Source organism: Oncorhynchus kisutch, linkage group LG19 (assembly GCF_002021735.2).
Source record: "Oncorhynchus kisutch isolate 150728-3 linkage group LG19, Okis_V2, whole genome shotgun sequence".
Taxonomy (NCBI): domain Eukaryota; kingdom Metazoa; phylum Chordata; class Actinopteri; order Salmoniformes; family Salmonidae; genus Oncorhynchus; species Oncorhynchus kisutch.
In genome coordinates this window covers 24,070,011-24,214,189 of record NC_034192.2, presented here as the reverse complement: position 1 = coordinate 24,214,189, position 144,179 = coordinate 24,070,011, and the positions used below count along the sequence as shown (strand labels likewise).

Sequence of the window (144,179 nt, the reverse complement as noted above, 5' to 3'; positions counted from 1 at the left end):
CGACAGTACCCAGTCCAGAGCTTCCGGCGACAGTTCACAGACCGGAACTTCCAACGACGGGCCACAGTCCGGAAACCTCAAACGACGGGCCACAGTCCGGAACCTCAAACAACGGGCCACAGTCCGGAATCTCCAGCGACGGTCCCCAGCCCGGGGTCTCCAGCGACGGTCCCCAGCCCGATACCACCAGTTCCTGTGCACCTCCAGGGTCCAGTACTCCCTGTTCCTGCTCCTCACACTCGCCCTGAGGTGCGTGTACCCAGCCCGGTACCACCAGTGCCGGCACCACGCACCAGGCCTACAGTGCACCTCGCCAGTCCAGAGCGTCCGGCAAACAGGACCCAGTCCAGAGCTTCCGTCGACAGGCCACAGTCCGGAACCTCAAATGATGGGCCACAGTCCGGAATCTCCAGCGACAGTCCCCAGCCCGGGGTCTCCAGCGATGATCCGCAGTAATGAGCCTCCAGCGAAGATCCACAGGTCAGTGCTACAAGGGCGGAGGGTTCAATGTAAAGAAGGGGGGCGGCGTCCGGAGCCAGCCCGCCACCAAAGTTAGATGCCCACCCAGACCCTCCCATATATGTTTAGGTTTGCGACCGGGAGTCAGCACCTTTGGGGGGGGGGGGGGGGTACTGTCACACCCTGATCTTAGTTATCTTTGTTTTCTTTATTATTTTGCTTAGGTCAAGGTGTGACGAGGGTGATATATGTGTTTTTAACCTGTCTAGGGTTTTTGTACGTTTATGGGATATTCCAGTCTAGGTGTTTTTATGTCTATGGTTGCCTAGATTGGTTCTCAATCAGAGGCAGCTGTTTATCGTTGTCTCTGATTGGGGACCATATTTAGGTAGCCATATTCCTTGGGTATTTCGTTGGTTATTGTCTATGTGTAGTTGCCTGTGACAGCATTCGGTTTATATAGCGTCACGTTCGTTTTGTTATTTTGTATGTTTGTTTAGTGTTTCTTCGTTTATTAAAGAGTATGTATCCGTATCACGCTGCGCCTTGGTCTCCTCCTTACGACGAATGTGACAACGATTCAGTGTTGGTTCATAACATTCATAACATATTACATACATACCATAGAATGATAAATCATGCAATTGTTATTCTCAAGCTAACCAAAAGCATTCAGCTACGAACGCCCGTTCTCGCTATTTTAAGTTGAATTAATCTAACTTTCTTTCATGGCAACTCATAAGCAGACCATGTCATATTTGTTTCATAGTCGATATATTATCATATTTCATGACAGTGTGATGGTTAGCTTTTTTTTACAGAAGGATGAAAGAACACAATATGTGTACCCACTGATATTGCCAAATTGTTAGGGAGTCTTTGCAGTGTGTAAATGGTGCAGGTAACGTTATCATTGCATATTTCCCATCACCTAATGAACAACCACAATACCAGTCTGGTGTTAAGCTTTCTGTGCTGTATTGACGCATCCTGAAAATGACATCTGCTGCTTCAGACTGAAAAGTCATATCTCAGTTATTGTTTCAATATCTAGAAAAAATAAGCTATTTGCTTTTTCTGTCAGAGAGCGAGCTGATCAAGGGGTCAAAATGTTTAGATTTACACCAGTTAAACACAGCCATTTTTACTGGACTATCTGTTGTTGCCAAGTCATGATATCACTGGGGCTCAGCCTTGCAATAACCAAGTGGTGAGACACATAGCCCTCTAAATGCTTTAGCTAGCTAGATTCTTTACATCCATTGTTTCACAAGATGACAGCCTGGTTTGCTGGTTTTCTCAGGAGTCCCTAAAACATAAATAGCGATTTTCGTAAATGAACTTTATGACAAAAAAATATGCACAAACGTTTGTCTCTACATTAACTAACATATTCATCTCAATTGTATATTTGTTGCTTGACTTGTTATGATGTTATAACTACTTACATTTGGTTCCACCGTAATGTTTTGTCAGCCATCTTCAGCCAGGGATGGGTGACTCGCGTCAAATTCGTTGGTCATATAAAAACCTTGGGACCCAAATGCATAATGAGGGCTCTAACTCCCCTTGTGGTGGTCTGGAGCAATGAAGCCATGACGCTGGGTACCTCTAAGTAACGCGGTGGAAGTACAACCATCACTTAGTGCCACAACGCTGCTCATTTGGGAAGAAATTGAATTATGTATTATGTGAGTGTGTGTTGTTGTTAACACCTGCCTAAGTTACTACCTAGGTCCACCAGCCTGGACGACCAGACGACGTGTCCGTAACAACGATCCCAATCCGGACATCCGCTGCCCATCCTGGTGGTGGACTGCTCCATTGGCAGAAGGCCTACCAGGGTAAACCACCAGAGGGGGACCGCAACGGCGATCACCAACCAGGACATCCCCTGGCCATTCTTGTGATGGTTTGCAGCTGTAAGAAAGCCTTCCAGGGTAAACCGCCAGGTTTACTTTGATCCACAAATCAGGACGGACATCCAAGGTTCATTCTTATGGTGGGTTGCAACTTGCAGGATCCTTCCAAGTTAAATCCACCAGAGTGGGACTGTCATGACTCCTGTGAAGATCTGAGGAATCAGGCTACAGTGGGTCTGCTCTACAGCGCCCTCTCTCTCCCGCAGAAGAGGAGAGGGGTAAAGTTGGCCATTTTATGATCGTCATAAATACCTGTAGAAACTCTCTTTCTCCCACTCTGTAGAAATGGAAGTTAAAAATCCCATTTGTTATAACAGAGAGAGAATTTGTAGTGCTGTGACATCCAATATTGGATAATGAAACAATGAAACAACAGTTGGAATGGTCCATGGGTACTTAAAGAACAATTATGTCAGATCAGTTGTTGTTTTGGGATCTCATTAAGGATGGAATAACAACGTTATTTTATTGACTGAATGTTTATGAATCAATTTAACAATTAGGATTTGTTATCTGTAATGGTTATGATAAATTAGTCATTGTTGCTCACTGTTGGCATAAAGATAAATGTGCACATGTTTTTTTCCACTTTCAGCCACCCTTGTTCTAATCATGTGTGTACAGTCAAAAAAGGTAAAATACACATCCCTATCCATGACAGATTTCTCTATACATTAATAGTTTGAGGCAGATCTTCCCCCCATTAAATGCAATGTATTAACTCATCTATTGTGAATACATTTGAGTAAAAACCGTAGCAGATTGACTCCTACCTGCTGATACAAGGCTGAAACCGCAACTAAAATTGAGAAATACCCATAGACTGCAGTCACTGCTCAATACACGAAAAAACGCCTATATTGGAGATTTCGCAACTTGGGTTTTCCGTGGAGGGAGGAGTTGAACTTTACGGTACAAGATTCACTTCCTTCTTCATGGCAATAAGCAGAGCACTAAGAAAAATCTAAAATTCTTGAATTATGTATTTCCTTAAATGTAAATATGTTGTCGTAGCACTTAGCCTGTAACTATAAACCAATAACGCAGTTTATGTTGAAATCTATAAGAAAGAATGGTGTCTGAGTTATCCAATAGCTTATTGAAATATTAACTTTGTTTGAGCCTTTATCTATTCCTAAATCCAGCAACAAAAATGCGAGGAGTGTCATTTAAAGTAAATTACAAGTGGCACCTGGGACATCGAACGGGGGCTCACTGAGATTTGCATATCACAGAACCTCTAAGTAGTTTACGACGGCTGGCAGTCATTCGTCATAGGGACAGGTAGGCTACGTTTTATGTGTACTATACTCTAGCCTACTACTGAGCCGCATCTCGAGGGTGCTCGACTGTGTCGCTTTGATTGGAAGGATTCCCAAGACCGTGTGGTTGTCGTTTGTCATATGATTTATGGTCCAGTGGTGAATGGTACTGTAAAACAAACCCGGTACTGGCACGGCCGCCGTGTTCCTCTCTGATCGTAAGTTATCCGGCTGCAGCTGAGTCAGACAGTCTCCTCACCCTGCGACAGCCACTCTGCCCGGCCCGGGGTGTCAGCGTTCCCGCTGCCGTCTTCAGCGCTACAGAGTGAACCGGTGGACTTGTGGAGATGTAAGTATCACCTCAACCTATTCATTCGTTTATTACGCATTGTGCACTGTTGCAGTACTAGTTGCATGCAGCCTATAGCTTGCTTTTTATCCACATTTAGCCTATAATCCAAACAATTCAAGCAATACTGATTTTCCCATACACTGCAAGCAGAGAAATCTCTGTACATCTATTGTAATCATTTTCATTTAAGCATTTTCATACAGTTTGTCAGTTTTGACAGAAAGACCGTCCTCTTCTCCATCAGATTCCGATCGGACCTGCTTAAACATTGGCGCATGTCTCGTTGTTTTCCGAGTTTGCCAGAGGACTCAGGAAGAGCGTGATATCGATCATAGCGGATAATGAGATTTTCTTTCAAACACATAATGAGTGCTCTTTTGTGGAAGCAGAATCAATTAATGTATGCAAACTGAATTAGCCTAGAATGCCCCCTTTTAAGTAATTTCGTGACTCATTAGAAAACTTCTCCCTTTCGATCTCATGGTTGAATGATTATGATAAATTCTAGGCCAATTCAGGCAGCATTGGCAATGTTTCCAGAAAATTGGATACTAAAGCAGTCATTTGTGACACTCAGATAAGCAGAAGAGAGTGGTTTTGAGTTAAATTAGCCTAAGTAGCCTAGCCTAAAATTAAAATGCTGTTGTGTCCAAAATTGTATTGTACATCAAATGAAGTAACCTAACATTATTTTACACAAGTCAGCATATGTTGCTTTTGAGAATTAACTGAAGTGAGTATAAAGGGATAGTTGAAAGTGATGGTTCACCCAAATTTCACAATTAGGCCTATATATTGGTTTCCTTACCTTGTCCATAGTCTGCTTACATGGGTAAGAAAACCAATATGTAATCTAGTAATACGATTAACATCTGTTTTCAGATTACACGTCTGTGTGAGTTTAATGTTCTTTAAAAAATAATAATAAGGTTACATTCAGTGTATCTGTGTTTATATTTGACCATGTTTTGTGCCATGGTCACAGAGACCTCTCATCTTTATCTGTGTTTCTAAAATTCCTCTTCCACGTGCCACTGTGTCTGTCTGGAATTCAATCAAATCCACCTCCACAGTTTCTTTAACTACAAACTAATGCTCATGCATGCACACGTTTTCTTCTGACAACTGTATCTATACAGTGTGTGGGTGGTCTACCTGGTTGTTGTTGTACAATTTACTGTACTCTTTTAGAAAAAAAAGGTTGCAAAAGGGTACTTCGGCTGTCCCCAGAGGAGAACCCTTTTTGGTTCCTGGTAGAATCCTTTTGGGTTTCAGGTAGAACCCTCTATGGAAAGAGTTGAACATGGAACCCAAAGGGGTTCTTCCTGGAACCAAAAAGGTTTTTCCTATGGGAACAGTCAACGAACACTTTTAGGTTCTAGATAGGACTTTGTTTTTTAAGAGTATAGAAAAATCTGTGATTTTATGTCACCATGGGAATCAAGAGCTATGCTCTAAATACTGCAAAGTGGGTTTGATTGAATTACGCCCTAAGTGTCTCAATGTGTATTTAATTCAGCATCTGTTCAGTGCCAATGTATCTGGATAGGCAGACCAAGCCAAGGCCATGGCAATTTCTCTTTAGTGATTCACTGCCTCGGTCCGTGATAGTGTGGCACAGAGACTTTGGGCAGAAGGCAGCCTCTTGTTCATCTCCCTCTGTGCTGTTGCAGTAAAAAGCGGTGATCAATGTGGAGGTGGAGGCACCCATATGTGCTTCCAGGGAGCCACCACATGTCATTACCTACCTCAGTCCTTTCATGCGTGGCAGATCACCATAATTTGATATCCCTCTTCTCTCCTTTGCGCCTCTTCTCTCTTTACTCTCTTTCCCTCCACTTATTTCTTCCTTTCTCTCTCACAATCCTGATCTAGTCCCCTTCCCTGCATCTCTGTGTCTCTTTCTGTCTCCTTCCATGTCTCTCTCTCTCTTTCCCGTCAACTCCTCTCTCTCTCCCTCGTCTGCCTTTACTATGACCCTGTCCCATCATTTTGTCTCTTTCCCTCAACCCCCTCCAAAGTTTGACAGAACTGACTGAGTGCAAAATCAATATTTGTATAATTAATAGCTGAGTTATTGTAGAGATCGAGGCAGACATATGGTATTGATTTCCCTCACCCTCCCCAGGGCTCTCTTCATCACAGCTCTCCTATCTATCTCAGTTGCCATGGTGGGAGTAGGTGGGACTACTGCAGCCACCACTCCATCCAGTGTCCACTCAGGTGAGTGATAGTTCCGACAAGGTTTTGATTGGTCAGTATTATGCTACACTCCGAATATGAACCCTAGTACCCTCCGTAGGCAATTCATGTAGATGATAAAATATTGGATATGAATATATGAATAGCTCCACTTTGCTAAATGGAGTTCACACCATATTTATTACACCTATCCAGTCCTTCCCAAACTATCCCACAATTATGTGTGTAGGGGGTAGAGTCCTGCACAGGTCAGTTTTTTGGAGCCGCACCCACCTCATGCCGGCCACATCAGTTTGGAACCCCACCCATCAGGGCAGATTGTTCTCCGCAACAGGACCCACTCGCATAGGATTGTTTTCGAGAGCCGGTCCTTTACCTGCCATATGACATCATTTTAATTAATTGTATTTGTGACTTCACAGTAGTAGGCTTTATTATAATGAATACTATTAGGCTATTATTACTATTCCCCTTCCCTGCATGAATTAATGTCTATTCAACATTTGGATAAATGGAAACCATGCCATGAATTAAGAACTATATATTTTTATTTTCACAATGTGATGCGCCACTCAAATCACAAAAATTGCCTTTTTACCAAGTACAATTCTGAGTGTGCAAATGATTCTGATTTTAATTAGCCTTCTTACCTAATGAAAGCCTATAGCCAACCTAACAAAACAATATCTTTACATTCAATATGGTTTAGATAATAAAATAGTTTAGGCCTAATTACAACTTAAACAAACTATTCCCAGAATCAAATATAGGCTGCAAAAATAAGCTACATTTATTTTGTAGGCTACTCAAATTACTACCCGCACCGGTTTACACTTAGTATGGCCTGCATATGCCTGAATTAATGTAATAATTAACTGAATTATGGAAAACAAATAGGCCTATCTGCTTGCACTTTGTGTAGGCTGTGTATCCATCTTCCTCTTTGTTGACCTTCCAAACTGGGGATTTCAACCTGTTTCCCTTATCATAATATCCTTTTCTTTTTATTTATCCGGTTTTCTACGATAGCCATTTTCGTGTGAGCTAGAAACATTCTGACTGCCTTCTTACAGGTAGTAGCCCAGGTTCTAATCATGACGGCCATCTCTCTTCAGTAACTTGCGTATTACTGTAACCCAACAAGATATGCTCACGTTACCCATTTGTTACCCAAATGTTGCCATTTTCTGCTCGTTGTCCACAAAGCCTGACCCCTCCTTCTTTGAGTGGACCAACTTGCCATTCACCTCCACCTCAAACCACCCAGAGGTTGAAGGTGTGCTTTCACACAAATGTTTTGCATGTTTATCCATGTAATGTTTCAGAACAAGTTATCCTGATTATTGATGCTTTGATTCTTTTGCCAAACTATACAAACTCAAATACTCACCTTCTGAAGGCTCCATATTTGTGGGAAAGAATACAATTACACAAATCAGAGTACTTATTAAACATCATATCCAATGGTTCTTTGTGGTTCTTATCATACAAAATACTCCAGGAAAAGTGAACTTGGCAACGTGTCAGACTCACGGATTGAAATAAGCCTATAGTTTATGTGTGTGGCTATGCAAAATCACTTGATGTTTTTGGAACTGGTGAATCTAACACGCCAATGTAAACTCAGATTCTTTTGCTATAAATATGAACTTTATCAAACAAAACATGCATGTATTGTGTAACATGAAGTCCTATGAGTGTCATCTGATGAAGATAATTCAAGGTTGGTGATTAACTTTCTTTATTTCTGGTTTTTCTAAATGCTATATTTTGCTGGAAAATGGCGGTGTTTATTGTGGTTTGGTGGAGACCTAACATAATCGTTTGTAGTGCTTTCACTGAAAATCCTATTTGAAATCGGACACTTTGGTGGGATTAACAATGAAAATAAATTTAAAATGATATAAGACACATGTATGTTTTAGGAATTGTAATTATGAGATTTCTGTGGTTTGAATTTTGGCGCCCTCTATTTTCACTGGTAGTTGTCATATCGATCCCGGTATCGGGATTGCAGCCATAACAGGTTAAATGGCATTTTTTTGCGGAAAACAAATCTAACTCATTCATTGAATCAGATGGCTCATTTATCACAAAACCCACTGATATTGCCAACTACTTTAACTTTTCAAGGGCAGGCGGAACCCCTCGACAACCTTCCCCTGAAAAGGCAGCGTGCGAAATTCAAAAATATTTTTTGGAAATATGTAACTTTCACACATTAACAAGTCCATTACATCAAATCAAAGATAAACATATTTTTTATATACCCATCGTGCCCGATTTAAAAATGCTATACAGCTAAAGCACAGCATATGATTATGTTAGGTCAGAGTCAAGTCACAAAAACACACACAGCCATTTTCCTGCCAAAGATAGGAGTCACAAAAAGCAGAAATATAGATAAAATGAATCACTAACGTTTGATGCGCTTCATCAGATGACACTCATAGGACATCATGTTACACAATACATGTATGTTTTCATTGATAATGTGCATATTTATATCCAAAAATCTCAGTTTACATTGGCGCGTTACGTGCAGTAATGTTTTGATTCCAAAACATCCGGTGATTTTGCAGAAATACTCATAATAAACATTGATAAAAGATAGACTTATCCTCTATTCAACCGCTGTGTCAGATTTTTTTTTAAATTTACGGAAAAACAATAATCTGGGAATGGTGCTCAGAACCCAAAACAGCCAGAGGAATATCCGCCATTTTGGCATCAACAGAAGCTAGAAAAAACACTATAAATATTCACTTACCTTTGATCTTCATCAGAAGGCACTCCCAGGAATCCCAGTTTGACAATAAATGACAGATTTGTTCCATAAACTTCCGTAAAGCCCATCATTTAGCCACTTGTTGTTAGCGTGTTCAGCCCAGTAGGGTAGGTAGTGGTTAGAGCGTTGGACTAGTAACCAAAAGGTTGCAAGTTCGAATCCCTGAGCTGACAAGGTACAAATCTGTCGTTCTGCCCCTGAACAGGCAGTTATCCCACTGTTCCTAGGCCGTCATTGAAAATAAGAATTTTTCTTAACTGACTTGCCTTGTAAAATAAAGGTAAAATAAAAAATAAAAAAAAGTCTTCATGAGGCGCAAACACTTCCGCCAGACAAAAATTCAAAGTTCCATTACAGTCCGTAGAAACAAGTCAAATGATGTATGCAATCAATCTTTAGGATGTTTTTAACATAAATCATCAACAAGGTTCCAACCGGAGAATTTCATTGTCTGAAGAAAAGCATTGGAACGAGAGCAAACTCTGTCGGGAGTGCGCTTCATGAGACCGAGGCTCTCTGCCAGACCACTCACTCAGAGCTATTATGAGCCCCTCATTTATAGTAGAATCCTCAAACCAGTTTCAAAAGACAGTGACATCTAGTGGAAGCCCTAGGAAGTGCATCCTCATTCATATCTCACTAGGATTTCAATAGGCACTGTTTTGAAAATCGATTTCTCACTTCCTGTTTGGAATCTTTCTCAGTTTTTGCCTGCAATATGAGTTATGTTATACTCACAGACATCATTCAAACAGTTTTAGAAACTTCAGTGTTTTCTATCCAATACGATATATAATAATATGCATATATTAGCATCTGGGACAGGGTAGGAGGCAGTTCAGTCTGGGCGCACTATTTATCCAAAAGTGAAAATGCTGCCCCCTATCCCAAAAAGGTGAATTGCTGAATTCGTATTGATTTGTCCGTGCCATTTGACTTTGCACACAAGGTCAGAACAGCATATTGACTGCATGACAACTCATGTATGAAGAACTTTATGTAGATTCAACTTTTTTTCTTGGAAAATTCCAGAAACTGATGTCATGGCTTTAGAAGAATCTGATAGGCTAATTCACATAATTTGAGTCAATTGGAGGTGTACCTGTGGATATATTTCAAAACCTACCTTCAAACTCAGTGCCTCTTTCCTTGACATCATGGGAAAATAAAAAGAAATCAGCCAAGACCCTCAGCAAAAAAATTGTAGATCTCCACAAGTCTGGTTCATCTGTACAAACAATAGTACGCAAGTATAAACACCATGTGACCACGCAGCCTTCATAGCCCTCAGGAAGGAGGTACAAAAGTATCTATATCCACAGTAAAACGAGTCCTATACTGACATAATCTGAAAGGCCGCACAGCAAGGAAGAAGCCACTGCTCCAAAACCGCCATATAAAAGCCAGTCTACGGTTTGCATCTGCACATGGGGACAAAGATTGTGCTTTTTGGAGAAATGTCCTCTGGTCTGATGAAACAAAAATAGAACTGTTTGGCCGTAATGACCATCGTTATGTTTGGTGGAAAAAGGGGGAGGCTTGCAAGCCAAAGAAAACCATCCCAACCGTGAAGCATGGGGGTGACAGCATCATGTTGTGGGGGTGCTTTGCTGCAGGAGGGACTGGAGCACTTCACAAAATAGATGGCATCATGAGGGAGGACAACTATGTGGATATATTGAAGCAACATCTCAAGACATCATTCAGGAAGTTAAAGCTTGGTCGCAAATGGGGCTTCCAAATCGACATTGACCCCAAGCATACTTCCAAAGTTGTGGCAAAATGGCTTAAGGACAAGAAAGTCAAGGCATTAGAGTGGCCATCACAAAGCCCTGACCTCAATCCTATAAAACATTTGTGGGCAGAACTGAAAAAGTGTGTGCGAGCAAGGAGGCCTACAAACCAGACTCAGTTACACCATCTCTGTCAGGAGAATGGGCCAAAATTCATCCAACTTATAGGGAAGCTTGTGGAAGGCTACCTGAAACAGTTGACCCAAGTTAAACAATTTAAAGGCAATGCTATCAAATACTAATTGACTGTATGTAAACTTCTGACCCAATGGGAATGTGATGAAAGAAATTAAAGCTGAATGAAATCATTCTCTCTACTATTATTCTGACATTTCACATTCTTAAAATAAAGTGGTGATCCTAACTGATCTAAAACAGGGAATTTGTCTTGGATTAAATGTCAGGAATTGTGAAAAACTGAGTTTAATGTATTTGGCTAAGGTGTATGTAAACTTCCGACTTCAACTGTTTATAGACCTTTTCTCGCATCTCTGGTAGATAATGTTTTTTTTGAGGCCTTGCTCACAATTCATTCTGTGACAGCACAATGATCAAACGATATACTGTATGTGAGGTTCTTGATCATATCTTTGATCATGACACTGGTGAGGAGGAGAGAGTCCTTGTTACACTTCGACACAAAGTAGTCTGTGACAAATAGTACAATATGTTTCATCTGAGTATTTGTTATAGTCAAAATTGTCCATACATTATGCTTTTTTTAAACTCAAAAACAAGTTGTATGAGCTCAGGTCAATGAGGCCTACAGGCCATAAATAGCAAATAGAAGTTAAAAACTTGTAATGTTCACACGAAATTAAGTTGATAAAAAGATCTAATACAACATTAGGTGATAGTATATGTATTATTATGGGTTTATAATAAGCTATAATGGGGAGGTCATTTTGGACTGGGAACACAGAATGAATTAACATGAGATGGACACAAAAGAAGGGTCAATTACTTTTTCATTGGCAAAATTAACAAACTTAGGGATGACATGCCAGCAACAAATGCTGACACTACACATCCAAGTGTATCTGACAAAATTATGAAAGACGAGAATTGTACTTTTTAATTCCGCAATGTCAGTGTGGAAGGGTTGAAAAAATGACTGTTGTCTATCAACAATGACAAGCCACCAGGGTCTGACAATTTGGATGGAAAATTATGAGGACAATAGCGGATTAAATTGCTACTCCTATTTGCCATATCTTCAATTTAAGCCTACTAGAAAGTGTGCGTGCTTCCGCCACCCAAGAATAGTAAAGCCCCGCTTACTGGCTCAAATAGCCAACCATTCAGCCTGTTACCAACCCTTAGTAAACTTCTGGAAAAAATTGTGTTTGACAAGATACAATGCTATTTCACAACACTTTCAGCATGCAGATAGGGAAGGACACTCAACAAGCATGGCACTTACACAAATGACTGATGATTGGCTGAGAGAAATTGATGACAAAATTATTATAGGGGCTGTCTTGTTAGACTTCAGTGCAGCTTTTGACATTATCGATCATAGTCTGCTGATGGGAAAACATATGTGTTATGGCTTTACACCCCCTGCTATAATGTGGATAAAGAGTTACTTGTCTAACAGAACGAACACAGAGGGTGTTCTTTAATGGAAGCCTCTCAAACATAATCCAGGTAGAAGCAGGAATTCTCCAGGGTAGCTGTTTAGGCCCCTTGCTTTTAATTTTTGTTTTACTAACGACGGCGTTGAGCAAGGCCTGTGTGTCTATGTATGCGGATGATTCAACACTATACATGTCAGCTACTACATCAATGGAAATGACTGCAAAACGTTTGTTTCAGAATGGGTAGCAAGGAATAAATTAGTCCTAAATATTTGCGAAACTCAAATACAATATTTGGGACAAATCATTCACTAAACCCTAAACCTGAACTACATCTCGTAAAGAATAATGTGGAAATTGAGCAAGTTGAGATGACTAAACTGCTTTGGGTAACCGTGGATTGTAAACTGATACAACAATAGCTAGGATGGGGAGAAGTCTATCCATAATAAAGTGCTGCTCTGCCTTCTTAACCTCTAGCGACGAGCAATCCCGTATCCGGGAGCGTAATCATAGCCTCAAGCTCATTACCATAACGCAACGTTTCCTATTCATGAAAATCTCAAATGAAATGAAATAAATATATTCAAACACAAGCTTAGCCTTTTGTTAACAACACTGTCATCTCAGATTTTCAAAATATGCTTTTCAACCAAAGCTACACAAGCATTTGTGTAAGAGTATTGATAGCCTAGCATAGCATTAAGCCTAGCATTCAGCAGGCAACATTTTCACAAAAACAAGAAAAGCATTCAAATAAAATCATTTACCTTTGAAGATCTTTGGATGTTTTCAATGACGAGACTCTTAGTTAGATAGCAAATGTTCATTTTTTCCCAAAATATTATTTGTGTAGACGAAATAGCTCCGTTTTGTTCATCACGTTTGACTAAGAAAAAGACCGGAAAATGCAGTCACTTACAACGCCAAACTTTTTTTCCAAATTAGCTCCATAATATTGACAGAAACATGGCAAACGTTGTTTAGAATCAATCCTCAAGGTGGTTTTCACATATCTATTCGATAATCTATCAGTGGTGGCAGTTGGCTTCTCATCAGAAGCAAACTGAAAAATACTGCAGCTGGAGATTACGCAATAATTGCGACGGAGGACACCAAGCGACCACCTGGTAGATGTAGTCTCTTATGGTCAATCTTCCAATGATATGCCTACAAATACGTCACAATGCTGTCGACACCTTGGGGAAGCGACAGAAAGCCTAAGCTCATTCGTGGCCCATTCACAGCCATACAAGGAGTCATTGGCATGAGGCGGTTTTAAAAAATGAGGCACTTCCTGATTGGATTTTTATCTGGGTTTTTTCTGTAACATCAGTTCTGTGGCACTCACAGACAATATCTTTGCAGTTTTGGAAACGTCAGAGTGTTTTCTTTCCAAAGCTGTCAATTATATGCATAGTCGAGCATCTTTTCGTGACAAAATATCTTGTTTAAAACGGGAACGTTTTTCATCCCAAAATTAAAATAGCGCCCCCTATATCCAAGAAGTTAACAACACTATCAACAAGACAGGTCCTACAGGCCCTGGTTTTGTCGCAACTGGACTACTGTTCAGTCGTGTGGTCAGGTGCCAAAAGTGGGACTTGGGAAAATTGCAGTTGGCTGGCCCTTAAAAGTACACAGAGAGCTAACATTAATGACATGCATGTCAATCTCTCATGGCTCAAAGTGTAAGAGAGATTGACTTCCTCATTACTTGTTTTTGTTAGAGGTGTTGACAAGATGTAGGTACCGAGCTGTCTGTTTAAAATACTAGCACCCAGCTCGGACACCCATGCACCCCACAAGACATGCCATCAGAGGTCTCTTCACAGTCCCCACGTCCAGAATATGCAATGGGAGGCGCACAGTACTACATAGAGCCATGTCTACGTGGAACTCTATTTCACATCAGGTAATTGAGCTATGGAAGATCCCGTTCCAAAAAGAATAGCAAATGATAATGGAATAATTATGATCAAATTAAAGTAAAGACAGAAGGATGTTTGGACACTGACTGACAGAACATTTAAATATTACTCCAAGAACTTCCTTCCACCAAAGAGTACACAAGCAGTAAAATGTAGTAAAAAAAACTGATAAAAATACACCTTATGGAACAGCGGGGACTGTGAAGCAGCACAAACATAGCCACAGACACACGCATACACACACACGATAACACACGCACTATACACTCACGTACATAAGAATTTTGTACTGTAGATATGTGGTGGAGTAGGGGCCTGAGGGCACATCTGTGAATGTATTGTAATGTTTTTAAAATGCTATAAACTGCCTTAATTTTGCTGGACCCCAGGAAGAGTAGCTGCTGCCTTGGAACAAATACAAATACAGCTGTAATCGCTTCCAAAGGTTATTCTAACATGTATTAACTCAGGGGGTTTTATTTATTTTTTGAATATTTCTTCCACTTTTGACATTACAAAGTGTTTTGTGTAGATCGCTGACCAAAAAAATTACAATTACAGCAGTTTTAATCCCACTTTGTAAGGCAACAAAATGTGGAAAAAGTCAAGGGGTGTGAATACTTTCTGAAGGCACTGTATGTGAATTGTGAATAATGTAAAAGCATGACGTCAAAAGCCTCACGAGCAGACCATTATTTTAGAATTTTTTTATGGATAGGCTCCTTGGCTAATTGATACATAGGATGAGAAATACACCCGACAGACACATTGCTGTTCAAAACAAATCAAAATTTATTTGTCACTTGCGCCGAATACAACAGGTGTAGTTAAACCTTACAGTTAAATGCTTTATTTCAGGCTCTAACCAATAGTGCAAAAAAGGTATTAGGTGAACAATAGGTAGGTAAGGAAATAAAACAACAGTAAAAAGACGGGCTATATACAGTAGCGAGGCTACATACAGACACCAGTTAGTCAGGCTGATTGAGGTAGCATGTACATGTAGATATGGTTAAAGTGACTATGCATATATGATGAACAGAGAGGAGGAGTTGGTGGGTGGGACACAATGCAGATAGCCCGGGTAGCCATTTGATTACCTGTTCAGGAGTCTTATGACTTGGGGGTAAAACTGTTGAGAAGCCTTTTTGTCCTAGACTTGGCACTCTAGTACCGCTTGCCATGTGGTAGTAGAGAGAAAAGTCTATGACTGGGGTGGCTGGGGTCTTTAACAATTTTTAGGACCTTTCTCTGACACCGCCTGGTGTCAGTGATGTACTGGGCTGTACGCACTACCTTCTGCAGTGCCTTGTGGTCAGAGGCCGAGTAATTGCAGTTCCAGGCAGTGATGCTCTCGATGTTGCAGCTGTAGAACCTTTTGAGGATCTCAGGACCCATGCCAAATCTTTTTAGTTTCTTGAGGGGGAATAGGCTTTGTCGTGCCCTCTTCACGACTGTCTTGGTGTGTTTGGACCATTCTAGTTTGTTATTGATGCGGACACCAAGGAACTTGAAGCTCTCAACCTGCTTCACTACAGCCTCGTCGATGAGAATGGGGGCGTGCTCGGTCCTCCTTTTCCTGTAGTCCACAATCATCTCCTTTAGTCTTGGTTGAAACAGCTTTTGTTATAGTAGGCCTAGGTTTAGTGTGAGGGTAGCCTACTGAGGGATTATTTTTTAATCACATGAAACTGAAAACAAGCAACTTCAATGTTTCTAAATAGGGCATAAGCTCATCTCTCGTTTCATGATGGGCATATGGACATATAGCCTATATGAGGGTTTTTATGCTCATCCAAAATAACAACAGGAGCTGGCTAAAATAATGTACAGATAAAAAGGGATTTTTGCTGATCCCAAACATTTATATTTTAATCTTGACTACTTGGTGAATGTCTTGGGCAGGATAAACAAAACAGCCTTTATTTAAAGGAGGGGCGGCTATGTTTGTTTTTTAATCAAATTAAACTAAATGGGGAAAAAACATTTGTTTTCTATGTTTCTAAATATGAGGTTTAGGGGCACAAAAAGCACATCTCTCTTGTTCCATGCACAGGGATACTGGTCCAGATCCATGTTGACTCCATGTGCCAAGTTTGCTGGATGTTCTTTGGTAGGTGGACCATTCTTGATACACACGGGAAACTGTTGAGTGTGAAAAACCCAGCAGCATTGCAGTTCTTGACACACTCAAACCAGTGCCATACCCCGTTCAAAGGCACTTCAATATTTTGTCTTGTCCATTCACCCTCTGAATAGCACACATGCACAGTCCATGTCTCAATTGTCTCAAGGCTTTAAAATCCTCCCCTTCATTTACACAGTGGATTTAACAAGTGACATCAATAAGAACATTGCTTTCACCTGGAATCACCTGGTCAGGCTATGTCATGGAAATAGCAGGTGTTCCTAATGTTTTGTACACTCTGTGTATATTATTTTGTCATTTAAGATGAAACATTTGAATGAAGTATAGGATTTTTATAATAAGTATTTTACATTTATCAGCCTTACAATATTCAATGCTCCTGATTTCATTGGGGGCGGGAATAGAGAATCAAGACAACAAACGTTGCCGCTGTCAAGTTTTTTTAGTGGTATGTATGGGATACACATGGTATACACTACTGGTCAAAAGTTTTAGAACACCTACTCATTCAAAGTTTTTCTTAATTTTTTGACAATTTTCTACATTGTGGAATAATAGTGAAGACATCAAAACTACGAAATATCACATATGGAATCATGTATTAACCAAAAAAGGGTTTAACAAATCAAAATATATTTTATATTTGAGATTCTTCAAATAGCCACTCTTTGCCTTGATGACAGCTTGTCACAACATTGGCTGAAATGCATTAAGAAGGAAAGAAATTCCACAAATTAACGTTTGTTAATTTACCTGTTAATTTACCTGTTAATTTAAATGCATTCCAGGTGACTACCTCATGAAGTTGGTGGAGATAATGACAAGAGTGTTTAAAGCTGTCATCAATGTAAAGTGTAAAATATAAAATATATTTAGATTTGTTTAACACTTTTTTGTTTACTACATGACTCCATATGTGTTATTTCATAGTTTTGATGTCTTCACTACTATTCTACATGGTAGAAAATAGTAACAAAAAATAAACACCCTTGAATGAGTAGGTGTTTTAAAACTTTTGACCTGTATTGTACAACGTCCAATGAAATGCTAACTTGCAGGTTCCTTCTCGACAATGCAACAACAACAAGAAAGAATAAAAGATTAGAATACGAACATAAAGTAAATGGCTCAGCAGAATAGTATAATACAGGAAGGCACAATTGATGTAGTCCAATATTTACACGTGTTTTGGGGAAGGGGGGATTCGTAGGCAAGAGTTTAAATTGTGCAGTATTTAGCAATAACAGCAAGAGTCTGGTAGCAGCAATTGTGATATGTTTCTAGCACGAATGTATATGTATGTGTTTGGGGGTGTGTGGATGTGTGTATGTCTGTATGGGTGTGTAGGGCTGTGGCAGTCATGAGATTTTGTCAGCCGGTGATTGTCAAGCAAATAACTGCCGGTCTCACGGTAATTGACCGTTAATTAACATAAACATGTTTCGCCTCTCTTGGCTTCCACAAGCCAATGATGCAGACCTTTGGATATCTACATTTTAAAAAGTCTAATACATCAATTTAATATGGCCTACACCATCACACTAAATCCATTATTTACTTTAGACGGGTCTAAAAAAAACATGATATGAAGAAAATGTAGTCTATTTCAGAATAATAGAATAGCATACTCTGAGTTGTCCTTATGTTAGGCCCTGATATGGCTGTGCGCTAAACTAGTTAATTTAGCAGACAAGATTTGCTTAGAATTCCATGACATTATTTGTATTATTTCACAGTTTGAAGAATACAATTGATCATAGCTTAATAAAATAGAAAGGATATTTTCTCCAAACGATTTCAAAGGAAATGCGCACATGCTGCTATTCCGTGTTAAGCGTTTAACAAAGAAACTGGTCCTCCTATATGCTTAATTTATAGTTATTTATTAAATTTCAGTTGTGAAACAAACGTTGAGCTATTTATTTGATTTTTAACACATTCTAAGGCTGAGTGATGGACTCTAATGATGATTTTTTAAAGTCCCAAGCTGCACACACTTCATCAGTCTCTCATTCCCAATTTGACAAGCACTTGATAATATTCTCACCAGGCCTCGAATTTCCCAGCGGAGTCCCCCTTGTGTGGCCATAATGCTCCCTTTAAAAAATCCATCCATTTTGCGGCCAAAGTGGCCGTTGTGCCCTTGGGCTGAATATAATAATTATAATTCCCTTCTTCCAGCTGCTGTGCTCTAAAGCACCTCTCACTCACATGGCTCTCTAAGATGTAGCCAATGCCCTTAGCATTTCAGCTAAGAAATAGGCTACAAGTGAATGAAGACAGACACATCAGGGAAGCAACTTTGTGCGTCCCTCTTAACAAATTCCGAGGTGCATATTGAAGATGTTAGAACTGTCCACATATAGCCTACTTTTCCTCAGCCAACAAGATGACTAGGCCTAACGAACAGCAAAAGCACTAGCCTATGTCTATCTAAACTCAGCAAAAAACATCCTCTCACTGTCAACTGCATTTATTTTCAGCAAACTTAACATGTGTAAATATTTGTATGAACATAACAAGATTCAACAACTGGGACATAAACTGAACAAGTTCCACAGTCATGTGACTAACAGAAATGTAATAATGTGTCCCTGAACAAAGGGGGGGGTCAAAATCAAAAGTAACAGTCAGTATCTGGTGTGGCCACCAGCTGCATTAAGTACTGCAGTGCATCTCCACCTCATGGACTGCACCAGATTTGCCATTTCTTGCTGTGAGATGTTACCCCAGTTCCACCAAGGCACCTGCAAGTTCCCAGACATTTCTGGGGGGAATGGCCCTAGCCCTCCCCCTCCGATTCAACAGGTCCCAGACGTTCTCAATGGGATTGAGATCCGGGCGCTTCACTGGCAATGGCAAAACATTGAAAAACATGTTCTGTTTTGCAGAAAATCACGCACAGAACGATCAGTATGGCTGGTGGCATTGTCATACTGGAGGGTCATGTTAGGTTGGGCCTGCAGGAAGAGTAGCAGATGAGGGAGGAGGATGTCTTACCTGTAACGCACAGCGTTGATATTGCCTGCAATGACAACAAGCTCAGTTCGATGATGCTGTGACACACCGCCCCAGACCATGACGGACCCTCCACCTCCAAGTCGATCCCACTCCAGAGTACAGGCCTCGGTGTAACGCTCATTCCTTCGACGATAAGCGCGAATCCGACCATCACACCTGGTAAGACAAAACCGCGACTCGTCAGTGAAGAGCACTTTTTGCCAGTCCTGTCTGGTCCAGCAATGGTGCGACGTAGGCAACGTTTTTGCCGGTGATGTCTGGTGAGGACCTACGTTACAACAGGCCTACAAGCCCCAAGTCCAGCCTCTCAGCCTATTGAGGACAGTCTGAGCACTGATGGAGCGATTGTGCATTCCTGGTGTAACTCGGGAAATTGTTGTTGCCATCCTGTACCTGTCCCGCAGGTGTGATGTTCGGATGTACTGATCCTGTGCAGGTGTTGTTACATGTGGTCTGCCACTGCGAGGGCGATCAGCTGTCCGTCCTGTCTCCTTGTAGCGCTGTCTTAGGCGTCTCATCGTGTGAACATTGCAATTTATTTCCCTGGCCACATCTGCAGTCCTCATGCCTCCTTGTAGCATGCCTAAGACATTTTCACACAGATGAGCAGGGACCCTGGGCATCTTTCTTTTTCAGAGTCAGTAGAAAGGCCTCTTTAGTGTCCTAAGTTTTCATAACTGTGACCTTAATTGCCTACCATCTGTAAACTGTTAGTGTCTTAATGACCGTTGCACAGATGCATGTTCATTAATTGTTTATGGTTCATTGAACAAGCATGGGCAACATTGTTTAAACCCTTTACAATGAAGATCTGTGATGAAGATCTTCTACGAATGATCTTTGAAAGACAGGGTCCTGAAAAAGGGCCGTTTCATTTTTTGCTGAGTTGACTATCCCCCATAGTACAAAAGTTGACCTATGCTACTGGTCCAAAATGCAATCAATTAGCGGGAAAACACTGTTCTCGAAAGTGAAGACAAATGCGATTATGCATGTAATGCTTTATTAAAAATCTGCATTTTTATGGTGAAAATGATCTTCCCCAATTGTGAAACTCACGTGCAGCCTATGTATGCCTGTTAGGCTCTACACCAGTTATAAAGCGGATTAATGTGCTTAGATTTCAGGAATTATTTGGTCACTTTAGTTGTGATACAACCCGTATCAAAACATATGGGCTAGGCTACATGAGGTGTGCGACTATGATTTGAAAAAGTCACACAAAAAACTCTTGCGCTGTTCCTTGCCTTACTGCACAAGCTGGGCATTATTCACGAGGGATAAAACATAATCCACAAGTGATAAATAATATTGTCACCCATCAGACTATTGTTAATTTAATATTGTCTTTACATTTACTAAATAATATATGTGTGAAATTTGTTTTGATTTAGAATGGACCATTATCATGCACCTGTCTTGGAACAGGGGCATGGGAAAAAACATGTAGTCTATGCACTTAAATAGCAAATGGAGGACGCTTTTCCCGTGGTTCATTTTCATGCCAGCCAGGTAGGCTATACTCCTGTTGTAAAGCGAAGCAATGTGCTTAATATTATGAGAATTGATAAGTAGTAAGTCTAGCCTATAGAAAGCTGATGGGATCCTCCTCTTTCTAATAGAATCCATAAAATCTCTGTTTTCTCGCACAATTGCATAGACAATATAGAAATGTTGCGCAACATGAGCTCATGGGCTCTCATGAAGCGTTTGATTAGATTTTCGATCACATTTCCATTGCTCAGAGTGATTAGAGGGACAATAGAGTGCTGAGTACCAGGCAGTTTGGTAGACAACTAATAACCATCAGCAACATCAGAGCTTGGAGCAGCCTAATTACCATGACTAAACGGTCACACGGAATTTGACTACCATCATGACTCGTGACCGCCGGTGTGACATTAATACGGTCACCATAAGTGTCACAGTCACCATACGGTCACCATAGGTGTGCGTGTGTTAAGGTGCGGATTAAAGGGAAGCACACCCGCAAGCTGCCCTGTGACACCAGCCTACCAGATGAGCTAAATAACTTCTATGTTCGCTTCGAAGGCAAGCAACACTGAAGCATGCATGACAGCATCAGTTGTTCTGGACGACTGTGTGATAACGCTCTCCATAGCTGATGTGAGTAAGACCTTTAAACAGGTCAACATTCACAATGCCGCAGGGCCTGACAGTTACCAGGACTTGTACTCCAAGCATGCTCTGACCAACTGGCAAGTGTCTTCACTGACATTTTCAACCTGTCCCTGTGCCCAAGAACACTAAGGTAACCAGCCTAAATATCTACCGACCCGTAGCACTCCTGTAGCCATGAAGTGCTTTGAAAGGCTGGTCATGGCTCACATCAACACCATTTTCCCAGAAACCCTAGACCCACTCAAATTTGCATACCGCCCCAACAGATCCACAGATGATGCAATCTCTATTGCAGTCCACACTGCCCTTTCCCACCTGGACAAAGGGAACACCTATGTGAGAATGCTGGACAGAGCAATTCCTTTACCGGGCCGTGATCTGACTGGTCAGGACGCTCTTGATGGTGCAGCAGTAGTTTTTGGAGAGGACCTGCGGTGGCGTTCTGAATTTCTTCAGCAGCCTTAGGATGTAGAGATGTGTGCCCTCTTGACAAGAGTGGTGTTGTTGGTCCATGATAAGTCCTCGGTGATGTGGACGCCAAGGAACATAAAACTGCTGACTCTCTACTGCAGTCCATTTGATGTGGATCCTCCTCTATTAACAATACTGGCTTAAGGGAGAGGTTGTTGTCCTGGCACCACAATGCCAGTTCACTTACCTCCTCTCTACAATGCCAGTTCACTTATCTCCTGTCTATAGGCTGCCTCGTCGTTGTTGGTTATCAGGCCTACAACCCTGGTGTCGTCAGCAAACTTGATGATGGAGTTTGTGTCGTGCAAAGATACACAGTTGTGGGTGAACAGGAAGTATAGCAGAGGGCTGATTACACAACCTTGGGGGACCTCTGTGTTAAGTGTCAGTGTGGAGGAGGTGTTGCCAATCCTCACAGCCTGTGGTCTGCCCTTCATGATGTCAAGGATCCAGTTGCAGAGGGTGTGGTCCAGACCCAGGGCTCTGAGCTTGGTGTCAAACTTGGAGGAATTACACAATAGTGTTGAATGCTAAACTGTAGTCAATGAAGAGCATTCTCACATAGATGTTCCTCTTGTCCAGATGTGTTACAGCCGTGTGAATATGAATATGTGTGAATATGAATATGAAAATGGCATCTTCCATGGATCTGTTGGAGCATCTGATATCAACGTAATATCAGCTAAATCACTGGTTTATTCTTGTGGGACAAGCTTATTTTAGCTCGCTGGTGCATGTCTTCTCCCGTTAGTATTGTTTAAGAAGGTGCTTATAGACCTCTGCAAACGGAAACTTGCAGGTGTTTTTTTAATAGTCAGATTAATACTCTGTGTGAATCTGACAGGGGAATTACCGTCAAACTGTCGTGCAGCCCAGCATAGCCCCCCTACCTCCACCCCTTTACAGAAACATATGATGAGGACTACAGTAGTACGGGCCCCCCAATATCAGCAGAGTGCCCCACATCTCACTCCTTCTCCCTATTCTACTTCTCCAAGCCCAATGTTCCTAAATACAACATGTGAAGTGGGGTACAATGTAAGAGAGAGAGAGAGAGGTGTGGTTTTGTCTGTCTAGAGTAATCCCTCTATCCCTCTCAGTGATCCAGTGCCATGACTGGGGCGAGTCAGACGATGGAGCTGTGAGGGTGATGGAGGGGGAGGCATGCTGGCTTCTCTGCCCTCTCTTCTCCCACCCCACTGTCTACAACTATAGCTCGGCCCAGGCAGCAGGCCTCAACCTGGTGTGGTACCACGTGGCTGCAGGTCAGGACCTGGAACAACCCATCGACTTCCACCACCCCGACCAGAGGCTCAGCAAGGAGAGGGAGAGGCTGTGGCTGCAGCCCACCACCACGCAGGACGCAGGCCAGTACATCTGCATGCTGAGGTAGGATGGAGACTGGGTTCGGTAGTGCCAAGAAAACCTGTCTATGAGCAGATGTTTGTATAAAAAATGTGTCATTCTTTTCATCTTTTGAACCCATCATCATTATCTGCCAGACGGTCAGAAAGTGCGTCATATCCTGAGCCAAAACCTCCTGACCTACAGTATCTTTTTTGTTTGTTTTAAATGACAAAGTCACAGTTTGTCTGATTTAACATTGTGTGTGTGTGTGTGCTTTCCCCTCTCAGAAACAGGACATCGTGTGCCAAGATTGCCATGCGTCTGGAGGTGTTGCCAAGTGGACAGGACCCCAACTGTGAGGTGAAGGCTGCTGTACCTCCCACCCCAGTCATCGCGCCCATACAAGATGGCAGGACCCTAACCTGCCCTGACCTGGAGCACATCAAGCTGCCTAACACTAGCCACTCTGTCACCTGGTACCATGTAAGGTGACCCTCGGTCTGTCTGTGTACAATTAATTTAATTTACCATATGGGAGAATGGCTAGTACTGTTACTTGGATGCTGTACATAATATAAATAGCAGCTAAGAAAGTGTATTACTTGATACAATTTAAAAAAATAGATTCCTTATTAAAAAGCAGTGTGATCATCAGTATACCCCAGGGGTCAAAACATTGTTGTCAGATTGTATACTAGGTTGTAAACATGTTTTTGGTTATAATTTGGGCCTGGCACCACAATTACATCTACCTATCAGTTTTGAGAGTTGTTAGTGTTTTGGTCTATTAATATTAGTATTTTCAAGAAGTTTAAATAAAAGTCTCAATCTTGATGAAAATGTATATATTTTTAGGTTTAGCAAACAGCAAACAACATTTCAAAGCTCACTATTTTGAATTACACATAATTTAAAAGCCAATTTCATAGAGAATGTAACAAACTAGACTATATGTAGTAGCTTCCTTTGAAGTGATGTTTGTGTCTAAGTAGGTGTTTGCTGTTTGGCAGTCTAAATTGTGGGATATGCAAATATGCACATATTTGTATTTATTATGGATCCCCATTACCTGCTGCCAAGGCAGCAGCTACTCTTCCTGGGGTCCAGCAAAATTAAGGCAGTTATACAATTTTAAAAACATTACAATACACCAGAAAATCAGCACTGTAACAGATTTCTGTATTTTTCTTTCTACAGTAAATCATACAGTAATGTGCTGCTATATCAGTATCCTCACAGCCTATGTTACTGTAGACCTCAAGGCATTCTGGTCTAGCAAATTACTGCATTTGTTAGCTGTAAAATGAACAACAAATATTCAGCTAAGATACCGAATAGTACATTTACAGTAAGTTCCTTTATTTTCAAAATTGAAGCACATATGCCATTTCAAGACTGATTTATAAAGTTTAACTGGTTTCATCACTGATTACAAAATTTGTGGACTCTCCATTGTTTTGGCCACAGTTTTTTGTTAAGATTTAGAACCTTTTAAGGTAAAACCTTTGAATTTGCTGAACATATCTTATGTTTTGGCCATCACAGTTGTATTAAATCCGTCTAGAATGCGGTTTCAACCAATCATCATCCAGGATTAGACCCACACGTTGTATAAACAATTGCATTGTCTTTGTTTTATGTTGATAGTCAATTTGTACCCAGTGTAGAAACACACGACAGAATGTTCTGTAGAGTAATCAACTATAGAAAAGTTGACAATAAAATTACTGTAAAAGTGGAAGACAACACGTTACAATACGACAGGATGCCAGTCTATCGCAGGGACTTACTCCCAACCCATCTCCTTAATGCTGAGTGCCAAGCAGGGCGGAAACTCTAACCACAAGGGCAAGGTGTTGGTCTCACAAATATAACCTCTAACAAAGCATGGCAGGACATACACTAGATGCCCAAAAGGTCAATGGACCTCTTTGGTTCCTCTCTTCTACTAAAGATTATCTACTACAGTGGAGGCGGCTGAGGGGAGGACGGCTCATAATAATGGCCAGAACAGAGCACATGGAATGGCACAAACATATGGAAACCATGTGTTTGATACCATTTCACTAATTCCACTCTAGCCACTACCACGAGCCTGTCATCCCCAATTAAGGTGACACCAACCTCCTGTGATCTACTGTGCTCTACCCCCCCCCCCCCCTCCTGTGTTGCCCTTGAGCAGGGGTGCAATGCGTTCGGGAACTTCAACATCGATCGTGTGCTCAAAGGAGACAAGCTGGTCATCCATGTAATGTTGGAGCACTACCAAGGACTGTACCACTGTGTGGTCACTTATGAGACCAAAGGAAGAGCCATCAAATTCACCAGAGTGGTCAATGTAACCGCAGTGTGTAAGGCCTGTTTCACAACTATCTGAAAGTTTTGTAACTATGAACGTTGCACTGTACATCCTTTTGTTAATGTTTGAGACCATGAAAGCAATTCAGTGATATGTTTTTGAATATTTCCTATAGTTAAGGTTTTATGGATAAATATCTGATATTGCAATATGATAATGTCAAACTTTCAATAAGCATAATTTCTGCTTTGTGTTTCTCTCAGCTTCCAGTGGTTTACCCAAACAGCCAAATATACTCAACCCTGCCAAGGAGCAATTCTATCCTGTCAAACAAGGTAGGTAGAGATAGACTATGAGATACATCAGCATATCAATATATTGATCAAGATATACACAGTGTACAAAACATTAGGAATACTGCTCTTTCCATGACATAGACTGAGCAGGTGAATTCAGGTGAAGGCTATGATCCCTTATTGATGTCACTTCAATCAGTCTAGATGAAGGGGAGGAGACAGGTTAAAGAAAGATGTTTAATCATTGAGACAAGTGGATTGTGTGTGTGTGCCATTCAGAGGGTGAATGAGCAAGACAAAAGATTTAAGTGCCTTTGAACGTGTTATGGTACTAGGTGCCAGGCGCACCGGTTTGTGTCAAGAACTACAATACTGCTGCGTTTTTCACTCTCAACAGTTTCCCGTGTGTATCAATAATGGTCCAACACCCAAAGGACATCCAGCCAACTTGACACAGGAAGAGATAAAAGGAGAATTGACAGCAGTACAATGACAAAGCATGTGTGATAGAAATGGTGTACAAGCTAATGATGTGGAAATACTGAAAAGCATATATAAATATATATATATATATAAAAACTATTGGTTTAAGCAGACCAGTTAGCAACATGCCAATTAGGCATATATATATATATATATATATATATACAGTTGAAGTCAGAAGTTTACATACACCGAGGTTGGTGTCATTAAAACTCATTTTTCAACCACTCCACAAATATCTTGTTAAACTATAGTTTTGACAAGTCGGTTAGGACACAAGTAATTTTTCCAACAATTGTTGACAGATAATTTCACTTCTAATTCACTGTATCACAATTCCAGTGGGTCAGAAGTTTACATTCATTTAGTTGACTGTGCTTTTAAACAGCTTGGAAAATTCCAGAAAATTATGTCATGGCTTTAGACGCTTCTGACATAATTTGAGTCAATTGGAGGTGTACATGTGGATGTATTTCAAGGCCTACCTTCAAACTCAGTGCCTCTTTGCTTGACATCATGAGAAAATCTAAATAAATCAGCCAAGACCTCTGAAAAAAAATCGTAGACCTCCACAAGTCTGTTTCATCCTTGGAAGCAATTTCCAAACACCTGAAGGTACCACGTTCATCTGTACAAACAATAGTACGCAATTATAAACACCATGAGACCACGCAGCCATCATACCACTCAGGAAGGAGAGATGAACTTACTTTGGTGCGAAAAGTGCAAATCAATCCCAGAACAACAGCAAAGGACCTTGTGAAGATGCTGGAGGACACAGGTGCAAAAGTATCTATATCCACAGTAAAATTAGTCCTATATCGACATAACCTGAAAGGCCGCTCAGAAAGGAAGAAGCCACTGCTCCAAAACCGCCATATAAAAGCCAGACTACGGTTTGCAACTGCACATGGGGACAAAGATCATACTTTTTGGAGAAATGTCCTCTGGTCTGATGAAACAAAAATAGAACTGTTTGGCAATAATGACCATCGTTATGTATGGAGGATAAAGGGGGATGCTTGCAAGCTGAAGAACACCATCCCAACCATGAAGCACAGGGGTGGCAGCATCATGTTGTGGGGCTGCTTTGCTGCAGGAGGGACTGGTGCACTTCACAAAATAGAGAAGGAAAATTCTGTGGATATATTGAAGCAACATCTCAAGACATCAGTCAGGAAGTTAAAGCTTGGTCGCAAATGGGTCTTCCAAATGGACAATGACCCCAAGCATACTTCCAAATTTGTGGCAAAATGGTTTAAGGACAAGAAAGTCAAGGTATTGGAGTGGCCATCACAAAGCCCTGACCTCAATCCTATAGAAAATGTGTGGGCAGAACTGAAAAAGCGGGTGTGAGCAAGGAGGCCTACACACCTGACTCAATTACACCAGCTCTGTCAGGAGGAATGGGCCAAACATCACCTAACTTATTGTGGGAAGCTTATAGAAGGCTACCTGAAACGTTTGACCCAAGTTAAACCAGTTAAATACCAAATACTAATTAAGTGTTGTTAAGGGAATTGTGTATGTAAACTTCTAACCCACTGGGAATGTGATGAAAGAAAGAAATGCTGAAATAATTCATTCTCTCTACTATTATTCTGACATTTCACATTCTTAAAATAAAGTGGTGACCTAAAACAGGGAATTTTTACTAGGATTAAATGTCAGAAATTGTGAAAAACTGAGTTTAAATGTATTTGGCTAAGGTGTATGTAAACTTCTGACTTCAACCTTATATATATACAGTGGGGCAAAAAAGTATTTAGTCAGCCAACAATTGTGCAAGTTCTCCCACTTAAAAAGACGAGAGAGGCCTGTAATTTTCATCATAGATACACTTCAACTATGACAGACATAATGAGAAAAAAAATCCTGAATATCACATTGTAGGATTTTTTATAAATGTATTAGCAAATTATGGTGGAAAATAAGTATTTGGTCACCTACAAACAAGCAAGATTTCTGGCTCTCACAGACTTGTAACCTCTTCTTTAAGAGGCTCCTCTGTCCTTCACTCGTTACCTGTAATGGCACCTGTTTGAACTTGTTATCAGTATAAAAGACACCTGTCCATAACCTAAACAGTCACACTCCAAACTCCACTATGGCAAAGACCAAAGAGCTGTTAAAGGACACTAGAAAAAAATGTAGACTTGCACCAGGCTGGGAAGACTGAATCTGCAATAGGTAAGCAGCTTGGTTTGAAGAAATCAACTGTGGGAGCAATTATTAGGAAATGGAAGACATACAAGACCACTGATAATGTCCCTCGATCTGGGGCTCCACGCAAGATCTCACCCCGTGGGGTCAAAATGATCACAAGAACGGTGAGCAAAAATCCCAGAACCACACGGGGGGACCTAGTGAATGACCTGCAGAGAGCTGGGACCAAAGTAACAAAGCCTACCATCAGTAACACACTATGCCGCCAGGGACTCAAATCCTGCAGTGCCAGACGTGTCCCCCTGTTTAAGCCAGTACATGTCCAGGCCTGTCTGAAGTTTGCTAGATAGCATGTGGATGATCCAGAAGAAGATTGGGAGAATGTCATATGGTCAGATGAAACCAAAATATAACTTTTTGGTAAAAACTCAACTCGTTGTGTTTGGAGGACAAAGAATGCTGAGTTGCATCCAAAGAACACCATACCTACTGTGAAGCATGGAGGTGGAAACATCATGCTTTGGGGCTGTTTTTCTGCAAAGGGACCAGGACGACTGATCCATGTAAAGGAAAGAATGAATGGGGCCATGTATTGTGAGATTTTGAGTGAAAACCTCCTTCCATCAGCTAGGGCATTGAAGATGAAACGTGGCTTGGTCTTTCAGCATAACATGCAGGGCTCTGGCAGTGCTCCTCCTGCTCCTCCTAGCACAAAGGCGGAGGTAGCGGTCCTGCTGCTGGGTTGTTGCCCTCCTACGGCCTCCTCCACGTCTCCTGATGTACTGGCCTGTCTCCTGGTAGCGCATCCATGCTCTGGACACTACGCTGACAGACACAGCAAACCGTCTTGCCACAGCTCGCATTGATGTGCCATCTTGGATGAGCTGCACTACCTGAGCCACTTGTGTGGGTTGTAGACTCCGTCTCATGCTACCACTAGAGTGAAAGCACCGCCAGCATTCAAAAGTGACCAAAACATCAGCCAGGAAGCATAGGAACTGAGAAGTGGTCTGTGGTCACCACCTGCAGAACCACTCCTTTATTGGGGGTGTCTTGCAAATTGCCTATAATTTCCACCCGTTGTCTATTCCATTTGCACAACAGCATGTGAAATTTATTGTCAATCAGTGTTGCTTCCTAAGTGGACAGTTTGATTTCACAGAAGTGTGATTGACTTGGAGTTACATTGTGTTGTTAAAGTGTTCCCTTTATTTTTTTGAGCAGTGTATATATACACATTTACAAATGTGCTTTTCTTTCAAAAACAAGGACATTTCTAAGTGACTCCAAACTTTTGAACGGTAGCGTGCGTGTGCGTGTGTGCGGGTGCGTGTGTGTGTGTGTACGTACATATATACACACACACACACACACACACGACAGACTGACCAGGTGAATCCAGGTGACAGCTATCAGTGTAGTGTTCAATCAGTGTAGATGGGGAGGAGACAGGTAAAATAAAGATATTTAAGCCTTGAAACAATTGGATTGTGTATGTGTGCCATTCAGATGGTAAATGGGCAAGACAAAAGGTTTAAGTCCCTTTGAACGGGGTAAGGTGCCAGGTGCACAGGGTTGCGTCAAAAATTGTAATGCTGTGCAGTTTATCACGCTCAACAGTCCACCCTCCAAAGGACATCCAGCCCACTTGACACAACTGTAGGAAGCATTGGAGTCAACATGGGCCAGCATCCCTGTGGAACACTTTCAACACCTTGTAGAGTCAATGCCCTGACAAATTTGGGCTGTTCTGAGGGCAAAAGGGGGTTCTTCTCAATATTAGGAAGGTGTTCCTAATGATTTGTACACTCAGTGCATATTACGATAAATCAAGTTAAACTTATTCAACTCAGATTCAACCCTTTCCCCATAACAAGTCATACAATTCAGTTGAAGATCAGACCATCACTTCCCACTTTTCGCTGTTGTGATCATCGAATTAGAATTAATACTAAGCATATGGTTGTGACAGAGTTTTCTCAATATATAGAAAAAATAATCATACTCAACATTGACACATTGAATCATCAACATCAGAGTTTTGGCTATTCCTTTTTAATTTTATTCAAATGTTTAATGTGACAACGTTGTAGTCATGGCTGTAGCTGTGATATTGTTCCCATGGTAATGCAGCAGTATTGATAGCCTTGGGGACTGTTGCAGGGTCAGAGGTGAATCTCACATTGAGGCCTTTCCATCTCCAACATTTTAATAACTGACTTGAGATCAGTTTTAGAACTTAGTGATTACTGTAACTAAGTTTTATAAACTTATCTTATGTGTTGGCTGTCACTAATTTGAAAGTTGAGATGGGCAATGATTATCGAGTGCGTTTGGGGAGATGCATATGTGATAACAGAAAGCCGGATACTTTGATTTGTTTTCTAACAGCAAGGCTCGACTTAACAACTCAACATGCAATGTAAACGTTTGACAAAATATTACACTGCATTGTGTGAAAATTGTCAGATGTGAGGAAAGAATATCTGTATTTCAAATGTTAGAATAATATCACCACATAGAATACAGTACATTTCCAACCTATTGACCAATTGTAGGTGCATGGTATTGTGATTTCTGGGCCTCATTTAACATATTTCCCAGTGTGTTTTGTTGTAGGTTATATTTGTTGCACCAGTTAGTGTAGAGTGTTGTACCAGTTTAGCTGTTTTTTGGTGTGCCAATAATAATATTTCCCATCACAGGGTGCAGACCAAAGTGACAGTTCCACATTCATTTGATTCCTGGCAATCGGGTACAATCAATATCATTTCACAGAATGTTACTTGCATTTTTTTGTGAGTTGATGAGATTGGGTGATATTGTCATGGTGACACAGTAGCACAGTAGATATTGTTCCCATGGTAATGCAGCAGTATTGATCGCCGTGGTGACTGTTGCAGGGTCAGAGGTGAATCTCACATGCAGGGTGTCATTGCCCTACCTGGAAGGACCCAGGGAGACCTGGTGGACCATCGATGGGAAGACTGTAGATCAGCTAGCTGATCCCCGCATCTCATTCACTTCTAGGTAAGTCTCATCCTCTTTCTGTCTTTTCTTGTCTCTTCTGTTACTTTATCTTCTCATCTCTATTCTTCTCTATTCTTTTATACTGTTATTGTTGGTTTCTATCCTCTCCTCTCATTCTTCTGTTACGTCTGTCCAATTTTTTCCTTCCCTTCATCTCCTCTCTCCTCCCCACATCTCTCTATCCTACAGGGTGGTGTTGGATTATTTTGGGGACTGGACAGTTGAGAATGTGCTCCGCATCCAGGACTTCAGCTCAGAGGACCTGACCAGAGAATACAACTGCTCCGGACGCAACGGCCAAGATGTAGCCACCCGCAGGGCAGTGCTAGAAGAGGAGGGTGAGGAATGATTTAAAACACGACAGGGCATAACATGACACAATAGGACATTTGTTGATAATTTGTGTGGAAATGTGCTGAATATTGCATTAGTCACTATGGAAAAGTGGTGTGTAGCTAGTGCTCTGTGGTTGATCTTGTGGACTGTTGTGTGATCTGTGAGGACATTTTCTGTTAAACCTTACTAATGCTTTTGTACTAAAATATACGTCTTTAAGCCTAGGCATTGGGCTTGAGTTAGTTTCTTTAACAAACTCATATAGATAGAAAAGTGTGTGTGCGCGCCTTAACCTCTCTGGGATATGTGGGCAGCGTCCCTGGCCCAAAAAAACAGGGAAAATGCAGAGCGCCAAATTCAAAAAAATTACTATAAAAATCAAACTTTCATTAAATCACACATGCAAAATAGCAAAATAAAGCTACACTTGTTGTGAATCCAGCCAACATGTCAGATTTCAAAAAGGCTTTTCGGCAAAAGCAAACTATGCTATTATCTGAGGATAGCACCTCCGTAAACAAAGAGAGAGAAGCATATTTCAACCCTGCAGGCGCGACACAAAACGCAGAAATAAAAATATAATTAATGCCTTACCTTTGACGAGCTTCTTTTGTTGGCACTCCAATATGTCCCATAAACATCACAAATGGTCCTTTTGTTCGATTAATTCCGTCGATATATATCCAAAATGTCCATTTATTTGGCACGTTTGATCCAGAAAAACACCGGTTCCAACTTGCGCAACGTGACTACAAAATATCTCAAAAGTTACCTGTAAACTTTGCCAAAACATTTCAAACTACTTTTGTAATACAACTTTAGGTATTTTTTAACAGAAATAATCGCTAAAATTGAAGACGTGATGATCTGTGTTCAATACAGGAGGAAAACAAACTGTAGCTAGCTTTCTGGTCACGCGCCTCTATCTAACAGTACACTTCAAGTTACCCTCGTTCAATATGGCCGTACTTCTTCATTACACAAAGGAAAAAATCTCAACCAATTTCTAAAGACTGGTGACATCCAGGAAGCAGTAGGAACTGCAAGAAGGTCCCTTAGAAATCTGGATTCCCAATGATTCGGAATGGTTTGTCCTCTGGGTTTTGCCTGCTAAATAAGTTGTGTTATACTCACAGACATGATTCAAACAGTGTTAGAAACTTCAGAGTGTTTTCTATCCAAATCTAATAATAATATGCATATCTTATCTTCTGGGGATGAGTAGCAGGCAGTTGACATTTGGCATGCATTTCATCTGGACCTGAATATACTGCCCCCTGTCACCAAGAAGTTAATAGAGGCCTGTTCTAACTGTTCTGTGTGTGTAGAATGACCCCATGATGTCTGGGCACTCAGCCAAGAAACTGTTACCTCTTAAGTTAACTGGAGACTGAGTAAAGGTTATATCCTGCACAGCAATGATAAAGCTATTGTTCTGTTTGGAGCCTGTTTCTGGGCGAAAGTTTCAGGTTTTGTGTGTGTGTGACCAGTACGACCATACATCATCTGGGCCGATAGTCAAAGGCACTTGCTTGCCCAACTTGGGGGAACCTTTGAGCGGTTGTTAGAGGAATTATGTATGGAGTGACTTCCTGTCATTCTGGCCCCTATTGTTCTCACTCAGTTGCGACAGACTGAGGCAAACTTTTCACCCAGTTGTCTCCCCTCACACTTGCATGGGGTAGTTTGACTATATAAATGCTCCTGTACTTTTTGTACAGGGGGCTCTCACTCCATTTCACCTGCATGGGTGGTGTGACCAGCCTCCTTATTATAATACGTTTTTAATAAAAGTAATACGTTGATTGATTATTGGCTTTGCCTCTCCTCATTATTTGAATTTCCACCACCGACCATTTCCATGATAGAATAAATAAATACAATTATCTCTGCAGAGGGTAAGTAGCAGAGGTTTGGACTGTTTAGTGTACATTCTTTAAAAAAACGATATTCTTATTATTTCGATTTTTTTTTTAACAAGTTTGCCATTTTATTCTGTTTTAACGCTTTTACATTTGATACATTCTCTTTGTTTCCTTTATTAGTATTATTTTTCTACCATTGTTTTATATCTTGCTTATCTTGTTTTATTTTTACATGCTACATTCTTTAGTGTACGACTATGTTTTATTATTTCAAGCAATAACTTGTGAAGCACATTGGGTGTAATGACTCCTGTGAAAGGTGCTTAACCCCCTAGCACCGGTGCATCAATCTAAGTTACATAATTAAAAAAATCCCATTAAAATCCGTCAGTTTAAGCTACAGATATCTGAAGTTGGTAGTCGGCACCATCTATTTTCCAACTTCTGTTTAGTAGCGTCCGAACCATTTGGGCTACAAATGAATGGGACTGCACTGTGGAAAGCTGAGATTGTGTCATGGGACTCGTCTGTGTAACGGATTTCCTCCTCTTCGTCTGAGGAGGAGTAAGGATCGGACCAAAACGAAGCGTGGTAAGTGTCCATATAGATTTATTCAAAAACACAACTGAACACTGGAACAAAATAATAAACGTGAAATATACAAAACCGAAACAGTACGGTGTCGCCTAAACACTCACACGGAAACAAACACCCACAAACCAAAAGTGAAACCCAGGCTACCTAACTATGATTCTCAATCAGGGACAACAATTGACAGCTGCCTCTGATTGAGAACCATACTAGGTCGAACTCAAAACCCAACATAGAAAAACAAACAGACTGCCCACCCCAACTCATGCCCTGACCAACTAAAACAAAGACAAAAACAAAGGAACTAAGGTCAGAACGTGACAGTCTGAAGGTAACTAGTACCTGTAATATGGAATTATGAAGGTAGTTTTGTGTAGATTTAAACATTAATTATTATTTTTTTAAACAAGCTAAATAATCCATAGTATGACCATCTTAAAACAATTCCATATGTCAGCATAGCACCCCCCCCTTTCCCCCAACCTCTTAGGCTCTAAAGAATTAACAAACAAAGTACAGTATATTATCATTATCAATAGTATTTCCAGTGAGTGTAGGTCACACCAATTCTGTAGGCTAGAAGAGTTGGCTATATCACACAGGCCTTTCCTATTTTATTATTTTTTGGGGGGGATAAGCAGGCGTAACAGTGAGGGAGAGCAGGATGAGACATACAGGTAGGAGGGTTTGAATTTGATTTAAGGCTACCACAGACTGAGGGCAACATTTTCGTAGTGCAAAATAATTGTGCAAAGTGCTAAAATTACAATAAACCTCATTGTAATCAGTGTGATTACATTTTTAACTTTTTCTTCAACAATGTGCTTTATAAAGAGGAAACTATAGATGTATTGCTCAGTTTACAAAATTCGTGTTAAATCATACTGCGACTTTGGCCTCAATGGGAATCACCTGCCTAAGTATACAGTAAGTTAAATAAAACATTTGGTTTATGCTATTTTTTGCACTTTGCACAATTCTTTTGCACTGTGAAAATGTCGCCTTGAATAGTGATAAAGTATATGCTGCATGTGATGGTGTTACCAACTAGGCCAGCCCGAGGCACCCAATTCTCTAATTTAATTTTCAGTATACCTGCCATCCGTGGAGCTGGGCTGTGGCCTGGGTGTGACTCTGTTCTTGATGCTGGTGCTGTTCGTGGTCTACCACATCTTCTGGCTGGAGCTGCTGCTGCTCTATCGCTCCTGGTTTGGAACCGATGAACGCTGTACAGGTGGGACAACAACTGTACAGACAGACCTTGCTAAGAATAACCAACTAGGGCCATTCATTTTTCCTGACCACTTGACCTGGCCAAGAAAGTGTAGCTCCAACATATTAAACCTGACCTGGAAAAACTAATGTGGTAAGGAGACTCCTGACCCTAATAATGACATCCCTGAAATACATTTTTTCCTTCTTACTGGGTTTCTGCTTCCTCCATCATTCAGACGACAAGGAGTATGACATCTACATCTCGTACGCGAGGAATAGCGAGGAGGAGCAATTTGTCCTCTTGACACTCCGCAGGGTCCTGGAGAATGAGCTGGGCTATACCGTCTGCATCTTCGACAGGGACAGCCTTCCTGGAGGGAGTGAGTATGGTCTAGCTTAGACAGAATAGTATGGTCTATCTTCAGGCCCTGATATCAGTATGGAACAGTCCAACAGCGGGATGAGGAGTGTATGAGAGAAAGGGGAACAGTGTGTAAGAATGAACCAGTGGGTAGAAATGTGTAGGAATTGTGAGGGAGATGATTACAGACCGGAGAGTTTCCTGACCACAACCTGACCAGGAAAAACTCTCTAAAAGCCTACAACCAGGGCCTGGTATTTTCCCTGGTCATGTCACATGGTCAGCAAACCTCCCCTGGCCCTAACAATGACACATGCTATTACCATTAGAGGATTCAGAGGATTGGCCTGAATGAAGGCGCTGTGCTGAATCACTGATCTACAAATAATCTTGCATCCCAAATGACTCCTCATTATGTGATCAAGATTAGTGAATCTGCATAGAGCCTTGCTCAGTCTGACCCCTCGGAAGCGCTGTGTTACTGAGTGAGAATGGTGTGATCCCCTTCCCAGCCATCACTGACGAGACGCTGACCTTTGTGGGCCGCAGTCGCCGCGTCCTGGTGGTGCTCAGCCCAGGATACGGCCTCCAGGGGACCCAGGCCCTACTGGAGCTCAAAGCAGGGCTAGACAGCATGGCGTGGGGTGGACATCTGCGGGTCATTCTGGTCCAGTATAAGCCATTGAGGCGGGGCGGCTGGGTGCGCGAGCTGAGGCGAGCGAGAGTAGCCCTGGCGTTGGTCCGATGGCAAGGGGACAAATCCAGCGATCTGTCCTCTACGTTCTGGAAGCGACTCCGAGTGGAGCTACCTGTCAGAAGGATTAAAGACTAGCTACAGAGCCAAGATAGTAACGCTATACCACTGCAGAATATAGCTATAGACACACAGCGAGCATAATAACATTGTGGAGATGCAACTCGCACTTAGAATACAGAATGACATAGCATATATGTGACATACGCACACACGCCCACACACATACATACACACACACCATTATTACACTGTCATTTTGTTTCCTTTTTGTGAGTGAGAAACCATTCATCAATTTGTTTTGCATTTTGTTAAATGCTTATTTGAAAGAGTCTCACGTTGTCTCATTTTGTATACTTTCATATTATGTAAATGTTTGTTATCCGAATAAATGCATTTTTTTCATATCTCAATATCCATTTCATCCATGTAATTTAATTTCATCACATTTTCATTGTTTGTCATATTATGCATTATCTTTCACATGACTGTGTGTTTGGAGTTGCTGGTTGAAATATAATTCTGGAAGGTGATATCTGATAGCTATGAGTATGTGAATTTGTAATTGTTTTTGATAATGGAAAATATACAGGCTGAAATTCAGTCGAACATGCCATAGCAATGTTTAATTTGTGTCTTTAATCAGTGTGCACAGTTTTGAGGGGAGTCCACTTGTTAGTGATTAGTAAGTTTTCACACTACATTCCTTTAAAGTACATCAAAACTATTCTGTAATTTTATTTGACCGTTGGAAAAAATCTAGCTTTGCAAAATATCAAATCAAATTTTATTAGTCACATGCGCCGAACACAACTGGTGTAGACCTTACAGTGGAAATGCTTACTTACAAGCCCCTATGCAGTTTAAAAAATAAGAATAAGAATAAGAAATAAAAGTAACAAGTAGTTAAAGAGCAGCAGTAAAATAATAATAGTGAGACTATATACAGTGGGTACCGGTACAGAGTCAATGTGCAGGGGCACCAGTTAGTTGAGGTAATTGAGGTAATAAGTATATGTAGGTAGAGTTATTAAAGTGACTATGCATAGAAAATAACAGAGAGTAGCAGTGGTGTAAAAGGAGGGGGGGGCAATGCAAATAGTCTGGGTAGCCATTTGATTAGATGTTCAGGAGTCTTATTGCTTGGGGGTAGAAGATGTTAGAATCCTCTTGGACCTAGACTTGCCGTGCGGTAGCCGAGACAACGATCTATGACAAGGGTGGCTGGAGTCTGACAATTTTTAGGGCCTTCCTCTGAAACTGCCTGGTATAGAGGTCATGGATGGCAGGAAGTGATGTACTGGGCTGTACGCACTATCCTCTGTAGTGCCTTGCAGTTGGAGGCCGAGCAGTTGCCATACTAGGCAGTGATGCAACCAGTCAGGATGCTCTCGATGGTGCAGCTGTAGAACCTTTTGAGGATCTGAGGACCCATGCCAAATCTTTTCCATCTCCTGAGGGGGAATAGGTTTTGTCACGCCCTCTTCACGACTGTCTTGGTGTGCTTGGACCATGTCAGTTTGTTGGTGATGTGGACACCAAGGAACTTGAAGCTCTGAACCTACTCCACTACAGCCCTGTTGCTGAGAATTGGGGGGTGTTCGGTCCTCCTTTTCCTGTAGTCTACAATCATCTCCTTTGTCTTGATCACGTTGAGGGAGAGGTTGTTGTCCTGGCACCACACGGCCAGGTCTCTGACCTCCTCCCTACAGGCTGTCTCGTCGTTGTCGGTGATCAGGCCTACCACTGTTGTGTCATCGCAAAACTTTTATTCTTTCTCATTTACAACTGCGAACTGGCCAAGATAAAGCAAAACAGTGTGTCACAAACAACAACAGCAGGGAGTTACACATGAAGTAAACAAACAACAAACGCAGTAAATACAATTGAAAAAGTCTATATACAGTGTGTGCAAATGAGGTAGGATAAGGGAGGTAAGGCAATAAATAGGCCATAGTGGCGAAATAATTACAGTATAGCAATTAAACACTGGAGTGATAGATGTGTAGAAGATGAGTGTGCAAGTAGAGATACTGGGGTGCAAAGGAGCAAAATAAATGACAGTATGGTGATGAGGTAGTTGGATGGGCTATTTACAGATGAGCTATGTACAGGTGCAGTGATCTGTGAGCTGCTCTGACAGCTGGTGCTTAAAGCTAGCGAGGGAGATATGAGTCTCCAGCTTCAGTGATTTTTGCAGTTTGTTCCAGTCATTGGCAGCAGAGAACTGGAAGGAAAGACGGCCAAAGGAGGAATTGGCTTTGGGGGTGACCAGTGAAATATACCTGCTGGAGCACGTGCTACGGGTGGGTGCTGCTATGGTGACCAGTGAGCTGAGAAAAGGCGGGGCTTTAGCTAGCAAAGACTTATAGGTGACCTGGAGCCAGTGGGTTTGGCGACGAATATGAAGCAAGGGCCAGCCAACGAGAGTGTACAGGTCGCAGTGGTGGGTAGTATATGGGGCTTAGTTGACAAAACGGATGACACTGTGATAGACTGCATCCAATTTGCTGAGTAGATTGTTGGAGGCTATTTTGTAAATGACCTCGCCGAAGTCAAGGATCGGTAGGTTAGTCAGTTTTACGAGGGTATGTTTGGCAGCATGAGTGAAGGATGCCTTGTTGCGAAATAAGAAGCCAAATCTAGATTTGATTTTGGATTGGAGATTCTTAATGTGAGCCTGGAAGGAGAGTTTACAGTCTAACCAGACACCTAGGTATTTGTAGTTCACATATTCTAAGTCAGAACCGTCCAGAGTAGTGATGCTGGACGGGCGGGCAGGTGTGGGTATCGATCAGTTGAAGAGCATGCATTTAGTTTTACTTATATTTGAGAGCAGTTGGAGGCCACGGAAGGAGAGTTGTATGGCATTGAAGCCCATCTAGAGGTTAGTTAACACAGTGTCCAAAGAAGGGCCAGAAGTATACAGAATGGTGTCATCTGCATAGAGGTGGATCAAAGAATCACCAGCAGCAAGAACGACAACATTGATGTATACAGAGAAAAGAGTCGGCCCGAGGATTGAACCTTGTGGTACCCCCATAGAGACTGCCAGAGGTCCGGACAACAGGCTCTCTGATTTGACACACTGAACTCTGTTTGAGAAGTAGTTGTTGAACCAGGCGAGGCAGTCATTAGAGAAACCAAGGCTGTTGAGTCTGCCGATAAGAATGTGGTGATTGACAGACTCTGCTGCACAGTAATATCTCTTATCGATGGTGGTTATGATATCGTTTAGGATCTTGAGCGTGGCTGAGGTGCACCCATGACCAACTCGGAAACCAGATTGCATTGCGGAGAAGGTTTGATGGTATTCGAAATGATTGGCGATCTGTTTGTAAACTTGACTTTCGAAGTCCTTAGAAAGGCAGGGTAGGATAGAAATAGGTCTGTAGCAGTTTGGGTCTAGAGCGTCTCCCCCTTTGAAGTGGGGGATGATCGCGGCAGCTTTCCAGTCTTTGGGGATCTCAGACGACACGAAAAGGAGGTTGAACAGGCTAGTAATAGGAGTTGCAACAAGGGGGATAATTTTAGACACAGAGGGTTCAGATTGTCTAGCCCGGCTGATTTGTAGGGGACCAGATTTTGCAGCTCTTTCAGATCATCAACTATCTGGATTTGGGTGAAGGAGAAATGGGGGAGGCTAGGCAAGTTGCTGTGGGGGGCGTAAGGCTGTTGACCGGGGTAGAGGTAGTCAGGTGGAAAGCATGGCCAGCTGTAGGACAATGCTTATTGAAATTCTCAACTATGACGGATTTATCGGTGGTGACAGTGTTTCCTAGCCTCAGTGCAGTGGGCAGCTGAGAGAAGGTGCTCTTATTCTCCATGGACTTGGTCTTTACAGTGTCCCAGAACTTTGTTTGTGCTACAGGATGCAAATTTCTGTGTGAAAAACCTAGCTTTTGTATTTCTAACTGCCTGTGTATATTGGTTCCTAACTTCCCTGAAAAGGTGCATATCGCGGAGGCTATATGCAGTACGCCACAGGATGTTTTTGTGCTGGTCAAGGGCAGTCAGATCTGGAGTGATCCAAGAGCCCTGGTCTGTATCTGTTCCTGGTTCAACATTTTTTGAATGGGGCATGCTTATTTAAGATGGTGAGGAAAGCACTTTTAAAGAATAACCAGACATCCTCTACTGACAGAATGAGGTCATTACCCTTCCAGGATACCCGGGCCAGGTCGATTAGAAAGGCCTGCTGGCTGAAGTGTTTTAGGGAGCGTTTTACAGTGATGAGGGGTGGTCGTTTGACCGCAGACCCATTACGGACGCAGGCAATGAGGCAGAGATCGCTGAGATCCTGGTTGAAGACAGTAGAGGTGTATTTGGAGTGCAGGTTGATTAGGATGATATCTATGAGGGTGCCCGTGTTTACGGATTTGGGGTTGTACCCTGATAAATTCATTGATAATTTGTGTGAGATTGAGTGCATCAAGTTTAGATTGTAGGATGGCCGATTTGTTAAGCATGTCCCAGTTTTGGTCACCTAGCAGCATGAGCTCTGAAGATAGATGGGGGTCAATCAATTCACGTATGGTGTCCAGGGCACAGCTGGGGGCAGAAGGTGGTCTATAGCAAGCGGCAACGTTGAGAGACTTGTTTCTGGAAAGGGGAATTTTTAATAGTAGAAGCTCAAATAGTTTGGGCACAGACCTGGATAGTAAGACAGAACACTGCAGGCTGTCTCTGCAGTAGATTGCAACTCCACCACCTTTGGCAGTTCTATCTTGTCGGACAATGTTATAGTTAGGAATGGAAATTTCAGGGTTTTTGTTGGTCTTCCTAAGCCAGGATTCAGACACGGCTAGGACATCCGGGTTGGCAGAGTGTGCTAAGGCAGTGAATAAAACAAACATAGGGAGGAGGCTTCTAATGTTAACATGCATGAAAGGCTTTTACGGTTACAGAAGTCAACAAATGAGAGAGCCTGGGGAATGGGAGTGGAGCTAGGCACTGCAGGGCCTGGATTAACCTCTACATCACCAGAGGAACAGAGGAGGAGTAGGATAAGGGTACGGCTAAAGGCTATAATAACTGAAAGGAGCAGGTTTCTGGGCACAATCAAATAGATTCAAGGCATAATGTAGTTAAGAATAGATTCAAGGCATAAGGAGTAGTTAAGTTCATCTGGTTGGCTCATGTCCCTGGGCAGCTCTCAACTGTGCTTCCCTTTGTAGTCTAATGATTTGCAAGCCCTGCCACATCCGACGAGCGTCAGAGACGGTGTAATATGATTCTATCTTAGTCCTGTATTGACACTTTGCCTGTTTGATGGTTCGTCAGAGGGCATAATGGGATTTCTTATAAGCTTCCGGGTTATAGAGTCCCTCTCCTTGAAAGCGGCAGCTCTAGCCTTTAGCTCAGTGGGGATGTTGCCTGTAATCCATGGCTTTTGGTTGGGGTATGTACGTATGGTCACTGTGGGGACGACGTCATCGATGCATTTATTGATGAAGCCTGATGTGACGTGGTGTACACCTCAATGCCATAGGAAGAATCCCGGAACATATTACAGTCTGTGATAGCAAAACAGCTTTTGCAAAACAGAATTTGTGCCTGTAGGGGTGCTCTTCAGCCAAAATGTATCCCCTAAATAGACAGAAATAGTAGCAATGGGGAGGAGAGGAGGAGAGGCAGGAGCCTAGTAGCAGTGGGGAGGAGAGGCAGGAGCCTACCACTACCTCTTCTCCCCGCAAAATCATATACAGTGGGGAGAGTATTTGATACACTACCAATTTTGCAGGTTTTCCTACTTACAAAGCATGTAGAGGTCTGTCATTTTTATCATAGGTACACTTCAACTGTGAGAGACGGAATCTAAAACAAAAATTGTATGATTTTTAAGTAATTCATTTGCATTTTATTGCATGATATAAGTATTTGATACATCAGAAAAGCAGAACTTAATATTTGGTACAGAAACCTTTGTTTGCAATTACAGAGATCATACGTTTCCTGTAGTTCTTGACCAGGTTTGCACACACTGCAGCAGGGATTTTGGCCCACTCCTCCATACAGACCTTCTCCAGATCCTTCAGGTTTCGGGGCTGTCACTGGGCAATACGGACTTTCAGCTCCCTCCCTGGGTTCAGGTCTGGAGACTGGCTAGGCCACTCCAGGACCTTGAGATGCTTCTTACGGAGCCACTCCTTAGTTACCCTGGCTGTGTGTTTCGGGTCGTTGTCATGCTGGAAGACCCAGCCACGACCCATCTTCAATGCTCTTACTGAGGGAAGGAAGTTGTTGGCCAAGATCTCGCGAGACATGGCCCCAACCATCCTCCCCTCAATACAGTGCAGATATCCTGTCCCCTTTGCAGAAAAGCATCCCCAAAGAATGATGTTTCCACCTCCATGCTTCACAGTTGGGATGGTGGTGTTCTTGGGGTTGTACTCATCCTTCTTCTTCCTCCAAACACAGCGAGTGGAGTTTAGACCAAAAAGCTCTATTTTTGTCTCATCAGACCACATGACCTTCTTCCATTTCTCCTCTGGATCATCCAGATGGTCATTGGCAAACTTCAGATGGGCCTGGACATGCGCTGGCTTAAGCAGGGGGACCTTGCGTGCGCTGCAGGATTTTAATCCATGACGGCGTAGTGTGTTACTAATGGTTTTCTTTGAGACTGTGGTCCCAGCTCTCTTCAGGTCATTGATCAGATTCTGCCGTGTAGTTCTGGGCGGATCCCTCACCTTCCTCATGATCATTGATGCCCCACAAGGTGAGTTCTTGCATGGAGCCCCAAACCGAGGGTGATTGACCGTCATCTTGAACTTCTTCCATTTTCTAATAATTGCGCCAACAGTTGTTGCCTTCTCACCAAGCTGCTTGCCTATTGTCCTGTAGCCCATCCCAGCCTTGTGCAGGTCTACAATTTTATCCCTGATGTCCTTACACGGCTCTCTGTTCTTGGCCATTGAGGAGAGGTTGGAGTCTGTTTGATTGAGTGTGTGGACAGGTGTCTTTTATACAGGTAACGAGTTCAAACAGGTGCAGTTAATACAGGCAATGAGTGAAGAACAGGAGGGCTTCTTAAAGAAAAGCTAACAGGTCTGTGAGAGACGGAATTCTTACTGGTTGGTAGGTGATCAAATACTTATGTCATGCAATAAAATTCAAATTAATTACTTAAAAATCATACAATGTGATTTTCTGGATTTTTGTTTTAGATTCCGTCTCTCACAGTTGAAGTGTACCTATGACAAAAATGTACAGACCTCTACATGCTTTGTAAGTAGGAAAACCTGCAAAATCGGCAGTGTATCAAATACTTGTTCTCCCCACTGTATGTTTGTTTCCCTAAAATTAAGTATTTGTGTGATTTAATGAGATAAGACATGTTTACATTTGCGTATTCAATCCAACATTTGATGTAAACAGTCAGCAACTAAACGCACATAGTGTATCTTTAAATACTTCAATGCGTTTTTATTGAATGTTGCCCATAGTGTCATTGTGCCATCCTGGTAGGTTCCTAAGGTGAGTCTCTCTCCCCTAGATATGTCGGAGGCTGTCCTCAGGTGTATGCGGTCAAGCCGCCGGCTCCTGGTGGTCCTGAGCCCCACCTACCTGACAGAGAAGAGTTACAGCCTGCTGGAGTGTCGCATGGGCCTCTACATCCAGCTCACCTGCCATGCCCACATAATCACCGTCCTTTACAGCCCCCTCCCGAGACTACTGGCCTCTTGCACTGAGGCCAAGCAGCTACGCCGCAGTACTGCCACCATCACCTGGAGGGGACGCCAGTCGGAGTCGTCCACCTCTCGCTTCTGGAAGCGCCTGCGCCTGGCCCTGCCTGTGAGACCGCTGGCCCTGGGGAGGAGGCTCATCGATAGCACCTCGTCCCACTCTGACCTGGCCACTTCTTTGGGCCATCAGTGCCAGCCGCAGGATGCCGCCGAGCCACAGAGACAGAGGGATGGCAAGAGTGCTGCAGGCAACGGTGTCAGAGGCAGGGGGCGCAAGTGGAGGATACAGAGGATACAGGAGGCGCGCAGCAGGGAGATGCCGAATGCGGGCCATGGTAAGAACTGTGGAGTGTGTGTGAGAGAGCCCCACGGCGTCTTGGGTAGGGCGGCTGTGAAGACCCAGCATACACATCAACCCACAGCAAACAGTATCAGACCTGAAACCCAACCAATACTTCATCCAAGCAGCACAGAGACCCAAGCGGGACTTGACCCTAAGAGTACTGAAACTCCAGCAGAACAACCACATCCTTTGCCTAGCCAACCACTGTGCGTGCGACCTACAGTAGATAACAATAAAAGCAGCAATATCAGGCATGGCTGTGCACTGTAGAACACTGTCTGAAGACAGGGGCAACTGCAATAAACTTGGCTTACAAATTGCGAAATGCTAAGGACATATCGGATTAGAATAGCAGAGGAGACAACTTTGTTTCTTAAGTGGAGAAATGTGGAAAGTACATTTTATGGGTATGTAATATAAAACTCCAGTGTTTGTGATTGATTGTCTGTTCTGTATCTCATTTGGTTCTTCACTGACCTATTGAAGACGTCACCCGTTCACCATTCACTGGCCTGGGTTGGTTTGTCGACCCATCTGTTTATCTGTGTGTGACTTTGTTGGGGGAAGGGGGTGGGTGATTAGCAACCAGTCAGACAGGCTTCTGGGACAATGAGGACCATAAAAGATTGGAGATTGTTGGAACTGACTGATAGATACTAACTACCTGTCCAAGCAAACTGCACTGTGCTGAGTGTTTCTGGATTATCATAATATACTCTATCTAGTGTCCATTTTCCTTCTTTGGTGGTCCTTTGAGCCCATGACAAATGGTACTCTAATTTGGTTCAGAAATCCATCCAACTTTATCAATGCAAGTTTTTTAAGACTGTGTTCTGATGTGCCACACAACAATTTCCCGTCTCAGTGAATATGCAATTCATTAAAACTCGCTAGAATTATTTCTACAGGAAATATAACCTTGTCGCAATGTTATTACAGTGTATTTCCTTATGACATTAATGTGTTGTATTGAATGAGGGTTCTAATATCAAAAGCTGTACCCTTTTTCCATATGGATCACAGATTGAGGCAAGTTCAATGACGACATACTGTACAGCACATTCATAATGCTGAAGTGCAGAAAAAGAGTAGAAAAAGGGAGGGAGAGAGAATATCGTGCTGTTTTCTCAATGGCTGCTTTCAGTCAAGGTGCTAATTTCCTTCCATTGAGGCAAATTACACACACATTGAAGGGAATCGTTTAAGCTTGCACCTGAATAGTGCAGGAGACAGTACCTCTTAAGCTACTACACATATTATTTCAACAGGTCTCGTTGAGAAAAATATTCATTTTTTAAGTTACCTGGAAATTGATTTGATCAACCTTAGATCCAATTAGAGCATGAGCAAGGCAGACATTTACATAATCACTGCTCAGATTGAGTGGGAGTAAATTGGTTTAGAAGTATACAGTCCTGGCCAAAAGTTTTGAGAATGACACAAATATACATTTTCACAGTCTGCTGCCTCAGTTTGTATGATGGCAATTTGCATATACTCCAGAATGTTATGAAGAGTGATCAGATGAATTGCAATTAATTGCAAAGTCCCTCTTTGCCATGCAAATGAACTGAATCCCCCCAAAACATTTCCCCTGCATTTCAGCCCTGCCACAAAAAGGACCAGCTGAAATCATGTCAGTGATTCTCTCGTTAACACAGGTGTGAGTGTTGGTGATGACAAGGCTGGAGATCACTCTGTCATGCTGTTTGAGTTTGAATAACAGACTGGAAGCTTCAAAAGGAGGGTGTTGCTTGGAATCATTGTTATTCTCCTGTCAACTATGGTTACCTGCAAGGAAACAGCATTGCTTTGCACACAAAGGGCTTCACAGGCAAGGATATTGCTGCCAGTAAGATTGCACCTAAATCAACCATTTATCGGATCATCAAAAACTTCAAGGAGAGCGGTTCAATTGTTGTGAAGAAGGCTTTGTGTGGCCAAGAAAGTCCAGCATGCGCCAGGACAGTCTCCTAAAGGAGATTCAGTTGCGGGATCGGGGCACCACCAGTACAGAGCATGCTCAGGAATGGCAGCAGGCAGGTGTGAGTGCATCTGCACGCACAGTGAGGCAAAGACTTTTGGAGGATGACCTGGTGTCAAGAAGGGCAGCAAAAAAGCCACTTCTCTCCAGGAAAAACATCAAGGACAGACTGATATTCTGCAAAAGGTACAGGGATTTGAACTGCTCATCATTTTCTCTGATTAATTCCCTTTCCGATTGTTTGGGGCATCCGGAAAAAAGCTTGTCCGGAGAAGACAAGGTGAGCTCTACCAGTCCTGTGTCATGCCAACAGTAAAGCATCCTGAGACTATTCATGTGTGGGGTTGCTTCTCAGCCAAGGGAGTGGGCTCACTCACAATTTTGCCTAAGAACACAGCCATGAATAAAGAATGGTACCAACACATCCTCCGAGAGCAACTTCTCCTAACCATCCAGGAACAGTTTGGTGACGAACAATGCCTTTTCCAGCATGATGGAGCACCTTGCCATAAGGCAAAAGTGATAACTAAGTGGCTCGGGGAACAAACATTTATATTTTGGGTCAATGGCCAGGAAACCTCCCAGACCTTAATCCCATTGAGAACTTGTGGTCAATCCTCAAGAGGCAGGTGGAAAAAAAAATAAAAAATCTGACATACTCCAAGCATTGATTATGCAAGAATGGGCTGCCATCAGTGGCCCAGAAGTTAATTGACAGCATGCCAGGGCGGATTGCAGAGGTCTTGAAAAAGAAGGGTCAACACTGCAAATATTGAGTCTTTGCATCAACTTCATGTAATTGTCAATAAAATCCTTAGACACTTATGAAATTGTCACGTTCTGACCTTTATTTCCTTTGTTTTGTATTTATTTAGTATGGTCAGGGCGTGAGTTGGGTGGGCAGTCTATGTTTGTTTTTCTATGATTTGGGTATTTCTATGTTTCGGCCTAGTATGGTTCTCAATCAGAGGCAGGTGTCATTAGTTGTCTCTGATTGAGAATCATACTTAGGTAGCCTGGGTGTCACTGTGTGTTTGTGGGTGATTGTTCCTGTCTCTGTGTTTTGCACCAGATAGGACTGTTTAGGTTTTCACACGTTTCTTGTTTTTGTAATCAGTTGTTCATGTGTACGTTTACGTATTAAAAGAACCATGGACACTTACCACGCCGCATATTGGTCCTCTGATCCTTTTCGCCTCTCCTCTTCGGAAGAAGAGGAGGAAATCCTTGACAGAAATGCTTGTAATTATACTTCATTATTCCATAGTAACATCTGACAAAAATATCTAAAGACACTGACGCAGCAAACCTTGTGGAAATTAATATTTGTGTCATTCTCAAAACTTTTGGCCATGACTGTACATTAACACAAACAAATCACTGAGCAAAGATGGCGCAGGAGAAGAAGGCTCACGTTTTACGTGTCCCTAACCAATTGTGTTTTTTTTTCTTTGTGTTGTTTGTAACTTATTTTTTTACTTATTTTGTACATAATTTTGCTGCTACCCTCACTTATGACCGAAAAGAACTTCTGGACATCAGAACTGTGATTACTCACCACAAACTGGCAGAGTCCTTTTTTCCCTTTAAGGAGTCCGACGAACCCGACGTCAATGACATACTGCTTTCCCGGAGACAGGCTCATTTGCGTGAAGAAAAGGCAGAGAAAAAGCATCCGGAAGGCGGGCTGCATTCTTAGAATTCATAGGCAATCGAATAAACCCCCACCCAAATTAAAGCTACACTTGTTGTGAATCCAGCCAACATGTCAGATTTCAAAAAGGCTTTTCGGCGAAAGCAAACTATGCTATTATCTTAGGATAGCACCTCCGTAAACAAAGAGAGAAAGCATATTTCAACCCTGCAGGCGCGATACAAAATGCAGAAATAAAAATATAATTCATGCCTTATCTTTGATGAGCTTCTTTTGTTGGCACTCCAATATGTCCCATAAACATCACAAATGGTCCTTTTGTTAATTCGGTCAATATATATCTAAAATGTCAATTTATTTGGCGCGTTTGATCCAGAAAAACATAGGTTCCAACATGCGCAACGTGACTACAAAATATCTCAAAAGTTACCTGCAATCTTTGCCAAAACATTTCAAACTACTAAATCCCGCTATGCCCTCTGATGAATCATCAAACAGGCAAAGTGTCAATACAGGACAATGACCGAATCGTATTACACTGGCTCTGACACTCGTCTGCAGGCTAAAGTTAAATCTAGACTTGGTTTCCTCTATCGTAATTGCTCCTCTTTCTCCCCAGCTGCCAAACTAACCCTGATTCAGATGACCATCCTACCCATGCTAGATTACGGAGACATAATTCATAGATCGGCAGGTAAGGGTGCTCTCGAGCGGCTAGATGTTCTTTACCATTTGGCCATCAGATTTGCCACCAATGCTCTTTATAGGACACATCACTGCACTCTATACTCCTCTGTAAACGGGTCATCTCTGTGTACCTGTCGCAAGGCCCACTGGTTGATGCTTATTTATAAAACCATTTTAGGCCTCACTCTCCCCTATCTGAGAAATCTACTGCAGCCCTCATCCTCCACATAAAACACCCATTCTGCCAGTCACATTCTGTTAAAGGCTCCCAAAGTACACACATCCCTGGGTCGCTCCTCTTTTCAGTTCGCTGCAGCTAGCGACTGGAATGAGCTGCAAAAAACACTCAAACTGGACAGTTTTATCTCAATCTCTTCATTCAAAGACTCAATCATGGACACTCTTACTGACCATTGTGGCTGATTTGTGTGATGTGTTGTTGTCTCTACCTTCTTGCCCTTTGTGCTGTTGTCTGTGCCCAATAATGTTTGTACCATGTTTTGTGCTGCTACCATGTTGTGTTGTCATGTGTTGCTGCTTGTTATGTTGTCTTATGTCTCTCTTTATGCAGAGTTGTCTCGCTTGTTGTGATGTGTGTTTTGTCCTATATTTATATTTTATTTATTTTTATTTTTTAATCCCAAACCCCCGTCCCTGCAGGAGGCCTTTTGGCTTTTGGTAGGCCGTCATTGTAAATAAGAATTTATTCTTAACTGACTTGCCTGATTAAATAAATAAATAGAAAACTTTACAAAATTCAGACTGCAATGGTTTTATTGAATTTTTCTTTATGCATGAATACAATTGTCACTGTTCGTTGTTGGCATGTCCTGCCTAAGTTTGCCCAGTTTGCCAAGGAAGTATTCAGTAAAATAATTGGCAAAATCAAATGGTTTTGTGATGAATAAGCCATAAGATTCGATGAAAGACAGAGTTGAATTTGTCTTTCTGCCCATAATTTAATTTAAAGTGCTCAAGTTGTTCTTCCATAATTGTTTAAATCATCGTTCTTGGCTTAATAATACAGTTTCTTCTTCTTTTTGTTGAGTTATTCACATAATTTCTCAATTTGCAGTAAGTAAGCCAGTCAGATGTGCAGCCAGACTTATTAGCCACTCATTTTGCCCCAAATTCAATCATACAATTTTTCAGTTTCTTAACTGGTGCATGTTTATTAATAATTGGACAAAGCAATTTCATAAATTAATCAAGTGCAGTGTTTGGATGCTCCTCATTAATCGCACCAGATCAACAAATATTTTGAACATCATCCACATAAGAGTCACAGCATTATTTTAGGCCCAGCTGTTGGAACTTTTGCTTTCCTGGATATAGCCACTATATTGTGATTACTGCATCCAATGGGTGCAGTAATCTACAGTATTAGTAAAAATGGGATCGATACATGTTGATGATCTTGTTCCTGTAGTGTTTAGAAACACCCTGGTAGGTTGATTAATAACCTGAGCCAGATTACAGGCACTGGTTACAGTAAGAAGCTTCCTCTTGAGCGGACAGCTTGATGAAAACCAGTCAATATTCGGGTACCCAAGAAAGTAGACCTCTCTGTTTCCATCACATATACCATCAAGCATTTCACACATATTATTTAGATACTGACTGTTAGCACTTGGTGGCCTATAGCGACACACCCAAAGAAAAGGCTTTAGATGTGCCAAGTGAACCTGCAACCACAACACTTTAATAACACTTGACATAAGATCTTCTCTAAGCATTACAGGGATATGGCTCTGAATATATGCAGCAACACATCCCCCATAAGCATTTCTGTCACTTCTATAGATGTTATATCCTTGTATTGCTACTGCTGTATCATCAAATTAATTATCTAAGTGAGTGTCAGAAATGGCTAATATATGAATGCTATCTGATGTTAGCAAGTTATTGATTTCATGAACCTTATTTCTGAGGTTAGATACATTCATATGGGCCAGTGGTCTTTTGAGATTTGATCTTGATTCTTATATTTCCTTTTGGTGGACGTTTCTGTGATATACAGTTGAAGTCGGAAGTTGACATACACCTTAGCCAACTACATTTAAACTCCGTTTTTTCACAAGTCCTGACATTTAATTCAAGTAAAAATTCCCTGTCTTAGGTCAGGTAGGATCACCACTTTATTTTAAGAATGTGAAATGTCAGAATAATAGTAGAATGATTTCTTTCAGTTCTTATTTCTTTCATCACATTCCCAGTGGGTCAGAAGTTCACATACACTCAATTAGTATTTGGTAGTATTGCCTTTAATTTTTTTTACTTGGGTCAAACATTTCAGGTAGCCTTCCACAAAAAGTTTGTGGGCAAAACTGAAAAAGCGTGTGCGAGCAAGAATGCCTACAAACCTGACTCAGTTACACCAGCTCTGTCAGGAGGAATGGGCCACAATTCACCCAACTTATTGTGGGAAGCAATGAGGTCAGGGCTTTGTGATGGCCACTCCAATACCTTGACTTTGTTGTCCTTAAGCCATTTTGACATAACTTTGGAAGTATTCTTGGGGTCATTGTCCATTTGGAAGACACATTTGCGACCAAGCTTTAACTTCCTGACTGATGTTTTGAGTGTTGCTTCAATATATCCACATCATTTTTCTGCCTCATGATGCCATCTATTTTGTGAAGTGCACCAGTCCCTCCTGCAGCAAAGCACCCCCACAACATGATGTTGCCACCCCCCGTGCTTCACGGTTGGGATGGTGTTCTTCGGCTTGCAAAGACTCCCCCTTTTTCCTCCAAATATAACGATGGTCATTACGGCCAAACAGTTCTATTTATGTTTCATCAGACCAGAGGACATTTTTCCAAATAGTACGATCTCTGTCCCAATGTGCAGTTGCAATCTGTAGCATGGCTTTTTTTATGGCAGTTTTGGAGCAGTGGCTTCTTCCTTGCTGAGCGGCTTTTCAGGTTATGTTGATATAGGACTCGTTTTACTGTTCCAATTGACTCTGATTATGTCAATTAGCCTATTAGAAGCTTCTAAAAGGCACAGTCCACTTAGTGTACCTGTGACGCACTGGAATTGTGATACAGTGATTTATAAGTAAAATAATCTGTCTGTTAACAGTTGTTGGAAAAATGACTTGTGTCATGCACAAAATAAATGTCCTAACCGACTTGCCAAAACAATGTTTTTTTAACAAGAAATTTGTGGAGTGGTTGAAAAACGAGTTTTAATGACTGCAACCTGTGTATGTAAAACTTCTGACATCAACTGTATTCACTGAGTATACCAAACATTAGGAACACCTAGGGCTGTTGGGGTGACCTTATTACCGCCACACCGGCAGTCACGAGTCATGAAGGTGGTCAAATTCCATGTGACCGTTTAGTCATGGAAATTAGGGCAAAAAGATTTTTGGGCAAAAATTAAAACTCAGCTCCATCATTCATCACAAAACCATATCATATTGCCAACTACTTTAATGATTTTTTCATTGGCAAGACATGTCAGCAACAAATGCAGACACTGCACATCCTAGAATAACTGACCAAATTATGAAACACAAGCATTGTAATTTTGAAATCCGTAGTGTGTATGGAAGAGGTGAACATTTTTGTTGTTGTCTATAAACAATGACAAGCCACCGGGGTCTGACAACCCAAATTACTGAGGATAATAGCGGGCGATATTGCCACTCCTATTTGCAATATGTTCAATCTAAGCCTACTAGAAAGTGTGTGCCTTCAGTCCTGGAGGCAAGAAAAAGTAATTCCGCTAACACAAAATATTGCACAGTACTACATAGAGCTATGGCTACATGGAACTCTATTCCACATCAGGTTACTAATGCAAGCAGTAAAATCAGATTTAAAAACCAGATCAAAATACACCTTATGGAACAGCGGGGACTGTGAAGAGACACACACACAGGCACAGAAACACATACACATGATAAGACACACACTCTACACATACGCACACATGGATTTTGCATTATGGATATGTGATAGTAGAGAAGTGGCCTGAGGGAACACACTTAATGTGTTGTGAAAAGTGTGATGAAATGTTACATAATATCTTAAATTGTATATATCTGCCTTAATGTTGCTGGACCCCAGAAAGAGTCACAGCACATTAAGTGTGTTCCCTCAGGCCACTTATCTACTATCACATATCTATAATGCAAAATCCATGTGTACGTGTGTGTAGAGTGCATGTCTTATAATGCATATGTGTTTCTGTGACCGTGTGTGTCTATTCACAGTCCCCGCTGTTAAGGGTGTCCTTAATAAATACAAATGCAAACAGCCGACCAATCAGCTTGTTACCAACCCTTAGTAAACTTTTGGAAATAATGGTGTTTGACCAGATACAATGTTATTTTACAGTAAACAAATTAACAACAGACTTTCAGCATGCTTATAGGGAAGGACATAAAACAAGCACAGCACTTACACAAAGAACTGATGATTGGCGGAGAGACATTGATGATAAAAAGATTGTGCTGCACTAAGCGGCAGGGTAGCCTAGTGGTTAGAGCGTTGGACTAGTAACCGGAAGGTTGTAAGGTCAAACCCCCAAACAGTTGTTACATTGAAAGTCTAGGCGGTCCACTCTGTCCCGGAATAAACCAAAATAAACACAGCTGCTGCAGCATTGAAAACGTTCAATAGCGACCTCCATTTAAGCCTGCCAGCCATCTAGGCTAGCTAGGCTTCCTTGTCTCTCTCCTTCCATAGAATTCTGAACTAAGTGAATAAAAAGAGCTCACACAAATTGTAAAACCCGAAAAGTAGAAATATGTGTCCTCCTTTAAATCCTCTCACAGCGGTGAGCACGAAAGCAGTCTTTGCACATCCTGTTTGTAGCAGCGTTGGCTAACATTGGTAACTATAAAATGCAGTTCCAGCCAGGTCAGGTTGCAGGGGAAAAAGCAGCATGGAATACAGACACAATTAGCGTGGGACACTGCCGCGGTCCCAACCACATGGGCTAATTGCTTCCCTGCTGGCTTGATACTGATAGCTACCAGCTAGGTACGGCAAAATACTTCAGAGGTTTTGGTCTGGTAGGATCCCAGGACAGATAGTAGCGGTCACAACAACTGAGGCTAATCGCATTGCGGGATCCAAAATCCAAACTTTGCAAGGAAACACTGTCACAACTAAATAGTTTATTTTGTTTCTTTTTGTTGTCACTGTATTAGACTAAGCATAGGTGATGAGATGTTGAAATGTTGAAGTTAAAACTGTTTTGCTACTTGCGGTAAATCTCCTTGGTTCTAAATCAATAGTTGTTTATTAGTCCAAAAATGTCAGAAAGATTACAATGCTTGACCATGCTGTAGGTTATGTACTGTAACTGTTTGTTACATGCAACATGTTTTGTGGACTTCACTGGACAGATGTTACTCTCCAGTTTTGTAATGAAACAAATGTGTGGTTTAATTTATTCTGCCACTTTGTCTTGTTATTGTCTCGGCCTTAGGTCTACATATCGTGGTGTCAAGGCATATAAACGAACAGGTTATAGAGCAAACAATGCAACTATCACAACACATAGGTTATAATATGGCTTTTCTTTCTGAATTGGCTTCCCCGGTGTTTTACCCACTCACCGCTACTGCCTGTGAGGTTGTATTTCTCTCAACTTGCAGCAGCATCTCCACTTGTTGATTTATTTCTAATTGTGCTTGAGGTACGTCCTGTGGCAATGTAGACACTCAGGCTCCTCAATTCCCTTTGAGCATTTGCAATGTGGTCAATCACGGATGTTTTCAGTCATTCCAAAATTCCTGTATTTGGCTGTCCATTTCCCCGTTGTTACGACATTCGTCGACGTTGCTGCTTCAATCTGCTCCAGTCGCTGCAAAACGTTGCATTTTCTATCATGACTCCTCTTTGAAATTAATCTCAGTCAGTTATTGCTGAATGCAGTAATCCAATATTGCCCGTGTCATACGAGATTGAAATAGAAACCAATTCACCAGAGCTAACATACAAAGTTAAAAACTGCTTTAATAAAAAAAATGTAGGCATGAAAGGTCAAACTCTACACAATTATCAAAAATTAAATATCATCATCATAAATATCATCATAAATATCATCTCTCCCCTGCATGAAGTTAACACACGCAATACACCCTCTAGACTTAAACTGATCATATATGATCATTCAGAATGATTCACACTATAACAGATCCTCAGTCTATGAACTCTATGAGTTTGGAGAGGCACTTCTCACTATCTTACCTGTTGGTTTGTGTTCTCTCTTACTTTGTTCTTGCCAACTTTCCTCGGTGAGGTGCGTAATGATGGTGATGCTGCACAGTACTTTTTCTCTCACTCACACACTGCTTGTAACAACCGAGAGTGAGAATGAAGCAGTCAGTGGAGGTAGTGACTCACATTCCAGCAGCAGAGACCTTTTCAAAACAAAAGTTCCTCAATGAGTCTGAGGACTCGTTTAAAAAAAAGGTATAGTGAAATAAAAATAAAAATATTATTATTGTGGCAGGGGGGAGGGTATTTTACCTGCTTCTAACATTGGGGGGCTCCCGGCTCCTACGTCCATGCACACACACACACACACACACACACACACACACACACACACACACACACACACACACACACACACACACACACACACACACACACACACACACACACACACACACACACACACACACACACACACACACACACACTGGACACAAAAGCTAGCTCGCTGTTGCTAAATAATTTGTCCTGGGATATACAGTTCATCTCTAAGAGCGTGCATCTTTTCCTTTAAGGCTCTGATATTGGCAGTCTCTGTGTCAAGTGAGATTTTTCCTGACTGGAGAATCACATTCCTGTCCTCAATGCTTTGCAGTACCTGCAATTATGGCAACTGGCATGTAATTCAACACAATGCTGCTCACCTCCTTCTTCAGTTGGGAGTAGGGCTGGTTCAGGGGCACGAGGATGGGGAGACAGGGCTGCTGAGCCTGAAGCTGCGACTGTTAGGCCTGGCACCAGGCAGGGGCAGGGACAACTGATTTAGTATGAAAAGCTTGCTAAAAGTTTGCCTGCATTGATTAAATGTCGGCTAAAAGAGGAGCGAAATGTAAACACTCAGAATATTCTGTGAAGATATTCAGTAACTAATGCCTATTCCACTATGGACTAAGCTAACAGGTTAATTTCCACCACTCACGGACTACACCCACCTTCCTTTGTGAAAAATTGTGTGACATACTGTCGCCCTTTCTTTTCTCTTTCCTGTCTTTCTTTTCTTTCTTTTCATTTTTGGAAGCAATACAGAGGCTCACTAGATTTGAACTTTTGGCCAAAAACACGAAAATAAAAATAAACGTTAGTTTTATTAGTACATTGTGAATTAAATATTATATTAATGATTATAGGTTAATCATTGAATATTTAAAAAAATGTACCTAATGTTCTAATAATATTTTAGGGCCCCTGTCAGTCACAGGAAAACTAATAGTTTCTAGTAATCTCTCCTCCATCAGTAGCAGTTCTTCTTCTGTGGACTTTATATCTCAACCAACTTTAAGGTGTATTACTAACACCAACTAGACTGGAGTGTGGACCTTTCAAGTTTCCATTAAGGTTGTACTAATGGTTATTGATGAAAATGTGTAAGACGTAGATGCTTGTCAATGAAAATCTGTGTTTAGTACCCCCAAAGCTCTGTCCCAAGTCAGTCAGCTGGCGTCACGAGCATGGTCGCGAAGCTAACGCTAGCTAGCTAACGTTACCACAGCCAGAGATATTAGCAAAAAATGGCTAGATACAGTGCCTTGCGAAAGTATTCGGCCCCCTTGAACTTTGCGACCTTTTGCCACATTTCAGGCTTGAAACATAAAGATATAAAAGTGTATTTTTTTGTGAAGAATCAACAACAAGTGGGACACAATCATGAAGTGGAACGACATTTATTGGATATTTCTAACTTTTTTAACAAATCAAAAACTGAAAAATTGGGCGTGCAAAATTATTCAGCCCCTTTACTTTCAGTGCAGCAAACTCTCTCCAGAAGTTCAGTGAGGATCTCTGAATGATCCAATGTTGACCTAAATGACTAATGATGATAAATACAATCCACCTGTGTGTAATCAAGTCTCCGTATAAATGCACCTGCACTGTGATAGTCTCAGAGGTCCGTTAAAAGCGCAGAGAGCATCATGAAGAACAAGCAACACACCAGGCAGGTCCGAGATACTGCTGTGAAGAAGTTTAAAGCCATATTTGGATACAAAAAGATTTCCCAAGCTTTAAACATCCCAAGGAGCACTGTGCAAGCGATAATATTGAAATGGAAGGAGTATCAGACCACTGCAAATCTACCAAGACCTGGCCGTCCCTCTAAACTTTCAGCTCATACAAGGAGAAGACTGATCAGAAATGCAGCCAAGAGGCCCATGATCACTCTGGATGAACTGCAGAGATCTACAGCTGAGGTGGGAGACTCTGTCCATAGGACAACAATCAGTTGTATATTGCACAAATCTGGCCTTTATGGAAGAGTGGCAAGAAGAAAGCCATTTCTTAAAGATATCCATAAAAAGTGTCGTTTAAAGTTTGCCACAAGCCACCTGGGAGACACACCAAACATGTGGAAGAAGGTGCTCTGGTCAGATGAAACCAAAATGGAACTTTTTGGCAACAATGCAAAACGTTATGTTTGGCGTAAAAGCAACACAGCTCATCACCCTGAACACACCATCCCCACTGTCAAACATGGTGGTGGCAGCATCATGGTTTGGGCCTGCTTTTCTTCAGCAGGGACAGGGAAGATGGTTAAAATTGATGGGAAGATGGATGGAGCCAAATACAGGACCATTCTGGAAGAAAACCTGATGGAGTCTGCAAAAGATCTGAGACTGGGACGGAGATTTGTCTTCCAACAAGACAATGATCCAAAACATAAAGCAAAATCTACAATGGAATGGTTAAAAAATAAACATATCCAGGTGTTAGAATGGCCAAGTCAAAGTCCAGACCTGAATCCAATCGAGAATCTGTGGAAAGAACTGAAAACTGCTGTTCACAAATGCTCTCCATCCAACCTCACTGAGCTCGTGCTGTTTTGCAAGGAGGAATGGGAAAAATGTTCAGTCTCTCGATGTGCAAAACTGATAGAGACATACCCCAAGCGACTTACAGCTGTAATCGCAGCAAAAGGTGGCGCTACAAAGTATTAACTTAAGGGAGCTGAATAATTTTGCACGCCCAATTTTTCAGTTTTTGATTTGTTAAAAAAGTTTGAAATATCCAATAAATGTCGTTCCACTTCATGATTGTGTCCCACTTGTCTGTTGATTCTTCACAAAAAAATACAGTTTTATATCTTTATGTTTGAAGCCTGAAATGTGGCAAAAGGTCGCAAAGTTCAAGGGGGCCGAATACTTTCGCAAGGCACATGTTCAAGCTAACATTAGCTAGCTACTTAATTATGCTAGTACAACCTATTTAACCTGAATGACCATCAAATTAATAATTCATAACATTTGTTACTTACAATTCTCATGGTTTTTAGTCAGCCAAAACACCCTTAGTCTGTCAAAATAACGTTAGCCGTTCTCCACTCGTCAGCCATTCAGTCGCAATCTAACTAGAATACTATTCTGGCGGACTTCACGCGCTGGTGGCGGGAGAATTAACCCACTAGCTGGGTTAAATGTCCATAGCCCAACCTTAATAACCTAGCACCAACAACCCAACCTTGCTGTATTTATAGAAAACAACCCAACTATTGACTCATTGCCTGCAACCCAGCATTTGGGTCATCCAAACAACCCAGCATGTTCTATAGTGTAACTTACATCTCACAGCCATGCATGCAAGAAGCCATGACCTGTCTTGTGCACACTCATTTCTCCATCCTCAGTTTGATTGAAGACCTCAAATCTGTATTTTTGCCTTGAAACTGATTGCTTCTAGAAAGAGAGAAGGAACAACAAATCAAATCAAATTTGATTGGTCACGTACACATGGCTAGCAGATGTTATTGTGAGCATAGCGAAATGCTGGGGTTCAAGATCGGATAATGCAGCAATATCTTACTGAGGTCCTTTGTTACTTGTGTCCCCGCTCTCCGCTATAGTCCCAGCAAGATGTGCTTCTTTCTACAGCTTAGTCAGCTGAGGGACAGCAGTTGACTAGCCCATTCACTGATCCAGGAGACTGTGGCTGGCTGTTACATCCTGTGGTCATGCATTTGTGTAAAGGGAAGGGACAAAGTGTGTCCGAGTCCACGTCCACCCCATTCTCACACTTAGGGCTTCCCTCCCTAAGTGTGAGAATGGGCTTCCCGGAATCACCTCTTCACTGTTGACGTTGAGATTGGTGTTTTGCGGATACTATTTAATGAAGCTGCCAGTTGAGGACTTGCGAGGAGTCTGTTTCTCAAACTAGACATTCTAATGTACTTGTCCTCTTGCTCAGTTGTGCACCGGGGCCTCCCACTCCTCTTTCTATTCTGGTTAGGGCCAGTTTGTGCTGTTTGGGGAAGGGAGTAGTACACCGCGTTGTATGAGATCTTCACTGGAATCTTCACTTTCTTGCCAATTTCTCACATGGAATAGCCTTAATTTCTCAGAACAAGAATATACTGACGATTTTCGGAAGAAAGGTCTTTGTTTCTGGCCATTTTGAGCCTGTAATCGAACCCACAAATGCTGATGCTCCAGATACTCAACTAGTCTTAAGAAGGCCAGTTTTATCGCTTCTTTAATCGCACAACAGTTTCCAGCTGTGCTAACATAATTGCAAAAGGGTTTTCTAATGATCAATTAGCCTTTTAAAATTATAAACTTGGATTAGCTAACACAATGTGCCATTGGAACACAGGAGTGATGGTTGCTGATAATGGGACTCTGTACGCCTATGTAGATATTCCATAAAAAATCAGCTGTGTCCAGCTACAATAGTCATTTACAACATTAACCATGTCTACACTGTATTTTTGATCAATTTGATGTTATTTTACTGGACAATAAAATGTGTTTTTCTTTCAAAAACAAGGACATTTCTAAGTGACCCCAAACGTTTGAACGGTAGTGTAAAATATAATTTATAAGTCCAAAAATTAATGTAGCAACTACAGATTGCCCCATGAAGTCTATCAAAAGTGTGCAAGTTTGAGTCCATTAGGCCTATAGGCTGGGATCTGCACTATGCAGCTGTTGCAAGAGCGCATTCTTTTTACACTGGCTGTCCACTGGTTTCAAAAACAATTATTGATAGGAAGCTTACACTTCTTGGATTCAACCATTATTGGGTTCAAATACACATTTAGATTTGTGAACAGCCATCCACAAGAACCACAATCTGTAAGGCGCAAATTTCTAAATGAAAGAGCAGAAGTGTGATTCACATCAATGCGCTATGTAGATATCAGTGATATCCGTATCGCCATAGACTACCCCACTGCTGCCGTCCCCTCCGCTCTGAAATCGGAGTAGATGGCCAGACTGAATTTACGAATGTAACCAAAATGGTTACTTGCATAGTGGAGTCTTTTGTTAACACATGTAGCTAGCTAGCTATACGGATATATACGGATAAACAATTAACCATAATCCCAGTTACTACCCTGCATGAATCTGCAGGTATTTAACCAACCAGGTTCAATGTTAGCTAGCTAACATTAAGCTATAACTAGCAAAGCAAATGGCTCTGAGATACGAATAATAAAGTCATACACGTAACGTTAGCTAGCCAGCAAGCTAACGTTAGGTAGCTATCAGTACACTAACTTGAAATAACCTTTTTCTGTCAAAATTAGAAACATGTAATATCTGAAAATGTAGCTAGCTAGACTAGATGCCATTGTTGCCCTTAGTTAGAAGATGTTATCCGGAGACAGGTGTTTTCTCCATCTCCTTAGACATCATACTCGAATTCAATTGATTTCAAAACTCGGTCCTCCAGAAAGTGGAGAGCAACATCTATGCAGTTTTATTACCCAATCAAAAAATTAAAGCTGCAGGATTACCTAGACATTCTGACCAGCTCAAATAGACAGAAGCATGACATATGGCAGACAAATCCAAACTCATCTCTCAGCCAATCATGGCTAGCGGGAAGGTTGCTGACTTTTTCTGAGGCTAAACTAACTAGGCTTACCTCTTAAGGATCATACCCTTTTTTTTTCAATTTTCACCTAAAATGACATACCCAAATCTAACTACCTGTAGCTCAGGACCTGAAGCAAGGATATGCATATTCTTGGTACCATTTGAAAGGAAACACTTTGAAGTGTGTGGAAATGTGAAATAAATGTAGGGGAATATAACACATTAGATCTGGCAAAAGATAATACAAAGAAAAAACATACATTTAAAAACAAAATGTTCCATCATCTTGGAAATGCAAGAGAAAGGCCATTATATGACTTAGGAGTCTAGGCACAATTTAGATTTTGGCCACTAGATGGCAGCAGTATATGTGCAAAGGTTTAGACTGATCCAATGAACCATTGGAACCATTACTGTTCAAAATGTTGTATCAAGTCTGCCCAAATGTGCCGAATTGGACAATTGATACATTTTCAAGTAGATAACTGCAGAGAACATACAAAAATGACATGGTAATAAAACATTTAAGTTTACACACTCCCAGGAATGTCATAAATGATGAATAATTAGCTTTCCTTCAGAAAACACACTAACCTTCTAGCCAGACACAGCAGGGGTTCAAACTGTAGAACCCAGTTCTTAGATCTGAATATAAAAATTTATTTTTTCAAACAAAACTATGAAAAAATGAAGCATGGGGACCCTCAGGAGGACACATCAGAGCAAGATTACTGAATGTAAGTACATTATTTACCTTCAGAGGTGAACGTATCAAACCAGTTGCCATTATACGTTTTTGTTGGTGTGCACTCTCCTCAAACAATAGCATGGCATTTTTGGACAGTGCAGTAAATTGGACAGTGCAGTTAGATTAACAATAATTTGAGCTTTCTGCCCATATAAGACATGTCTATGTCCTGGGAAATGTTCTTGTTACTTACAACGTCATGCTAATCACATTAGCGCACGTTAGCTCAACCTTCCCGCAGGGGGGGACACCGATCCCATAGAGGTGTTAACAATTGTATTCATCGATGGCATACAAGTTTGTTATTAAGGAAAAAGAAAGTACACATGTTTTTTGAAGGCATTTCTGCCAAAAAACACATTTTGATTAAAACATTTTTTTTAAAAGCTTACGTTTAAACGGCTCTCCTGTGAAGTAGTGACCCGCGATGTACGCCTAGTTTCCTGAAATGGGTCACAAATAAGCATCAATCAGTGGGTCTTGCAACGGCTATACAGAGATGAACAGTTTACAGATGAGTATAGTGATGTGTCCTATAAGAAGCATTGGTGGCAAATCTGATGGCTGAATTGTAAAGAACATCTTGCAGTTTGAGAGCACCTTACCTGCCGATCTATAAATTACATCTCTGTAATCTAGCATGGGTAGCATGGTCATCTTAATCAGGGTTAGTTTGGCAGCTGGGGTGAAAGAGGAGCTATTATGATAGAGGAAACCAAGTCTAGATTTAACAGCTTTGATATGTGCTGAGAGGAGGACAGTGTACCGTCTAGCCATACTCCCAAGTACTTGTATCAAATCAAATTTATTTATATAGCCCTTCGTACATCAGCTGATATCTCAAAGTGCTGTACAGAAACCCAGCCTAAAACCCCAAACAGCAAGCAATGCAGGTGTAGAAGAACGGTGGCTAGGAAAAACTCCCTAGAAAGGCCAAAACCTAGGAAGAAACCTAGAGAGGAACCAGCCTATGTGGGGTGGCCAGTCCTCTTCTGGCTGTGCCGGGTAGAGATTATAACAGAACATGGCCAAGATGTTCAAATGTTCATAAATGACCAGCATGGTCGAATAATAATAAGGCAGAACAGTTGAAACTGGAGCAGCAGCACAGTCAGGTGGAAGTTGAAACTGGAACAGCAGCATGGCCAGGTGGACTGGGGACAGCAAGGAGTCATCATGTCAGGTAGTCCTGGGGCATGGTCCTAGGGCTCAGGTCCTCCGAGAGAGAGAAAGAAAGAGAGAAGGAGAGAATTAGAGAACGCACACTTAGATTCACACAGGACACCGAATAGGACAGGAGAAGTACTCCAGATATAACAAACTGACCCCAGCCCCCCGACACATAAACTATGACCCCAGCCCCCCGACACATAAACTACTTGTATGAGGTGACTACCTCAAGCTCTAAACCCTCAGAGGTAGTAATCATGCCAAACCACATGGCCTTTGTTTTGCAGGGGTTCAGAACAGGGTCAAGGGCAGAGTTTATTTGATATTATTTAACGTTTATTTAACTAGGCAAGTCAGTTAAGAACAAATTCTTATTTACAATGACTACCCAAGCCAAACCCTAACCTGGACGAAACTGGGACAATTTTGTGCTGCCCTATGGGACTCCCAATCACGGTTGGTTGTGATACAGCCTGGAATCAAACCGGGGTCTGTGGTGATGCCTCTATCACTGAGATGCAGCGTCTTAGACCACTGCCTACCTCGGGAGTTCGACTAAATCTTGTAGACATGAATTTTGTGTTGTAGATATGTGGTAGTAGTGTAGGGGCCTGAGGGCACACACTTCATATGTTGCGAAATCTGTTGTGAATGCATAGTAATGTTTTTAAAATTGTATAATTTTTATGGACCCCAGGAAGTGTAGCTTCTGCCTTGGCAGCAACTAATGGGGATCCATAATAAATACAAATAGCCAGGCAAGAGCAAGGACAGACTGGTATCAACAATGTTGTGTCTAAATGGCACCCTATATTATAGGGAATAGGGTGCAATTTGGGACACATCCAGCTGGATCCAGGTATTACAAGGATTAGCTCACCACCGCATGCCTCAAGGTCTTCAAAACGTCAAGCTAGGAGACTGACTGACTGACAGTGTTTACAGATTAGAAATCACTGTCACTAGAAACTCTATTGAAAAATGTATAATTTAATCTACTGACGAAGGGATAACATGTCAAAGGGGTACCAACTGAATGGACCTCCAGTTACAAACAAAGTGTAATCACATAATCGCAAAGTGTAATCGCATAATTGATATCTTTGATAAGCGCTTCACAGTTACACAGTGAACATTAAAGGAGAACATAAAACACAGGTGACATTTTCTGCATCCAAATGGCACATTAATCCTTAAATACAATGCACTACTTTTGACCAGGGTCAAAGTAAGTGCACTATGTAGGGAATAGAGTGCCATTTGGGATGTAGCAATGGACTGGAGATAGACACTTGACGACAGGTAAAACAGGAGGTAAAAACAGTGTTGTCTTACTAATCCGATCATTCTCATCTTTACAAGTTGTTCTGCCCACACTTGTACACCCCATACTTGCTTTGTTTACATTGCTGTAACACCCCTCATGAAAATATGATTTTATTACAATTTCCATATCAGCTTATGGCCCACTAACACCTTGTGTGTGGGTTGATCTATTTGTGACCAACTGGGTATTGAACCCGCGTTGTCTGGAGTGATTTAAGACTGTTATCCCACTGAGCTATGGCCTACCGTTTTTACAAAAAAAAATACTGCAACTTTACTGTCTCCACTGACCACACTGTCTTCTAACGCTGGCTGCAACACAGTCATCCACAAGGAGTATCTGTTGAAAGGACCCCTTGGGAAAAACACGTTTCGACACCTCTTGGTGCAGAATCGGACTCAAGCAGATATTGCGATATCTTGTTACATTCAATCAGTAAACCTGATTGACAATTTCTTTCATGATTTCTAGCCAGCTGTCTCTGCGAGTGAGAAACTTCCCGCCTCTTTGGAGTCATGCGATATTGTAGGTAAGATTAACTTCTCTTGTCCTTCTCAAAACGAAAGCATCTATGTGCAGAGTGGACTCTACTTCCGATGATACATTTTCCGCCGATGACTCCCACTGGTGAAACACTGTGCAATATTGCAGAAAGATATCCTCATCTCAGTTCGTAGGGCCTGGAATGGTTGCCATATGTGGACGCTGTGGTGACTGGCAGGCCACGACAGCCACTGAGAGTTTTGAAGCACAAACACCACGAGATCTGGTTGAAATGTTAGTCAGAAAGGTTACGCGGCTGCTGACAACTCACACAAAGGGTCCGACCTTTTCGTTTGTGCCTTGGACACCAACTGCTGGTGGGGGAGTCCCGAGACACATGATGAGCCAGTGGGAGGGTGGGGGGGGGGGGGTCTAGACTACGTGCAACACTGTATAAGGCCGCCCGATAAGGAAACAAATCAAGCTGTAAATGTCCCCACGAGATCGGAGAGGAGCCGACAAGCCCCTCAAAGGGGATAAGCTTAGAATACAGTTGAAGTTGGAAGTTTGCATACACGTAACCTATTTTTGGGTAGGTGGAGGGAGTCTAGAAGTGCATCTAGGAATCTTTGGGTTGCCCGAGAATTTATAACACAGCTTTTGATGATCCTTGGTTGGGGTCGAAGCAGATTATTTGTTGCAATTGCAAACGTAATAAAATGGTGGTCTGCGAGTCCAGGATTATGAGGAAAAACGTTAAGATCCACAATATTTATTCCACGGGACAAAACTAGGTCCAGGATATGACTGTGGCAGTGAGTAGGTCCTGAGACATGTTGGACAAAACCCACTGAGTCGAGGATGGCTCCGAAAGCCTTTTGGAGTGGGTTTTCCATGTTAATATTAACTTCTTGACGCGGTGATCCCTTCTTGACGCGGTCATCCCTGTCGCGGGATCCTTTTCGTCAGCAACCAATGAATAGCATAGCGCAACAGTCAAATAATATTACTAAAAAATATTTATATTCATGAAATCACAAGTGCAATATTGCAAAACACAGTTTAGCCTTTTGTTAATCCACCTGTCGTCTCAGATTTTGAAATTATGCTTACAGCGAAAGCAATCCAAGCGTTTGTGTAAGTTTATCGATAGCCTAGCATAGCATTATGTACACTTAGCATCAGGAAGCTTGGTCACGAAAATCAGAAAAGCAATCAAATTAACCGTTTACCTTTGATGATCTTCAGATGTTTTCACTCACGAGACTCCCAGTTACACAACAAATGTTCCTTTTGTTCCATAAAGATTATTTTTATACCCAAAAATACCGATGTTTGTTTGTCGCGTTATCTTTCAGAAATCCACAGGAAAGAGCGGTCACGACAACGCAGACAGAAATTCCAAATAGTCTTCATAATGTCCACAGAAACATGTCAAATGTTTTTTTAATCAGGTAGTTTTTAAAATATATATTCGATAATATATCAACCGAGTGTGTAGGTTTTTCAATAACAGCGGGAGGAACAATGGCGGCTTACTCTGTAGCGCAAAAACTCACTCTGAGAGCCCCCACCTATCCACTTATGCAATGTGATCTTTCACGCTCATTTTTCTAAATAAAAGCCTGACACTATGTCTAAAGACTGTTGACACCTTAGTGAATCCAGAGAAAAGGAATATGGTTGATATCCCTTTAAATGGAGGATAGGCATGCAAAGGAACAGAAGGATTTCAAAATAAGAGGCACTTCCTGATTGTATTTTCCTCAGGGTTTCCCCTGCAATATCAGTTCTGTTATACTCACAGACAATATTTTGACAGTTTTGGAAACTGTGTTTTCTATCCTAACCTGTCAATTATATGCATATTCTAGCATCTGGTCCTGAGAAATAGACCGTTTACTTTGGAACGTTATTTTTCCAAACATAAAAATAGTGGCCCCTAGCTTCAAGAGGTTAAAAACGTGATTTTTTTTTGGAATATTATCTGACTACAAGGTCCGATAGAAATTCATGTAACTCAGTGAAGAACGCTGTATACGGCCCAGGAGGCCTGTAAACAGTAGCTATAAAATGTGATTGAGTAGGCTGCAGAGATTTCATGACTATAACTTTTTTTGTAAATTGAATTCTGCTATCGCAAATGTTAGCAACACCTCCGCCTTTGAGGTATGCACGGGTGATATGGTCACTAGTGTAACCAGGAGGAGGGGCCTCATTTAACAAAGTAAAGCCATGTTTCAGTCAGGCCAATCAAATCAAGATTATGATCAGTGATTAGTTCATTGACTATAACTGCCTTGGAAGTGAGGGATCTAACATGAAGTAGCCCTATTTTGAGATGTGAGATATCACAATCTTTTTCAATAATGTCAGGAATGCCCAACCTAGATCGAGGCATATACACGGTCTAAATGGCGATATCTGAGCTGACTACACTGACTATGTTTTAGGCAGACTCCACTAAGCTGTCAGCCTGGCCTGCACCGTGCTGCCTGGCCTGCACCCTATCTTATTGTGGAGCTAGAGGAGTTCAAGCCCTGTCTATGTTGATAGATAAGATGAGAGCACCCCTCCAGTTAGGATGGAGTCCGCCACTCCTCAGCAGGCCAGGCTTGGTCCTGCTTGTAGATGAGTCATATTTCGGGAGGGCAGGAAACAGTCTTCAACCAGCAATTAAGTTGTGAGACTCTGCTGTAGAGCTCATCACTCCCCCTAACTGGGAGGAGGCCAGAGACAATTACTCGATGCTGACACATCTGTCTAGTTAATTTACACACTGAAGCTATGTTGTGCTTGGTGACCTCTGACTGTTTCATCCGAACATGGTTGGTGCCGACGTGGATAACAATATCCCTATTCTCTCTACATTTTCCAGTTTTAGCCTTAGCCAGCACCCTCTTCAGACTAGCCTTTACGACGGTAGCCCTGCCCCCTGATAAACAGTGTATGATCGCTGGATTAATTTTTAAAAGTCTAAAACTGGCGGTATTGGAGTCGCCAATGACTAGGGTTTTCAATTTGTCAGAGCTAATGGTGGGAGGCTTCGGCGGCTCAGACCCCGTAACGGGTGGAGGAGAGACTGGAGAAGGCTCGGCCTCTGACTCCGACTCGATGCTTAATGGGGAGAACCGGTTGAACGTTTCTGTCAGCTGAATGAGCGACACCGGTTGAGCAATCCGACAGCATTTCCTTCCAGAAGCCTTGAGAAAATTGTCCAGCTGCGGGGACTGTGCGAAGGGATTTATACTACTATCTGTACTTACTGGTGGCAACGATGCTGTTTCATCCTTTCCTACTCTTAAATTACCACTGCCTAACAATTGCGTCTGAAGCTGGGCTTGCAGCACGGCTATCCTCACCATAAGGAAATAGGTTTCCTGTGTATTATGAGTACAGCGACTGCAACTAGATGGCATAGTGTTAATGTTCATGTTACTACTTAGCTTTGGCTGTTGGAGGTAGAACCGTGTCCAGATGAAGCGTTCAAAAGTTTAATGAAAAAAGTTGAGCGAGGAAAAAAAAAACTTAAGACATTGGTAAAATGTGTCAAATAAAGATTGATTAAATGGTTATTAAAAATGAAAAAGTAAAACCGTAAAGTAGGCAGGAGGCAAAGTACCAACAAAGTACCCAAACAATGTATAAAAAAAATGTAATTGAGTTAACAAAAACTCTCTTTTTTGCTATCTTGAGTAAGGCAGCTCAAAAATGCAGGTGTTTCAGGTTAGCTCAGTGCTTTCTGTGGTGGTGGTGCAGCAGGCGGAAAATACAGAGTGTAGGGCCACGAAAGACAGTCCAAAAATTTCTTGAATTCTGCTGCATAAATGATGTAATATGCCAGGAAGACATGTACAGTTGAAGTCAGAAGTTTACATACACCTTAAGCGAAATACATTCAAACTCAGTTTTTCACAATTCCTGACATTTAATCAGAGTAAAATGTCCCTGTCTTATGTCAATTAGGATAACCACTTTATTTTAAGAATGTGAAATGTCAGAATAATGGTAGAGAGAGTGATTTATTTCAGCTTCTATTTCTTTCATCACATTCCCAGTGGGTCAGAAGTTTAAATACACTCAATTAGTATTTGGTAGCATTGCCTTTACATTTTAAAACTTTTTTCAAATGTTTCGGGAAGCCTTCCACAAGCTTCCCACAATAAGTTGGGTGAATTTTGACCCATTCCTCCTGACAGAGCTGGTGTAACTGAGTCAGGTTTGTAGGCCTCCTTGCTCGCACACGCCATCACCTCGAACAGGAAAGTTCAGGAGAGTTGTTGAACTGCCATGTAGGCGAGTGAGTGTTCCTATCGACTGGCTCGGAGTGGGCCGTCTACCTAGCAGCTGTTGACTTATAACATTGGGCCATGTGACCTGACCAGGAACAACTCTGGGCCCTAATGATGAGCTATAAGGAGGAGCAGGTCACAAGGTCAGGAAAAACATGTTAATTCTTATAAATAGTGTAGCTACAAATAACTCCACAGTGGATCAGGCCAGAAATAACTTATTCCCACAACAATGTTTAGAAGACATGAAATTGAATACCAATTAATGTAATCTATGTCTATTTTTTTTCTAAATCCGCAGGGGATCCCACCACAGGTAGAAGATGCATGGCAAGCACATCAACACCCCACGACCACCCCTCTTGCCCTACCAACCCCCACCACACCCCCATACATACACTATGGCACAAATCACTTCCTCATTATAGTTCTGATGTAATGTAAGCTACCCCCCACTGGTAATGGCCTTGACATTAAAAACTGATAAGCCAACAAATGACTTAAATGTTTTACTCTCATGGTATAGGTCTGCATTGGTGTTGTGATTGCTAACTGCTGACAGTACAGTTTACACACATACTTACAGAAGACTAAGAGTAAAGTTGAATTGATTATATTTTAATTCACAATTGACTAGATTTTAATCCACAATGTCGAAAGCACATGGACATGGTTAAATTGTCAATTCCACTGCAGAAACATTTAATCTGACACCAATGCTGGTAGCTATGGTCTGAGAGGGATCAAGAAGAACAGAACCTCAGTAACACAACAGCATTTCAATGCCTTCTCAAAATATGTGGTTATTTCGTTATCAATTTTACCATCCATGATAATGTCAAGGAAATACAAAATAATACTGGTCAATGCCATGTGCAAATTATAAAACATAATTAAATGACATGTGCAGTATGTCCCTACTCTTATATGTTAGGGGTAACTTGCCAGATATAAATGGCTACAGCATTATATGGGTTTAGGAGTACAGTTTGTATCTGAGAGCACATGAATGATACATTGGAGTTTATCATATAAGAATGCACAAGGATTTCAAGTCGAGTTTGACATGGAATTGCTTGTCATCGGGACGTAATTGACACGATCATATAAAATATAAGGGGTTATGAGTGTGATAAGATGAGGTTGGAGTGTATTGTTGGAGTACAATAATTCATGATCAGCTTTTCAGGTATCATGTGTGGACTGAGTTGGAGATAATCCTTTGAATTCATAATAGAAAATAAAAATATAACGTTGGGTGGTGTCAATTAAAAGGTTTTAAAGAATTATATTATTTCATCATCCAACTCATCTCCTAAATAAAGCTGAATTTAAATGGACTTGATCCCCAACCTTGAAGAGAGGAGTTATGTAGGGGACGACATGGACATGGAAATTGCTTGTCATCGTGATGTAACTGAGCCCCCTTATTCCCTCTCACCACCACGGCCCCGTCCCCAGTTGGCTCTGCAACCAATCGGCGTAGTTGGCCACCCGGGTGTAAACTCCATAAACCCTCTGGCTCCCACACTCCTCCGGGCCCCCCCATGACACCAGGCCTTGGGCCACCCAGCGCCCGCTTCCGGGCTCCTCCATCACGAACGCCCCCCCGCTGTCCCCCAGGCACGTGTCACGCCCACCCTCGTAGAAGCCGGCACAGAACATGTTGTCAGTGATGTTGTAGTTGATGGAGCGTGATGCATAGCTGGCCTTACACTCCTCCTGTGCCACCACAGGCAGCTTGACATACTGCAGCACGTCCGACACCATGCCCAGGTCAGAGGAGAGCGCGGTGATGTCAGCGGCCACAGAGGCATTGGGGTTGGAGATGCCCCAGCCGGCCACCAGGCCCAGGGTGTTGAGCTGGGGGCTCTGGGGCCTGTCTTTGCCCTGGGGAGGGGGCAGGCAGACGGGCCGCACCAGCTCCCCCACTGGCACCGCCTGACTCAGCTTGACCAAGGCGATGTCGTTGTTGTAGTTGCGAGGGTCGAAGTGAGGGTGGAGGATGACTTGTTCCACAGAGCGGTTGGTGGCGTTTTGCTTGGCACGGACGTCGTGCAGGCCTAGGTAGACTCGGACGTGTCCGGGCGCCACAGGCACTACGGTGGCGCCGCGGCGTTGGGAGCGCAGGACGTGAGCGGCGGTGAGGACCCAAGACTCAGAGAGCAGGGCACCGCTCCCGAACCAGCGGTCCTCCGGGACACGGGACATGTCTTCCACGGTGAGGAGGACCTGCCAGGGGAAGAGACCTGGCACAGTGCTACGCCCCCCGACGATACGCTTAATCTGTGCTGGGAAGGGCTGGGACGGCTCCCCACATGCTGAAACACACAGACATAGACACACAGTGTGTGAGTTGGACTCATGCTCTCGTGATGAGGTAGCCCTGTTTGCAACTTAAAACCAGTGGCACGCTCGGTCCAAGAAAGAATTTTGAAATAGTTTAGACGATGGTTTCCTGAACAGGAGACCGGAACTCGGATCCCTACAGATCGGATCTATACACGTTTACTGTACAAATTCAACAGTTAGGCCTGCAGTTGTGAAGCTTACCTGGCAAACAGGTAGGAGTTTTAGTCCCATGTTCTGAGTTGGTCCACTCTCCCTTCTCTCCACAGGTGTACATACCTGCACAGACAGTCAATAAATTACATACAGTTGAAGTCGGAAATGTACATACACCTTAGCCAAATACATTTAAACTCAGTTTTTCACAATTCCTGACTTTTAATCCTAGTAACCATTCCCTGTCTTAGGTCAGTTAGGATCACCACTTTATTTTAAGAAGTGAAATGTCAGAATAACATTTCACAGCTTTTATTTCTTCTGACCCACATTCCCAGTGGGTCAGAAGTTTACATACACTCAATTAGTATTTGGTAGCATTGCATTTAAATTATTTATCTTGGGTCAAACGTTTTGGGAAGCCTTCCACAAGCTTCCCACAATAAGTTGGGTGAATTTTGGCCCATTCCTCCTGAAAGAGCTGGTGTAACTGAGTCAGGTTTGTAGGCTTCCTTGCTCGCACACGCTTTTTCAGTTCTGACCACACATTTTCTAAAGGATTGAGGTCAGGGCTTTGTGATGGCCACTCCAATACCTTGACTTTGTTGTCCTTAAGTCATTTTGCCACAACATTGGAAGTATGCTTGGGGTCATTGTCCATTTGAAAGACCCACTTGCGACCAAGCTTTAACTTCCGGACTGATGTCTTGAGATGTTGCTTCGATTTAATCTTAATCTGTATTGACGTTTTGCTTGTTTGATGGTTCGTCTGAGGACATAGTGGGATTTCCTATAAGCACCCGGATTAGTCTCCCGCTCCTTGAAAGCGGCAGCTCTAGCCTTTAGCTTGATGCGGATGTTGCCTGTAATCCATGGATTCTGGTTGGGATATGTACATTGTACGTACAGTCACGGTGGGGATGATGTCATCCATGCACTTATTGATGAAGCCAATGACTGAGTTGATGTATTCCTGAATGCCATTGGATTAATCCCGGAACATATTCCAGTCTGTGATAGCAAAACAGTCCTGTAGTGTAGCATCCGCGTCATCTGACCACTTCCGTATTGAGTACCGGTACTTCCTGCTTTAGTTTAGCTTGTAAGCAGGAATCAGGAGGATAGAATTGTGATCAGATTTGCCAAATGGAGGGTGGGGGAGAGTTTTGTATGCATCTCTGTGTGTGGAGTAAAGGTGGTCTCTGATTTTTTTCCCCCTAGTTGCATATGTGACATGCTGGTAAAAATTTGGTAAAACTGATTTAAGTTTGCCTGCATTAAAGTCCCCTACCACTAGGAGCTCCGCTTCTGGGTGAGCCTTTTCTTCTTTGCTAATGGCCTAATAGAGTTGGTTGAGAGCGGTCTTAGCGCCAGCTTCGCTTTGTGGTGGTAAATAGATTGCAACGAGTAATACAGATGAGAACTCTTGGTTGATAGTGTGGACGACAACTTATCATAAGGTACTCTACCTCACGCGAGCAATACCTCGACACTTCTTTAATATTAGACATCACACACCAGCTGTTATTGACAAAAAGACACATACCCCCTCCCCTCGTCTTACCAGAGGTAGTGTCCCTGTTCTGCCGGTGCATGGAAAATCCCTCCAGCTCTATATTGTCTGTTTATTCGTTCAGCCACGTCTCAGTGAAACATGAGATACTACAGTTTTTAATGTCCCTTTGGTAGGATAATCTTAATAATAGGTCATCAATTTTGATTTCTCACGATTGCACGTTAGCAAGGAGAATGAAAGGAATTGGGAGTTTACTCGCTCGCCTCCGGCTTCTCAGAAGGATCCCCGATCTGCGTCCCCTTTTCCCAGCGTATTTTCTTCACGCAAAAGGCGTGGATCTGGGCCTGTTCCAGTGAAAGCAGGATATCCTTCTCGTTGGTCTCGTTGAAGGAAAAAGTTTCTTCCAGTCCGTGGTGAGTAATCGCTTTTCTGATGTCCAGAAGTTATTTTCAGCCATAAGAGATGGTAGTAGCAACATTATGTACACAATAAGTTTAAAAAAATAAGTTACACAAAACCAAAAAACAATACAAAATTGCACAATTGGTTGGAAGAATGTAAAAAAAAGTTTTTGTATTATATGTTTGCCATGTGTTATGCATTCTAACACGGAACCCAAACCGGCTGCGCACATGCTCCATCCTGCATAAATGTATTTTGTCCCCCCACACCAAACACGATCACGACACGCAGGTTAAAATATCAAAACAAACTCTGAACTAATTATATTATTATGGCAATTTAATTAATTAGCTTGCACTTGCTAGCTAATTTGTCCCATTTAGCTAGCTTGCTGTTGCTAGCTAATTTGTCCTGGGATATATAAACATTGAGTTGTTATTTTACCTGAAATGCACAAGGTCCTCTACTCCGCCAATTAATCCACACATAAAATGGTCAACGGTCATTTCTAGTCATCTCTCTTACTTCCAGGCTTTTTCTTTCCTTGACTTTATATTAGCAACTTTTATAAATTAGGTGCATTGACCTCGTTTGTCTTTCAGTCACCCACGTGGGTATAACCAATGAGTGGGTACCTGCTTCTATAAACCAATGAGAAGATGGGAGAGGCAGGACTTGCAGCGCGATCTGATTCAGAAATATAACTTATATTTTAGCCCTTGGCAACGCATACGCTTGTTGGCGCCTGCGAGCAGTGTGGGAGCAATAATTGAATAACATAGATTTCTAAATTTATTTTGCAACGCTCGCTCACACGACGCGAGCCGTGTGGTCAGCCTGTAAGTGGTTTCTCATGGTTTTTGTATGCAATGTTCGATTATGTCAATTCTACATTTCTTCAGTTCGTGTAAACTGTGAGCAAGAATACATAAAGTCAAAGCTGCTCGTTCCCTCAATTGCCATTTAGAAAATATCAACGTGACCTAAAAATAGCATATGATGATAATGATTTTCGTAATTTCTCAACAAATCAATGTAGCCTAATGGCAGGCAGGAATTGAGTTTCAAGTAGGCCTACAGATATTCCACAATTTGTATTTGTATTTATTAAGGATCCCCATTAGCTGCTACAGAGGCAGCAGCTACTCTTCTTGCGGTCCAGCAACATTAACACAGTTATATACAGTTTAAAATATTACATTTCATAACACTATACCCAATACATTAAGTGTGTTCCCTCAGGCCACTACGATCACATATTTACAATACAACATACATGTGTACGTGTGTAGAGTGCATGTCTTATCATGTGTGCCTGTGTGTGTGTATCTTCACAGTCCCATAAGGTGTATTTTTATCCGTTTTTTTATCTGATTCTACTGCTTGCATCAGTTATGTGATGTGGAATAGAGTTCCATGTAGCCATGGCTCTATGTAGTACTGAGAACCTCCCATAGTCTGTTCTGGACTTGGTGATTGTGAAGAGAACTTTGGTCGCATGTCCTGTGGGCTATGCATGGGTGTCTGTACTATGTGCTAGTAGTTTAAACCCCTTGGTTTAAACTATTCATTCAGCATGTCAACACTTCTTACAAAAACTGAAGTCAAGCTCTCCTCCACTTTGAGCAATGAGAGATTTACATGCATATTATGTGCATTTAAGGGCCAGCCATGCTGACCTGTTCTGAGCCAATTGTAATTTTCCGAGGTCCCTCTTTGTGCTACCTGACCACACAACTGAACTGTAGTCCAGGTGCGACAAAACTAGAGCCTCTAGGACCAGCCTTGTTGTTAGTGTTGTTAAAAGGGCAGAGCAGTGCTTTATATGAAAGTGTTAATTATTTGAAGTGAAGTTTTTAAACTTGTTTTAATTGTTAACTTAACTATTATTCATGATGAACTAGTGTCAATGTTGATTAATCCCAGGTCACAATCCTGCAATAAAGATCAGAAGGGAATCTGTCTCTAATTTGTCTGTTTCTGTGTTTTATTCTCAAATGAACACTACCTTTTTGTTCAGTTGTAAGCTCTCCAATTAGTTTTATTTGATTATCACTCTTTTTTTCAGAATATCAGCCATGTGAACCCATTAAGCAAATGATATTGGCATGCAACTGCAATTCAGCCATAGGCCTACAGCAGTGGTTACCAACACCAGTCCTTGAGTAACCCCAACAGCACACATTTTTGTTGTAACCCCGGACAAACATACCTGATTCAACTCATTGAGGGTCTGATGAGTAGTTGACAAGTTGAATCAGGTGTGCTTGTCTGGGGGTACAATAAAAATGTGTACTGTCAGGGATACTCATGGATCGGAGTTTGGAACAACTGGCCTACAGTATGAGGGCATTTGCCTTATGGCCATTTGCAATGCACCCATTGACATTGTGCATCTGAAGCAAAGAATAGTTTAACTCACACATTGTTTACATAGCTATATGTTCTCAATTAAATTATACCAGTAAACAATGCATATGAGGCTAATCACTATACTCGTTTTTGTATATGCATTGTGCTGACATGAAATTGTTTAGTGCAAATCCAACCCCTTGTAATCTAGGTAGTGAAATGTCTGGAATCAGATGATAGGCTGTTTAATTTAAAACATACACACAACTACTACTACCACCAAGTTCAATGACAGATACTTTTCCCCCATAAGGTCTCAGTGGAACTTGGAGTTGCCACTATGATAATGAATATGGTTTGCCTAATGTGTTTAAACTGTAAAGAAAGAATAGTTAGGCTATAAGAAATATATTTTATTCAATGGGGCAAGAAAAAGCAGAGATGACACACAAAATACTTTTCATTTCACCCATACAACAATATAGCGTATTATTGAAATAAAGTATGTTCACAAACTCATAAACAATAGTATTTTACATACATATATCCAAATTACATGTTATATAGTCATACAGTATAAGGGGAATGAGGACAAGGTGAAGGTACTTTGTACTCAAATGGCACAACAGAATCATTTAGATTGACCAAAGCATAGCATAATACAACCATCTTGTACCATCTTGTATTGTATTGAGGGATGTCTCCTTTCATATCTGGAAAAGGACAAAGTAGTAAACTGCTGCAGCATTGCTCAGCTTCACAGTGGGAATCAAGTCGATGGGTGTCTTGATAGAGGTCAGCTGGTGAACCTACAGTACCTAAACAAATGAAAAGCACACCTGATGTTTGAATATACTGTAAATTCATTAGGTAATCTATATCATCAGGGCTCTTGATTGTTTGGTTGTGTTTAATTCATTCAGGTGTTTTAGTGTTATATAAAGATTCAATCTATTGTTGGAACAACCAATAGTCAACAGAGCAGGTTGTCCTACCCCATTGAGGCCTTTTTCCTATGACTGTAATGTCCATACATTTCCCCTCTTATGAATAAAGTGCTCAACAAATTATCATTGGGTCAGTACCACTGGAGTCTTTCTAGACAATAATATCCTCTTCTAGGCTATTTGGATGTCATATTGTAGAATTTGTTTATCCCCTTTTCATGGTCATGGCTAGAAGGTTCCAGCTTTTGTCAAATTAACATCAAATTTGACTTTTTTAGCAGGTTAGTAGTAATTACACAGCAGGTTAAGATAATTAGTTTAAGGTTAGGAAAAGGTTAAGCTAAAATGCTAAAAAATATATACTTATAAGATTAATTTGACAAAAGCTGGATCCCTTCTAGCCATTACCCCTTCTCATAAGTCTAGATTGCATGGTTGCATCTAAGAAAAGGTTGTTTTATTGTTCTGTCATCAGAGTAGGCTTAGGCTACTGTCATCTTAAAAAAGATTCTGCTAATGTCTCCAGTCATATAAAGTGTAGTAGAATTTCATTAAATGTTTATCAAAGGCCACATTTTTCCTGTGCTAAGGAAATAAACCTGTAGGCCTATTCCACTACACACTCATTAATAGCCTAAATTATGACTATCCAATCTACTTAGGAATAGTAGGCTTACATTAGTCTGCAAATGCGAAGATAGATGCATACAATCCTTCGTTATAATACTGCATTTTTATGGTGAAAAAAAATTGCTTCCTGAAATACTTGAAACTCACTCGCCGCCTATGTAAGAGACATGGTAATAGCTAGGCTAAAAGCTATATAGCTAGCTAATGTTGGCTAACTTAGTCTTGTTCTTAACGCCTGTTTAGCATAACAGCCAAACAAAAAAAAAATATCAGACTTACCAGTGGGTTCAGGTCTTCACGAGCAAAAAGGTTTCTTTGCTTTTCTGACAGTTCTTGAGTCTCGTCTCGTTGGTGTTTCATGATTGCAGGTCATCTGTAAAAAAAAAAAATCCTGTTGTCTTTCCTGCTTTGTTAGAGCAGCTAAATACTGCACAGAAATTGACCGTGATAATGAATCAACTTATTTTAGGCACTGTTAACATGCAGCATGGGGTAGCCACTTGGCTGTAGTTGTCCATATAATTGATGTGGTGGGCTTCCAACATGGCCATCAGGATGTGTCATACATCAACTGGCAACCCTCTATGTTGACCTTTAGATTATTGGTTAGGCTACAGTGAAATGCATGAGCTTTCAGGCCTATAGGCCTAATATACGAATATTGAAGCGGCTCAGGTGTAGCCCAATCCAATGGTTTAATACTCGGTAGGTTTATTGATTGTACATACATATGAAAGTAATGTCAATATGTAGCCCAATCTAGCTATCATATAATTTGGTGCATTTTACAATTTGGTGCATCTCGGTTTTCATAAAAATAAAATTGAATCTTTGCTTCCCTTGTATACAACATTGCAAACTTTTTAGGCTATTTATATTTAACAATTACGTTTTCAGCGTTCACAGAGAGACAGAAACATCTTCATTCTATGTTACCGGAAATCTAACGACGCACTTTGCTGTTCTAAGAGTGCTCTGAGGCAGGCGTTATAGTACAAGCGTTTTCAAGTGCAACGTTAATAAAGACGATTTTGGGAAGCCGCTCGGAAATGTAAAGATTACCTTATGAAGGTTATATCGATGAATTTAGCCTTAAGATGCTTTTTGGAAACCGGGCCCTGGCTCTTATAGGAACCAGAGTTTTTCCTGGTCAGGTTGCATGGTCAAGAACACTTTGGGACCTAAGACGGGAACATACTGTTGATCTTGGGGTGAATCTGGTACATGGACTCCCTGCAGATGTACTGGATTATAGAACCGAACAGGGTGCTGTTGCCAGAGCTCTCGAAGATGACGTCACCCATGGCAACCTCAACAGGAGTCCCACAATCCACCACTGAGAGAGGAAGGAGAGGAAAAAGAGTATTAGCAAATACTATATGGTTTGAAGAAATGGATCGACAACTGGACAAGGGTTAAAGAGGAAACATGGGAGATGAGCAGCACAAACATGTCATTAGATCGGCAGATATAATTTATTCTCCATGTACTTGATAATATTAATGATTTTTTTATTGACTTCAGGGTTCTCCACAGGATTTTTAAAAACACAATCAGTCCCACCGCGACGACCGGACTTCTAACCCCAAATCTAACCCTTGTGTGTTAGAGCTAAATACTTCTGGTTTATACCATTGGATCTTTTCTTCTGCATCCGTTGGTACCAACCATTAGTCTGTGTGATTAAGGGGGGCTGAGCTAGAGTGGTGTTTGTGAGACAAGGAAAATGACGGATCCCGAAAATGACATACCCAAACTGCCTGTAGCTCAGGACCTGAAGCAAGGATATGCATATTCCTGAAACCATTTGATTGAAACACTTTTGTGGAAATGTGAAATTAATGTAGGAGAATATAACACATTAGATCTGGTAAAAAAAAATGTTTTTTTGTACTATCATCTTTGAAATACAAGAAAAAGGCCATAATGTATTATTCCAAACCAGGCACAATTTAGATTTTGCCCACTAGATGGCAGCAGTGTATGTGCAACGTTTTAGACTGATCCAATGAACCATTGCATTTATGTTCAAAAGTTTGTATCAAAACTGCCCAAATGTTCCTAATTGGTTAATTAATAACTTTTTATGTTCATAACTGTGCACTCTCCTCAAACAATAGCATGGTAACCTTTCACTATAATAGCTACTCTTTATTGGACAGTCAGTTAGATTAACAAGAATTTAAGCTTTCTGTCAATATCAGATATGTCTATGTCCTGGGAAATGTTCGTATTACTTACAACCTCATGCTAATCACATTAGCCTACGTTAGCTCAACCATCCCGCTGAGGAGACTCCGATCCTGTTTGAGTAAAAAAAAAACATCTGTAGAGTCTGAAATGGTTTGTGCTACAAACTATTAATGAAAAGCAGAGACTCTCACGAACATGCACATGTAACTTTTAACAAGAAACACCTGTTAATTGAAATGCATTCCAGGTGACTACCTCATGAAGCTGGTTGAGATAATGCCACCAGTGTGCAAAGCTATCATCAGGGGAAAGGGTGGCTACTTTGAAGAATCTCAAATATAAAATATATTTTGATTTGTTTAACACTTTTTGGATACTACATGATTCCATATGTGTAATTTCTACAATGTAAAAAAATGTAAAAATAAAGAAAAACACTTGAATGATTAGATGTGTCCAAACCTTTGACTTATACTGTAAATTCATTTTTATTAGGTTTTTGCTTTGACTGACCTATTTCAGTCAATAAAATTCATGAATGTAACTGTTTATGTAAAAACTTTGTGAGGCTAAATATAATGGCTGGAAATGCAGATAATTTAAAAGCGCAGAGATTTTTGCATTCTTGAACACCTGTAACTGCCATTTCCTTCTTTCAATTTTGACATAGTGGTGCAGCCAGTCCACAAGGTGACGCAGCGCCTTTCTTACATTCTTTGGGGAAAACCCAGACTATTACAGACTACTGAATGGATGGGAGTCTGATGATCACCAATAACATGACTGATAGAAGAGAGATGAGCCAATGGGAGAAAGCATATTGTAGTGGAACTGTACCTCTCGTCATGTGAGACGACGCTAAAGAATTCAGTCCATCATAGAGGTTGTGGATCCTCCATAGTGCTAAATATGGCATGCTTCTCTTTCTGCTCTGAGATTCTATTTTCTAGGCTGTGGTTATTCAATTGAATTTGTATTGGGCTCCCGAGTGGCGCACCAGTCTAAGGCACTGCATCTCAGTGCAAAAGGGATCACTATAGTCCATGGTTCAAATCCAGGCTGTATCACATCTGGCGGTGATTGGGAGTCCCATAGGGTGGTTCACAATTGGCCCAGCGTTGGTCAGGGTAGGCTGTCATGGTAAATAAGAATTTGTTCTTAACTGGCTTGCCTAGTTAACTAAATAAATTATTACAGTGAAATAAACACAAACACACTGAATAAGAAAGATTCCAGAGTTTATTGCAGTGTGTGATGTCACACTCCAGAGTCAACAGTACAGTGTGATGAGGGAGACAAGGGGAAAAGATTCCTTATGACTTCCTACAAATGCTTTTCTCTCCTTGCCAATGCCATAACCTTGTGATCTAGAGAGGCACTGAACTTGAAGACAACAAGTCTGTATAGGGACACTGGTTAGATGTCACTGCATGGCTTTAGTACAGTATCTGATTTCTTAGAATGCTGGGCAGAGATCGACGGCTCCTCCGAGATTCAATTTCTGGATGGCGGTGGATGAGAGGAGTAGGGAAAGAGGGAGAGAGAGAATATGGAGAGAGGGAAAGAGGAGACAGAGTACTGTACAATGCAAATATATACACAGAAGGCAGAATACAATGAAAGGACCAGGAAGTTCCTATGTGATATAGAGGCCTCATTAAACATTACATTAATGTGATACTCGGATTGAAATCCAATCTACACTGAACCAATTCTATGCCATACAACACACAAACACATGCAGGCGCACACACTTTATCACTTACTTTCACAAAGTGGGACAAAACTGTTCCATGAGCCATCTTTCTGACACTCGATCTGAAAGTGCTCCAGTTCCTCTCCATCCTTTCAGAAAGAGAGAGAGAGAGAGAAAAGAGAGAGAGAGGAAAAATACAATTGATCAACAAAATGTAGCATTTTTCAAACAGCTAAAACAGCTTTTTCCTGCATCACTATGCATAATTCTATGTAAAAAAAGTTGTATATATATATATACTTTTTTAAATTTTATTTCACCTTTATTTAACCAGGTAGGCTAGTTGAGAACAAGTTCTCATTTGTAACTGCGACCTGGCCAAGATAAAGCATAGCAGTGTGAGCAAACAACAAAGAGTTACACATGGAGTAAACAATTAACAAGTCAATAACACAGTAGAAAACAAAGGGGGAGTCTATATACAATGTGTGCAAAAGGCATGAGGAGGTAGGCAAATAATTACAATTTTGCAGATTAACACTGGAGTGATGAATGATCAGATGGTCATGTACAGGTAGAGATATTGGTGTGCAAAAGAGCAGAAAAGTAAATAAATAAAAACAGTATGGGGATGAGGTAGGTGAAAAAGGGTGGGCTATTTACCAATAGACTATGTACAGCTGCAGCGATCGGTTAGCTGCTCAGATAGCTGATGTTTGAAGTTGGTGATGGAGATAAAAGTCTCCAACTTCAGCGATTTTTGCAATTCGTTCCAGTCACAGGCAGCAGAGTACTGGAACGAAAGGCGGCCAAATGAGGTGTTGGCTTTAGGGATGATCAGTGAGATACACCTGCTGGAGCGCATGCTACGGATGGGTGTTGCCATCGTGACCAGTGAGCTGAGATAAGGCGGAGCTTTACCTAGCATGGACTTGTAGATGACCTGGGGCCAGTGGGTCTAGCGACGAATATGTAGCGAGGGCCAGCCGACTAGAGCATACAAGTCGCAGTGGTGGGTGGTATAAGGTGCTTTAGTGACAAAACGGATGGCACTGTGATAAACTGCATCCAGTTTGCTGAGTAGAGTGTTGGAAGCCATTTTGTAGATGACATCGCCGAAGTCGAGGATCGGTAGGATAGTCAGTTTTACTAGGGTAAGCTTGGCGGCGTGAGTGAAGGAGGCTTTGTTGCGGAATAGAAAGCCGACTCTTGATTTGATTTTCGATTGGAGATGTTTGATATGAGTCTGGAAGGAGAGTTTGCAGTCTAGCCAGACACCTAGGTACTTATAGACGTCCACATATTCTAGGTCGGAACCATCCAGGGTGGTGATGCTAGTCGGGCATGCGGGTGCAGGCAGCGACCGGTTGAAAAGCATGCATTTGGTTTTACTAGCGTTTAAGAGCAGTTGGAGGCCACGGAAGGAGTGTTGTATGGCATTGAATCTTGTTTGGAGGTTAGATAGCACAGTGTCCAAAGACGGGCCGAAAGTATATAGAATGGTGTCGTCTGCGTAGAGGTGGATCAGGGAATCGCCCGCAGCAAGAGCAACATCATTGATATACACAGAGAAAAGAGTCGGCCCGAGAATTGAACCCTGTGGCACCCCCATAGAGACTGCCAGAGGACCAGACAGCATGCCCTCCGATTTGACGCACTGAACTCTGTCTGCAAAGTAATTGGTGAACCAGGCAAGGCAGTCATCCGAAAAACCGAGGCTCCTGAGTCTGCCGATAAGAATATGGTGATTGACAGAGTCGAAAGCCTTGGCAAGGTCGATGAAGACGGCTGCACAGTACTGTCTTTTATCAATGGCGGTTATGATATCGTTGAGTACCTTGAGTGTGGCTGAGGTGCACCCATGACCGGCTCGGAAACCAGATTGCACAGCGGAGAAGGTACGGTGGGATTCGAGATGGTCAGTGACCTGTTTGTTGACTTGGCTTTCGAAGACCTTAGATAGGCAGGGCAGGATGGATATAGGTCTGTAACAGTTTGGGTCCAGGGTGTCTCCCCCTTTGAAGAGGGGGATGACTGCGGCAGCTTTCCAATCCTTGGGGATCTCAGACGATATGAAAGAGAGGTTGAACAGGCTGGTAATAGGGGTTGCGACAATGGTGGCAGATAGTTTCAGAAATAGAGGGTCCAGATTGTCAAGCCCAGCTGATTTGTACGGGTCCAGGTTTTGCAGCTCTTTCAGAACATCTGCTATCTGGATTTGGTTAAAGGAGAACCTGGAGAGGCTTGGGCGAGGAGCTGCGGGGGGGGCGGAGCTGTTGGCCGAGGTTGAAGTAGCCAGGCGGAAGGCATGGCCAGCCGTTGAGAAATGCTTATTGGTGACCGTGTTACCTAGCCTCAGTGCAGTGGGCAGCTGGGAGGAGGTGCTCTTGTTCTCCATGGACTTCACGGTGTCCCAGAACTTTTTGGAGTTGGAGCTACAGGATGCAAACTTCTGCCTGAAGAAGCTGGCCTTAGCTTTCCTGACTGACTGCGTGTATTGGTTCCGGACTTCCCTGAACAGTTGCATATCACGGGGACTATTCGATGCTATTGCAGTCCGCCACAGGATGTTTTTGTGCTGGTCGAGGGCAGTCAGGTCTGGGGTGAACCAAGGGCTGTATCTGTTCTTAGTTCTGCATTTTTGGAACGGAGCATGCTTATCTAAAATGGTGAGGAAGTTACTTTTAAAGAATGACCAGGCATCCTCAACTGACGGGATGAGGTCAATGTCCTTCCAGGATACCCGGGCCAGGTCGATTAGAAAGGCCTGCTCACAGAAGTGTTTTAGGGAGCGTTTGACAGTGATGAGGGGTGGTCGTTTGACTGCGGCTCCGTAGCGGATACAGGCAATGAGGCAGTGATCGCTGAGATCCTGGTTGAAGACAGCGGAGGTGTATTTGGAGGGCCAGTTGGTCAGGATGACGTCTATGAGGGTGCCCTTGTTTACAGAGTTAGGGTTGTACCTGGTTGGTTCCTTGATGATTTGTGTGAGATTGAGGGCATCTAGCTTAGATTGTAGGACTGGCGGGGTGTTAAGCATATCCCAGTTTAGGTCACCTAACAGAACAAACTCTGAAGCTAGATGGGGGGCGATCAATTCACAAATGGTGTCCAGGGCACAGCTGGGAGCTGAGGGGGGTCGGTAGCAGGCGGCAACCGTGAGAGACTTATTTCTGGAGAGAGTAATTTTCAAAATTAGTAGTTCGAACTGTTTGGGTATGGACCTGGAAAGTATGACATTACTTTGCAGGCTATCTCTGCAGTAAACTGCAACTCCTCCCCCTTTGGCAGTTCTATCTTGACGGAAGATGTTATAGTTATGGAATGGAAATCTCTGAATTTTTGGTGGCCTTCCTGAGCCAGGATTCAGACACAGCAAGGACATCAGGGTTAGCAGAGTGTGCTAAAGCAGTGAGTAAAACAAACTTAGGGAGGAGGCTTCTGATGTTGACATGCATGAAACCAAGGCTTTTTCGATCACAGAAGTCAACAAATGAGGGTGCCTGGGGACATGCAGGGCCTGGGTTTACCTCCACATCACCCGCGGAACAGAGAAGGAGTAGTATGAGGGTGCGGCTAAAGGCTATCAAAACTGGTCGCCTAGAGTGTTGGGGACAGAGAATAAGAGGAGCAGGTTTCTGGGCATGGTAGAATATATTCAGGGCATAATGCGCAGACAGGGGTATGGTGGGGTGCGGGTACAGCGGAGGTAAGCCCAGGCACTGGGTGATGATGAGAGAGGTTGTATCTCTGGACATGCTGGTAGTAATGGGTGGGGTCACCGCATGTGTGGGAGGTGGGACAAAAGGAGTTATCAGGGGCATGAAGAGTGGAACTAGGGGCTCCATTGTGAACTAAAACAATGATAACTAACCTGAACAACAGTATACAAGGCATATTGACATTTGAGAGAGACATACAGTAATCACAGGTGTTGAATTGGGAAAGCTAGCTAAAACAGTAGGTGAGACAACAGCTAATCAGCTAGCACAACAACAGCAGGTAAAATGGCGTAGACTAGGCAACGGGGCCAACAGATAAAACAAACAAGCAGAATGGAGTACCGTGATTAATGGACAGTCCAGCGTGCATCAGCTATGTAGCCAAGAGATCAGTGTCCAGGGGGCAGCGGTGGATGGGGCAGGGAAGCTGGACTGGCGAGTGTTATCCAGGTTAAAAAAAACTAACAATGACTAAATAGCTTGTTGCTAGTTAGCTGGTTAGATTCTGGAGGTTCTTGAGTGTGTTCTAAAAATAAAAAAAATAATAGCGATTCCGTTTCACATTGGGTGAGGCAGGTTTCCGGAAGGTATAAACAAATTAAAAGTCAAAAGAGGCGGTTAGCAGGCCTGTGCTAACAAGCTAACAGTTTGTAGGCCCGGGCTAGACAAGGTAGCAGTTAGCGGACCGGAGCTGGACAAGCTAGCAGTTAGCAGGCCGAATTAGCAAGCAGGGAGATAGTGAGGGCTAGAGAGTTAGCCTTTGGGGGACGTCGCGATGGGGTGAGTCTGTTTATTCCTCTTCATGCGATGACATCGATAGACCGGTCGTGGGCCCGGGTATTGTAGCTCAGGAGTATGCTACGGTGGTAGCACAGGTGCTACGGCCGGGCTAGCTTCAAGCTAAGTGGGTGGAAACGCTAGCCAGGAGTAATCCGGGGTTGCGGTTTAGCTAGATAGCTAGTTGCTGAAAAATCCAGCTGAAAGATGTTCCGTTTGCGGTGGGAATCCGGGGATGAATCCGGGGATGAAAAATAAATAGGTCCGTTATGCTCTGGTTAGAGTCGCGTTGTACGAACAGGCGAGAGCTTTCCGAACTACAGGTTAGCTGATGACCGGTTAGCTGAAGACCGCTAGCATACCCGCTGGTTAGCTGGCTAGCTTCAGTTGAGGTGTTCCGAAGTAAATATAAATACTTTAGGAAAAATAGCTACATTGGGTGAGTCGGGTTGCAGGAGAGTATTTGGAAGCTTAGGGTTTAGCAAAATGTTTTCAAAGAGATATGTGGAGAAAATATGTTAAAAAAAACTAAAAAGAAACGATAAATACAGGGACACGACAGGACAGGACGACTTACTGCTACGCCATCTAGAGGTCTGTAATTTTTATCATAGGTACACTTCAACAGTGAGAGACGGAATCTAAAACAAAAATGCAAATGAATTACTTAAAAATCATACAATGTGATTTTCTGGATTTTTGTTTTAGATTCCATCTCTCACAGTTGAAGTGTACCTATGATAAAAATTACAGACCTCTACATGCTTTAGTAGGAAAAGTAGGAAACCTGCAAAATCGGCAGTGTATCAAATACTTGTTCTCCCCACTGTATATATACTTACAGGTATTTTTTTCTGCATATCTAAGCATATCTCTTGAGCTGTCTGTGTCCTCCTGCTCATCAGTTATTTTTTAAAGAAACAAAATATGCATCTCTACTAAAATCTGGGTAAAATACTGAAAGGAATGTGAGTCTTATTCAGCACAAAAGTTATTGCTTGCTTTCTAAAGTCTACCAACCTTGTCAGCAGGCATGCCAGCTAAGATAGTTAGAGCTTGCTACTCTAACTTGATTGATAGCCTGAATTGCTTCTTGGTAGCTAGTTATGAGCTGGGAACCTGGGCTAGCTAAAGCCGACTAGCTAAAATTGCTAAGTGGCTAATAGTATTACATACTTTAAGTCAAATCTGAGGGGGCCCCTGTGCACACCTCTGGTCATGGGGTCGATTCCTACTGGAGCCACCCATATGAAAATGTATGCAAGCATGACTGTAAATCACTTTGATAAAAATGTGTGCTAAGTGGCATACATTGGCATACATACAGTTGGGTCCAAAATAATTATCACCCTTGATAAAGATGAGCAAAAAAGACTGTACAAAATAAATAATACAAATACTGAGCTATATTAAATGCTCAAAGACATTTTTTAAATTATTTTATACTAATACAATTGCTCAGAGAAGGAGACAAGTAATAGAAAAATACATAAAAAAGAAAGGGACCCATATTTTCAATACTACACCACCTTCCCCGTGTGAGGACAAGGGCACTGAGCCGTTTTCTAAAATGTTTTATGAGATTGGAGAACACATTGGGAGGGATCTTAGACAATTCCTCCATACAGAATACTTCCAGATCCTTGATATTCTTCGGCATGCGCTTATGGACTGTCCTCTTTAATTCAAACACCACGTTTTCAATGGGGTTGATGTACGGAGACAGCCCAAAGGCTGGCAGATAGCGATATTAAGTCATTTAATCTAAACCTCCAAAGGGAATGTGTGCCACCACTCAAGGTCCTAAACGATATCATAACCGCCATCGATAAAAGACAGTACTGTGCAGCCGTCTTCATCGACCTGGGCAAGGCATTCGACTCTGTCAATCACCGTATTCTTATCGGCAGACTCAACAGCCTTGGTTTCTCTAATGACTGCCTCGCCTGGTTCACCAACTACTTCTCAGATATAGTTCAGTGTGTCAAATCGGAGGGCCTGGACCTCTGGCAGTCTCTATATGGGAGCCACAGGGTTCAATTCTCGGGCCGACTCTTTTCTCTGTATATATCAATGATGTCGCTCTTGCTGCGGGTGACTCATTGATCCACCTCTATGCAGACGACGCCATTCTGTGTACATATGGCCCTTCTTTGGACACTGTTAACAAACCTCCAAACGAGCTTCAATGCCATACATCACTCCTTCCGTGGTCTCCAACTGCTCTTAAATGCTAGTAAAATGAAATGCATGCTCTTCAACCGATCGCTGCCCGAACCCGCCCGCCCGGCTAGAATCACTACTATGGACGGTTCTGACTCAGAATATGTGGACAACTTTAAATACCTAGGTGTCTGGCTAGACTGTAAACTCTCCTTCCAGACTCATATTAAGCATCTCCAATCCAAAATGAAATCTAGAATCGGCTTCCTATATTGCAACAAAGCCTCCTTCACTCATGCCAAACATAACCTCGTAAAACTGACTATCCTACCGATCCTTGACCTGTATGCTCTCGTTGGCTGATCCTCGCTACATATTCGTCGCCAAACCCACTGGCTCCAGGTTATCTATAAGTCTTTGCTAGGTAAAGCTCTGCCTTATCTCAGCTCACTGGTCACCATAGCAACACCCACCCGCGCTCCAGCGGGTATATTTCACTGGTCATCCCCGAAGTCAACACCCCATTTCGCCGCCTTTCCTTCCAGTTCTCTGCTGCCAATGACTGGAACGAATTGCAAAAATCGCTGAATTTGGAGACGTATATCTCCCTCACTAACTTTAAAGCATCAGCTGTTAGAGCAGCTTACCGATCGCTGCAGCTGTACACAGCCCATCTGTAAATAGCCCATCCAACCAACTACCTACCTCATCCCATATTTGTTTTTTTTCTGCTCTTTTGCACACAAGTATTTCTAGTTGCACATCTATCACTCCAGTGTTAATTGCTAAATTGTAATTACTTCGCCACTATGGCCAATTTATTGCCTATTTATTGCCTTACTTAATTTGCACACAGTGTATACAGATTTTTCTATTGTGTTATTGACTGTACGTTTGTTTATCCCATGTGTAACTCTGTGTTGTTGTTTTTGTCACACTGCTTTGCTTTATCTTGGCCAGGTCGCAGTTGTAAATGAGAACTTGTTCTCAACTGGCCAACCTAGTTAAATAAAGGTGAAATAAAAAATAAATAAATACACTCGTATCCATGGACTGGTTTGTAAATGAAACATTCTCCATTCAGACTGCAAAGGCTATAGTTTCCTCCTTAACCTGATTTAAAGGCAAGAAGGCCAGTGTGTTGTGTACCGTGTTTAGCCAATCAGGTTTTCCCCCTGGCTTGATAAAAGTTGTCCTTACTGAACAGTTTTTAATGACACGTATTGGATTTGTTGGCATGAACTCATTTACAGAACATTATTCATATTAGGAACATTTTCATATTCAATTAGGAACATTTGGGCAGTTTTGATACAAACATTTGAACATAAATGCAATGGTTCATTGGATCAGTCTATTATTGAATGAATCCTCACTATCAGTATCTGCAATTTGGCAGTATGCCCAGAACCTTGTTTTGAGAAAGGGATATCTCAGTTTCAAGGTCTCAGCTTAGAGAGAAGAAGCCTTGGGAGGTATTGGTCTGTCACACGCATGACCCTGTATTGGTCGGTCACATGAATGAAGCAAATGTTAATGATTAATTAACCTCTAGGGGGCACTATTTTCATTTTTTGAAAAATAACGTTCCCTAAGTAAACGGGCTATTTTGTCAGGACAAGATGCTAGAATATGCATATAATTGACAGCTTAGGATAGAAAACACTCTAAAGTTTCCAAAACTGTAAAAAATATTGTCTGTGAGTATAACAGAACAGATATTGCAGGCGAAAGCCTGAGAAAAATCCAATCAGGAAGTGACTCTTATTTAGAAACCTCTGCGTTCCTATGCATCCCTATTGAGCAGTGAATGAGTTATCAACCAGATTCCTTTTTCTATGGCTTCCCTAATGTGTCTAGTGTCACAATACATAGTTTCAGGCATTTATTTTGAAAAATGAGCCTGAACGTCAACATTGCGTCAGTGCGTCAGTGGACAAATGCGGCCATTGTTTCTCTCTTTCCTACTAAGGAAAAATAGATATTTGAAAAACACCTTGAGGATTGATTATAAACAACGTTTTTCCATGTTTCTGTCGATATTATGGAGCTAATTTGGAATATTTTTTGGCGTTGTCGTGACCGCAATTTCCGGTCGAATTCTCAGCCAAACGTGAAGAACTAACGGAGTTATTTCGGCTACAAAAATAATATTTTGGGAAAAAAGGAACATTTGCTATCTAACTGGGAGTCTTGTGAGTGAAAACATCCGAAGCGCATCAAAGGTAAACGATTTAATTTGATTGCTTTTCTGATTTTCGTGACCAGGTTGCCTGCTGCTAGCTAGGCATAATGCTATACTAGGCTATCGATAAACTTACACAATTGCTTGTCTTGCTTTGGCTGTAAAGCATATTTTCAAAATCTGAGATGACAGGGTGATTAACAAAAGGCTAAGCTGTGTTTCAATATATTTCACTTGTGATTTCATGAATATGAATATTTTCTAGTAATATTTATGTCCGTTGCGTTATGCTAATTAGTGTCAGTTGATGATTACGCTCCCGGATCCGGGATGGGTAGTTACAAGAGGCAAGTCAGTTAAGAACACATTCTTATTTACAATGACGGCCTACCCCTGGCCAATCCCAGACGACGCTGCGCCCATTGTGCGCCGCCCTATGGGACTCCCAATCACGGCTGGATGTGTGTCGTGGAAATTCAGTACTGAGAGAGACTTGGTCATTGGTCACAGTCTCGACTGTTGAGCTGAGCAGCCTAACTGAAATTTTAAAAACTGATATTATATAGGACCTAAAAATGTTTAGTTAGACTGGTTCCATTTCCCATAAACCACCTTGGTTATCTACACAGGATGATGTTTTACCCCCAACCCGGCTTAGTTTCCCAGATGCCAGGAAGATGAGACAATGAGGCATTATTCATAACTCTTCCAGGCTATCTCTATCTCGGGTCACACACACCACATCTTCCTGGTATTGGACGTATGCGTTTCTTGTCCCCACGCACAACAATGAGGAAGATCGTTCGGGAGGCAAAGAAAAGTCCAAGGGCCACTGTTGAGCTTTACAGAATTTGGTCGCATCTTCAGGTCACCAAGTCTCTAAATGTACAATTCGACACCCCCTCCATGCCAATAGGCTCTTTGTAAGGGTTGCCAGAAAGAAAGAAAAATACTTTATTGAGCGCAACCAACAAATGTAAACACCAGGAGTTTGCTGAATGCCATTGGCACTTCAATAGGAATCGGTCCTATGATCATGTCACGGCTGTTGGAAGGAGAGGACCAAGATGCAGCGTGGTGAATGTGCATTTTCTTTATTTTAATTAAAATGACGCCAAACAAAACACTAAACACTACAAAAATAAACCGTGAAGCTCAAAAGCAAAGTGCTCTAAACAGAGTCAACCTCCCACAAACACAGGTGGGAAAAAGGGTACCTAAGTATGGTTCCCAATCAGAGACAACGATAGATAGCTGTCCCTGATTGAGAACCATAGCCAGCCAACCACAAAGAAATAGAAAACATAGAACACAAAACATAGTATGCCCACCCCAACTCACGCCCTGACCAAACCAAAATAGAGACATAAAAAGGATCTCTAAGGCGTGACAGATCAGATGACATGAAATTACATTTATTTGGCGACGCATGCCAGTGGTGGGTTTGGTGTCAAAAGAAAGCTGCTATGCAGAAAATAACCTCATAACTCTACTGTAAAATATGGTGGTGCATATTTTATGTCATGGGGATATTTAGCTTCCACTGGTCCTAGGGCCATTGTTAAGGTAGATGGCATCAGGAACTTCACCAAGTACCAAGACATTTTAGCCAAATACCTGGTTACCTCTGCCAGGAGGCTGAAACTTGGCCCCAAGTGGATCTTCTTGTAAAACAATAGCCCCAACACACATCGAAATCCACAAAGAAATGGGTCATTGACCATAACGTCAAGATTTGAAAAGGCCACCTCAGTCTCTGGATTAGCCCAAATATTTGTTCAAATAAAACCTTTCATATATGTTGTGTCTTTGGTTATCCTTTCTCTGTAATTAATATTACCTGATAGAGCTAATCATGTAAATGTAATTAACTAGAAAGTTGGGGCACCACAAAATAATATTTATAGAGCTGTTATCTTCCGAATAAACTCTTAAAGACCTAGTAATATTTTACATCAATAGCAGTCAATATTATTCGTCAACTTATTTTAGCCTCATCTGAAATGTGTAAATTGGGTTTAATTATTTATTTACTAAATACCTAACTAATCATACAGAATTACATATACACAGAATTAATCATACCTTGATTACAAATTATGTCATAAAGGAAAACGTCCTTAGCGGATGGAACAGATATGACAGCTGGTTACACAAAGAAAGGGGGTCTGGGTTTGAGTGAAAGAGCAGGAAGACTGAAGAACAAAGTGAGAAGCGATGTCTCTATCGGGCCGTAGGCAGCTACTTTATCGTAAATACAGAATCTTATGCTTTCTAAATTACCGCCCATTTGGAAAAGGAAAACGCAATAAATATTTACTCTGAGCTGTTGGACGTAGATGCTGGTCGTGTTGGCCAACAGATCTTCCTGTCCTCGGAAGAATGTCTCTGGTGGTGTGGTAAATTAAATACGTTGTAGTAATATCGTTGTGTGGTAGACGGAATACTCTGTCTATTCTTTCCTAGCCCGCGTTTGCAGCTGCTGTTGCTAACTCAACGGCTAGTAGGTATCACTTCTGTAGTGAATAAGAGTTCAAAGTTCATACCATTCGCAACCAAAGCTTACGCTGAGGTTGGCTTCGTTCTGTAGTTATTATCTGAAACCTTCTGATTCATTGTTTAGCTTACTAGCTAGCCAGCTAGCTATATGTCTTAAGCTAATGTGAACTGTTAGCTAGCTGGCTAACTTTAGCTGGCTGGCTCCCTAGCGGATGTTATTATTAGTTTCCCAGAGCTGTTTGCTTTTCTAGTTAGAGCCTAATGTTAGGCATTGTTGGCACTTTGTTCATTGTTGTTTAACTATCTAACGTTATCTGGCTGGCTCGTTAGCTAACGTTACATGACTTGTGTACAACACCCGTTAAATATGGCTGGTGTCAGTAAACATCTGCAAAAAAGTTGCCAGCTGAGCTGTTTAGGCTGTTTTCAAGTTGTCCAGAGGTAAACAAATCATCGGCCAGAGCATCAAGTGTGCACTCCGAGAGTGCTCTGAGATGGGTGGGGCTAAAGCTTAAGAGGGTGTGAACAATGCTGAATGTGTATAGACAAAGAAGATCTCTTCACTCGATAGCAAAACATTCAAAGGCGATTTTCTCAAAAGTGAGTTTACAAGGTGATCAACTTTCAAAGCAGAATTTCTTTCCCATTGTTTCTCAAATGCAGTGTATGTTTCACCATGTTTTACCACCTCTGAGTCTCTACTTTTATCCAATGTCAAAAACACAACTTCACATTTTGCTACATGAGACTGAATCCAGGTGGTGAGTCTCAAATCAGAAAGGCTAAATCTGATTATTATGTAACCGCTCTTTCGGATTGTAATGGGAACCTGGCTAAACCCTGAAGGGATTGACTTCCTCCTCTCTGCCACAACAAATTAATTCAGACACTGGTCTCATTATGGGAAAAAATGCCATCATTGATGCATTTAATCACCATTTTATTTCAGCGGGCTATCTCTTTGAAAGAACTTCTAAGCTTATTCACAATGATATTGGGCTGGATGCTGATAGGGGAAACCTGCTGAATGATCAGAGAAATCACAGTCAAAGCTTTTCTTTAAGACTATTGTTGCGGAAATTCTACATAGGGACATTCGAAGTCAATCTTAAATGAATCATTCTTTATTATCAGCATGGTGGGGAGGTTCCAACCAACTCAATGCACCAAGTACACATGTCGATCAGGAGCAATTCCCGGGTCAGTCCCGTTAGTTCCCTTATATACAGACAAGTTATATTTCCAGGATTTAGCTTATTCATGATTCATAATTAAATAAAGGTTAAGTAAAAATATATAAAATAAATAAGACAGGGCCTTTAACTGCCTATTGAACGTATTGCGTTTGAGTTGTGGACTCCATGTGACTTTAAAAATCACAAAGGACTTAGGTTGATGCATCTGATAATGAGGACCTTACTTCCTAGACTAGATACCATCAAGATCTGGTTTATGCAGATGAATCCGGACATTGACTGAAACGTGGATCTCTGTTATTATCCTTGGTGACCGCTTTTTGACATCTCACACCTGGTCATAAATGTTATGCAGCAAAGGACTGTCTGGCTCTCTAGTATGAACCAAAGGAATATCTTTGTTCAGACTTTTGCCAGCCAAAAACTCTAACGTCCAAAAAGGTAACTTTGGAACAATATTTCTAACATCCAAATGGGGGAAATGGTCAGTGAGTAGATGTAGAAATATAATGTCATATTGTGAGGTCATTAGAAAGGTTAGAAAGGAAATATTGTAATTTGAAAAGTATTTAAAGGTATGAAGTCTCCATCCAATACGTTGTGTAGACAATGTGAAAAATGACGAAGACATTTGTGTTAATATGGGAATGTGATTTCAGGAGCCATAAGAGAATATGCCAAAGATATGATTAGATGTTAAGTAGCCACATCCTGAGTGAGGTCAGAAGAATGTGTCAGAAGGACGTAGCCGTCCCCTTTTGCCAGAGTGCTTAAAAGGACTGGCTAAGAATAAACATCAGACCAGAAAGACATGAGACTGTGGTCCACACGTTTAAATGGTTAGAAGAACTTAATCTCAACACGAGGTGAAGAAAATTAATTTGCCAGACCACCGCCAGGCTGCAGTTTCGTGTGTAAAGTGGTTTGGAACTTTGACCATCTTACCTGAGGAAGAGGAGAAGAAAACTCTCCTCTCAGACAATCACTGGTACAGCTAATTAGCTGTTCTTAGGAAACAGCCCATTGGAGACTGGACAACTAAGAAGAAGGACATTGTGACCTCTGGTGGACAATCAGAGCATGTACAAGTGGCCCACAGGAAAGGCTCACCAAACCAACATTCTTCCGGATGGGGGCTAGTTCTGACAGAGAAACGGCGAACGGCATTCACACGTAAATACATTCATTATATTTTCCAAACGTATATCCACAATCATGTCCCTTTCTCTCACTCTTTTCCCCACCCCCTCTCCATATGTGTAACAAGCCGTCATATCTTGTCAGTCCACTAGGGACCTTTGTCTCATGTAAGTGTATTCTGTGTTATTATTTAGTTAGTTAGTAAATAAATAATTAAACCAATGTGTGTAGGACTGAATGATGAGCAAAGCTGGGGTTCTTGCAGATCCAAGAAGATTACAACTGTTCAGAATGAGATTGATATGAGGTAATGATTAATAAGTGACTTATTGATATAACTTATACATCTTCTAGAGTTTAATTCAGGAGATGGTAACTCGTTTAACTTCTTATGGATAGGGGGCAGCATTTTCAAATTTGGATGAAAAGCGTGCCCAGAGTAAACTGCCTCCTACTCAGTCCCAGGTGCTAATATATGCATGTTATTAGTAGTATCGGATAGAAAACACTCTGAAGTTTATAAAACTGTTTGAATGATGTCTGTGAGTATAACAGAACTCAAATGGGGCGGCAGGGTAGCCTAGTGGTTAGAGCGTTGGACTATTAACCGAAAGGTTGCAAGTTCAAATCCCTGAGCTGACATGGTACAAAATCTGTCGCTCTGCCCCTGAACAGGCAGTTAACCCACTGTTCCTAGGCCGTCATTGCAAATAAGAATTTGTTCTTAACTGACTTGCCTAGTAAAATAAAGGTAAAGAAATAAATAAAATCCAACCAGGAAGTGGGAAATCTGAGGTTTGTAGGTTTTCAACTCAGCCCCTATTGCAAATACAATGGGATATGGGTCATCTTGTACTTCCTAAGGTTTCCAATAGATGTCAACAGTCTTTAGAACATTGTTTCAGGCTTCTACTGTGACGTGTGGTCATGAGAACGTTACCTCTCGTTCCATTGCTTATCTACAGACAAAATTAATTCTCCGGTTGGGACATTATTGAACATTTATGATAAAAACATCCTAAAGATTGATTCTATACATCGTTTGATTTGTTTCTACGATCAGTAATATAACTTTTTGGAATTTTCATCCGACATTTCCGCTGGACTTGCCCGCCTTGTGAGTTTCGATTTGTTTACTATAAACGCCCTAACAAAAGGAGGAATTTGGACATAAATTATGGACTTTATGGAACAAAGCAAACTTTTATTGTGGAACTGGGATTCCTGGGAGTGCATTCTAACGAAGATCATCAAAGGTAAGTGAATATTTATAATGCCATTTCTGACTTATGCTGACTCCAACATGGCGGATATATTCTTGGGTTGTGTATGTCGTCTGAGCACCGTACTCAGATTATTGCATGGTTTGCTTTTTCCGTAAAGTTTTTTTGGAAATCTGACACAGCGTTTGCATTAAGGAGAAGTATATCTTTAAATTTGTGAATAACACTTGCATCTTTGATTAATGTTTATTATGAGTATTTCTGTGATTTGATGTGGAAATTCTGTGCAAATTCACGGGATGTTTTGGAGGCAAAGCCAACGCCAGTAGGGATGACAAAGCATTTACAGGTGCCATAATTCTGTCCTGCTCGAGCATACTAAATGTAACGAGTACTTGTGTGTCAGGGAAAATGTAAGGAGTAAAAAGTACATACATTTTCTTCAGGAATGTAGTGGAGTAAAAGTAAAAGTTGTCAAAAAATATAAATAGCAAAAAATATAAGTACAGATACCCCAAAAAACTACTTAAGTAGTACTTAAAAGTATTTTTACTTCAGTACTTTATACAACTGGAAATCAGCTCTTGTACTGCCACTCCATAATGGCGTGGATAGTAGTGATATTAATAATTATCACCCCATATGAAGGCAATTACGGACTACAAAAAGAAAACCAGCCACGTCATGGACATCGACATCTTGCTTCCAGACAAATCACACAACTTCTTTGCCAGGGATAATACAGTGCAACCGACGCCGCCCCCTACCAAGGAGTGCAGGCCCCCCAGACATGAGTAAGACATTTAAACGTGTTTAACCTCACAAGGTTCCCGGCCCAGATGGCATCCCTAGCCGCTTCCTCCGAGCATGTGCTGACCAGCTGGCTGGTGTGTTTACGGACATATTCAATCTCTCCCTATCTCTCCCTGCTATCCCCACATGCTTCAAGATGGCCACCATTGATCCTGTAACCAAGAAGGCAAAGATAACTGAACTAAATTACTATCACTCACTTCTGTCATCATGAAGTGCTTTGAGAGACTAGTCAAGGATAATATCCCCTCCACCTTACCTGCCACCCTAGACCCACTTCAATATGCATACCGCCCAAAAAGGTCCACAGACGATGCAATAGCCATCACACTGCACACCGCTCTATCCCATCTGGACAAGAGGAATACCTATGTACAGTGCCTTGCGAAAGTATTCGGCCCCCTTGAACTTTGCGACCTTTTGCCACATTTCAGGCTTCAAACATAAAGATATAAAACTGTATTTTTTTGTGAAGAATCAACAACAAGTGGGACACAATCATGAAGTGGAACGACATTTATTGGATATTTCAAACTTTTTTAACAAATCAAAAACTGAAACATTGGGCGTGCAAAATTATTCAGCCCCTTTACTTTCAGTGCTGCAAACTCTCTCCAGAAGTTCAGTGAGGATCTCTGAATGATCCAATGTTGACCTAAATGACTAATGATGATAAATACAATCTACCTGTGTGTAATCAAGTCTCCGTATAAATGCACCTGCACTGTGATAGTCTCAGAGGTCCGTTAAAAGCGCAGAGAGCATCATGAAGAACAAGGAACACACCAGGCAGGTCCGAGATACTGTTGTGAAGATGTTAAAAGCCGGATTTGGATACAAAAAGATTTCCCAAGCTTTAAACATCCCAAGGAGCACTGTGCAAGCGATAATATTGAAATGGAAGGAGTATCAGACCACTACAAATCTACCAAGACCTGGCCGTCCCTCTAAACTTTCAGCTCATACAAGGAGAAGACTGATCAGAGATGCAGCCAAGAGGCCCATGATCACTCTGGATGAACTGCAGAGATCTACAGCTGAGGTGGGAGACTCTGTCCATAGGACAACAATCAGTCGTATATTGCACAAATCTGGCCTTTATGGAAGAGTGGCAAGAAGAAAGCCATTTCTTAAAGATATCCATAAAAAGTGTCGTTTAAAGTTTGCCACAAGCCACCTGGGAGACACACCAACCATGTGGAAGAAGGTGCTCTGGTCAGATGAAACCAAAATTGAACTTTTTGGCAACAATGCAAAACGTTATGTTTGGCGTAAAAGCAACACAGCTCATCACCCTGACCATACCATCCCCACTGTCAAACATGGTGGTGGCAGCATCATGGTTTGGGCCTGCTTTTCTTCAGCAGGGACAGGGAAGATGGTTAAAATTGATGGGAAGATGGATGGAGCCAAATACAGGACCATTCTGGAAGAAAACCTGATGGAGTCTGCAAAAGACCTGAGACTGGGACGGAGATTTGTCTTCCAACAAGACAATGATCCAAAACATAAAGCAAAATCTACAATGGAATGGTTCAAAAATAAACATATCCAGGTGTTAGAATGGCCAAGTCAAAGTCCAGACCTGAATCCAATCAAGAATCTGTGGAAAGAACTGAAAACTGCTGTTCACAAATGCTCTCCATCCAACCTCACTGAGCTCGAGCTGTTTTGCAAGGAGGAATGGGAAAAAATGTCAGTCTCTCGATGTGCAAAACTGATAGAGACATACCCCAAGCGACTTACAGCTGTAATTGCAGCAAAAGGTGGCGCTACAAAGTATTAATTTAAGGGGGCACGCCCAATTTTTCTGTTTTTGATTTGTTAAAAAAGTTTGAAATATCCAATAAATGTCGTTCCACTTCATGATTGTGTCCCACTTGTTGTTGATTCTTCACAAAAAAATACAGTTTTATATCTTTATGTTTGAAGCCTGAAATGTGGCAAAAGGTCGCAAAGTTCAAGGGGGCCGAATACTTTCGCAAGGCACTGTAAGAATGCTGTTCATTGACTAAGGCTCATTCAACACCATAGTACACTCCAAGCTTATCATTAAGCTTGAGGCCCTGGGTGTCAACCCCGCTCTGTGCAATTGGGTCCTGGACTTTCTGATGGGATAACTCTTTCTGAGTTGGCCATCTCCACTTCGCTGATCCTCAACACTGAGGCCCACAAGGGTGCGTGCTCAGCCCCCTCCTGTACTCCCCGTTCACCCATGACTGCGTGGCCATCCAACTCAATCATCAAGTTAGCCGACGACACAACAGAAGTGGGGAAGTCCCTTGAGAAAATCCTGTCAGGCTGTACCACCGCCTGGTACGGCAACTGCACCACCCACAACTGCAAGGCACTCCAGAGGGTGGTGTTGTCTGCACAAAGCATCACCAGTGGCAAACTACCTGCCATCCAGGACACCTACAGCACCAGATGTCAAAGGAAAGCCAAAAAGGACAACAACCACCCGAGCATTGTCTGTTCACCCTGCTACCATCCATAAGGCGAGGTCAGTACTTAACTGACTTGCCTAGTTCAATAAAGGTATTCAAAAAACAGAGAGACTGAAAAACAGCTTCTATCTCAAGGCCATCAGACTGTTAAACAGCCATCACTAACACAGAGAGGCTGCAGCCTATATACAGACTCGAAATCACTGGTCCCTTTCATAAATGGATCACTAGTCACTTTAATAATGTTTACATATCTTACATTACTCATCTCATACGTACAGTCGTGGCCAACAGTTTTGAGAATGACACAAATATTAATTTCCACAAAGTTTGCTGATTCAGTGTCTAGATATTTTTGTCAGATGTTACTATGGAATACTGAAGTTTATTTACAAGCATTTCAAAAGTGTCAAAGGCTTTTATTGATAATTGCATGAAGTTGATGCAAAGATTCAATATTTGCAATGTTGATCCTTCTTTTTCAAGACCCCAGCAATACCCCCTGGCATGCTGTCAATTCATTTCTGGGCTACATCCTGACTGATGGTAGCCCATTCTTGCATAATCAATGCTTGGAGTTTGTCAGAATTCGTGGGTTTTTGTTTGTCCACCCGCCTCTTGAGGATTGACCACAAGTTCTCAATGGGATTATAAGGTCTGGGGAGTTTCCTGGCCATGGACCCAAAATATTGATGTTTTTTTCCCCGAGCCACTTAGTTATCACTTTTTCCTTATGGTGAGGTGTTCCGTCATGCTGGAAAAGGCATTGTTCGTCACCAAACTGTTCCTGGATGGTTAGGAGAAGTTGCTCTCGGAGGATGTGTTGGTACCATGCTTTATTCATGGCTGTGTTCTTAGGCAAAATTGTGAGTGAGCCCACTCCCTTGGCTGAGAAGCAACCCCACACGAACGATCTCAGGATGCTTTACTGTTCTCTTCTTTGCTGCCCTTCTTGACACCAGGCCATCCTCCAAAAGTCTTTGCCTCACTGTGCGTGCAGATGCACTCACACCTGCCTGCTGCCATTCCTGAGCAAGCTCTGTACTGCTGGTGCCCCGATCCCACAGCTGAATCAACTTTAGGAGACGGTCCTGGACTTTCTTGGGCGCACTGAAGCCTTCTTCACAACAATTGAACTGCTCTCCTTAAAGTTCTTGATGATCCGATAAATGGTTGATTTAGGTGCAATCTTACTGGCAGCAATATCCTTGCCTGTGAAGCCCTTTTTGTGCAAAGCAATGATGAAGGCATGTGTTTCCTTGCAGGTAACCATGGTTGACAGAGGAAGAACAATAATTCCAAGCTCCACCCTCCTTTTGAAGCTTCCAGTCTGTTTTTCAAACTCAAACAGCATGACAGAGTGATCTCCAGCCTTGTCCTCATCAACACTTACACCTGTGTTAACGAGAGAATTACTGACATGATGTCAGCTGGTCCTTTTGTGGCAGGGCTGAAATGCAGTGGACATGTTTTTGGGGGGATTCAGTACATTTGCATGGCAAAGAGGGACTTTTAAATTAATTGCAATTCATCTGATCACTCTTCATAACATTCTGGAGTATATGCAAATTGCCATCATACAAAACTGAGGAAGCAGACTGTGAAAATTAATATTTGTGTCCTTCTCAAAGCTTTTGGCCAAGACTGTATACTGTATTTTATACCATCTATTACATCTTGCCCATGCAGCTCGGTCATTGCTCATCCATATATTTATATATCTTTTTCCATCCCATTAGAATTGTGTGTATTAGGTAGTTGTTGTTGAATTGTTAAATTACTTGTTAGATATTACTGCACTGTCGGAACTAGAAGCACAAGCATTTCGCTACACTCGCATTAACATCTGCTAACCATGTGTATGTGATCAATCAAATTTGATTTGATTTTTCTAGCTAATATTCTTGAATCCTTGGTAAATGTACAACATTGTTCTTTCTTATCTAAGAAATGTATTTTGAATGAAAACCAATCAGGTTTTAGGCTTTAGCATAGCACTCTGACAGCAACCACTATAGTTGTTAGTGATCCTGTTGCTTTAGACACTAAAATCAAATGTATTGCTTTGTTTTTGGACCTGTCAAAAGTTGTTGATACTGTTGATCATGCAAATTTATTGTCCTGAGATGGTTTGGGATGAGTTGGACCACAGAGTGAAGGAAAAGCAGCCAACAAGTGCTCAGCATATGTGGGAACTGCTTCAAGACTGTTGGAAAAGCATTTCAGGTGAAGCTGGTTGAGAGAATGCCAAGAGTGTACAAAGCTGTCATCAAGGCAAAGGCTACTTTGAAGAACCTTGAATAATTTGTTTTACACTTTTTTGGTTACTACATGATTCCATATGTGTTATTTCATAGTTTTGATGTATTCACTATTATTCTATAATGTCCAAACTTTTGACTGGTACTGTCAAACATGCAGATTGATATCTTCAAGAGTATAGTTTTTCTCATCATGGTGACTGGGTGGTTGCCAGATGGTCATTCCTTCATATAAATAAAGAGTATTGTTACAGTGGAGAACAAGACTTTAACAAGAGTGTTTGGTCCCAACCTGTCTGTCAGTCTCACCCTTATCAGTCTGTATCCTGGGTCACAGGAAACCAGGATGTGGTCTTTGAAGGAGTACTGGATCTGGACCGGATCCAGCTGGCCATAGAGGGGCTTCACAGGGACGGGACAATGACTCCTTCCTGAAAACAAACAGGATACAGGCTAGATAATTAGACCAGGAAACGATTTATTTGCTTACAACGGACTTCATTAATTCATTGATTATTTAAGATATTACAGTTTTATAATTTCCATTGTTGTATTCTACTTGTATTGCATTGTGTTCATTTCCACATGTTTTGTTGGGGTGGCTAGACCAAAACCATCAGTGAAGTGGTATTTTTTTTCAGAAATCCTGGTTGGACGACTCTGAATTTTCAGCTTATTCTCTCTAGTGTTCTAGGAATGTTCTGGAAAACCATGGAATTTTGTGAAAGTTACAAGAATTTTAGAAAACACAGAGGAAAACACAAAACACAGGCTAGAACGATAAAAAGTTCACCTATGGCAGGGCTGCCCAATTCCAGTCCTGGAGAGCAGAAAAATACTTCTGGTTCTTGTTTCTACCTGGTAGTCAATTGCACTCACCTGCTGTCCCAGGTCTGAATCAGTCCCTGATTAGAAGGAGAGGATGAAAAACAGAAGTGTTTCGGCCCTCCAGAATCGGAATTGGGCAGCCTTGCCCTATGGGGACAAGCCGAAAAACCCTCTGAGTGTACCGAATGTACGTAATGCCTATCCCAACCCTTTTAGATGTACATGGTTGGGAGAAGTCATGGGCCCTGGTCAAAAATAGAGCACTAGTGATTAGGGTGCAATTTGATACGCAACTAATGTTTCCCCTTCTTCCTTCACACAAATGAAGACATTCAACAGAGTTAAAAACGTTGCATTTTTGGAAAAGTGGACACAATGACATATGAATATTTAGAGTGAGGCTGACCTGAAGAGGTGTAGGAGAGCCTCCAGCCGATGTTCTCTCCAGAGTTATCACTGTGGAAGAACACCTGGACCTTGTTGCTCTCTGTCTGGATCTTGCCTGGTGGCCGGTCACCACAGAACGGACCATACTCCTTCTCTCCAGCCTGGATCTGCAGGTCAAACACACCACCACTTCATCATCATCATCATCATAATTTATACAGTGCTTTTCAAAGAATCTCAAAGCGCTTCAAAGCACAAAAAATACACGTAATATAGAAAAACAACATCACAACATCATGAGATGGACAGTCATTAGAAGGTTCATGCCTTGAGTGGTCATCTGAGGGAGGTGGTCAAGCGGGGAGAGAAAGTCCGGATGCAGGCAGGAAAGTCCGGATGCAGGTCTCATCAAGGTGTCTCACTTTTATCATGACCATCATCATAGTCGTCATCACTACAATCATCACTGTCATGGTCATCGATCCTCCTCCTCTTCATCTCATTATCATCATTACTACACAACCCCATGACCAAATACCCTACCCAAACCCTTCCAAAGAAACACTAATACAGTAATTCAATCAGCTTTGGCTTGCAGTCACTCCCTCCCAAGTCTCCTTCAGTGTAAGTTGATTAATTGTGCGCACGTTGTGAGGCGACATTGACTGGCTCGGTTGTAAAATCTAAGCGTTCCAGAATTTCCAAAGCTGTGGCTGTGGCTGAGGGTGATGGTGGGAAAGCCCAATGTAAACCCTGTCTGACTTGGCCATGGTCTGGCCTGGGCTAGCCTGGTCTGGTTGGTTATTCTTGGCGAATGGTATAACAGCTTTTAGGAGCAGAGGCTAAGCCAGCTGTGTGTGTGTGTGTGTGTGTGTGTGTGTGCTGCCCACTGATGCTGAAACATTGGCCGGGATTTTATCACCTACATTTTTTTGAAAGGTTTGGCTAAATTGGCTCACATATACTGTATACAGATCAGTGGGTCAACAAATGTATGTCAATTGCCTTCACATGGTAATTAAATGATAAACTGTGGTAGTGAATGGCTGTTGTTTAAAGATAAATGATGTACCTAAATCTTAGTTTGAACGTTTGGTATGACCAGTTCAGTTCAGTATATCTTCATTGTCCCAGAAGTGCCATTTGAGTTAAATATACAAAGCTCAAAAAAATAAAGGGAACACTAAAACAACACAATGTAACTCCAAGTCAATCACACTTCTGTGAAATCAAACTGTCCACTTAGGAAGCAACACTGATTGACAATACATTTCACATGCTGTTGTGCAAATGGAATAGACAACTGGTGGAAATTATAGGCAATTAGCAAGACACCCCCAATAAAGGAGTGGTTCTGCAGGTGGTGACCACAGACCACTTCTCAGTTCCTATGCTTCCTGGCTGATGTTTTGGTCACTTTTGAATGCTGGCGGTGCTTTCACTCTCGTGGTAGCATGAGACGGAGTCTAAAACCCACACAAGTGGCTCAGGTAGTGCAGCTCATCCAGGATGGCACATCAATGCGAGCTGTGGCAAGACGGTTTGCTGTGTCTGTCAGCGTAGTGTCCAGAGGATGGAGGCGCTACCAGGAGACAGGCCAGTACATCAGGAGACGTGGAGGAGGCCGTAGGAGGGCAACAACCCAGCAGCAGGACCGCTACCTCCGCCTTTGTGCAAGGAGGAGCAGGAGGAGCACTGCCAGAGCCCTGCAAAATGACCTCCAGCAGTCTACAAATGTGCATGTGTCTGCTCAAACTGTCAGAAACAGACTCCATGAGGGTGGTATGAGGGCCCGACGTCCACAGGTGGGGGTTGTGCTTACAGCCCAACACCGTGCAGGACGTTTTTCATTTGCCAGAGAACACCAAGATTGGCCCTGTGCTCTTCACAGATGAAAGCAAGTTCACACTGAGCACATGTGACAGACGTGACAGAGTCTGGAGACGCCGTGGAGAACGTTCTGCTGCCTCCAACATCCTCCAGCATGACCGGTTTGGAGGTGGGTCAGTCATGGTGTGGGGTGGCATTTCTTTGGGGGGGCTGCACAGGCCCTCCATGTGCTCGCCAGAGGTATCCTGACTGCCATTAGGTACCGAGATGAGATCCTCAGACCCCTTGTGAGACCATATGCTGGTGCGGTTGGCCCTGGGTTCCTCCTAATGCAAGACAATGCTAGACCTCATATGGCTGGCGTGTGTCAGCAGTTCCTGCAAGAGGAAGGCATTGATGCTATGGACTGGCCTGCCCGTTCCCCAGACCTGAATCCAATTGAGCACATCTGGGACATCATGTCTCGCTCCATATTGCACCACAGACTGTCCAGGAGTTGGCCTCATCAGGAGCATGCCCAGGCGTTGTAGGGAGGTCATACAGGCACGTGGAGGCCACACACACTACTGAGCCTAATTTTGACTTGTTTTAAGGACATTACATCAAAGTTGGATCAACCTGTAGTGTGGTTTTCCACTTTAATTTTGAGTGTGACTCCAAATCCAGACCTCCATGGGTTGATAAATTTGATTTCCATTGATAATTTTTGTGTGATTTGTATTTAAAAAAAAAAGTATTTAATAAGAATATTTAATTCATTCAGATCTAGGATGTGTTATTTTAGTGTTCCCTTTATTTTTTGAGCAGTGTATAAAAGCAGGTATAAATAACACAATATAAAATCATATAATGCCACAACATTGGAAAGGTGCAAGTACGATAAGCAGTGGTGTAAAGTACTTAAGTCGTCTTTTGGGGTATCTGTACTTACCTATTTAGATTTTGACCATTTTTATTTTTACTTCACAAGATTTCTAAAGAAAATTATGTACTTTTTACTCCATACATTTTTCCTGACACCCAAAAGTACTTTTTACATTTTTAATGCCTAGCAGGACAGGAAAATTGTGAAATTCACGCACTAATCAAGAGAACATTGTCACGTTTTATCAAGGTGGGTGGAATCAGGCGCAGAGAGCAGGTTTCAGTGATTCGACAGTTTATTCTCCGGCGCACAAAAACACACGGTCAACCCAACCCAACAGGATGAATAATCCAACACAGGATCAAAATAGACCGGAGAATAAAACACAAGTACTACACCAAATGACATGAATACAAAAACAATAAACGTAACACGAAAACCGAAACAGCCTAATACTGGTGCTAAGTAACACATACAGAACAAGGACATAAGGACAATCACCCACAAAACCCAACACCAAACAGGCTACCTAAATATGGTTCCCAATCAGAGACAATGACTAACACTTGCCTCTGATTGAGAACCATATCAGGCCAAACATAGAACTAGACAAACTAGACATGTAACATAGAATGCCCACTCAGCTCACACCCTGACCAACCAAAGCAAACTATGGTCAGGGTGTGACAGTACCCCCCCCCCCAAGGTGCGGACTCCGGCCGCAAAACCTGAACCTATTGGGGAGGGTCTGGGTGGGCATCTGTCTGGTGCTGGACGTGGCCCCCACTTCACCATAGTTTTAGTCCCCCACCTTTTCCGCTTCCGTGGTCTCCGAACCACGGCGACCCTACTTAATGACCCCACTGGACTGAGGGGCAGCTGCTCGGGACAGAGGGGCAGCTGCTCGGGACAGAGGGGCAGCTGCTCGGGACAGAGGGGCTCTGGCGCCTCTGGGCTGAGGGGCTCTGGCGCCTCTGGGCTGAGGGGCGGGAGCTCTGGTAGCGCCGAACAGGCGGGAGACTCCGGCTGCGCTGGAGAGGAGGAAGGCTCTAGCAGCGCCGGAGAGGCGGGAGACACCGGCAGCACTGGAGAGGAGGAAGGCTCCGGCAGCGCTGGACAGGCGGGAGCCCCTGTAAGGATGAGCCAGCCTGGTGCGGGGTTCTGTCACGTTTTATCAAGGTGGGTGGAATCAGGCGCAGAGAGCAGGTTTCAGTGATTCGACAGTTTATTCTCCGGCGTTTAAAAACCCCATCAGTTGTTTGCTCTAAAGCTCAATCTCTCTGTAAATGCCATGTCTGTAGGTCTCTGTGTTTCACTCTCTCTTTGTATATTAACCTCTCTTTTGTTTGAGCACCTCCATAGCACTTTTTCATCACCTGTGAGTATTGTTTTGGTTATGGTGCTTATTTGTTTGCTGGTGGGAAAAGGGGAAACCAAGACAAGTCGCCCATGGGCATTTTTAATTTTTATTTAATTTTTTACCTTTATTTAACTAGGCAAGTCAGTTAAGAACAAATTCTTATTTACAATGACGGCCTAGGAACAGTGGGTTAACTGCCTGTTCAGGAGCAGAACGACAGATTTGTACCTTGTCAGCTAGGGGGTTTGAACTCGCAACCTTTTGGTTAATAGTCCAACGCTCTAACCACTAGGCTACCCTGCCGCCCCTACGGCATACACTACCCGTAGGTAGACTTTGTTAAATACACTAGTTAGAACTGGGCGGACCACCCACTGTATTTTTGGTTAGTTAGTTAGCTGTTGTTAAAGTAGGCTAGTCTAGCTTAGGGGTGTTTTTGAATACTTATTGTTTCTTTCCTTGGGTCCAGCTCAGCCCCTTTTCCTGCTCCCCCCATTACCGTGTGTTTACAAATAAACCTTGAGTTTGACGGTAGATTTAAGTTGTCCTGGTTATTTCGTTCACACTTTTACTTTGTCACTATTATAATTTGCATGAGTTATGTTACGGGTCTCATTACCATCCCCCCCCTAGACTGTCGGGCCAAAAGGGATTCTAACACCAACACACAGGGTGAATAATCCAACACAGGATCAAAATAGGCCGGAGAATAAAACACAAGTACTACACCAAATGACATGAATACAAAAACAATAGACGTAACACGAAAACCGAAACAGCCTAATACTGGTGCTTCGTAACACAGACAGAATAAGGACAATCACCCACAAAACCCAACACCAAACAGGCTACCTAAATATGGTTCCCAATCAGAGAATGACTAACACCTGCCTCTGATTGAGAAACATATCAGGCCAAACATAGAATGCCCACTCAGCTCACACCCTGACCAACCAAAACATACAAAGCAAACTATGGTCAGGGTGTGACAAACATCCCTGGTAATCCCTATTGCCACTGATCTGGAGAACTAACAGACCCACAAAACACATTCTTTGCTGGTGAACTATGTCTGAGTGTTGGAGTGTGCACCTGGCTATCCATACATTAAAAAGCTTTGCTTAATATAAGGAATTTGAAATGATTTATACATACTTTTCATACTTAAGTATATTTAAAACTAAATACTTTTAGAATTTTTGTCAAATTGTACTTTACTGGGTGACTTTCACTTGAGCCATTTTCTACTAAGGTATCTTTACTTTTACTCAAGTATGACAATTGGGTACTTTTTCCACCACTGACGATAAGTGCAAAATGCAAGTAGTGCAAATGTACAAAGGCCAAAAGTCAATCAAGCAAGGTTAATCACACTTTAGAATTCACTGCAGCTATTGCCTTGGGGATCAAAGATGCTTGAGCAGTCATGACAAATCAGCTGCTTACTAAACTAACCCTATTTTCAGTAGAAACGAGTACACCAAAAATTGTGTTTCTGCAAACTTTGCATAGTATTTGCATAATTGATACTCCAACTCATGAAATAATTTGATTTATATTTCAATTGAAGTCTGTCATATCAGACTTATGTTAGAAACAAATCAAAATGTACTTGTAACATGATTTTGTAAACAACAGGTATAGACTAACAGAAATGCTTACTTACAAGTTTCAAAATATGCAGAGTGACTTCAGATATGGCTTTTGCTTTGCAACTCTGCCTAGAAGGCCAGCATCCCGGAGTCACCTCTTCACTGTTGACGTTGAGACTGGTGTTTTGCGGGTACTATTTCAAGAAGCTGCCAGTTAAGGACTTGTGGGGCGTCTGCTTCTCAAACTAGACACTCTAATGTACTTGTCCTCTTGCTCAGTTGTGCACCGGGGCCTCCCACTCTTTCTATTCTGGTTAGGGCCAGTTTGCTCTGTTCAGTGAAGGGAGTAGTACACAGCGTTGTACCAGATCTTCAGTTTCTTGCTGATTTCTCGCATGGAATAGCCTTCATTTCTCAGAACAAGAATAGACTGAAGAGTTTCAGCAGAAAGTTATTTGTTTATAGCCATTTTGAGCCTGTAATCAAACACACAAATGCTGATGCTCCAGATACTCAACTCGTCTAAAGGTGGACAGTTTTATTGCTTCTTTAATCAGAACAACAGTTTTTCAGCTGTGCTAACATAATTGCAAAATGGTTTTCTAATGATCAATTAGCCTTTGAAAATTATAAACTTGGATTAGCTAACACAATGTGGCACTGGAACACAGGAACGATGGTTGCTGATAATGGGCTTCTGTACGCCTACAGTGGTTCCTCCTTTAAAAGTTGTGTCATACTGCGGCACACCTTGTGTGCTGCTGCAGCATTCTGTGGCACATTTAATTCTCAGCCATTTATTTCTTCTGTTACTGCAAGTTATTGCTAGTTTGACCACGACAGGGCATCTGAGAAGCATTTGATAATATTCCGTATTGTCATTACCAGAGAATTTAAAACCTTTTTTTGTAATAACATAGTATATGGGATTGATAAAGAAATTTGGCTTAATTAATTTGATTAATATTATAGCGCTGCAATTGGTGACATCACTCGCTTATCAATCGCTAGACCGTAAATAGTCAGAAGTTTCTATTTTTTCCCTACTTTTCATTACACAGACATAAGCACAGTTAACACCATCGAGGTGCGGATGTTTACTTTCTACATCTGCCTTCTACATCTACATCTACTTTCTACATTTCGTCAAATATCTCGCAAAGAGCATATTTAGATTTTTTTCAAGTCGGGTGTAACCAGTGTGAAATGGCTTGCCTGTTAGCGGGGTATGTGCTAATAGTGTTTCAATCGGTGACATCACTCGCTCTGAGACCTGTAAGTAGTTGTTCCCCTTGTTCTGCAAGGGCCGTGGCTTTTGTGGAGCGATGGGTAACGATACTTCGAGGGTGGCTTTTATCTATGTGTGTAGAGGGTCCCTGGTTCGAGCCCAGGTAGGGGCAAGTAGAGGGACGGAAGCAAAACTGTTACACGGGCACCATTTTAAATCAGGAGAATCTCCTCTATGTAATTATGTATGTCTGGGCAGCGAGCTCGTTTATCATAGATCGCTAGACCAGAAATAGTCAAGTTTTTATTATTTCCCTACATTTTGATTAAGAAAACATAAGCACACAGTTGACACCATTGAGGTGCGGATGTCTACTTTCTACACAATTCGTTTTTTTCCAGTTTCGTCCGACGAACAGATTGTAGTGGTAAAAAAAAGGGGATACATTTTTTCAAAACAGGCTCATGCGAAAGTTTGATTCCATTCATTTGCTATGGGCTCACGCTAGTGTTCCAGTTCAGCCAATGTTCTTAAGCCGTTTTGACTCGTTCTATTGTCCAGCGTATAGATAACCAGAGTGAATTTACGAAAGCACACGAAAGTCCATTGAGAAAGCACAACGACTATGCCATTTAGCTAAGCTAAGAATTACGAGAATAATCAAGTGGGTAGTTAGATATAGTTAATATACTGGCAAGTTTGATGTATAACTACTAACATACCGGTACATACTACAGTAATGATATGCTATGTGGTTCACAAGGACAGTGTAGCTAACAAATTGTCAGCCAATTTCACACCTAGCTTGGCTATTAGACTATTCTTTAGTAAAGGTTGAATTGTAAGGTAACTTATTTGAAAAGTCAGTGCTTTATTACATTGAGTAGCAAGCTACCCCTTGGTCGTTAGGGCAAATCTGGTCTGTGATAGGAGGGGGGGGGGGGTTTCACACCTAGCTTGGCTATTAGACTATTCACAGGCAAATTGTTATATGCTATGGAGGTACATTTGTGTCTTTTTGTTGAGAGCAAAACCTTATTTATTTTCAATAAAAAATCATTGTTCTGAAAGCAACTTTTTTCCGACACAAAGGAAGTCAAAGTGGACACCTATGAAGATGGCATCTCAGCTAAGCAGCACTGGGCTGTATTGCCGTATCCTAAAAATGACATCTGCTGCTTTAGATTGAATGGTCATATCTCAGTTATTGTTTTCATATCTATAAAAAATACGCTGTTTTCTTTACTTTCAGAGAGCGAGCTGATCAAGGGGTCGAAAATGAAGATATTGACAGATGTTCACTGTCCCAGGAACAGGCCGTGGAAACTTTATTGCTGGCAAGTGTCCATAACCAGAGGTAATTAAACTGTTGTGTTCTTTTTCTCCATCTATGCCTGTCTTTTTTTTTTTTACATGGAACCTGTCTCACATGCATTAATAAAAAAAAACTTCAATGTCACCTGCTAATTTTCAGATTTACACCACAAACACAGCCATTTTCACTGGAATATCTGTTCTGTCAAGTCATGATTTCCCTGGGGGTTAGCCTTGCAATAACCAAGTGGTGAGACACATAGCCCTATATATTTAAGTGTTTCAGGTACACTCCGATAGGTGTCTGCGTCACATACAGTATCTTCTATTGACATGATCTTCTATTGTTTGTCCTCATGTGTCTGTTTTCCAGCATAAAGTACTCTGTAGCCACTTAGAGTGGACACCATGTGAGACCACACTCACACAATAAGTCTCTCTTCACTTCATCCCTCTCCCCCTTCTCCCTAAATCCTCTAGGATATATCAGCTGTTCTGGTGAACCCCTCCCACATCTGAACTGGCTGACACAGAGGGCACAGCATGATCATAGGTGAGATGTCACTTGGTCAGATCAACAGGAAGTATTATTAAAGAGATGCTTTACATTGAAATACAGAGAGAGATGTAGTAGTCCCAGAGTTAATGATCCAAGGTCAGTTTTGCATCCTGATTTAAGATGACTGAAAAAAAAGAACAAGGCGTAATCATGCTCTCTCGAGTTGGCTGTAATCACCCCCAGACACACCTGGCTAATTTGATGGGCCATGTAATAATCCGGCCAGAGTGGAGACTTTGTTTAGCCTTGTAGCTAGGTAGCTAGCTAGCTCAACAATGAACTGGCATAATCCCAACTCATACTACTACCGATACAATCATTGTCACAGCTGTAGTATGAATCTGCAGGTAGCTAAAGCTAACATACTAGGTTCAATGTTAGCTAACATTGAACCTAGTATGTTAGCTTTAGCTACCTGCAGATTCATACTACAGCTGTGACAATGATTGTATTGGTAGTAGTATGAGTTAGCTAGCGAGCCAGCAAGCTAAAGTTTGCTAGCCTACTAACAGTACCTTGCAATAAAAATGACTTTCTGACAAAATTATAAACTTGTCTGAAATGTATCTTACATGGATGACCGTGACTGTAACCATTTAACTCTGTTTTGTTTGTAGTTACATCTTGTTAAGCCAGCATTGTGTGTAGTCACTACCATTCACACTGACTGTGGCATGTGCAGAAAGTAGCCCATCACTTTTTCCAACTGATCTGTCAATAGCGCCTGCTAAATTCAGGACATCAATGTTGTTAAAAGTAGCAAAATGTTTGTAGTTCTTGATGGATAACGTTATATCTTTCAAAAACAGCGCTCACTTTACAGACAGACGCACGCTACATGGCCGACCAATCCAAACTCATATCCCGGCATGTCCAACCCATCCATTATCTCAGCTAGTGGGAAGGTTCCAAACTTTTTCCGTGGCTAAACAAACTAGCCTCATAATTTAACAATTGTAGTCGTATTTATTGATGGAATACAAGATTGTTAAGGCACATAAAAGTTAACACGTTCCATAAGGTATTTCTGCATTTTGATAAAAAATGTCATGTTTACGTTCAAATGCTGCTCCTGTGAAGTAGTGACGTGCGACATACACCTACTTTCTATATGTTTGAGATGGTTCCATTCATTTCATTCCAGTCATTACAATGAGCCGTCCTCCTGTAGCTCCTCCCACTAGCATCTTCTGGTACACAGTCTTTAGCTGTTTTTGAACACCCATACTGGTGCTACATACTATTAGTTCATTTTAGTATACTGTAAATGAACGGTATACTTTCAGTGGAGCATACTAGTGCTACGCCTGTCTACCGAAAGTTGATGCTGTTGCTATGCAACATTTTGCAAGCATAAAAAATTCCTAGTTGGAGATCTTACGACTTCGGATGCGTTTGTAAATTCAATCTGGAGTGCGTTCAATGTGCTCTCTGGGCGTTCGTAAATTCAGAGCGTTGTCAGATTGTTAGTTAGGAAATTCATAGTGTTTCACTCTCGGGGAAATTCAGAGCGAACACTGGATGCTTTGGCCGAGAAGTAGGGTTGATGTGAGCATTCTGACCTTACAACGACAGTCAAGCACCCAAGCTAACTGGTTAACGTTGGCTAGCTTTCTAGCTACTTCCAGACACAAATGAGAGAACACCTCACTCTGACCATTTTACTCGCCCTAGCATAGCTAGTTCGGCTGTTTTCCATATTGAAAAAAAAAACATAGTTACCCTTTTCTTGCGAAACAGAACATTGTTAGATGTGGTTTCCCCAATTAGCCAGCTAGATTGCTAGCTAATGATATGGCTATGTTAGCAAACAGGTTGCTATAATCAGAATACAGCAACAATACTATACTATTCTACTATACTAATAGCACCTAGCCAGTTTGCTAGCTAACAAATCTTACCACCACCAGCTAGGGAAGTCAGTTAGTGAACAAGATATAAAATTTCACTTTATTTGTGAGATTAGAATAGAAACAACTTTCAAATGAGATATACAATTATCTATAAAAACATAATCATAATATGCAATAAATCACTTATAAATGCTCACTCACCGTGTTCTCTCATTTGTGTCAAATGTCCTCCCAGAGCATGCAGACTGTTTGAAATGTAAGCTCAGCCATCACCATTGAGTCAACCAATCACATAATTCTACCTTCGAGGCAGAGCTGCCTCCAGAACAGGATTTATGACGAAAACCGCTAACCTGTGAGGGGCAAGCTCTAAATTAAGAGCATGCAATGTGTTCTGATAGATGAGATGTCAAGGATTAAAATAAATACAGCTTTGAGTCCAAAGTGCCCTTTACTTTTCCATATAACAAAATGCATGTCATTTACAGTAGGCCCATCGACATTCATGATCGCTATTTCACAGTTGCAGGGATGACATTGCATCATACCCCGGGTTGTTCTGAACAGAATGTTCGCCACTATGGTGAAGTAAATTAACAGTGGAAAACTCCATTCTTGGCAAACCAAAAGCACTACCAAAAGTGTATTTCTCTGAAGTGCCTTGTGAAAGTAAGATTGTATTTTATAATTGGCTCAGGAATGGGCAACTTTGATGGCGGTGAGAACCACAAAAAAATGATTATGGGCCCCATTGGCTTGCGCGTCTGCGTACCCACATCCATACCCACACATGCAGTCAGAGCCGGCCCTAGCCTTTTGGTGGCCCTAAGCAAAATCATCTTGCCAGCAAAACATTTTAGCGGCCCCCCTCTTGACCACAAAGATAAACAAAATAAGTTTTAGAGCAGGGATGGGCAATTTGGATGGGGTTGGGGCCAACAAAACTCAGAACTCATTATGAGGGGCTGCAGTGGCCCACTGGTCTGTGTACCCACATCCATACCCAGTCAGAGCCTGCCCTAGCCTTTTGGGGGCCCTATGCAATTAAAAAAAAAGTTAATTAAAGATTTAGAGTTAATTTCCTGCAGTTCTACACATTTTTCCAGGAGGCGTAGAGAATATATTGCAGTTTTAAAGCAAGCTTGCTGCAATTCTACACGTTTTGCCATAGGGTGGAGATAAATATTAGCAGATTTTAATAAGATATCTGTGTGAGAGTGACAAACAAAATCAATGGGGGCCCGCCGGTGGGTAATTTGACCATGATTAATACATGTTTAGATTGATGGCCAATTGACTAACTTAGCAGTCTAAGAATTTTTTACTGACATGGGCTAATTGAGTGACTATCTGATGCACAACCACATAAAAAAAGACTATTCTAACTCTCAACAGAAGGTTGAGAGTCCGACTTAGTTCCATTATTTCAATATTAAAAAAATATATTTTGGGGAAATTGATCCACACATGGGTGGCAGCCCACAGGCAACCAGTTGCCCATCCCTAACTTAGATAGTCATGTTGCCAATAAAGTTAGACTTCAAATGATGCCCACCTGATGCAGTTTGAGATTTGTAATGGAAAGTTTTTGGATTGTATAAAATCAAACAGTGGGGATGGAGGGTTGTGTTCCAAACAACACACTACAAGTGTGCTCGATTCAGTTCCTTAAAGGCATAGCAAGAGAGCTAAAAAAAAAGCACCTAATAGTTGAAAGCTCTTTCCTTGAGTCATAAAAGTGCATTGAAATTACTTAGGAACTGTGCACACTTTGGAGAGGTGTGTGGCCACTTGGAGACATCTGTTACCTTCTGTTCATTTACACGGCTTCTAACATACAGAAGAACAAAATACCTCACTCGCTCCCAGGAATGGCTAATTCTTGAAATTCCTTTTGTTGCTACTGATCTAGGTAAAATGTCCTTTTAGTTTGTACGCACCACATACATGGAACGAATTTCAGGACACAGATTACATTTCCTAGTGCCTTCCGGTCACTTAAGGCATTGCTGAGTGACCTGTTCACAGAGGAGTGTTTTAAACTTTTATTGTCTTGTTGGGGAGGGAAATTGGGAAACTGATTGTTATTGCTATTATTATTATTACTATTGTTATTACTATTATTATTTATTGATACATTTCATATTTAATATGTGTATTGTATTACAGGGCTCATTTGGAAAAAAGACATGGATCTCAATATGACTCCCTTTAAATAAAGGTTGAATACAAATAAAAGTAAATAAAAAAAAAACCTTGACATAGTCGTAGGGACAGGTGACGTCAGGGTGGTCCTCAATGTCGAAGGTGTCATCAAACTCCAGGCTGAGCAGGAATCCATCTTCCAGCTCAATGTGGTACAGACAGTCAGAGCTTTTGGGGTAGGGGTTGGGGAAGTCGGAACTGGAAAGCACCCCTGACCGCTCCATATACACATTATCACTGCACTCCACTGGAACACACACACACACACACAATTAATCAATGAATACATTCTATGCACACACTAATAAAATAGGATTTATGATAATGTGTGATAAATACTCCAAGTTTCATGAAAATCCACCATACACACAACATACTGTAATAACCCATTTATAGACACAGTGCATAGAACACACACGTCTTATTTCCAGTGACAGTTTTGAACATGTACAGTGAACCAACTGGAGCAGTAAAAGAGAAGATTATAGCATCTGCAACACATACTGTACCTCTCTGAACTAGACAGACATTTTTCACATATCTTCAGCTGCTTGAATGTAAATATTTGTCATCAATCAGTGACGGCTATCAGTGAGATAGAAAGAGGGGAGTGAATGGATACAAAACAGACCTTCCTAACTATAACACAATCACTCATGCATTCATGCACAAATGCATGTGAGCGGTCGCGCACACACACAGGATTTGGGTGCGTAGAAGGTTGCTTAATGTCCCAGAGGTGCCATAGAAGGGTGATGACGTGGTCAGTGTTGGTCCACAACACAACCAGTTCACTTGTGGCACAGAACAAGGAATCTAGAACTAATAGTGTGGAAAAGGCTCACATTTTTCTCACACTTTTTGTTAACTGTCCCTTTGAATGCAGGTGCCTCTAAGCCATAGAGATGTGTAGAAATCACTACGTATCAGTCCTTAAATAGCGTTTCCCATGTTTTACAGGCTTTTGGGCACTATAGATCTCAATACATCTCTATGCTCGGTGCACACCTTCAACCAATTTCCTTTGTTAAATACCTGAGTTCCTTTGTCTTTTAGTTCAGTGACGAACAATTCAGTCAGTTGTAAAGAACCTCTCCAGCATTATCAATTTTATTTATGTTATCTGTGTGTCCAATACCCTGTGGATGATTTAAAGGGATTAAATAAATGGGAGTTCAAACTCTAAAACACAACCTAAATTCTCTCTCCCTATCTTTGTCCTGTAACCGGGACACCTGCACCTGAGCTATGCCTAAAGAGAAGCCGGTTTTGGGTGGAAATAGCTGGATGGGGCCCTCGACGCATTTGAGAGACAATGAGGTTTACCCCCACATAACCCGATCTCAGAAGAAAATATTCAAACAACCACAGCAGATATCTGGCTCAACACTCTCCATCCAAGCGCTCTTCCTTAGAGCCGATGGAGGCCCCAACACATGAAGGCCTGCTATTTCACCAGTCTCTGGTAGACACTTCATGGAAGAGGCACAATGGGGGATCAAAGCAATGTTCTGTTAAATCTCTAAGTTCCACTAACTCATCTCATTCAATGAGTATGGAGGGCCACTCTTCATACCAGTCATCTCAGAGGATGGGGTGGAGTCCCATCAGAGGCCCTGAGTAACTCAAGCTGCTGCTCTCAGGAAGTGTATGACGCTCCTTGAACTAGAGGAGGTCAAACACCAAATCATAGAGGACACTGATGAATGAAGAGTGTAGGCATTTGGACACTCAAACATGACAAGCATTTGAAGCACATGAAACCATAGCCAAACGTCTAGAAAGACAGTGACGTCTTACTGCAAGCTGAAAGGGATCTGGAGGATGCTCGGATGATATCAGCCTTCATAGAAAGGAACCAACAGGAAAGCCCTGAACCTGACCCAGAGCAACAACCACAAAGGGTTGTGCCTGACCCCCACCATAGAGCTCATGGCCCTCTTCAACAGCGTGAGGAGGGGCTTACAGGAGCAGGCAGAGCATCACAACCTGTCATGTTGTCATTCTCCTCTGCCAGTGAGGAGACAGAGGGGGAGCCACAGGTTCAAGATCCAGGTCCGGATCAGGAGGAGTTCAAGATGAGTCAGACACGGAGGTTCAAGATCCGGATGGATCACCGTATCAGTCACCATTACCACGATCTCCTTCTCCATCACCTTATCGGCCTCTTCCTACACTCGCCCCGAAACCGCCACCTCATCCACAGACTAATGGGTTTCAAACCCAAACCCCACTTTCCCCTGCACCATACCCAGGTCCTTATGGTCAGCACCGACAAACCCAAAATGGGGGTTCTCTACCTTTACTGCCCAAACTGCTCACTACGAGTGATTTTAAGCGGTCAGTCATCCTACATCATGGTGAGGAGGCAATAGAGACATTTGGCTACCAGCTTTCTGAGATTGTGTCATTATGTGTATGAGAAGGATTTATGTTGTAAAATGTGCTGAAGCGAACGTTTTACTGTTTATTTTTAGCACATAAGTCAATGGAATTAAGTTAAATCTCTCTCTCTATCCTTGTCTGGGACACCTGCACCTGTATCAGCTCTTACCTCACCCAGTGCATTCAAAATAGGCAACCTGTCATAACAAATAGCCTAGGGGAAGTAGCCTTGTCCAAGCCAAAACAGCCCATAGGGCAGGAATATATCTCCTGTTTCTGTAGTGTGAGGCAGCTTGATGTATAAGTACACCTCCGGCCTGGACAAAATGCTAGTTTAACGCAGGGCCTTACCCCCAATCTATGTCCTTAATGCTGAGTGCTAAGCATAGAGGCCTTAGTGCAGTGGCCTATAATGCCAGAATTAGGCCCAATTAATTTGTGTGGCAATTGCCTGCTTTACATAACAATTCCGAATCCTTTAAATCTAAAAGGGATTATGACCTTAACTGTCTTAAAGTAGGAATTCCAGTTCCTAACCCTAATACAAGTCATTGAGGAGTTTACCACAGCAGTCACGGGTTTCATTAATAAGTGCATCAACGATATCGTCCCCACAGTGAACGTACGTACATATCCCAACCAGAAGCCATGGATTACAGGCAACATCCGCACTGACCAAATAAAATCAAATTGTATTTGTCACATACGCCGAAAATAACAGGTGTAGAACTTACATGCTTACTTACAAGCCCTTAAACCCCGTTGGTGAAATGCGTGCCCATAGTAAACAGAAAAAAAATCTGTAAAAAATTGCTAATATATGCATATAATAAATATTATTGAATAGAAAACACTCTAAAGCTTCTAAAACCGTTTAAATTATGTCTGTAAGTAAAGCAGAACTCTCAGGGCACTCATTCTCCCAAACTCTCTCTTGTCATCCAAAAAGTTGGCCCAACTTTGACGTCATCGCCCCCACCCTTCCCAAGCACCTACGGTCCTGGGAACACTTCCTATGCCTTCAGCGCGGTGTCCGCTTTCAATGGGGCTTCTCATTGTGTGAATCGTGCGTTCACGAGATTAATGACGGGCCGAATCCTTTCGGTCGCGCGAGAATACAGGTTACTCTCACGCGCAATCTGCGCCTGTGCTGTCTTTCTTTCAAGATTGATTAAACGATGCGTGTGTTTCTCTTTGTCCTGAGAATTGCGGTGAAGCTATATAGCATGCTAACGCTGTGTTCTGAACCAAGTTTGACAAGTTTAGTCGACATATAATATGTAATTTCGACGTTTTGGTGCGAACTAACTTTACTTTTTGGCTGCATTTCAACCGAAATATGTCGTGTTTGATAACCGAAAGACACAGACTTCAAAACTAAAGCTGTTTTTGGTAAGTATAAACCCTTCCAGGTCTTCTGATGGAAGAACAGCAAAGGTAAGGGAACATTTATGTGTTAAATTTGGGTTTCTGTGGAGGAGCCAAAATGCTAATTCCTGAGCGCCGACTCACATTATAGCCTAGTGAACGAAATCTGTAAAGTTAAAAATAAATGTAACACAGCTGTTTTATTAAGAAGAAGTGTATCTTTCTAAGTATATGTAGAACATGTATATTTAGTCAACGTTTATGATGTGTATTTCTGTTATCTGGCAGAGTTACCATAAATTCTCCAGGCATTGTTGTAGCATTTTTTAGCCATGACCTTCTATGTAAACCGTGATTTATGGATATAATTAGCATATTATTGAAAAAAACATAAATGTACTGTATAACATGTCCTATTCCTGTCATCTGATGAAGACTTTCAAAAGGTTAGTGAATTATTTTACTTTTAATCCTGCTTTTGTGGTTGCATCTATTGTTCTACAAAATGGCTATGTAAATTAGCCTATCTTTGGTGGTGGTTTGACATAAATATGTGCTATGTTTTCGCCGTAAAACATTTTAGAAATCTGACTTGGTGGCTAGATGAACAAGGTGTTTATCTTTCATTTGAGCTATTGGACTTGTTAATGTGTGGAGGTTAAATATTTCTAAGAATATTTCTTGCGTTCTGTGTGCTACTGTGTCAGTTGAGCAGTGGGGGGAGGTGCGGGACGTGTGGTGCCAAGTTTAACCAACAATGCAGTTAAGAAAAATATGTGTTAAGTAAAAATAAAAACAAATTGGTTAGTCGAGGTAATATATACATGTAGGTAGAATTAAAGTGACTATGCATAGATAATAAACAGAGTAGCAGCAGCGTAAAAGAGGGGGTGGGGTGGGGGGGGGGGACAATGCCAATAGTCTGGGTAGCCATTTGATTAGCTATTCAGGAGTCTTATGGGGGTAGAAACTTTTAAGAAGCCCTTTGGAGCTAAACTTGGCGCTCCGGTACCACTTGCCATGCGGAAGCAGAGACAACAGTCTATGATCAGGGTGGCTGGAGTTTTTGACAATATTTAAGGCCTTCCTCTGACACCGCCTGGTAGAGGTCCTGGATGGCAGGAAGCTTGGCCCAGTGATGTACTGGGCCGTACGCACGACCCTCTGTAGTGTCTTGCGTTTGGCACTCTCGATGGTGCAGCTGTATAACTTTTTGAGGATCTGAGGACCCATGCCAAATCTTATCAGTCTCCCGAGGGGGAATAGGCTTGGACCATTAACTTCTTATGCCTCAGGGGCAGTATTGAGTAGCTTGGATGAAAGGTGCCCAGAGGTGCCCAGAGTAAACGGCCTGCTCCTCAGTCCCAGTTGCTAATATATGCATATTAGTATTGGACAGAAAACACTCTGAAGTGTCTAAAACTGTTTGAATGATGTCTGTGAGTATAACATAACTCATATGGCAGGCAAAAACCTGAGAAGAAATACAAACAGGAAGTGGGAAACCTGAGGTTGGTTGATGTTCAACCCAGCCCCTATCGAATACACAGTGTGATATTGGATATGTTGCACTTCCTAAGGCATCCACTAGATGTCAACCGTCTTTAGAAACTTGAATGAGGCTTCTACTGTGATGTGGGGCCGGTTGAGAACTTTTTGAGTCAGTGGTCTGGCAGAGAGACAGGTTCTGGTCATGCGCATTTCACATGATAGCGACCTGCGTTCCATGGCATTTCTACAGACAAAGGAATTCTCAGGTTGGAACGTAATTGAAGATTTATGATAAAAAACATCCTAAAGATTGATTCTATACCTGTAATATAACTTTTTGAAGTTTTTGTCCGACGTTTCGGCTAAACATGAATGAGCGTTTGGATTTGTGTTCTAAACGCCCTAACAAAACTAGCTACTTGGACATAAATAATGGACATTATTGAACAAATCAAACATTTATTGTGGAACTAGGATTCCTTGGAGTGCATTCTGATGAAGATCATCAAAGGTAAGGGAATATTCATAATGTTATTTCTGATTTCGGTTGACTCCAACATGGCGGATAAAAAAATAATTCTGAGTGCCGTTCTCAGATTACTGCATGCTTTGCTTTTTCCGTAAAGTTTTTTTGAAATCTGACACAGCGGTTGCATTAAGGAGAGGTATATCTATATTTCCATATCTAACAATTGTATTTTCATCGACATTTATAATGAGTATTTCTGTAAAATGATGTGGCTCTCTGCAATATCACTGCATGTTTTTGGATCTAGTGAACATAACGCGCCAATGTATACTGAGATTTTTTATATAAATATGAACTTCATCAAACAAAACATACATGTATTGTGTAACATGAAGTCCTATGAGTGTCATCTGATGAAGATCATCAAAGGTTAGTGATTAACTAGATCTCTATTTGTGCTTTTTGTGACTCTCTTTGGCTGTGTTTTTCTGTCAGTTGGTGGTGACCTAACATAATCGTTTGTGGTGCTTTCGCTGTAAAGCCTATTTTAAATTGGACACTGTGGTTGGATTAACCACAAATTTACATTTAAAACAGTATAAGATACATGTATGTTTGAGGAATTTTTATTATGAGATTTCTGTTGTTTTGAATTTCGCGCCCTGCACTTTCACTGGCTGTTGTCATATCGATCCCGTTAACGGGATTGCAGGCCTAAGAAGTTTAAGTCTCCTTTTTCTGACAAAAAAGTCATGCTTTTTCAGGGCAGACCTTGTTGATTGAGGACCTCTATGTAGATGAATGTGATTGCTTTGGTTTATTGTTTGCTGCATTATATTGTTTTATTATTCTGCTTTTATTGTAATGTAGACAGGGCTCTCTTGTAAAAAATATAAAAAATTGTCATTCTCTATGTTTTTCCCCAATTATGTTGATGACATCCTGAAAAATGTGTCACAGTCTGTGCGTGTTCCCTTCCTATAAATACGTATGGATTGATGTTTAAAAAACATAGATGACCTGGTAAAGAAGCTAAGATTTAAAGTTGGCTTTTTCTTCAGAAACAGATCATGCCTTTATTTAATCAGTAGGTAGCAGATTAAACAGTCAACCTTCATCTGTTCTTAATTATGGTGATTATTATTTGTCGAAGTCGAGCTGATAATTCTCTTAACTTTTGGAAGCCATCTACTGCAGTGCCCTTAGTTTTGTTATAGGTGACAGTTTTGATTCTCAACACTGCATCCTGTATTAAAAGGTTTGCTGGACTTCGCTAAAGACCCGTAGACCTCTACATTGCTCCCATTCTGCTGACAAGGCTCTACTTCACAAACTTCCGTCTTATCTAACTTTGCTGTTTAAGTAGACACCTGAGTTATCCAACCCGTTCACAGGATTGGTTAACTTTTGAGGTTCCTAGGGTCTCCAACAAGCTAGGTGATTCTTAATGTTCTGGTGCCGTTCAGGAAATTTAAAGTATTCATTGGGGACTTATTTTTGGAGGAATGTAGCTGTTTTTCTGGGTGATGTGCTTCCCACAACTGTTTTTAATAATACAACAAACACAATATACTCAAACAATATATTACAGTACCAGTCAAAAATTTGGAAACACCTACTCATTCCAGGGTTTTTCTTTATTTTTACTATTTTCTACATTGTAGAATAGTGAAGACATCAACAATTGGAAATAACACAAATGGAATCATGTAAACTCAGCAAAAAAGAAATGTCCTCTCACTGTCAACTGCGTTTATTTTCAGCAAACTTAACATATGATGAAATTGTAGCAGTTTTACGGGCGCCCAACCAATTGTGCTATGCTTTTTTGCGTTATTTGTACCTGAGGTCGACCGATTATGATTTTTCAGCGCCGACACCGATTATTGGATGACCATAAAAGCAGATTTTTTTAATATTCTTTATTTATTTGTAATAATGACAATTACAACAATACTGAATGAACACTTATTTCAACTTAATATAATACATCAATAAAAATCCATTTAGCCTCAAATAAATAATGAAACATGTTAAATTTGGTTAAAATAAGGTGAGAAGAAAGTAAAATGACTATGTGCCATGTAAAAAAGCTAACGTTTAATTTCCTTGCTCAGAACATGAGAACATATGAAAGCTGGTGGTTCCTTTTAACATGAGACTTCAATATTCCAAGGTAAGAGGTTTTAGGTTGTAGTTAATATAGTATTTATAGGACTCTTTCTCTCTATACCATTTGTATTTCATATACATTTGACTATTGGATGTTTTTATAGGCACTTTAGTATTGCCAGTGTAACAGTATAGCTTTTGTCCCTCTCCTCGCCCCTACCTGAGCTTGAACCAGGAACACATCGACAACAACCACCCTCGAAGCTTCGTTACCCATCGCTCCACAAAATCCGCGGCCCTTGCAGAGCAAGGGGAACAACTACTCCCAAGTCTCAGAGCGAGTGACGTTTGAAACGCTATTAGTGCGCACCCCGCTAACTAGCTAGCCATTTCACATCGGTTACACCAGCCTAATCTCGGGAGTTGATAGGCCTGAAGTCATAAACAGCTCAATGCTTGAAGAATTGTCAAGAGCTGCTGGCAAAATGCACAAAAGTGCTGTTTGATTGAATGCTTACGAGCCTGCTGCTGCCTACCATCGCTCAGTCAGACTGATCTATCAAATATCAAATCATAGACTTAAGTATAACATAATAACACACAGAAATATGAGCCTTTTGTCATTAATATGGTCGAATCCGGAAACTATCATTTCGAAAACAAAACGTTTATTATTTCAGTGTAATATGGAACCATTCCGTATTTTATCTAACGGGTGTCTAAATATTCCTGTTACATTACACAACCTTCAATGTTATGTCATAATTACGTAAAATTCTGTCAAATTAGTTCGCAACGAGCCAGGCGGCCCATACTGTTGCATATACCCTGACTCTGCGTATATACCCTGATTTTTCTGTGAGTTTTTTTTTTGTTTTGTAGTTTTCTATTCAATACCATTACAGTATCCATTGACTTAGGACTCAATTTGCAGTTCCTATGCCTTCCACTAGATGTGAGCTGCCCAGTGACACGAGCCTACCAGACGAGCTAATTCACTTCTATGCTCGCTTCGAGGCAAGCAACACTGAGGCATGCATGAGAGCATCAGCTGTTCCGGACGTTTGTGTGATCACGCTCTCAGTAGCCGACGTGAGTAAGACCTTTAAACAGGTCAACATACAAGGTTGCGGGGCCAGACGGATTACCAGGACGTGTGCTCCGGGCATGTGCTGACTAACTGGCAGGTGTCTTCACTGACATTCAACATGTCCCTGATTGAGTCAGTAATACCAACATGTTTCAAGCAGACCACCATAGTGCCCAAGAACACAAAGTAAACCTGCCTAAATGACTACCGACTCGTAGCACTCACGTCCGTAGCCATGAAGTGCTTTGAAAGGTTGGTAATGGCTCACATCAACACCATCATCCCAGAAACCCCTGACCCCCTCCAATTTGCATACCGCCCAAACAGATCCACAGATGATGCAATCTATGTTGCACTCCACACTGCCCTTTCACACCTGGACAAAAGGAACACTTATGTGAGAATGCTATTCATTGAAATTCAATGAAGCGTTCAACACCATAGTACCCTCAAAGCTCATCTCTAAGCTAAGGAATCATGGGACTAAACACCTCCCTCTGCAACTGGATCCTGGACTTCCTGACGGGCTGCCCCCAGGTGGTGAGGGTAGTTAGCATTGCCAGGCACGACTCTAGAACCATCACTAAGTTTGCAGACGACACAACAGTGGTAGGCCTGATCACAGACAACGACGAGACAGCCTATAGGGAGGAGGTCAGGGACCTGGCCATGTGGTGCCAGAATAACAACCTATCACTCAACATAGCCAAGACTAAGGAGATGATTGTGGACTACAGGAAAAGGAAGACCGAGCACGCACCCATTCTCATCGACGGGGCTGTAGTGGAGCAGGTTGAGAGCTTCAAGTTCCTCTGTGTCCATATCAACAACAAACGAGAATGGTCCAAACACACCAAGACAGTCGTGAAGAGGGCACAACAAAGCCTATTCCCCCTCAGGAAACTAAAAAGATTTGACATGGGTCCTGAGATCCTCAGAAGGTCCTACAGCTGCAACATCGAGAGCACTAGTTGCATCACTGCCTGGTACGGCAATTGCTCGGCCTCTGACCGCAAGGCACTACAGAGGGTAGTGCGTACGGCCCAGTACATCTAAGCTTCCTGCCATCCAGGACCTCTACACCAGGCGGTGTCAGAGGAAGGCCATAAAAATTGTCAAAGACCCCAGCCACATCAGTCATAGACTGTTCTTTCTACTACCGCATGGCAAGAGGTACCGGAGTCCCAAGTCTAGGACAAAAAGGCTTCCCAACAGTTTTTACCCCCAAGCCATTACACTCCTGAACAGGTAATCAAATGGCTACCCGAACTATTTGCATTGTGTGCCACCCCCTAACCCTGCTACTCTCTGTTTATCATATATGCATAGTCACTTTAACTATATATTCATGTGCAAACTACCTCTATTGGGCCGACCAACCAGTGCTCCCGCACATTGGCTAACCGGGCTATCTGCATTGTGTCCTGCCATCCACCACCCGCCAACTCATCTTTTACGCAAATATTACTCTTTGTTCATCATATATGCATAGTCACTTTAACTATATCTACATGTACATACTACCTCAATCAGCCTGACTAACAGGTGTCTGTATGTAGCCTCGCTACTTTTATAGCCTCGCTACTGTATATAGCCTGTCTTTTTACTGTTTTATTTCTTTACTTACCTATTGTTCACCTAACACTTTTTTTCCACTATTGGTTAGAGCCTGTAAGTAAGCATTTCACTGTAAGATCTACACCTGTTGTATTCGGCGCACGTGACAAATAAACTTTGATTTGATGTGTAAATATTTGTATGAACATAACAAGATTTAACAACTGAAACAAACTGAACAGGTTCCACAGACATGTGACTAACATAAATTGAATAATATGTCCCTGAACAAAGGGGGGGGGGTTCAAAATTACAGAAAAGTAACAGTCAGTATCTGGTGTGGCCACCAGCTACATTAAGTACTGCAGTGTATCTTCTCCTCATGGACTATACTAGATGTGCCTGTTCTTGCTGTGAGATGTTACCCCACTCTTCTACCAAGAGTTCCCAGACATTTCTGGGGGGAATGGCCCTAGTCCTCACCCTCCGATCAAACAGGTCCCAGACGTGCTCAATGGGATTGAGATCCGGGCTCCTCGCTGGCCATGGCAGAACACTGACATTCCTGTTTTGCAGGAAATCACGCACATAACGAGCTGTATGGCTGGTGGCAAAGTCATGCTGGAGGGTCATGTCAGGATGACCCTGCAGGAAGGGTACCACATGAGGGAGGAGGATGTCTTCCCTGTAACGCACAACGTTGAGATTGAGCTTGTCATTTCAGGCAGTCTGATGATGCTGTGACACATCACACCAGACCATGACGGACCCTCCACCTTCAAATCGATCCCGCTCCAGAGTACAGGCCTCAGTGTAACGCTCATTCCTTCGAAGATAAACGCAAATCCAACCATCACTTCTGGTAAGAAAAAAACGTGACTCGTCAGAGAAGAGCACTTTTTGCCAGCCCTGTCTGGTCCAGCGACGATGGGTTTGTGCCCATAGGCAACACTGTTGCCGGTGATGTCTGGTGAGGACCTGCTTTACAACAGGCCTACATGCCCTCAGTCCAGCCACTCTCAGCACTGATGGAGGGATTGTGCATTCCTGGTGTAACTCGGGCAGTTGTTGTTGCCATCCTGTACCTGTCCCGCAGGTGTGATATTCCGATGTACCAATCCTGTGCAGATGTTACACGTGATCTGCCACTGCGAAGATGATCAGCTGTCCGTCCTGTAGCGCTGTCTTAGGCGTCTCACATTACGGACATTGCAATTTATTGCCCTGGCCACATCTGCAGTCCTCATGCCTCCTTGCAGCATGCCAAAGGCATGTTCCATGCAGATGAGCAGGGACCCTGGGCAGAAAGGCTTCTTTAGTGTCCTAAGTTTTCATATCTGTGACCTTAATTTCCTACCGTCTGTAAGCTGTTAGTGTCTTAATGACCGTTCCACAGGTGCATGTTCATTACATGTTTTATGGTTCATTGAACAAGCATGGGAAACAGTGTTTAAACCCTTTACATTGAAGATCTGTGAAGTTATTTGGATTTTTACGAATTATCTTTGAAAGACAGGGTCCTGAAAAAGTGATGTTTGTTTTTTTACTGAGTTTATGAATGTGTAATAAATGTTATTCAAAGATTAGATTCCACGTGGTTTTTGCTGTTAACACATTGGGGGAAAGATCCGATAGGCCAATACATTGGAATCGTACTGCCTTCATAAATACATTCATATTTCGCATCGCAGAGCATTAGCTGCTAAACACTTTGTTTCCCCCTCCCAAAATGTATTGCCGACACACATTACAAATTTCAACATCAAAAACAGTTGGCATGTAGGGAAGGAGGTTGGAATGCACTCAAAAAAAGGGCGTGGAATGGGGAATCTTCAATATATAATGCATCATAATTGACAGTTATTCACAAATACAGTTAGGTCGTGTGTGTAACACAGTGCTCTATCGTCTCCTAGTGAGAGCGTGTCATAAAAAATGTACTCTTTAGTGTCTCCAACTGTACTTTGCAAAGATGAAAATCCTAGAACCTCTGGCTATGAGTTTGGGGAGAAGGTAAACAATACCTCGACATGTCCTGTTGTCAGAATGCAGCAGGTAGCCATAGCGACAGGAGCAGTAGTAGCCACCGATGTAGTTGTGGCAGAAATGGTCACAGGCCAGATCCTCATCGTTCCTGTCCCTACACTCATCCACATCTAGAGAGAAAGAGAGAGACTTTTTACTCAAGCCCTGCATTAACATACCTGATTCAACTAATCACCTAACCCTTGATTAGCTGTGTTAAAATAGAATACAAATGAACTTTTATTAACTATTATATCATATTGGTCCTGGGCTAGAACAAAAGCCTGAACAACCCATGGGTCTAGCCTGGCCCAGTATTGAAGAACACTGATTAACAATGTTAGATGGTTCCTCACCCTAAAACTAGTCTATGGGTCATAAAAGACTGTCATCCATGGTCCGGTTTCCTTTAAACAGCCACCACCATCTTCAGCTAACTTTAGCGACCATTAGCTAACAATGAATGGAAGTGACAGTACAGGCCGCTCACCGACAGCGCTGTAGTGGGACTCGAAGCCCAAGAAGCGTTCCTCATTGGAGAAGTCGGACCGGAAGGAGACACTGAAGGAGCTCCTAGGGGAGCTGATGACCTGCTCTCCTGGGACCTGCTCTGTGTCACTGTCCTCGCGCCCACAGAACACTGCCAGCTCCTCTCCATTAGCCTCCACCTGCAGAGAAAGAGTAGAATGGACGTGTGAGCACAAAGTCACATACAGCTGCACGTATGCAGACACACACACACAAAAATATGTAGGCCTACAGTACATGGCATTGACATGAATTGACACCTTTATCAGCTATTGACTTGATTTTCTCATGTAAAGCTTTTCATAAATCGCATTTCAGATTAATGTTGGAATGTTTTAATGGAATGTTTTTGTTTAAGTTTTCTAATGATTACCGATAAATGGCCTTTTTGTCCACTAATTAATCCATTCCAAATATCTCCCCCGTTTCTCACCATCTCTGTCTGTCTGTCTGTCTGGTGAAACAGATGTACGCACAAACACTTTTTAGAACACCAGTCTTATCTGGGTCTCTGATAGCATGTTTACACTGAGTGTGTCATTGAACGTTCGGTTAACCCCAGCTACAACAGAGCAGCATGTGGGAGATTAAGAGACACTTTTGTATAGCCACACTGGCCACAGTCCCAATACCACACAACACTAGAACATTTCTACAACTACAAGCAAAGAAACAACCACAGTTATACCACAGATATTATAAAGCACTTCTCGTGTGCTTATTCACTCCGATGTAAATGTACAAGCATACATTCACAAACACACAGGCACACACATTCACAGATCAGCATCAGACATATACAGTACATCTTCATTCAAGAAGAGGACAACACAATGTTATGTGTCGGTCACCGGTCGCAGGACTGAGAACTGTGGGTAGATGAGTAGTGTTATGTATGTGAGCGTCCGAGTGTGTGTGTGTATGTACAAGGATCCCTATGCATTCTGCACCCCAGGGGGTGGGGGTCTGGACAAGGTGGTGGAATTCAAGCAGACGCCTCACAATGGAACTTATTGATGAGCTGTGAATTTGGCAGTGGGAAGTGGGAGGCTACTTATGCCATTATTAGAGTTTGGATGTGTTCTGGGGTAAAGTTTCCACTAGAGACAGATCCAATTCTAACCTTAGCCATTAGTGGGGAAAATGCCAAACTGACCCAAGATCAGCATCTAGTGGCAATGCATAAAAAGGTTACATTTGGGGGGGGGGGGGGGGGGGGGGGCATTGGAACACGTGATTTCCAGGATAAATAATGTGTGGCGTGGCAGTGACGGTAATGATCAAGCCTTAAAAACATAAAAACAAGTGCATACACACAATCACCCCCCACCCCGACACAAACACAAAACCACCCCCTTGTAAAACACAGACAAGAACGCATTGCATTGTGGGACCAGATGACTGCTTTTCCTGTTGTCCTTTTGTGTCTGGCTGCTGGTGTGGTGCTGGGTGCATTGCGGTGGTGCCCTGTAGGGTTATTTGAATATGAATATGAGCTTGGTGGGAAGTGAATGCTTCAGAGTCGCAGTGGAATGAATGCTAATTTATTTGTTTTTTATTTTATTTCACCTTTATTTAACCAGGTAGGCTAGTTGAGAACAAGTTCTCATTTACAACTGCGACCTGGCCAAGATCAAGCATAGCAGTGTGAACAGACAACAAGACAGAGTTACACATGGAGTAAACAAAAAACAAGTCAAAAACACAGTAGGAAAAAAAGTCTATATACATTGTGTGCAAAAGGCATGGAGGTAGGCGAATAATTACAATTTAGCAGATTAACACTGGAGTGATAAATGATCAGATGTGCAGGTAGAGATACTGGTTTGCAAAAGAGCAGAAAAGTAAATAAATCAAAACAGTATGGGGATGAGGTAGGTAAATTGGGGGGCTATTTACCGATGGACTATGTACAGCTGCAGCAATCGGTTAGCTGCTCAGATAGCAGATGTTTAAAGTTGGCGAGGGAGATAAAAGTCTCCAACTTCAAAGATTTTTGCAATTCGTTCCAGTCACAGTCAGCAGAGAACTGGAAGGAAAGGCGGCCAAATTAGGTGTTGGCTTTAGGGATGATCAGTGAGATACACCTGCTGGAGCGCGTGCTACGGGTGGGTGTTGCCATCGTGACCAGTGAACTGAGATAAGGCAGAGCTTTACCTAGCATGGACTTGTAGATGACCTGGAGCCAGTGGGTCTGGCGACGAATATGAAGCGAGGGCCAGCCGACTAGAGCATACAGGTAGCAGTGGTGGGTGGTATAAGGTGCTTTAGTAACAAAACGGATAACACTGTGATAAATTGCATCCAGTTTGCTGAGTAGAGTATTGGAAGCTATTTTGTTGATGACATCGCTGAAGTCGAGGATCGGTAGCATAGTCAGTTTTACTGGGGTAAGTTTGGCGGCGTGAGTGAAGGAAGCTTTGTTTGCGAAATAAAAAGCCGATTCTAGATTTGATTTTGGATTGGAGATGTTTGATATGAGTCTGGAAGGAGAGTTTACAGTCTAGCCAGACACCTAGGTGCTTATAGATGTCCACATATTCTAGGTCGGAACCATCCAGGGTGGTGATGCTAGTCGGGCGTGCGGGTGCAGGCAGCGAACGGTTGAAAAGCATGCATTTGGTTTTACTAGCGTTTAAGAACAGTTGGAGGCCATGGAAGGAGTGTTGTATGGCATTGAAGCTCGTTTGGTATACAGAATGGTGTCGTCTGCGTACAGGTGGATCAGGGAATCGCCCGCAGCAAGAGCAACATCATTGATACATACAGAGAAAAGAATCGGCCCGAGAATTGAACCCTGTGGCACCCCCATAGAGACTGCCAGAGGACCGGACAACATGCCCTCCGATTTGACACACTGAACTCTGGTGAACCAGGCAAGGCAGTCATAAGAAAAACCGAAGCTACTGAGTCTGCCGATAAGAATATTTTATTTATTATTATTATTTTTACCTTTATTTAACCAGGCAAGTCAGTTAAGAACAAATTCTTATTTTCAATGACGGCCTGGGAACAGTGGGTTAACTGCCTGTTCAGGAGCAGAACGACAGATTTGTACCTTGTCAGCTAGGGGGTTTGAACTCGCAACCTTCCGGTTACTAGTCCAACGCTCTAACCACTAGGCTACCCTGCCGCCCCAGGCGGTGATTGACAGAGTCGAAAGCCTTGGCCAGGTCGATGAAGACAGCTGCACAGTACTGTCTTTTATCGGTGGCGGTTCTGATATCGTTTAGTACCTTGAGCGTGGCTGAGGTGCACCCGTGACCGACTAGGAAACCAGATTGCACAGCGGAGAAGGTATGGTGGGATTCGAGATGGTCAGTGATCTGTTTTTTGACTTGGTTTTCGAAAACCTTAGATAGTCAGGGCAGGATGGATATAGGTCTGTAACAGTTTGGGTCCAGGGTGTCTCCCTCGTTGAAGAGGGGGATGACCGCAGCAGCTTTCCAGTCCTTGGGGATCTCAGACAATATGAAAGAGGTTGAACAGGCTGGTAATAGGGGTTGCAACAATGGCGGCGGATAGTTTCAGAAATAGAGGGTCCAGATTGTCAAGCCCAGCTGATTTGTACGGGTCCAGGTTTTGCAGCTCTTTCAGAACATCTGCTATCTGGATTTGGGTAAAGGAGAAGCTGGGGAGACTTGGGCGAGTAACTGCGGGGGGGGGGGGCATGGACAGCCGTTGAGGAATGCTTGTTGAAGTTTTTGATTATCATGGATTTATCGGTGGTGACCGTGTTACCTAGCCTCAGTGCAGTGGGCAGCTGGGAGGAGGTGCTCTTCTTCTCCATGGACTTTACAGTGTCCCAGAACTTTTAGGAGTTAGAGCTACAGGATGCAAATTTCTGCTTGAAAAAGCTGGCCTTTGCTTTCTGACTGCGTGTATTGGTTCCTGACTTCCCTGAACAGTTGCATATCGCGGGGACTATTCGATGCTATTGCAGTCCGCCACAGGATGTTTTTGTGCTGGTCGAGGGCAGTCAGGTCTGGAGGGAACCAGGGGCTCTATCTGTTCTTAGTTCTGCATTTTTGAACGGAGCATGCTTATCTAAGATGGTGAGGAAGTTACTTTTAAAGAATGACCAGGCATCCTCAACTGACGGGATGAGGTCAATATCCTTCCAGGATACCCGGGCCAGGTCGATTAGAAAGGCCTGCTCACAGAAGTGTTTTAGGGAGCGTTTGACAGTGATTAGGGGTGGTCGTTTGACTGTGGACCCGTAGCGGATACAGGCAATGAGGCAGTGATCGCTGGGATCCTGATTGAAGACAGCGGAGGTGTATTTGGAGGGCCAGTCTATGAGGGTGCCCTTGTTTACAGATTTAGGGTTGTACCTGGTGGGTTCCTTGATGATTTGTGTGAGATTGAGGGCATCTACCTTAGATTGTAGAACTGCTGGGGTGTGCAAATAACACCATCGGCAGGACACCAGCACCCTGACCTGCCACACACACACACACACACAGCCGCTCAACATTAGTGTAACTTGTTTACCCCCAGCAGGAGATTGGCTCTGCAGAAGAATTATCCATACAATTTGCAACTCTCTCTCAGCTATTTTCTGGTTCTCATAGGGGATGTAATGACACTGGTTGTGTTCCAATTCTCTACCCTTCACTTCCTCATGCATTGAAAAGCATTTGATTGGTGCTTCTTGAAAATGTTCTTTCCTCCAAGAAAACATTAGACAGTGGTTGAAGTACTGTATTGCAAACAGGTAAGTATTTTGTGCAAATGGGGAATATGATGACACCCTTCATAAAAACATAAGATGCTGCCATTTGTCGTTACCGAGAACAAAAATAAAGGAATTTATTTCCTATATATTTCATTTTTATAACCATTGCAGAATAAATTCCTCACCTTTTCTGGCAGTGATGGGTTCATATTTCTGAGGTAGCCATACAACAAATTACCATACGCATCTCTCATTTCATTGGGGCTATGTAAATACAGTGCCTTCAGAAAGTATTCATACCCCTTGACTTATTCCACATTGTGATGTGTTGCAGCCTGAACTCAAAATGGATTAAATATAAAAACAAATCTCACCTATTTACACACAATACCCTATAATGAAAAAGTGAAATCATGTTTTTAGAAATGGTTGTAAATTTATTGCAAATGAAATACAGAAATCTAATTTAAGTATTCACACGTTCGAATCACCTTTGGCAGCGATTTGCACACCTGGATTGTACAATATTTGCCCATTATTCTTTACAGAATTATTCAATCTCTGTCAAATTGATTGTTTGTTATTGCTAGACAACCATTTTTAAGTTTTGCCACAGGATTTTCAAGCAGATTTAAGTAAAAACTGTAACTTGGCCACTTGGGAACATTCTTCATGGTAAGCAACTCCACTGTAAATGTGGCCTTGTGATTTAGGTTATTGTTCTACTGAAGGTGAATTCATCTCCTAGTGTCTGGTGGAAAACAGACTTAAATAGTTTTTCCTCTAGGATTTTGCCTGTGCTCCATTACGTTTCTTTTTTTAATACTGAAAAATTCCCATAACATGATTCAGCCACCACTATGCTTGAAAATATGGAAAGTGGTATTCAGTAATGTGTTGTATTGGATATGCACCAAACATAACACTTTCTATTTCAGAACAAAAAGTTAATTGCTGTGCCACATTTTTTGCAGTATTACTTGATTGCTTTGTTGGAATATTTTTGTTCTGTACTGGCTTCCTTTTCACTCTGTCAATTAGGTTAGTATGGTGATGTAACAACACTGAACAAAAATATAAGCGCAACATGTTTAATGAGCTGAAAAAACATATCCCAGAAATGTTCCATACTCACAAAAAGCTTATTTCTCTAAAACTTATGCAAAGATTTTTACATCCCTGTTAATGTGCATTTCTCTTTTTCAAAATAATCCATCCACCTGGCAAGTGTGGCATATCAAGAAGCTGATTAAACAGCCTGAGGCATATTGCACAGGCCTGAGGCATATTGCACAGCCTGAGGCATTATTGCACAGGTGCACCTTTAATTGGGGACAATAAAAGGCCACTCTAAAATGTGCAATTGTCACACAACACAATGTCATAGATGTTTCAAGATGAGGGAGCATGCAATTGGTATTCCGACTACACGAATGTCCACCAGAGCTGTTTCCAGATAATTAAATTATAATTTCTCTACTATAAGACGCATCCAACATAGTTTTAGAGAAGTTGACAGTTTGTCCAACCGACCTCGCAACTGCAGACCACATGTAAACACACCTCCACATCTGGATTCTTGAAATTAATGAAATTGTGGGTTTTCACCACCAACGAATTTATGCAAACTGTCAGAAACCATCTCAGGGAAGCTCATCTGCGTGCTTGTTGTCCTCACCAGGGTCTTGACCTGACTGCAGTTTGGAATCCTAACTGACTTCAGTGGGAAAATGCTCATCTTCGATGATGATTGGCCCGCTGGAGAAGTGTGCTCTTCACAGATGTATCCCGGTTTCAACTGTACCCGGCAGATTGCAGACAGTGTGTATAGCATCATATCGGCGAGCAGTTTGCTGATGTCAACATTGTGAACAGAGTGGTGGTGTGGTTATGTTATGGGCAGGCATAAGCTACGGACAACGAACACAATTGATATATAGCCATTTGAACGCACAGAGATACCGTGACGAGATGCTGAGGCCCATTGTGTCATTCATCTGCCCCCATCACCTCATATTTCAGTATGATAATGTACCGCCTCATGTCTCAAGGATCTGTACACAATTCCTGGAAGCTGAAAATGTCACAGTTCTTCCATGCCCTGCATTCTCACCAGAAATGTCACCCATTGAGCACGTTTGGGATGCTCTGGATCAATCTGGTTGTTCCCGCCAATATCCAGCAACTTCACACAGCCATTGATGAGGAGTGGAACAACATTCCACAGGTCACAATCAACATCTTGATCAATTCTATGCGAAGGAGACATGTTGCACTGCATGACGTAAATGGTGGTCACACCAGATACTGACTAATTTTCTGATCCACGCCCCTAGCTATTTTATAAGGTATCTAACCAACAGAGCAATATCTGTATTCCCAGTCATGTGAAATCCATAGATTAGGGCCTAATTTGTTTATTTCAATTGACTGATTTCCTTATATGAACTGTAATTTAGTCAAATCTTTTAAATTGTTATTTTGCATTTATATTTTTGTTTAAAGTTAAACCATCTTCAGTTTTCTATCACAGACATTAAAATCTAAGCTGTTTTAAAGTTACCATTGCCCTCATGGTGAAATCCCAAAGCAGTTTCCTTCCTCTCCGGCAACTGAGTTAGAAAGGACACCTGTAGATTTGAAGTGACTTGGTGTATTGATACACCAATCCAAAGTGTAATTAATAACTTCACCATGCTATAAAGGGATATTCAATGTATGCTTTTTGTATTTTTACCCATCTGCTAATAGGTGCCCTTCTTTGCAAGGGATTGTAAAAACCCCATAGTCTTTGTGGTTGAATCTGTGTTTGAAATTCACTACTTGACTGAGGGACCTTACATATGATTTTATTTGTAGGGTACAGAGATGAGGTAGTCATTCATAAATCATGGTAAACACTATTATTGCACACAGTGTGAGTCTATACAACATCATTTGACTTGTTAAGCACATTTTTACTCCTGAACCCATTTAGGATTGCTATAACAAAGAGGTTTAATACTCATTTCAGCTTTACATTTTTTATTAATTTGTTAAAAAAAATTAAAATAATTCCACTTTGACATTATGTGTTATTGTCTGTAGGCCAGTGACCAAAAAAAATCTAAATTTAATCCATTTTAAATTCAGGCTGTAACAGAACAAAATGTTAAAAAGTCACGGGGTGTGAATGATCCCATAGGCAGTGCATCAAGAAAGTGTTTATTTAACTTAGATATATGTATGTTACTACTCTACTGTAATTTTAATTTGTTTTGAGTAGCCTAGACAATGTTTCAGAACTCGCGGGCAGTCCAGCATATTCAGGTTGGGGGAAAAGTAAATGTAAAACATGTTTTCAGTCAAACGTTGTGCTGACAGAATGTGCCATTGGTTTCTATTTCAGAAACTGTCACAATCCATAAATTACTGAATATTTTTTTTTTTTTACATTCTGCAAACACAGTAGATAGACTGGTAGTATGTAAAATATTTGACAGTACATGTAGGCTACAGTATTGCTGTGCAATAGGAGCGCAACATAAACCCATTTAATCTCTGAGTCTATACCAAGACAGGACATAAAAACACAAAAATCTATAGATAAACTAAATATCAAAACAACAATTCATTGTTTGCATATAAATGTGGGCTGTAGTCTACTTTAAATTGTTTCCAATATACAATCAATCTTGAAGAATGTGTGGACAGGGTAGGTAACAACACATCTGCCATGCTGATCCTCAACATGGGGGCCCCCTCAGGAGTGCGTGCTCAGTCCTCTCCTGTACTCCCTGTTCACCCATGACTGCATGGCCAGGCACGACTCCAACACCATCCTTAAGTTTGCCGACGACACAACAGTGACAACGATGAGACAGCCTATAGGGAGGAGGTCAGAGAACTGGCCGTGTGGAGCCAGGATAACAACCTCTCCCTTAACATGATCAAGACAAAGGAGATTGTGGACTACAGGAAAAGGAGGACCGAGCACGCCCCCATTCTCATCAACAGGGCTGTAGTGGAGCACATTGAGAGATTCAAGTTCCTTGGTGTCCACATCACCAACAAACCATCATGGTCCAAACACACCAAGACAGTCGTGAAGAGGGCACGACAATGCCTATTCCCCCTCAGGAGACTGAAAAGATTTACCATGGGTCCTCAGATCCTCAAAAAGTTATACAGCTGGTATGGCAACTGCTCAGCGTCCGACCGCAAGGCACTACAGAGGGTAGTGCGTACGGCTAGTACATCACTGGGGCCAAGCTTCCTTTTCTCAAAAGTGCATTGTTGGTTAAGGGCTGCAAGTAAGCATTTAACTGTAAGGTCTACACCCAATGTATTTGGCGTATGTGACATACAATTGGATTTGACAGGCACTTGCTATGTTTAGTTTGAAAAGGTCACTGCAAAATATCGAAACATTCTGCCCACACCTACAGAAATGTGATCAAATATGCCATTGCTCTTTCTTTTACAAACTGCTGTGGCCTAATTCCAATATTGCCAAATTACACAGGAAATAAAGGGTGCTATAGTGACTACAAAAGGCGAATGGAGTGCATTTTCCAGGTGGAGTTAATGCACACAGTTTTACGACAGATCATAAAGTATACAAGAGCACACTTCGGGGAGTGTTCATGAGCACATTTTGGGAAAAGGGTAGAATCGGACCATGGCCGAAGATACTGTGTCAGACACAGCAGAGGACAGGAGCATTTCCCCCGAATGCTTTGCTGCAGTAAGAGCACTCCACACTACAGTTCCATGCTGCTTGTGATGTTGCCATGCTAAACCCTGTTCAGAATTCCAACCATTCTGGCATAACTCTGGTTCCTAGAAATCAGGAGATGGGTCGGGCACCAAAGCCTGGCAAACCAACCCGAACTGGCACCAGCTCCGACCAGGCTCCTGTGCCAGTGTCGCCTGGCACATCATCCATTATCATTCTCTTCACTGGCATAGCATATTACACTGGCCCATGCTGGCACACTGACATCTTTGGCTGGCTAAACCCATGCACCTTCTCAGGGACAAACTAATGCCAAATAGTTTGGCAATATGCCAGGGTCTATTGTGCCAGGCAGGCAAATCTATTACAAAAAAAGCTCTTCCAAGAATAAAAATGTTTGTCATGAGAGTTGAATATTAATTTACATTCCTAATTGAATTGACTGAACTAAATCCAGGTGGGACATGTGAAATGTGTCCCTTTTCGAGGCATTTTCTCCGTGTGAATGGCTGGCCACACACATACGCAGTCACGATTCACTTACCTTGACATAGTCGTACTCACAGAGGTAGGAGGGTTCTAGGTCGAAGTGCAGGAAGTAAAGTCTGATTTGGAACCCGTCGGGAACGCTTATGTTCCAGCGGACCTCGGACTCTTTAGGGTAGGGTTCTGGAAAGTTCGGGGAGTTGATCGTGCCATACATGTCACTCAGACAAATTACCTGAGCTCCAGCGGGGACCATGGACAGTAGGTCTAACAGGAACGGTAATACTCTGGAGAGAGAGGTATTATGATAAATCTATCTTTATCGACATTTTATAATACAAACTAATTGTCACAATGGAAAGTAAATCGCAACTCAAATGACTATGACATAGATGGAAATACTTTCGTTTTCGGGTATATTTTTCTTAAGGTTATTTCTGATCGTTTCCCCCAACAAAATGTGTATCCTAGTTTAAGACTAAAGTAGGCTAAATCACAAAGCTCGTTCGATACAGCAATTTTAAATTCACAAACCCCCCATGCAGCGACAGAATAAACAGTTATTCATTTAAAACAAACCACAACAATAACAATCCCATAAACATTTTAGGTTATTGCTACTGTGGGTTACAGAGGACAATTTGAAAAGTATATACTAGCCTACACCTACCCCATCATTGCCGAAGTTGCAGCCATGATACGCTTACTGTGCGAAACAGCTGAGCTTCTTTGAACAAGACATCCCTGCACAAACACGAACACTTCCCCAACCAGTGTGCACGTCATTTCTACCAACCGCATGCGCAACATTCAGAATGGGATCAACTGGAGATTGGGACAACACGGCAGTTGTGTAACCAATATTCCACTTCTAGCAGAGGCAGTGGTCTATTGCTTTAAATAAGACAACACATCTTCCTTCAAATACGATTGCATTTACAAGATTCCAGGGTGGAAGGACCTGCATTGTTTTTGTTTTGCTTTATCTTCGATGTCTAGTATTTGCACTGGCTTTGTTTGGATAGTATGTATTTGTGATGACTGGATTAATCCAGGATTTTAGGCACCATTGTTTTAGCCCGTGGAGCCCGTTGACCTAAAGCCTAGAAATTACCTTGGGGAGCTAACACAAGTCTGCAGGTCTCAGGCTTAACTGCAGATGACATCCACTTCTGTTGAAAAAGTTTCAAGGACTCAGTTGACTTGGCATTGTATCCTCTTCATTTTTACTCTATCACTCTACCCCGCTTTTCTCTCTCACATAAACATACTTGTGAGGCAAAAATCTATGTCATATTAATATTCAATAGATGTCAAACCGAGGAAACCTGACTGAAATAGGGAGGGACTTTCTGAACTGGGGATTTAAAATAATACCTACTGGCTACATCTGTCTGCTAATACAGGACTAGTAAAGGCCCAGTGCACTACTTTTGAGAATAAATAAATAAAGTATATACAGTACCAGTCAAAAGTTTGGACACCTACTCATTCAAAGGTTCTTTATTTTTACTGTTTTCTACATTGTAGAATAATAGTGAAGACATCAGAACTATGAAATAACACATCGTGTTATAATCGTGTAATAACCAAAAAAGTGTTTTAAAAAATCAAAATATATTTTATATTTTAGATTCTTCAAAGTAGCTACCCTTTGCCTTGACAGCTTTGCAGACTATTGGCATAGTCTCAAACAGTCTTGAAGGAGTTCCCACATATGCTGAGCCGTTGTTGGCTGCTTTTTCTTAACTCTGCGGTCCAACTCAACCCAAAGCATCCCAGCCTGGTCGAGATTGGGTGATTGTGGAGGCCAGGTCATCCGACGCAGCATTCCATCACTCTCCTTCTTTGTCAAATGTTCGGTCATTGTCCTGTTGGAAAAAAATGATAGTCCCACTAAGTGCAAACCAGATGGGATGGCGTATCACTCCAGAATGCTGTGGTAGCCATGCTGGTTAAGTGTGCCTTGAATTCTAAATAAATCACTGACAGTGTCACCAGTCAATCACCATCGCACCATCACAACAACTCCTCCATGCTTCACGGTGGGAACCACACAAATGCGGAGATCTGTTAATCTACTCCGCATCTCACAAAGACAGAGCGTTGGAACCAAAAATCTCAAATTTGGACTCATCAGACCAAAGGACAGATTTCCACCAGTCTAATGTCTGTTGCTTGTGTTTCTTGGCCCAAGCAAGTCTCTTCTTATTATTGGTGTCCTTTAGTAGTGGTTTCTTTGCAGCGATTCGACCATGAAGGCCTGATTCACGCAGACTCCTCTGAACAGTTGATGTTGAGATGTGTCTGTTACCTGAACTCAGTGAAGCATTTATTTGGGCAGCAATCTAAGGCTGGTAACTCTAATGAACTTATCCTCTGCAGCAGAGGTAACTCTGGGTCTTCCTTTCCTGTGGCAGTCCTCACGAGAGCCAGTTTCATCATAGCACTTCATTGTTTTTGCGACTGCACTTGAAGAAACTTTCAAAGTTCTTGAAATGTTCCAGATTGACTGACTTAAAAATATACATTATGATTCTGGGGGTCAATTACCTTGTGTCATGCTATGGAAATGTGATAAGCATGATGAGTTTGCCATTTGTGAAGAAAATAAAATGTTTATTCTATCAAGACATGAGAAGTGTGCATGACAAGGACAGCAGGAGGGCACCTGATTGGTAGTGCTAAACATGAAGTCATTGAAAATGGTGGAAAACATATCCTACTACATTCCCATTAAAGTGAGATGAGAAAACGATGGTTAATATAGCTATTTTGTGATCATTTTAGTAGAATTAATATTGTAAGGCAAAATATTGGGGTTGAGCAACATTGCCATGTTGACGCATGGTTCATTTTCATAAATTTCGACCCTATAGCATTCATTACTCAAAAATTGACAAAAACATGAAATTATGGCTGATAATGCGTTACTTTCAACAAATGTACTAAAACCAGAAATATGGAGATAAGACAGATATTGTGCACTTCTCGCCAGCTGTTACTTCCGTCCCAAGGCTGCGTGTCCATCTGTGCTACCGGCAGGAACAAAAGTAACATTGCAGTAGTTCTGTTCAAGGTCTATTTAATTTAAACTAATTTACCCTATACATTAAATTACAGTAGCTAATGGTAGAAGACATAAATTGTTCGTCATAGAATGTTGTCTCAAGCTCTGTCAATTTCATAGTAATAAAAAAACAAAAAAGTGTCACTTTCGTCTCGGTTCTCCCAGACTTCCCAAAAATCTAAAAGCATTGGATTGGTGGAGGCAGGGGCTAAAGAGTGGGCTTAGTGGGCTCGTGCTGTACCAGTATTTTCCTTTCAAATCAATGAATGGAAGTGAACGAGTGGTTCCGTCGTTGTCATGGCGCCGTGAGGTCACCTAGGCAGAGAGCTCCTGTACATTTTGTAAATATTTGTCATAATTGTTTTTATAGCATTTTTCCCTACAAACTTTATTTTATTAATTAACTATTCGCTGAATTGTTTCTAATCCAGTACGTTTTCAAGACTGAAGTTGGCGGTTGATTTTTGGCTATCTAGCTAATGTTAGCTGGCTAGCATGCAATGTTTTGATTTTATTATGCCTACTGTCCGGAAGTTGAAGATGGAGAGAAGCCCGAAAACATACAGTTGAAGTCGGAAGTTTACAGGTTGGAGTCATTAAAACTCGTTTTTCAACCACTCCACAAATGATTTGTTAACAAACTATAGTTTTGGCAAGTCGGTTAGGACATCTACTTTGTGCATGACACAACTCATTTTTCCAACAATTGTTAACAGACAGATTATTTCACTTATATATCACAGTATCACAATTCAAATCAAATCAAATCAAATTTTATTTGTCACATACACATGGTTAGCAGATGTTAGTGCATCTTGTGCTTCTAGTTCCGACAATGCAGTAATAACCAACAAGTAATCTAGCTAACAATTCCAAAACTACTACCTTATAGACACAAGTGTAAGGGGATAAAGAATATGTACATAAAGATGTATGAATGAGACAGTAGATGGTATTGAGTGCAGTATATACATATGAGATGAGTATGTAAACAAAGTGGCATAGTTAAAGTGGCTAGTGATACATGTATTACATAAGGATGCAGTAGATGATATAGAGTACAGTATATACGTATACATATGAGATGAATAATGTAGGGTATGTAATCATTATATTAGGTAGCATTGTTTAAAGTGGCTAGTGATATATTTTACATCATTTCCCATCAATTCCCATTATTAAAGTGGCTGGAGTTGAGTCAGTGTGTTGGCAGCAGCCACTCAATGTTAGTGGTGGCTGTTTAACAGTCTGATGGCCTTGAGATAGAAGCTGTTTTTCAGTCTCTCGGTCCCAGCTTTGATGCACCTGTACTGACCTCGCCTTCTGGATGATAGCGGGGTGAACAGGCAGTGGCTCGGGTGGTTGTTGTCCTTGATGATCTTTATGGCCTTCCTGTGACATCGGGTGGTGTAGGTGTCCTGGAGGGCAGGTAGTTTGCCCCCGGTGATGCGTTGTGCAGACCTCACTACCCTCTGGAGAGCCTTACGGTTGTGGGCGGAGCAGTTGCCGTACCAGGCGGTACGGTAATTCCAGTGGGTTAGAAGTTTACATACACTAAAACAGCTTGGAGAATTCCAGAAAATGATGTCATGGCTTTAGAAGCTTCTGATAGGCTAATTGGCATCACTTGAGCCTATTGGACCTGTGGATGTATTTCAAGGCCTACCTTCAAACTCAGTGCCTCTTTGCTTGACATCATGGGAAAATCAAAAGAAATCAGCTAAGACCTCAGAAAAAAATGGTGTGCCTCCACAAGTCTGGTTCATCTTTGGGAGCAATTTCCAAACGCCTGAAGGTACCATGTTCATCTGTACAAACAATAGTATGCAAGTATAAACACCATGGGACCACGCAGCCGTCATACCGCTCAGGAAGGAGACGCGTTCTGTCTCCTAGAGATGAACGTAATTTGGTACGAAAAGTGCAAATCAATCCAAGAACAACAGCAAAGGACCTTGTGAAGATGCTGGAGGAAACAGGTATGAAATGATCTATATCCACAGTAAAACGAGTCCTATATCGACATAACCTGATAGGCTGCTCAGCAAGGAAGAAGCCACTGCTCCAAAACCGCCATAAAAAAGCCAGACTACGGTTAGCAACTGCACACTGGGAGAAAGATCATACTTTTTGGAGAAATGTCCTCTGGTCTGATGAAAAAGTATATATATAACTGTTTGGCCATAATGACCATTGTTATGTTTGGAGGAAAAAAGGGGGAGGCTTGCAAGCCGAAGAACACCATCCCAACCATGAAGCACGGGCATGGCAG

At 41.9% G+C, this 144,179-nt stretch overlaps 3 protein-coding genes across 4 annotated transcripts; 2 read left to right on the top strand and 1 right to left on the bottom strand.

The window, feature by feature from the left end:
• The first annotated feature begins 3,268 nt into the window (after positions 1-3,268).
• LOC109864471 (interleukin-1 receptor accessory protein) lies at positions 3,269-37,433 on the top strand. The gene is made up of 11 exons (XM_020452288.2): positions 3,269-3,992; positions 6,124-6,218; positions 23,173-23,461; positions 23,707-23,902; positions 25,602-25,770; positions 25,982-26,053; positions 31,567-31,693; positions 31,883-32,031; positions 35,576-35,719; positions 35,937-36,080; positions 36,574-37,433. Coding segments are annotated over exons 1-11 (1,707 nt in total). The 5' UTR covers positions 3,269-3,990; the 3' UTR covers positions 36,894-37,433.
• Positions 37,434-44,089: 6,656 nt separating this feature from the next.
• LOC109864688 (uncharacterized) lies at positions 44,090-46,315 on the top strand. Its single transcript, XM_020452556.2, has one exon. It carries the CDS (start codon positions 44,316-44,318, stop codon positions 45,114-45,116), a length of 801 nt encoding a protein of 266 aa, XP_020308145.1. The 5' UTR covers positions 44,090-44,315; the 3' UTR covers positions 45,117-46,315.
• A 23,525-nt stretch (positions 46,316-69,840) lies between these two features.
• Positions 69,841-139,636, bottom strand: masp1 (MBL associated serine protease 1). 2 transcript variants are annotated; one of them, XM_031797879.1, is made up of 12 exons: positions 139,508-139,636; positions 138,896-139,124; positions 133,335-133,397; positions 128,919-129,096; positions 128,428-128,559; positions 115,982-116,178; positions 103,145-103,292; positions 102,220-102,341; positions 81,555-81,633; positions 78,794-78,931; positions 71,797-71,871; positions 69,841-71,564 (listed from the first exon to the last, which is right to left on the bottom strand). In XM_031797879.1, the coding sequence occupies exons 1-12, from the start codon at positions 139,621-139,623 to the stop codon at positions 70,681-70,683; spliced, it is 2,361 nt and encodes a 786-aa protein (XP_031653739.1). In that variant the 5' UTR covers positions 139,624-139,636; the 3' UTR covers positions 69,841-70,680. The 2 variants fall into 2 exon arrangements, with proteins under 2 accessions (XP_031653739.1, XP_020307871.2); XM_020452282.2 differs by lacking the exon at positions 133,335-133,397.
• Between the last annotated feature and the right edge of the window lie 4,543 nt (positions 139,637-144,179).

Excerpts from the sequence above, each read along its gene's own strand:
- masp1 (XM_031797879.1), bottom strand. The coding sequence starts at position 139,623 with ATGACGTGCACACTGGTTGGGGAAGTGTTCGTGTTTGTGCAGGGATGT. Across the intron at positions 133,398-138,895 it reads GTGAGTACGACTATGTCAAG|GTCAGGGTGCTGGTGTCCTG; the intron begins GTAAGTGAATCG and ends TGTGTGTGGCAG. Across the intron at positions 116,179-128,427 it reads TGACAACAGGACATGTCGAG|TGGAGTGCAGTGATAATGTG; the intron begins GTATTGTTTACC and ends TGTGTGTTCCAG.
- LOC109864688 (XM_020452556.2), top strand. The coding sequence starts at position 44,316 with ATGTCGGAGGCTGTCCTCAGGTGTATGCGGTCAAGCCGCCGGCTCCTG.
- LOC109864471 (XM_020452288.2), top strand. Across the intron at positions 23,462-23,706 it reads CAGTACATCTGCATGCTGAG|AAACAGGACATCGTGTGCCA; the intron begins GTAGGATGGAGA and ends TTCCCCTCTCAG. Across the intron at positions 26,054-31,566 it reads ATTCTATCCTGTCAAACAAG|GGTCAGAGGTGAATCTCACA; the intron begins GTAGGTAGAGAT and ends TGACTGTTGCAG.